Raw genomic sequence first — 105,569 nt, 5'->3', positions numbered from 1 at the left:
TACCTTATTTTAACCCTGGTAATATTAATACACACACACACACACACACACACACCCTTCCTTCCTTTACTTCCAACTCTGTAATTCAATCAAATATGTTGAAGGATTCAATTTCTCTTCTTTATCTCATCACATATTTCTGCAAGGGGCGTTACTTTTTGTAGATCAATAAAGAAACATTTTTCAGGTCATTCTCCTGGTTTATCAATTCTCTTTTAATTTAATTTAATTTAATTCCCTTTTAATGTTTAACACTGCAGACTATCTTCTTAAAATTTGCAGAAATATTCTTCACAACCTAGATCAAGAAAGACTAAGAGAGCCAGTTTGCTGTAGTGGTTAAGGCATCAGGCAAGAAACTGGGAAACTGAATTCTAGACCTGCCTTAGGTATAAACCAGCTTGACCTTGGCCCAGTTCCTCTCTCAGGCCCAAACCACTTCTGAAAAATTTGACAAGAAAACTGCAGGGACTAAGCCAGACCGTCCCCCAAAAGCCCTATATAAAGCTACTTGATTTGCTGATTCGAATGTGACACAACAATTTCTTGCTTCTTGACATTAGTTTTTCCCAAATGGTGATAGGAATTGTAATCCACAACTGTTCAATTAACACTTGTGTCATGCCTACTCAGCTAGATTAAAGTCCCAAGTTGAAAATGATTGGTGTATCTCACTTATTATTATCTTCCTAGTATTATTTCCTAGGTGCAGAGTCCACTTTTTGGATTCAATGAATGCCATCTTGCATGATCAAACATAGCATCTGGATCCAATTTTCATCCAATTTTCATGTCTGTATTGTGCCTTGCCGTCTTTGCTTCGGCTTTCCACATGGGCACTTGCCAACTGTAAAGTGAAAGGTGATGCAGGCAAATGTGTGGGGTGTTGCTCATAGGACATCACCATACAACTATAGGTCTTTCTTTCACATTTTATCTGATATTGGTGCAATGTCCATTTGCTGGTATACTGTGACATTGCTGACATAGTCAAGGAACACCTAATGACCAGTGAAGCATGCACATCTTCATGATGTGTAAAGAGCACTCAATGCATTTGGTGATTGGTGATTGGCTAGCACCATATAAAGCAACTGGGCATACCATTATTTGATTAGCATGTTTCAATCATGGAGCACTCCAGGGATCTCCTTCCATTGTAGCCATGCTTTCTTCACGCTTGCATGCATTTTGTCATTAATGCTGCCATCACTTGGTAGATGAGATCCTAAGTAATTGACGGTGTTGGTCTTCACTAGATCTTCACTGCTGACTTGTATAGTGGAAATGCTCGGGCTGCTCTCTGTTGAGTCTTCTTCATGTTGAGGCATAGGCCAAATAGGCTAAGGCAGTTGTTCCCATTTCTGCACATATTGCAAGGTCCAGGGGATGGCACATTGTGGTTCTTTTGTGATAGTATTCATGATGAGAATGAACAGCAATGGTGATAATGTTGAACCTTGATGAATACCAACTTTCACAGGAAAGCTGTCGGAAAGGCTGGTAAAATATTTAACATGACTTTATTTTTACGATTTTTAATTTAACTGAGAAGATAAAGTGCTGCTCTATTCTTGGTGTTAGAAATAGTTCCATTTCAGGATGGTGCAAAATACCGAATTTTCTACTAGAAGGGTAGGCCAGATATTTAGGAAAAAATGCAAAATAGAATATGATGTGAGCTCAGAAATATGTTTATAATAAAATATATTCCTTGCCTTTTCCAAGTAGCAGGAATTGAGGGTCAAACTAGATACCATACTTTTTAAAAATTTGCATTGTGTACAGATTCAGAAATAGGTGGCAGCACAAATAGATCACATTCAATCCTCCCTCTGAACTGTTCTCTCAGTTCCTGACCCACAGTCAGAAAGCTCCTTTCTTTCAAATGACATCTAAGCCTTCTCCGCTAGGCATTAAGAGTGCAGACTTGGCAGTTCTGGAAGGGGTTTTCAGAAGGAAATTGTGTGTGTGTGCATGGTGTATCTATTGTGTAAAGTGCTGGCAAAAAGAGAATGGACATATTTTTCAATGAAAAAAAATGGTCAGAAATTGTGTGTATGTATGTATCGTATATGTGTTTGTGTCTGTGTCAATATCTACTGTAATATAGAAGTTGTGAAGGAGTCAGATGATCATCTATTGACAAACCATCCATGACAGAACCTGTTACAGGAAAGAGATCAAAAATATTAAACTTGTGTTCAAAATAAAAACAGGCCATTACCACATTTGTTTATTAAAATATAATTTCTATAAAGATACAAACGTTTCTTCTAAAGTTATCCGCTACACAAAGAGTAGAGACCATGCTACACAGGAATGGCTTTCCGTGATGAGAACGTCCAATGCTATCCAGAGCACTTCTAGCTCAGAAGGGTCTCTGATCTGCAGTTCATTAGAGAATGCTAGTTTTTCTTCATAGTAGAATTTCAGACTCCTCCAAAGAATCATCTGCAAAGAGCAGTTCATTAGCCAATGCACTTCCTACAGGGAGTGTGCTGGCTTGAGACCATTGCCTTCCATTCTGCAAGTGAGTGGGCTGAAGCAATGACATATTTTCCTCCTCTGTTCTTACCAGACTGGCCTGGTGCTCATCATTGACTCCACTTAAAATGTATCTATACCCTGTTCCACTGCTTTCGTGGATATCCACAGTGACTACTGTAGGCTCTGGACTCTGGGAACAAGCTTGTATGATTTCATTTGGATCAAGGACTGTGTCTATTTGAGGAAACTCGTCATCTTCCATTAGCTCTTTTGCATTCTCTTCCTGCAAGTTTGTGTTAATATAAATTACACTGCTTGGTTCACTCAGAGCAGGTAAGCTTTCCAATATTTTCTCCAGGTGAAGCTTAAGTTCTGAGAAGGTTGGTCGATCCACAGGATCTGCCCTCCAACAGGAATACATGATTTCAAACCTGAAATGATGAGAAATGTGCCATGAAGAAGGAAGCTGGATAATTATTAATTATTAGAATTTAATCTGTGCTAAGGGAAAAGAAAGGTAGACACTCATTTGTGAATGTCGTATAAACATTGGGTTGATCTGTGTTAGGGTACCCGGTAATGTTAAAAATAGAAAGGCGATAGAGTTTATCCTTTGAGGACAAGTAAACTACCTTTGGGAGTAATGTATTGCAATTGGATGGATAACATAATTTTGTTTTAATCCATTTCAAATTGAACATGTCAATAATGACAAACCTGGCTTATTTTGAATCATAACTTCTTTGCCTAATTTTAAAAATATTAAATCAGTTCAGCATATCACAATGAGTTATATGTAAGAACAGCCTTTAAAAACAATTTGTAAATTGTAAATATGGTTAACCCCAAATACATGGGTCTGAGCACAACAACTGCAGGGGTGGAATTCTACCGGTTCCCACCAGTTCTATAGAACCGAATGTTCAGATTCTGCCCAGTTCAGAGAACTGGCAAATCATGCCCCTGGCTGGCCCTTTCCAGGCCACTCGCCTCTGATGAGGCTGAAGATATGCTGCTGGAGCTGCTGGGCTTTAAGCCTGGAGCAAGAATCCCTTTCTCTCCTCCACCCTCCCCTCTGCACCTATCCCATTTGGAAGATATTGAGTTAGTTTTGCTGATGCTGACTACGTCCTCCATGCTTCCTAAATGAGGTAGATCGAGTGGGAAATGGCTGGTGATGTGTGCGTGTGTAAATTAAGCCTCCTTCCTATAAAATCCATTCAGAAAATAAAGGAGCACTTATGGTTTAATTATTTAATTGACTAATTCATTGGCACTTATTGTAGCACTGAACTGCTTGCTTTTTAAAATCCAGCGCTGCTTTTCCAGCTGCACTCTTGAAATCCAAGAATGCTGGATTTCAAAATAAAAGCCAAGGAGCTCAGTGCTTACAAGAAGAAGTTCCAGGAAGCATTGCTGGAGCTGAACGGGGCTTTAAAGCATTTTAAAGTAGCCTGGAGCAAGAATTCCCCCCCCCCATCTCATTTGGAAGATATTGAGTTAGTTTTGTTGTTGCTGACTACATCCTCCATGCTTCCTAAATGAGGTATTTCGAGTGGGAAGTGGCTGGTGTGTGTGGATGTGAAATTAAGCCTCCTTCCCATAAAATCCATTCAGAAAACAAAGGAGCAGATATGGTTTAATTCTGCTTCAGTCCAGATTGGTGGAGAGAAAGTAGTTTAACATTATTTAATTGACTAATTCTTTGGAAATTGCTGTGTTATGGCTTTTCATGGGATGTAGTGCTTATGATGGGCTATAAACAGGCCTTAAAATTATGTGATGTAGGTGGATATGCAATTAGATTTGCTGGCCTTCCTAGGTATGATTTTCAGTAGTCAGTCTCTGCTGCTTTACACTACTAATATAATTAAACCAAATACCTATCTCTAAATTTAAGACAGCACTAACCATAAAATATTTTAATGGACTAGGAACAGCCATCCTAGAAGAGATATTTAGGGGGGACTTTACTCTTTAAAGCTGTGTCCTTGTGATGAAGGGGGATTTTATATTACATTTTATAGATTAATCCACCAGTAGAAAATAGGTAACATCCATTTGAGGTCAATCCATGCATTTAGTGAGGAGGAGGAGGTGGCAATATTAAATCAGAGCCTTGGTACAAGGGGCAATCCAGTAGAAGCACCTTGATGGTTCTGTCCAAGCAGAGACACGAGCTGATATTCAAAATATTGATTTGGGGCATTTCTTACCATATAGCCTGTTAACCTTACAATCATAATCCAGGTATCATTGCTGGGTGAGATGAAGCAGGCAACTATGGGAGGAAGAGTTTGACGCCCCATGTGTTGAATGCTGTCTCTAGAAAGGCTGGCCTGAGAACAAATCTTTCTAATCTATTTATTTATTAAATTTATTTGCCACCCATCACAGGCAACTCTTTAATACCAAGCAATGAAGGGCTTTGGTTTGACTTTAATCATGTTTTGTGCTTTTAGATCTTCACCTTGATTTGTTTTTGCTGTGAATTTTTAATATTAGTGTCCTGAACTAGGTGGAGGTGAAACATCGGGTTTGTTTAAAGTGAGTTGCAAAAAGAGTCTAGTCGAGAATCTTGCAAGGAGACCAGTTTCTCAAATCCAGCCCTCCTTTTACATAGTGGCTGCAATTAGAGAATTTTAGTTGTTTTATTTTATCTCAGCAATTGTTTATAGTCTAAAGGCTTTAGCAAAAACAGTCTATTAAAGCAAAGAGAAACCATCTCTTGGTTTCCATATTTCCAAGCTGCAAATATAACTACTCTCATAAGCAAGCCATGTATTTAATCACTACAATTATGCTTTGTTATTATCACAATTACAACATACTTACAAATCATCTAAACAGCCTTCTGGCTGCTTTAGTCTATGCCCATGAAGTAGGTAATCATAGATTTCGTGGTTCTGCACTCCTGGGTATGGAGTCATTCCTCGAGTTGCTATCTCCCACATTGTAACACCAAACGCCCACTACAGGAAAAGAAAATAGAGGAATAACTTACTTAAACAGCATTTAAAAAATAATAATTTAATGACAATTAAATTATCTTGTCTATGGACACTTTTTGGGGAATAAGTCCCACCAAACATATTGAGATTGTTTTTTGTCCATTAAAAAGAACTATGCTGCATTTTCTGATGCATTGTTGAAAATCATATTGGTGATATTGTATTCCCAGTAACTTCACCTGATTGCAAATTACATTTTTTATTACATAAAAAGAGTGAATAGTAAATATTGAAACTGACCAAGATATTTAATTTTCAGTTCTAATGTTTTAGGATTGTAATTCTAACTAATAATTCTTTGAAAAAAGTACACTTTAATACTAGAGGTAGAATGTTAATATGCAGAAACATACCAATTTAATTTCTGGCATCTGAGACTGAAAGTTTTTCAGTTAATGAGGCTTGGAAATCGAGAACCACTGCTAGTTGGAACTGGCTATATTTTGTTTAATATAGAATAGAATATCTTTTTATTGTCATTGCATTCCACGAATACAATGAAATTTGAAAGCTACTCCAGCACAGTGCCCCAAACACCACACCACAATCATACTACAGAGTATTTAAAAATTAAAATAATAATAATAGGACTAGATCACAAATGCACTGTTTGATTCAAGACAATTACTGCCTTGGAAAAGAAACTGTTTATCAATCTATTAGTCCTCATTTTAAGACACCTATAACGCCTCCCTGATGGTAACAGTTCGAAATATGAATGTCCAGGATGAGAACGGTCTGTGGAGATTTTTAGTGTAGAGCCGGCCATTTTTTTGTAAACTAGAGCCGGCCATTTTTAAAAAATTACATTGAATTTCTTCTCACAGATATCTAGACTATGTTTACCACATTTTAAAGGAATAATTTTGGATGTGGTAGGTTTGTTCTTTAACCTAACTTTGCTGGTAACTTGCACCTACAAAAGCATCATAGAAAAGGACAATTAATGGCTCCAGAACTTGTCTGAAACGTTAATAAATATTCTCTCTTTCAGTGGAGGGAGTTGCACCCCTAGTTTTATTTGACAAATAAGCTTAGGGATTATTATAAGCTTAGGGATAGGATGCCCAATTTTTCTGTACTGTAACCATGTAATTAACTGCTTGATACATTGATACTGTATTATCAAACAATTATTTTTATCACTATACTTCATCACAGCTTTTTTTTTAAAGGTATGCTAGTATTATTTAAAAGTAAACTAGTTGGACTTTTTTTCTTTAACATTATAATATTAAATAACTAATCCTTGTTAGAAAACTGAAGGAAGATTCAGAGCAACAAATATAATATTTTATAAAATTTGAAGAAAGTGATGTAGATTAGGGCATAGTTGTCTGCAGAAAATTTTTGAATAATTTATGTGCTATTAAAATGAACAGGTCAAATATAAGTATCATAGGAACAAGCCTTTTATTCTCAAACCAGCTTACTGCTGTGTAAAAAACAGGGGCACATTATATAGTATGGTTCTTATATTATAATAAGAATTCTGTCAAACCAAATTGACAATTTTTCCTCCTGGAGCCAGACTTAACTGTTAAATTGGAACACCTTCTCCTCATTTACTTACCACATCACTTTTTGTTGTGTAGACTCGATCTGCAAGACTTTCTATAGCAATCCATTTAACAGGCATCTTTGCAATACGCCCTTGCCGGTAATAATCTCCACTATAAATTTTCTTGGATAAACCAAAGTCTGCTACACACACTGTCATGTCATCTCGCAACCTGTCCATTAATGTATGCCAGTTAATATGAATTCATATTACAAGAAAGAGGCTCCTCAAAGATGTAGCATTATTTCATATGTCTGTATACTTTGGGAAAGAGATGATATGAATCAAAATGACTTCCCTACATAGTCTCTTTCTCTCTGGAGAAGAACTAAGTGGTTGCTAAGAGTCAGTATTGACTTGATGGCACACAATCAATCAAGAGTCCAGCCCCTCCTCCCCAAATCCAAATTAAAGCTGTTTCTGATTCTGACACATATCAGACTAAGGATGATATGGAATGTATTACAACTTTGAAGCATTTCCCCCTGTTCTTCAGGTTATTCAGCTTCTAGAGTAGCTTAAAAACAAACATTCTTCCATTGCCCCCTACCTCCTAGTTTATCACTGAAAGATAATAACAAAAGCAGAAGAGACTGAGGTAAGCAGAATGTAAAATTATCTAGTTGTCCTTATAATTATTGGGGAAATCTCAGAGAGTGGTTTTTGTAATTCCATCCCTTTTATACTTGTTTCTGATTTTGATATGCATGTTATAAAATATGGAGATAATGCCATAAAGTATGGGCATATAATAGGTTAAATTTAATTCCCCCCCCCCCTCGATACAAATAGCTGGTTTCAGAATTGCACTTTACTTTACCATCTATTATTTGCAAGTATGGAAAGTTCCTCAAATTAAAAAAGCAAATGGTAGGGTTTTTACAAAACTGCATGTCGCATGCTGTTCAGTCCTTGCTCACTCTTATATTTAATTGTTACTGTTGTTCTCCATTTTCCATGGAGGGTTATTGTGAGAAAAAGCATAGGCTGGGCAATACACAACAGAGAAAATGGGAAGGCCTAAATCAGAACGGTTTAATCAATCAGCATCTAATGATCTTTGCTTCAGTCTCCAGAGCCCTACATTTATGACAGGAAGGACAGAAGCAGCAGGGGGGAAAGGATGCTTAAATTCTGTACTATTGCTTTATACAATCCCAGAACTAGTAGTAACCTTGTAGTCAACTGATCCATTCCCTTGATTAATGTATGGAACCAAGATTCCAGGATTCTGCTGTACTGGAAAATGTTATCTAACTGCTATTTGAAAATCTCATCCAGAGAGTTCACCATCCTTCTAAATAATTGTCAATATCTTTATCTTAACAGTTATTTGTTATGTCTCTTTCTGTAACTTAAAATGTGTGAAATTAAACCCTGTTCTTAGTAAAAAAATTACTTTTCAATCTCTTCTGTGTCTCTCTCAAGTATCTGATGGTTGCTATCATAACCTCTAGCCTTTTATCTACTATTCATTTCAGGCCAAATTCATAGGCCTTGTTTTTCATATCTTCATATTTGCTGTCTTTCTCTGAATCTATTCCAAATTATTTCCTTCATAAGGTAGAATACACTTGAATGAGTTACAGATTAACTCATACTTTTCAATGTAAAGCAGAACTAATGCCTCTGAGGACATGGAAAATATAGTTCAATTCTTTCTCTGCTACGGTAGCTTATGTCCAGTGTGAAATCATTTTTCTCTCTTTACAATCCTGTAATCCTTTGATCGGGGTGGAGTCAAGGTGACTGAAATCCTTTCCACAAATATTACTGCTGTATGTTTCATGTACAAATGGCATCTTGTGTGTGGCTTTTATTCTTTCCCTTCAGTTTCTTCTCCTGTTATTTTCCAAGAGGTTATATCAGGAGTGTCAAACTCACAGCCCGTGGGCCGGATGTGTCATGTGCTGGCCCTGCCTGGTTTAGTGAAGGGGAAAAAAGTCCTGATATGTCACATGATGTCGCCGTGAGTTTGACACCTCTGGGTTATATTCATTAATATTTATTTCCCAAGTTTCACAGAAAAAAGGTTGGGAAAATGGTGCACTAAGATTAAAGCACCCCTCCCTTCATTACATCAGAATCCCTGCAATACACTTTCTATATTTTTCACAAAAACAAATGCTGTAACTATGCATTTAGATCAGCATACAGGTAACATGCCATAGAGAAAGCTAGACTCTGAAGTATTTTTTTGCCTAATGTAGTTTTATAAGGAATTCCTCTATCATGAAAAAAGTACATTTGGGGATTGGAGTTTGAAGTACTGTATAAGAATCTCAACAGAATTAATTGTGTAATTACTGTACATTAAATTTTCAAACATTCAAAATGCAGTAAATAATTTGAAAAACACTTTTCCTTGATTTCTTATTATAGTTATATTTACTAGATTTTGATCACCATTATTGTTTTCCACTTTAAGATTTACAATTTCTGACTGAAAATCAAACTGAATTCCGAGTAGAAAAGAAAACACTACAGAACTCACATGCAATTTCGGGCAGCCAGGTCCCTGTGGAGGAAATGCTTGCTACTGAGGTATTCCATTCCTAGAGCAATATGGATCATAAACTTCAATAAAATTTGCAGTGGAACATACTGGGAAAAGAATAAGATGCAAATTTTTCTTAATATATGATACTGATTAATCATTGTACTAAATAACAAATGAAAAAATAAGTCTAATACGCTTGTGGTTTAAGACAAATAAAACAGGTTTGGCTAGAATACAAAGATAACTTATTTAATATACTACTGCTAGAGTGAGAGGCAGTGTACCCATGTTGGTTTAACTTGGAATAAAAATACTTCTGAACAAATGATATTAATAAAAGCATAACCTTTTCAGATAGATTGAGAAAGATTAGGCTAAAGAAATATTGAAGTGAGTTCATATGTAAATATGTTGCAATTATAGTAATTCATTGGCGGATTGCACTATGAGCAAGATAGTCAAGATGGCGGGGAAAAGCAAGTCTTCTTTGAGTTGCTCTCATTGCATGGTGACTACAAGGAAATATCTGTATCATTTTTCTTGGTAAGAATTCAAAAGTAGTCATTTTTCAGGAATATTTCTTTTCACTTCCCATAGTAGCTATGATAGTTTCCTAGTGAAAACACTCACTGATCCTGCTAGCATTGGATAAATTCCTGAAGACCTGGATATTCCTTTGATTATTGGGTCTGGAGGTTGGATGAGCTTGTTAATAAGATGCTTTTTAAGATTTGAGTTATTGTTTCATTGTTTTTGTTTGGTTTTAATCCTATATGCAAAGTCCAGATTTGTAGTTGTGAATTGGGTCGCTACATAAATTTATATATTGATATGAGAGAGAGAAAGAGAGAGAAAGAAAAACAAATTCTATCTACCCAAATGCCAAGTTAGGGGATGCTATTTAACTCAAGATGACATATAGCAACAAAAATTAAAAATTCAATGAAATATAATCAAGTCTAACTGATACAACAAAAATAAATAATTTCTTGCATTCACATTCAGCCAAAGGCCTGGCAAACAGTCTTTCAAGGGTGTAATTAGGAACATAGACCTTATCTAGCTTGGAGAACTGCCAAGTAAATATTTTCAAACACAGTGCTGACAAGGAAGGGCTTGGCACAGTGTCTCTGAGATGCACAGAGAGATCTTCACACTGCTGCAATGAATGAATTGTTTCCTGCAAAAGCCCCCTGCCCTTTTGCCCCTCTTTTAATCCCTATGGGAGGGGCCATTCACTGTCCACCTGTGGCCTTACTCCCATATCAACCCTTAGTTCTTTTCTTTTGGCAGCTCTGTGAATACGCTCCAGCTGCTCCCCCACCTCACTGCTGTCTGACTCCGAAGGCAGCTGATGACTGCCAGACTGCCCTGGCCCCATCTCTGCCTCTGATGCAGAGCCCTCATCCAAGCCTTCCTCAGGCTCCAGAATTGGCCCATGTTCCTCCTCACTGTCCGACTCTGCTGCCAGCTCCGCTCGCTGCCAGCGGGCCACAAGAGTCTTAAGAAAATCTTCACTTAGAAACAATGCTCCTAATTAAACAATCTATTTTTCAATCAGTTCATAAATGCTGATGTTTTGAAAGATGTAATGGATGACAAAATTGGAGGAATATGAACACTGGCTTATCTGAATGTTCCTTTTCTCCTGTGGTGTAGAGAGTCCAGAGAGAATGGGTAGGCTCGAGTCCTCGACCTATTGGACTGAGTCTGTGCAATTGATTGAAGCTCCACCCTGCACTGTAGGCCATGCCCCAGCTTTCAATGAAGCACCTGGCAGACTGGACATGACTCTATAGATTCAAAGGCAAAAATGACATACATCATCACTCCCCCCAACCCACACCCAGACCAGACGGATATGGGTAGGGCTGGACTCTCTATGCCGCAAGCTGGACTGTCCCTGTGAGGGCTTGTGTCTGGTCCTACTTACAGTGGCGTGTATATACGCTCTGCAGAACCCTTCTGCCAAATGCCGCATCAGCCGATGCAAAGGCATCCAATCGATAATGTTGGATAAATGGTGATGGTGATGACCTTGTAGCCGCTCAACAGATCTCTTCAATGGGCGCTTGAGTGGCCCATGCTGCCGTCATTGCCACACCTCTGGTAGAGTGGGCAGTCAGTCCTCAAGGCACCAGAAGAGACCTACTCTGATAGGCTTTAGATATGCAAGCACAAATCCATCTACCCACAGTAGACGGAGCCACCCTTGAGCCTAATGTGCCCAGCTGAAAGGACATAAAAAGTGCCTCTGTCTTACATATTGGATGGGTTCTCCAGATGTAAATCTTTAATGCCCTGCAAACATCCATAGCATGCCATGCCTGTTCCAAACTATGTGTGGGATTGGGACAGAAATTTGGTAATATGAGCTCTTGGGCCCTATGAAACCTTGAACTGATTTTGGGGATGAAAGAGGGTCTAATCTCAAAACAACCCTATCTGGGTGGAAAATACACATATCTTCCCTGACTGAAAGCGCAGCCATTTTGGAAATTCTTCTGGCTGAAGTGATGGCTACTAGGAAGTCTACCTTAAGTGATAACAGATGTAAACTAATGGATCTGAGAGGCTCAAATGGTTCACTCATTAACACCTTTAATGCTTTAGAGAGTTGGGAACCTATGGACCACTGGAGGTCTAAGGTTGGACGCTCTCTTTAGGAACCGATGGATAGTTTGATTAAGAAACAAGGACTGTTTCCTATGAATGTACAAGACAGAGGAGAGCACAGCCACCTGTTTGTGAAGGGAGTTGGCCAAGAGCCCTTGGTCAAGTCCCTCCTGTAGAAAATCTAATACGTTGGCTACTGAGGCAGAGGTGGGAGTGAGTGCAGTCTTGCTACATCACTGAAGAAAAACCTTCCAAGTGGCCTCATAAACGTGGTTTGTGGAAGGCCTCCTAGCTGCTAGTATAGTGTGGATGACTTTCTCTGGTACGTTCTGTTGCCTCAAAGCGCTCCGCTCAACCACCATGCAGTCAGTTGGAACCACAGAGGCTCTGGATGAGGTATTTTCCTTGGTGTAATGAAGCTTTGTGAGGGGGGGATCCTCCATGGCTGGGTGATTGAGAGATTCACCAGGTCCACAAACCAGGGGCGTCTGGGCCAGTAAGGGGCCAGAAGTATGACCTCCTCCTCCTCCTCCTCCTCCAGTATCTTTCTGATGACCGCTGATAGAAGTGGAAGAGGAGGGAAGGCATACAGGAGACCCTGAGGCCACCTGCTTCTGAGGGCGTTGGTCCCTTCCACCCACCGTGTCATGAGCCTGGTGAAAAACCTCTTTCATGAAGAAAGAGGCAGCCGATGCGGCTTTGACTACCCAGGCAGCCGCCTGGTACGTACACTGGAGGGACTGTTCAATTCTTTTATCCTTCACCTTCAAGGCTTCGTCTGGTCCCAACTGTGCCGTCTTCCTAGCCTTAAACAGTAATGCATGGAACTTATGGAATTCAAAGAGACTCGAAAAGGCTGGTCTTTCAGGGGCCATGTCTTCATCTGCAGAGAAGTCAGATTCTCTCTTGTCTTCTTGTGGGGAAGAGATGGGAAGCTATGTGGGGAAGAGATGGGAAGCTATGTGGGGAAGAGATGGGAAGCTATGTAGGGATGGGTCAGGAGAAGCCCTATCCCTCAAGGACTGTCTATTCCTGGAATAGATGGAAGGACCTAGGTCTGAATATTCAGACCCCACAGATTCAGGCCTTCTCATAGCCTGAAGACTTTCCACAATTCCCTGTCTAGTGGCTTTTGAGATACCTCCATGTGAGGAGGTAATTCTTGTTCTGCCCCCTAAGGGTCATGCAGGCCTGCAGCTTTGGGGGTAAAAGCTGCTGGTCTAGATCTCTTAGGAGGGGTTCCCACGAATCATCCTGGAAGGCCGTGTGAGGTTCCCTTTCATAATCCCTGCCTCCTTCTAGACGCTGTGGGTTAGCAGATGCAGATGACTCATCAGGGGACCAGGCCTGTATATGAGGCTCAATCTGTAACACTGGAGGCTGAGCAGAAGGAACCGACACATCTGGGGGCAGTGATCTGAGGCTCCTTCCCCCAGCAGCACACTGGCATATTTCAACTTGCTTCTCCAGAGCCTTTTCTCTTCTCAAGGCATCCTGCTCTTCTGTCCTGGAGGGCTTTTTAGGTTCAGGAGCCTTTTTCTTTTGCCTGGCCCTAGATCTGCCCCTAGATGTAGAGAGGCTATGGTCACCTTCTTTCTCTGCATCTGTCATCTTATCTGGTGGGTTAGAGGCTGAGGAACCACCCGAGGGAAAGACTGGTTCCTGATAGGGGAGGGGATGAGCAGTTACTTTCACATTCAATCTCTTACCTTACCCCTTAGGCCCCATCTGGATTAAACCATTCCTCTTACCTCCCAACCAGCGAAGCAGGCCTTAGAAGGCTATTGCTGGGCTGCAGCCATGCCCTGCCAATCACCACAATCACAAGGACCTGCGTACAAGTCTTCTGGTGCCCACGCGTTACCTCAGTGCTTTAACTGGACTCCCAGCACTGGCAACGTGATTGACAACTGCGCCACCAGCTGGGCCTCAGTTCACCTCCTCTTCTGCAGCAACCACTGCCACATGGCTGTGCTGCCCAGCTGGGATCAGGCCAATTTGCTTGATTGAGTGTCCTGCTGCTGCACTGCTGTGGCACATCACCCTTCTTCTTATTGGGCTGATCGCCCGCTCCAGCCGCTTGCTGCTGCACTACCGCGCTTCGCAGCAAATTCCTTTCCTGGCCAATCGCTGCTCTGCTGTTGCTGCTGCGCTACCGTGCTTTGCAGCTGACTCCTTATCGGGCTGATCACCTGTTCTGCTGCTGCACTGCCGCACCAAACAGCTGGGGCCCTTATCGGCCCGATTGCTGCAAGCCATTCCTACCATTCCCACATGGTTGCAGCTTCTGCGCTAGGGCTTCCGCCCTAAGCGCTCCCATCTGGACTGGGATTATTAAAAAAACCCTCTCTCCTGGTTGTTTTCCTTCTGATCTCCTTGCTTGCTGATTAAGAGAGAAATTTCTTGGAAAAAAAGGCCTCCAATTTGAAGTGGAGCCCTAGAATTCACATCCATCCTGGCTTGGACTGAGTTAAAAACTGGGATATGGCCTACGGCGCAGGGTGGAGCTTTAATCAATTGCGCAGACTTAGTCCAATAGGCAGAGGACTCGAGCCTACCCACTCTCTCTGAACTCTCATAGCCACAGAGAGGAAAATTGTCCAGTTTTCATTCCTACATAGCAGCTCATAAAAAAGCTTCTCTTTGAGGAAACCCAAATTATGTATGAAAATGTCATTTGCCATTAATCTGCTATTTAGGCAGGTTCACATGAAGCTCTATAATGTGTGGTCCTATCTTTGTTTAAAGAATGGGTTAAAATGAGGCAATTGCTTTTGTCATAAAGTGTACAAAAAGCATTGTTTTCCCAACAATTAAAACCTTTGTGCACTCTCTCTGGTGCAAGAACAATATCTACTTCATGCATGATAGTAGAAATTACCATAGGCTTTTCAATTACAGGGTATGCCTGTACTGGCATACAGTCCCTAACTGGATGACGATACTGTCAGGCTTTGGTTGGGAGAAATGCCAAGTTCCTTTCTGGCAAGAGGACTGCAGCATGTGGAGCATGATTCCAGTAACAACACAAAGGTCAGGAAAACAACAGTGCCTTTTGCTTGAAACAAGGCTACCCTGTGTTCAAAATGCCAGGCAAAAATATTTAAAACATAACTATATCTACAGGCTAACAATCACTTCCTAGCCAAGATGATGGAGATTTGTAGTTGGGAAGCTCCAGGCAATATATGATACATAAGGCTATGACTATTTTGAACCAGGACCAAACAATTGTAATGGACTAATTATGGTTTGTTCTAGGTAGGTTTCCATTCCTGCTAAATTGGGAGTATATAATCTGGTATCTTTCAGACTCCCATCAACTCTAGAAATACTCTAGAAAAACAATTCTGAAAATATCTGGAAAGAACCAAATTGTCTACTGAGGCATAATGAATCAACTTTACAATCTAAGCATGTATTTTGATCCAACATTATGATTCAAATCAACCCACAGGGACCTTAGTGGCTCAAAGTTACTTGAATTAGCTTCACCTGATAGCTACAATTTTGAGGATGAAAGTTGGTTTCCAAATATTTTGTTACCAGGCTAGGAACATCTTCAGTGGAGTTTAGGAGATGTCAGTGTCAGTGTTCCTCTGTTTATAAGGGATTTGTGTAGTCAGTAGGTGTTGCTATGGTGAGGTCACAGCGGGTCAGGGTCTACAATATCTTGTGATGGGACAGGTTTGAGTATGTTTTGCTTGTGATGGGGAGGTTACGTCAGGTGAGGATTGCTAGAATTGCTTGTGGAGTGCCAGGCTTCGATGAACTCACAAGTGTGGCGGGTGGTAGAATGGCCAATTATTTTTGTGTTGCTCCAATCAAACTGGTGCTGTTTGGTGTCAGTGTGGGTTGAGATTAAGGATTTGGGATCATGGCATTTGACTGCCAGCCAGTATTCATGGATCCTGGTTTTTATTTGATGTGATGTTTTTGTTACGACCCAGGTGGTCAAGGCAACACAGGTCTCTAGAGGGTTTTTTATTTCTCTTAACAAATGTTCCAGCCAACGTCCCTCCAATAATCAGTAAGGCTCCACCCCTGCAGTACCCTGAAGGCAGCCACCCTCAGTCTCCCAAACACAGCCCCAGTAATACAAAGAAAGCCCACAGAATAGGACTATGCTCACAGGGCAAGGTCTAGGGTTCCAAGTCCAATCCACAAGGCAAGGTCTGGGCGCAACACAAGGGCAGTCCTCACAACAAGAAACAGGTCCCAGAACAAGAAGCAGTTCCAACGACACATGAAGCAAAGGCCAAATGTGGGCCACAAGAGAAGGGCTAGGTCCAAAACAAACTGCAAAGTGTAATCTTCCCAGCGAGGCAAGACAAAGAGCAACAGGCATGAGTCAAAGCCAGAGAAGTGTAAGCCAAAGCAAACAATTGTTCCTGGAAAGGACTAACTCCCCACAGCTTCTCCTTAAGTTACTCCCCTCCAGGTGTTCCTTGTGAGGAGAGGTTGGGTGACATCCTCCCAAGTAGCCTCGCAGCCCTTCTCTGGGCTTGCATATACTCCACTCTCCTTGCCCTTGGATCAAGTGGAGTAGATAGCTGTTCCTCATCTGAGGCGATCAGCTGCCTATCAGCACCACTGCTAGTCAGTAGCCGATCTCCCCTGTGTCTGTGCAGGCAGGCAGCTCTCCATCTGACTGACCACATCTCCCTATGCCTGATGGGCCTGGGATAGCATTGTCCTCAGGCCCCGGCATGCCTTCCCAGTTCCAATTCCTCCTCCTTGTCTTCCAAACTGGGCTCTGATGGGGCCATGACAGTTTCTTGCATGTAGAATTGGTTGTAATTGTTACAGTTGATTTTGTAAATTACACTGTTTCTTTCATCCTTCTGTATTTTGTCTTTGGTTCTGGATAATTCCTGGTGGAGTGTGGCTGTGGGTTTGAGGCTATTGCTATTCCTAGAGGTTGGAGAATAGGGTTAGTTTTCATGTGGTGGTTGTGGTTTGGATGCTGTGTATCAGAATATGAATTTTTTTCAGATAGCCGTTATGGAGAAAAACATCAAGTCTGGCACTCTACAAGCAATTCCATCAACAGACACATCTACCTACAACCAGCCTATGAATCCCTCAGAATCCAAATCAACTGCACAGCTAACCAGAGCCAGCACTGACCCTCAACCAACCCACTCAAGCCCCCCCAGTATCACTTCCCAATGACCCTCACCAGATATAACCTCCCCATCACAAGAATCTCACTGGTGAACCACACTGTGATGACCCAGGACAAGGAATGAAGGTCACACAGCCAGCTGAGAGTTCAAACTCCCTTTTTAATTTTTTTTTTCATAAACATTTTTGAATACAGCGTTTTGTCCTAGTGTACTGTTTACAAGAAACAAAAACTATAGCTAATACTATAAAATATATCTTCCCATTTACTAATAATAGTACTAATAATATAATAACACATAAACACTTTTTTTCTTTATGTTTAACTCATTCATATTTTAGTGCTTATAGCGATTATAGTTATATACCATCTCTGTTTTTAATAAAAACATTCATCGTTTTTCTTTCTCTAACTTCTACCCCTTGTCTTTAACCACTCATAGAATCTATTCCATATCAAGCAATATTCTGAGTCTTCTTTTTCTTTTCTTTTTAAAGTTAATCTGTCCACCTCAGCACATTCTAGGATTTTCTTGATTACCTCCTCATCTGATGAGGTATTCTCATTTTTCCTGAATTTTGCATAGCTAATCCTTGCTGCTGTCAGTATATGTAAAACCAAGTCTGCAATTCCTTTATCATAACCCTCTGGAATTATGCCCAGCAGATATGCTTCTGGTTTCCAGTCTATCTTCTCTTTGTTTTTTTCCAGCCAGCTCTCTATTTTCTCCCAATATTGTTTTGCTTTGGTTTGTGCTTGAACCAGACCAAATCTAACAGAGAACTAACAGATAACAGATAATCAAGGTTGGAAGGGACCTTATAGGTCATCTAGTCCAATCCCCTACCCAAGCGGGAGACCTTACACCATTTCTGACAAATGGCAGTCCAATCTCTTCTTGAAAGTCTCAAGTGATGATGCTCCCACAACTTCCGAAGGCAAGCTGTTCTATTGGTTGATTGTTCTCACTGTCAGAAAGTTTCTCCTTATTTCCAGGTTAAATTTCTCCTTGTTCAGTTTCCATCTACTATTCCTTGTCTGGCCTATAGGCGCTTTTGAAAATAGCTTGACCCCTTCCTCTCTGTGGCAGCCCCTCAAATATTGGAAGACTGGATTGGTTGAAAGCCAATAAATTTAGAGTCTTCATCTCCCAATTAAATCTTGGATCACTTAAATGCCAATTTGGTACACTTAAATGCCAAAGTGTTTTGCAACAGATTAGCATCCTTTGCTGCCTGTCAGGCTTTCTATCCCATTTGATTTGACTTTAAATATTTTTTAAATTTTGTATTAAAAAGGTAAAACAAAACTCTCAGCAATATCCTTAATTCCAAAGATGACTCTAAGCTTCATATTGAAGGATGTGAATGTACAACCCATTGTTTTGTTTGAAAGTATATTTTAATGCCCAGCAAAAAATATCAAAAGCAAGCTGACATGGCAGAAAACCTTGTAGGAGGCTAGAGGGCATGTAAAAGAAGCTGGTGAGGTTTGTTTAATAAACAGGCATTTTATGACTGATGATCAAAAGACCATTATGTAAAATTATGTGTTAAGCAGGTTTCACAATCAGTTCTTGTTGCTTACCTGGGAAGCCACTCCAAGCCTTAACCGAAGAAGAAAGCTATGCAAATCTCCATATTTCATAAATGGAAGAATCACCATGGGCTTTGGAATCTGCTGAGTACTGGGTTCTATGCATACACCTGGAAAGAATAAAGAAAATGAATAAAGAATTAAGAAAACGAATTCAGTTTTTTGTCTATTATCTAGTTTTATCTTTACTTGTAAAGCTTTAAAAAGCTTTACTTTTTAAAGTTGCATATCTCTCAACAATTTTTTTTTTAAAACAAGTTTTATTAATTTTTAAAACACACAAATTGTCATTATTCATTACATGTTTAAACCTTTTTTCATTGTCAATTTAACAAGTCAGATAAATTATAATTCTGTTTTAAACCATTTCCATACAACATACCAAAACCTCTTATTCAATTTCTCTTTACTTCTCTTTACTCTTATTCAATATCATTATTATTATTTCATCTGTTTCTTTCTGACTTAGTTACCATTATTCTCAATCTATATTTCTACAATTTTTAACTAATTCTCCCCCCAAAAAGACATATACACACAACACACAAAACATAAAAAAAATCTTTTGGAAAGTAACTTGGACCCAGGTGTCTCTCTCTTCATGGACTTCAATTATATTCATGCTCATCTTACATATCATTACTTATTTTATTTACCATTCTAAGCCTTCTATATTAACTTCCCCACATATTTCACACTTCTTACTTCTATCTTAATTAATCATCTTAATTTGAATCATTATATTTATATCTTTTGTCCATTTTTTATCATCCCTTTGTCTCATTCCTTATAAAAAAAAAGAAAATAAGTTTCTCCTGAAATCATTAATCAGAGTATGATGCCTTTCTATCTCCCCCTAAGTTAATCAAATTAATCTTTAAAATAATATCTAATACCCAATCCGATTTTGCTTGGTACATTCTATCTAACTAATACATCCAACATAATTAAGTACATAATTAGACAATAAATCCAAATATTAAAAAAAGATACTATAATAAAAATTTTATAATAACATCAATACCATAGTCTTATTAAACTCTTTAATTAAAACAATATTCTAAACCTCCCCTATTATTAGGTTTTAAAGCCAATCATTTTTAAACATTTTAACATTTTAATCTCTTATCAACTCTTAAATCATTACAATACTACCATCTCATCTTATGTACCTTGCAAAATCTTTTTTTTTTTTTTAAAAAAATTATACTTTATCCATTATCCAAAAAAATTTCTTTTTTTCATTTAATTTCAAAACATTGTAGCTTTTCTCCACCTTTTCCCTTTCTTTCTTCTCCCAACAAACCTTTCTACCCCCCTTCTTCTAGCCTCTGCCTTGCCAGCTTCCCTTCTCTGTCGTATTCCTTTTCCCTTTTGTTTACTATCATCATATTGGTTTTGCACCTTATTTTTCCCTTTCTTAAATGTTTTTTAGATCTTAAGTCCTTAAGTCCTTTAATTTTCTTCTTTCTCTTCTTTTCTTTTCTTTCTCTCTTCCTTCTTTCTGGATCAAGTTCTGAGATTCATTAAAAATGGCTCCTTTCTTTCTTTCTTGTTCCTCTGCTGTCTTCATCTGTTGTAATGTTTGTTGATAATTAATAAGCGCCATTTCTAAGAAAAGGAAAGCTTCTTCCACACCATCTTTACCATTTTTTTTTGCTTGTTCATATTCTTTTCTTAGTTCCTCAACAGAAAGAGCCATTATAAATCTTTTCTTTTCTTTTCCCCTTCTTTCTTCTTACAACAACCAGAATATTCAAAAGAAAATAAAAAAAATAAAACAGTCCCAAAGTTATCAGTCAGTCCAAACCAAGGCAGAGTTCTCACTTTCTCTTTCTGGGGTAATATCAATCCAAGAGAAAGAAAGTCCAAATCTGTTTAAAATCTTATTGCAATATATTCTAGTCTTCAAATCCTTAAGGCATCTGCTCCAACAAAGTCTTAGCATACAAATGTTTTCTTTTTAATCCTCTCTCTTCCCACTCATCGCTTAAAACCAATTTTCACCTAAAAGAAATAGGTTTCTTAATATCCAGTTATTTATTCCGTAGGAAAAGAGGGAAAGCTATCCTTTCAGCACCTTCAAACAGCCGCTTTTTCCTCTTCTGGCAGGTATTATTCAGAAAGTCATACTTTTCAGGAATTTTATTAGATATGTCTTAGAGTCCTAGGAGCCAAGAAAAACTTTCTCCTTTCAAGCACTTTCTCCACTTCCTCCTGCGCATTCTTACCCGGCTGCCAGCTTCTTTGTGGCGGCCATTACGGACCGCCGCTGCACCGTCCTGGGAAAAGGGAGTTCTGCCGGCCAGGGAGGGAGTCTGCAGCACCCCCAAACCCTTCTCCGGATCCCCCCTACCTTCAGCTGCCCCTGCAGGGCAGCCTAGCTCCGTACCCGGCTGGGTCGGAGCCCCAAAAACGGCTAGCGCGGCAGGGATCGCGCAGCTTCGCAAATCCCTGCCGCTCGCGAAGCCGACAAACCGGAAGTCCCCTCTCAACAATTTTTATTGCAATTTAGGAGCCACTTGATTCCAGATGATTCTGGGTGAATTACACTTTTAAAAAGCAATGAACAATAAAAAGAAATCGAATATAAGCATCCAGAAGACAAACTCTAAATAACAAAAAAGCATCCTATAAGGGCTCAATCTTTGCCCCAAGGCCTGGAAGAACAGCCAAGTTTCCAACAACTTTCTGAACATCATCACCATGAAGCCATATAGATCTCTGACTTACAATTAACATCAAATAGAATAAGACTATTTACAAAATATAAAAAGAAGCAACTATTTAAAATTGTCTTTTATAAGATAATTCAGTTTCAAATTCATTTGTTTCATTCATTAAAGGAGGCTAGAAAGTATAAACAGGGAATTGTTTCAGGAAGATCTCACAATAAAGACAACAAAATGCACAGTAATGTTCCAGTTGAGAGGAGAAAAACAAAATAGCCATACAAAAACAAAGACCCACCTGATTTATTTGGTTACTTCTTGTAGAAGATAGGATTTATGATTTAGATATCCAACAACCCCCCTTTAATATTGCTTACTTAGCAAACTTATTTAACGATATATTGTTTTTGACTGAGGTAGTTCTATTTAATTATCACAGTTACAAACAATTGATCTTCTTTGATTCTATCTAATTTTCTAGGCTATAAGAGCACTGTGATGACAAATTCAGTAAATTAATCTTCTCCAATTTAGTGTGTTCCAAATAAACTGGATTATAATTTTAGTAATTTAGCAATCTTCATAGTACAACATCTTATTGAAATTTCATAATAGATGTGTTACTAATCTACAATTGTCTAAATGTGGATAAAAATATTTTCAGTGATAATTCAAATAATAAATTTAAGAATGAATTGCTAATATAAACAGCCTCTGGAGGTTTCTGAAATGTACAATTATCTTCTGATCCATGCTTCAAGTTATCTTGTGCTTACATTTTTTTCTGTATGTAATTGATATGCAGAAAGAGTGCTTAACATGGATTTTAAGTAGTTATAATGACTTCCTTTTTAAAAAATAAATAAATTTTATTGAATTTTCACATTTAAAAACAAATTCTATATACATTTTTTGCAGTTATTAATGGCATCAGTTATTCCATTCTCCTGTACATACATACACACATATATACACACTATTTACAGTTACACTTTTACTTTTACATTATCTTTGCTTTCTATTGTCTAACCAGACATACCATTTCTCCCAGACTGTATTCTTTTTCTTCCCTCTCCTGCAATTCCATTACAAGTTTGCTCATTTCTGCACAATCCATTACTTTTTTTTTTATGATTATATCATCTGTGGGACTGCTATCTGATTTTCAGTTTTGAGCATATAGTATTCTAACCACTGTTAATGTATTATTAAGCATTCAATATCCTTTGTGTATTCACCTTTAGTTATCCCTAGTAGAAATGTTTCAGGTTTGGGTAATATCTTTGAGCCTGTATCCTTATTCCTGTATCCTTATTCCAGATTTTTTTTTGCTTTTGAGCAAGTCCACCACATGTGAAAGAAGGTACCTGGGTTTTTTTGCATTTCCAACATTCAGGTTTTAAATTTGGGTAGATTTTGGCCAATCTCGCTGGTGCTACATGCCAATGATAAAACATTTTGTACAAATTTTCTTTATATGAGGCTGCCAATGTTAATTCATCCATAATCTTTCCAAATCATCTAGCTGTATACTGCATCCAAAATTTTTCATCTAGGTTATCATTGTTGGTTTCACCGCTTCCACTTCTCTGTCAAATTTTAAAAGATAATTATACATTTCAGTTATAAATTTTTCCTCTGGTCCTAATACTATTTTATCTATTTGTTGTGGTGTTCTATCTATACCAAATTCTTCTAAGTCTTTTTTGTATTTTGTTTGCAGCTGTAGATATGGCCACCAATCTATTATTATCCCTTCCTCTTTCAATTTTTGGTTTGTCTTCAGGGTCCCTCAGTCATCCAATAACTGGCTATATCGAATCATTTTATTTATGTCCAAAGTATTTGAGTAAATCATGGCTTCCATAGTGGAAAGCCAGCCTGGTATTTTGATATAATGTTTTTTTTCCTAATTTTGCTCCAAATTTTTAATAGTGCCTCTCTAATTCAATGATTTAGGAAGTGTGAACTTGTCTTATTTCTCTTCTCCCACATAACAGCATGCCAGCCAATTTGTAGATCATGTCCTTCAAGAGTTAATAGTCTCTTATTGCTTAAGACAATCCATTCTTTGATCCAAATTAGTGCTGCTGCATGTTGGTATAATTCCCAGTCCGGAAGTCCAAAGCCACCTCTGTGTCTATTCTCTTGCATTGGTTTTAACCTTATGCATGTTTTCCCCCCTCCTATATAAATTTAGTCACCACCTTATTCAATCCCCCCAAAATTAATTTTATAGGGACCATCTGGAATAGGTATTGGTAGCAGGTTCACTTTTATTGCTGAGATTTTCCCTACTAAAGATAGCTGTAATTTTCTTTGTTTTGCTTTTTTGATGACGTTTTTGATGTTAGGTGTCCATTTTAGGTCATGTGATATAATAGAACCTAGAAATTTGAAGGTCTCTACTGTTGATACTGTGTTGTCTAGTATTGTTAAAAGGTGGTAGTATGTGAGGATTTCTTCTAAAGTCTACCATCATTTCTATGGTTTTAAGTGTGTTCAGTTCCAGATTGTTCCAGTTGCACCACGAGGCAAGTTGTACAACTTCCTGTCTGCTTGTGGATTCATTGTCTGGAATTAGACCAATCACTGTTGCGTCATCTGCAAACTTCATTATTTTAACAGATGGATCATTTGAGATGCAGTCATTGGTATAGAGAAGAGAAGTGGAGAGAGCATAGAGCCTTGGGGGGACCCTGTGCTAATTGTACAGGTATCAGATATGATTCTGCCTAGTTTCACCTGCTGCTTCCTGTCTGTTAGGAAGCTTATGATTCACTTACAAGTGTGTTCAGGTACCGCTAGTTAGTTTAATTTACTTGGAAGAATGTCTGGAATGATGGTATTGAATGCTGAACTGAAGTCTACAAAGAGGACCCTTGCATAGGTTTTTGGAGATTCAAGGTGTTGTAGGATGCATCTTTTTCTTTTCCTCAATTTGGTTTTGGGGATTCCCCTTGTTATCTTGCAATGTTTGTATTAATTTCTTTTCCCTTTCCTTCTTTAATTTGTAAGCCAGCCATCTTCCTTGCTTGCTTGCTTGTTCAAAAAAGTTCTGCCTAATTGATTTGTTGTTGTTTTTTTGCATATTTCTCCTCATTTGGTAAATTTAATTTATGTTCAATCAAATATCTTTCCTTTTTATTTTTATCATTTTGTAGAGCTTTTTATTTTTATCATCTTGTAGAGCTTTTTCTATTCTTTTTAGTTCTTGTAATTTGTTTTGTTTTTTCCTTTTTTTCTTTATTTCTTCTGGCTGTGTAGGCTACAGTTACTCCTCTTGTATAGGCTTTTGCAGTGTCCCATAGATTTTGTAAGGTTATTTCTTCATTATTGTTTTCTCTAAGGAAGAATTCCATTTCCTTTTTAACAAGTTGTGTGTATTATTTTTCTTTTAGTATCTGAGTATCTAATCTCCATCTTCTAGTTTTTTTTTTAAATTGTAACTTTTCCAAATTAATCGTAGGGGGTTATTGCGCAGGTATTGACCATTATTTCTATAATTTTACCTCATTTTCCAATTCTTTATTCATCCAAATCATATCTATCCTGGACAGTGATTGATGTAGATTTGAATAGAATGTACATCCCCTTTCTTTCCCATTTAACTCCCTCCAACTATCGCTTAAGTTTAACTCATGGGCCATATAAAAAAAAGTTTTCGGTAATATTTTCCTCCTTTTCTTTTTCTTTTTTCTTTGTTACTTTTATAATCCCCATCAAGATTCACCACTGCGTTAAAGTCCCCTACCAAACAAATGTTTTCCTGTCCTGATTCTATTATTTTTTCATGAACTTTATGATAACATTCTTTTTGATTTTCATTTGGGGCATAGATTGTTCCTAGTAAAAAAATTTTTGTTGGATTTTGATTTCTATCATTAATATTCTTCCACTGTCGTCAGCATAGATTTATTTTGCATTTATTTTTTCTTTAATGTATTCTGCGATCCCTTTTTTTTGATCTGCCAATGAAACAAATATTTTCCCTAATTTTGCTTGTTCTAGATAGTTTTTGTTTTTTAATATGATTTCTTGAAGGCATATTCTGTCTGCCTTTTGTTTCTGGAGATTTGTAAAAGTTTGTTTCCTTTTTATTGGGGAATTTAGTCCATTGGTATTTATGGATATTAATTTGATCTCCTCTTCCATCCTATTGACTATACAGTTGTCTTGGATTTCTATTGGGCTGTGAATAAAATATTTTTACCCAAGAAGTACTGTTTTCTAGTTGACTCACCAAGAAGTTTGATGACATTTGGGTGATCAAAATCTTTCATACAAGCTGCTTCTCTGAGGAACTCTTCAATCTCTCGTTGGGAAAAGCTGTCCACTAAAATATAATAGAATAAATAAAAAGTTTTAATAAGAAGTTAGTATTTTAAATACAACACAATTTTTTTTGCATATGCAAAGGAAACTTTAGCTTGTCCTCAGCATTTGTTAACAGAACATTATCCCTTGTGATCAGGTGTATGAGTAGGTTATTGTGGTGAAAATTAAGACTGGCACTGTTCCCCATGATTTTAGTCAAAGGTCAGAACAAAGGAATGCAGCATAACTAAATGAAAGTTGTTGCTTCAATTGCATATCTAGAAGCAGGCTCTTTGAATGTTTCAAGGCAATTTTATAGTTTTTACTGAAATTATGGGCAAACACCACAACTTTCACGATTGAATTGTGATGACCTGTATTCTCAAACATAAACTTCTATTTTAGAAACTAAGAGATTACAGAATTGAATGCAAGATGCATTGCTAGCAGATATGTGATTATTTTTTAAATTATTCTGATATACTGTACTTGATAGAATGAAAAATAGTATATACCTTTTAACAATAGATATCTGAGTAATAGACAACCTTCTGTCTCTTCTTAGATTTTCTGGATTCTTAATTGGAAAGGATTTTCTCTTTTTGGAGGAGTTCTACAACATTGTTCAATTATCTATGTTTTTAAATGCTCCTGAATATTTCTTAAACACAAATAACTTTAGATCTGTAGAGACCAGATAATACTTACATTTCATTGTTTTCACAGCAACTTTTTGAGTGGTTCCATCAGGATCACTGAGACTCCCTTCCACGACTGATCCAAATTCCCCTAAATGGAGAAATAATACCATATTTGTCTCCATACATAAAATCCCATTTCAAAATTTAGCTAGCAAGACTTAGAAGATTCTTCAGTTCAACAAAGAACTAATGGGGATAGGCTCAGCTGCTTCATGAAGAATATATCCCTCATGTTATCGAGCTATCTAATCCCGAGTTTGCTGAAATTACATACATTCACAGGAAAAACAAAGGTAAAACATGCTTTGGAACATTGGTAAAAAGGACATAAATGATCTTAATCTCTACCATGGCCATTAATGATCTTCTACAAACTCACTCTTCCTTCTGCCTCTCCACTCCCTTTGAATTTACTTTTTGCTTCAGAGCCCAATTAGGGATAAAATTAAAATGTGTCAGGGACAGCATTTGTACAAAAAGGTGGTTGAAACAGAACAGAAGACAAAAAAGGAGGTTCACAGAGTAGGCCAGTGCAAAGGGCTACAATTATGATATTTTGAGACTTTAGTGGACTGACAAAGTGCAATTAAACTGCAATTTGGGGCATGCATTGGAAACTGTTAAAGGGTCAATCCAGTGTGACAGATATCTTAACTTATATTATTGACAATATTACTAGATATTGCAGATCAGCAGAACTTATGTAAAAAGGATTTGGAAAGGGGTATGGATAGAAGGATGAGTCTGATAGAAGTTGGGCGTTCTAACTGAAGACAAATTTCTAACTATCAGAGTGACTGGGTTAATGATATTTAAATATTTATTACCTAGAAATGAACATATTAATACTGTACAATACTTTGTACAATATAAGTTACAAAGAGTCTTGTGAGAGTTAACAAAGTTCTATACTTGAAAGAAATCTTGAACTATAATCTTAAAGGAACATGTTTACAACATTTTTAAAGTTATATACCGGTAATCCTCATTTGACATTACTTTCATATAAAGTAAAGAGCAATTGGTTTACTTTTTTATGAAGATGGTGCAGCGATTATCTTAACATTATTTATAGAAGATAGCATTAAGATCAGCTGCCTCCTCTAGCATGGAAAATAACCTCATTTTTTATTATCAAACTGGAAATTATGATAGTTTCAAAGAAACCTTTTCCATGCTAGAGGTACTTAGAAGTCTCAGATTTAATCTTTAAAAGAGACAGTGAAAGGAAGTCTAGTTGGCCTCTTAAAGTTTGTCTGTACAAAAGGAAGTAATTATATAATAAAGTGGGCTAAAAGTGTTTGAAGCCAGTGTAATACCATAGCTACCTTATAGCTATTTTATATGTAGGCATTAGAAACCCTTGAAATGGTTTTTTTTAAACAATATCTTTTGGTTCCACAATGAGTTCCAAACTCATCCTTTGCTCCGAGATTGAAATAGTATCAATTGAAACTGTGCAAAAAGTATGTACTGTATTAGCTATTACCTTAAATTCTCAATTACTTGGGTTGTTTTGATGCCTTAAATATAAAATTAATTTTTCTTGGTGGAAATCACTTAATGCCAGCCTAGAAAATTGTGGGTTTTGACCTAATGCATAGTTTTAATGGATTTTGATTAGACCATGTCAACATACTAGAGATACTGACCTCCAACATAATTTCAACCTGTGCCCATTTTACTTTCTCCCAGTGAGACTAGAAAAAAGCACTGCATTTGCCCATTATTTTTTTAATATTGTCTTCTAAGATACCACGTTACATTGGCCTGCTCTAATTCCCCTCCCATTGCTTATTAGGCAGAGAGGTTTTGCAACATTTCTAAAGAACAGCATCTCTACAGTATGGCAATAAGGAAACTGAAACTGTAGGTCATGCTGTACTGTTTCGTTTATAGAGATATTTGGATGGGACTGAAAATACCCATCAGCTGATCATGTAGTGAAGATCTCAGAAAGTCGAGCCAGATTCTGAATGTTGGCTACAGTGGAACATAAATTCGTTTTGGGGAAAGTATAAATATTGTTTGAAGTTAATAAATTTTTCTGCATTTTGCTATTTTTAGTAGTATTTCAATTTTGAAGTATCTGTTTTATTATTTTTTATTTTATATATAAGTTGCTCTGGATCATGACTATAATAAAGTAACAAACTAAGTGATCCAATAAAAATATATATTTTAATTTACAAATGTCCTGTCTATTTGTTTAATACAAGCTGCTCTTTGGAACATGTTTGATTGGTAATTCTCTAAGGGAATTGGCTTGCAAATGAAATGTTTTTACCATGTGAATTTGAGTTTGCTTGACACAGCTTATGCAGGATGAGGAAAGAAATCTTGCTTGACAGTTATGACAACTGCATAGATAGATGGTACTCACCTTCTCCCAAGATTTTTCCTAGGGCCAAGTTGTTCCGGACAATCATAACATCCTGGAGTTTTTCCTGAAGTTCTTCACTTACTCCTAGGCTACCCACTGGAAAAGTAATGTACAAATGAGATATGAGGCACATATCTTTAATATATGGGTTTCCTGATTGCATACTTGATGCAGGAAGACACTATCAATGCTGGATCCAGGAGGGACAGAATGAATGTTCTGAATTTCTCCATATTTAGGAAATAGATAACAGTCAGTGACTTCTGTATATTATTCGGTCTCACTATGTGGTACCAATTATCCTCTCCTATATCAAGGGAGAGCTTAAAAGCAGCCTTCTCCAATCTGGCCATCCTTCAAGTACGTGACTTTAATTCCCAGAATATCTCTGCCAAGATAGTACTGCTCAAAATTTACAGATGTTAACTTCGAATATCTGGTGAGCAAATAGATTGAAGTTCTGTCTCTGTGTACAGAGTACAATAGTCTTCAGGATGATTCAGGAAAGAAACTTAATTGTTTCTCACATCGTACCATAGGAGTTGAAAACTGCCAATTCTAGAATTACAGGCTAAATTGTTTCCTTAAGTAAAACATTCCTGAATACTGGAATATCTTGCTAGCCGCAAGCTTTCATAGTCAGATAGGAGATAGAATTATGGTCCTATAAATACATCTAATTGTGGTTTATTTAATGACTAACTATAGTTTAGTATGAAATACAAACTCAGACAGGGTTTATATAGTGTACTACAAGTGGCTGAGTTACACAAGTGGTAGAGTTACACATACTAGGTAACATTATCAATGCTAGTGAATGTGGGGTTTGCTCCCTGTTTATATATAGTAGCTTGCCCTGCTAAAGTTGGTAGGGATGTGGTTTTCTCCTTGATAGTTTCTTGATTAGGGTATTGTTTTCTGTTTGATTGTTTGTCTAGTGTTAATCCCTGCTTATCTGGGTGTAGGCTGCTGGAAAGGATATGTCTTTTGGTTTCCTTCTTAGCTCTTTTAATTGCCTCTTTTGAATGGTCAGTAAATGTGGTTTATCTTCATATGTCTATTGATGGGTGAGCAAACAACCAAACTCAAAAAGCTCCAAGGATTTCACAGTTTATCTCTGAGCTTATTTTCTTCTATAGTATGTGTGTGTGTGTTTGTGTGTGTGTGTGAATATGTATTTATCCATAATTCTCCTCTCATCTTACATGCTCTGTTTTATGAATGGTCTCCCTTCCTCCCTTGACATAAAGGATTGTAACACCAATCTAAAACTTACATGTCAATTCCACAGTTCTGCGGCCATAAGATTTCTTGACTCTGTAATTTACAGCCAGTTCTGTCTCTTGTCTGCTAAAAGCATACCTGGTGGGGAAAGAAATACAATATGATAATGCCTCCATAATCCATTTATTCCTGTGAATCTTTAGGAATTTGGGGATATAGGGATTGCAGCTGCATTATGAGCAATTATTGTCTTCCTTTGGGATTACTACAGGCAGGTTTGGCTCAGGTTGAATCAAAACAATGAAAAAGGAAAGGAAATTCCAGTTATGTTTCATTTTTCCCCCTGACTGAGTTATATGATATACTTGTTTCCATTCATTTATCTCTGTAAACATTCAATAATTACACTTATCTTCCATATAAAAGAAAGGCTGAGTCATTCAACTATTTTAGTGAACTGGAAAACTACTTTAAATATTCATTTTCAAAATGGTGTCCATAAATAGCAGTGTACTACCTAAAACTTTCATTTTCATACTTAATTTCCCTCTCATGACTTACAGTTGCAACATTTTAACAAGAAATCAGAGCTTCTAAAAAATAAAGAGGCCAAGACAGTTAATGCAATTGAGATTCTATTTTAAAAACTGTCAGTGGAGAAGTCGTTTCAGAATTACCCCTCACAAAAACAGTACTTTCCTTCTTTCCTTCCTCTTGTGTCCACTGTCCAATTAAACTCATTCCCTCCTCTCCAACTACTCCTAGTCCCAGGAAGGAAATGCCCAAATAAGCTGAGATCACCATTTGTTGAGTCAGCTTATCCAGTGCACACAAAATGAACTTTTTGTGACATTCTAAAAAGAAAGCTTAGTCCAGCAAAAGGAATTTAAAAACACCCTCATTTCACAATTTCAATCTATTAAATGAAAAGGAGATGTACATCTAATTATAGATGGTGTTTTAATAGGTTATATTCCCTTAGTTCCTTCTGTCAACAGAATGGTTCCAGCAACTGGGCAGAGGGAAAAAGAGCCATTTCCTCTGCCTACATTTATTGTCATTGCCCTCAAATCTTCTTCAGGGAACAATTAGGGTGGCAAAATACTGTGGGATGAGATGAATAAAAGTTTGTTCACAACTTTTGATATGAGATTCTAGGCATCATCTTTCTTATGCATCATGCTCTGAAAAAGAGCTACATTTATACTTAAATAAGGTAACACACAGTAGGATTTAAAATATGATAATGTACCATTTTCTAACAAAGGGAATTTGTTCTGGGAATTGTACATCTTAAAGTGCCTGAGATTGAGAAATGTTGCTGTAAAAAAAATGGTTTTGCAGTAGGTTTTCAGCAGAGGTGAATTTCCAGAAGCATGCTACGAAAAAATATTCTTGGTACATTTAGAACAGCTAGTTATTTTTCAAAAGTTTAAAAAGGAAAAGGCAAGAACTGATCACAAGGTTTATGAACTGAGATTACAATAAGTCTTTGTTGGATATATAAAATGATCTTCACAAAATGTAACTGAAAGTGGTTCCCTCCCATTTTGGAAAAGATTAGAGATCAAAAATTTATGTGCTAAAAACAGGATATAACCAGTCATATTTTTAAGCTGATTCATCACATTACAATTTGTCAATACCAGGATGTTTGTCAATGATTTTTTTTAGTGCTATCTGTAATTATTTTACATACTTCTAAGTTACGATACACCTTCTATATTTGATGTAATGCATTCTGATTTCAGTGCTAATATTTCCTTATATCTGTGTGTACATTTGCTCCGAAAATACAAATATACTTGAAACAGAAGAACCAGGTCCAATAAAGATAATGCAAAAATAAATTACTAAGGTAGCATAAAACTCTTTGGTTGCCTGAATTAAATGCAGGCAAATTAGTTCATAATTTAGCAATCTGTGAATTCAGCAACTCATTCAACAAACCATGATTTAAAAAAATATCTTAGCACGATATGCAAATCTGGTTTAGGTGCTTCAATCTGTATCTAAGCCTGATTTACAGAATTTCTTTCACAAATTCAGTTAGAAACAATAAGATAAGATAAGATAAGATAAGATAAATTTATTGTCATTGTACTCAGAACCTGAGAACAACGAAATAAGGTGCTCTTTCACAACATACAACTGAACAACACCAAAAGACATATACAAATAACAATGTAAAACAAATTGAAACAATTAACAGTTAAAAACTATACAACCAGGATATATATATGTTAAGACCACCAGATTCATAACTCTGCATTTAACCTGATCACAGCACTTGGGTAAAAGCTATGTTTAAATCTACTTGTCCTGGCTTTCAGCACTCTATATCGTCTTCCTGATGGTAGGATCTCAAACAACGAGTGGCCTGGATGTGAAGGGTCTCTCAAGATCTTTTGTGTCTTCCTTCTACATCCCATGTTGTACAAATCCTCCAATGAGGGAAGAGAACATCCGCTGATCTTTTGTGCCCTTTTTATCACTCTTTGGAGTGCCCTTTTCTCCGCCTCTGTACAACTCCTAAACCACACACAGAGGCAATAGGATAAAATGCTCTCTATAGAGCTTCGATAAAAGGCAACCAACAGACTCTCTGGCAGTTGTTGTGATCTTAAAAGTCTTAAAAAATACAATTGTTGATGAGCCTTTTTTTCTAGGGCTAAAGTATTTGCCCCCCATGTTAGATCTTGTGATACCTAGAAACTTACATTCTGCCACCTGTTCTACCAAAACACCATCGATGTACAACGGCTGGATATCCGAACTGCTCTTCCTGTAATCCACTATGAATTCCTTCGTCTTATTTATATTAAAAATAAGATTGTTTACTTTGCACCAGAGGGACAACTGATGAACCTCATCCCTGTACGCAGACTCATCATTATCAGAAATGAGCCCCACCAACGTTGTATCATCTGCAAACTTAATGATCTTATTACTCAGATGAATAGAGGTGCAATCAGACGTATAAATAGTGAATAAAAGTGGACTCAATACACAGCCCTGAGGAGTGCCAGTATTGAGAATCTTCGCAGAAGAGATATGTTCATTCATCCTAACCCTTTGTGAACGATGTGATAAAAAATTCAGAATCCACCAACATATAGAGTCCAGTAGCTTCAGATCTTTAAGCTTAGACATCAATCTGTGGGGTAATATTGTGTTGAAAGCAGAACTAAAATCAACAAATAATATTCTGACATACGTTCCTTTTTTCTCCAAATGAGATAGGGCAGTATGAAGAACAGTATTGACAGCATCCTCAGTAGATCTGTTTGTTCTATAAGCAAACTGATAATTGTCAAAGGTAGCAGGAAGGCAAGAAATAATGTATTTCCGAACTAACTGCTCGAAGCACTTCATTATCACAGAAGTCAATGCCACCGGCCTATAGTCATTTAAAGCATTTGCAGGTGACTTCTTAGGTACTGGAACAATAATAGAAGCCTTCAGACAAGTTGGAACAATAGACTGTAGCAAAGAACGATTGAAAATCTCAGTCCACACCCCGGCTAACTGATCTGCACATTCTTTTACTACACAACCAGGAATGTTATCAGGTCCTGCAGCTTTTCTAGAGTTTACCGCTTTCATTATACACCTAACATCATTCTCCTTCACAACAAGAGGAGCACAATGCTCGGTCAGCAATGGTGGTGATGATGGTAACTCCACTTCCAGTTGATTCATCTCAAACCGGGCATAAAAGGTGTTTAGTTCCTCTACCAACTCATGTTTTCCACCCATACTAGCCTTTTGTGCTTTAAAATTAGTTAACTGCTGAATCCCCTGCCAAGCTTGTCTCAGGTTATTATTAGATAACCAGTCTTCTATCTTTCCCTTGTATGCAGCCTTGGCTTGTTTAATACCACGCTTCAAATTTGCTCTAGCCGCACTATACAGTGAGGCATCTCCAGACTTAAATGCCTTATTTCTCTTGTACAAATATTCCCAAACCCAAAAAATCCTAGTAATCTTAACATGCTCAAAATATGTAACTGTCTTATAATTTTAGCAGCTATGTAAGGAAGTTTCCCAGAACTTTTCATATGTCAAGTTGGAAAAGGAAACAATGTCAAGAAGCTCAAGAAGCCTTTTGGTTTTGTTCCATGCAGTAGTGAACAGAAAAGCCCATAAAATCCAAGGCTGTTAGATTGGAAAATCTGGCTACAATAGCATGAAATATGATAATAGAAAGTTCTCTTATTTATTTCTCCTCTATCCTATTGCTTAATCCTTGCTTTCTGAAGTAAGGAATAGAATAGAATGAAATGGCATGGAATGGAAATAGGAATAGAATCTTTACTGTCACTTTAAATTTACAATAATCAGCACACATTAAAATGAAATTTCATTGCAATCATTATCTCAAAAGATAATTATTATGCATATATTTCAGGACCCAGATTGATGGGGGCAATACGCTGACTCTGTAAACTGCTTCATAAAAGAGAGCGCTCGAGCTTTTCCGGTAAAGCCATCTTTACAAAAGCACATATATAACGCTATAAATACGTACCTTAAAGATGGCGCCCAGGCGGCGCCCAGCTGATGTCGGAACCGGCGGCAGGTTGGGGACCTCTGTAAAGCACGTGCGATATATAAGTATAAATACTATTGCTATTGCTATACACACATATACAGTATAACACAGAGGAACATCACAGCCTGATTAGAAGGTATACATGTACATGGTGAAAAAAAAGAATCCTGCGAGTTTACAAGATGGCATAAGGAAAAAGCTGTTACAGAATCTAGTAGTCCTGCTATAGATACTTCGAAGCCTCCTCCCAGATGGGAGCAACAGAAGCAGACCATGAAGAGGGTGTGTGAGGTCTCAAACAATGCTTTGAGCTCTAAGCACATAGTGCTTATAAGCAGTATCCTGAATAACAGGAAGTGAGCTTCCTATAATCTTCTCGGCTGTCCTTACCACTCTCAGTAGGGACCTTCTATCTGAGGCACTGCTGCCACCAAACCAAACAGGGATGCAATTTGTTAAAACATTCTCAATCGTGCCTCTCTAAAAAGTGGCCAGGAGAGAAGGAGAAAGATGTGCTCTTCTCATTCGATGAATGCTTCACTAAAGATAATGTATGAAGAGACCAAGTCAGATTGTTAGTTATCTGCACCCCCAGATACTTAATACTATTGACCACCTCCACAGCTGCAGCCTTGATACAAAATGGGGTATGACTATGCCAGCTCTTTCTAAATTCAACAATGTTTCCTTTGTTTTATTAACATTCAAAACCAGGTTATTTTTATTGCACGACTAGTTCACTGAAGCCTTCACCTCCTGTCTATAAGAATCTTCACTGTTCATCCCGGATAAACCCCACCATTGCTGTGTCATTCGCATATTTCACATATTTCATTCGTCGCAAACTTGGCACAGTAGTCATGGATCATCAAGGTGAACAATAACAGATTCAAGACACAGATCTGTGATGAACCCCTACTCAAGGAGATGGAATTGGAAACTTTTCTTCCAACTCACACAAACTGGGGCCTATCAATAAGGAAATCAAGTATCCAGTTACATAAAGAAGTATTAAAAGCTAATAGGCCCAGTTTGTTCACCAAATGCTGATGAATGATTGTTTTTACATCAAACTAAAATCAACAAACAGCATTCGCACATGAGTATTCTTCTCCTGGAGGAGCACCAAACTAAGATGAAGCACACAAGAAAGTGCATCATCTATAGACCAGTTATTCCAATAAGCAAACTGTAATGAGTCAAACGTAGGAGGAAGGCATAAAACAATAGAATCCTTTACCAATCTTTCAAAACGCTTCATTATAATAGAAGTGAGAGCAACTGAATGGTAATCATTAAGGCATGTAATTATAGATTTTTTTTCGGAGACTGCTACAAAAATTGCAGTCTTAAAATGATGGAATCATAGCCTAGTGCGGTGAAAGATTGAAGATGTCTGTAAGAACAGAGGTCAGCTAGTCAAAACACTCAAGTAATTGCCCAAGGATATTATCAGGACACACGGCCTTTTGTGTATTGACTTTTCGTAGGATCTTCCAAATGGCAGTTGTATTAAACCTGAGCACTAGTTCGTCAGGCAGGGGAACAGCCTTTCTTGTTGGAACATTATTTGAGGCCTCAAACTGTCAAAAAAAAATGTTTATTTAGCTTATTTAGGAAATCCATGTCACTCTTACATGTTAGGGAAGCTTCTGTATAGTCAATAATAACCTAGATATCTTGCCACATGTGCCTAAGGCCCATAGGATCTTGAAAAAAATATGTACTTTCTGACTATAGGCCTGCTTTGCTGTTTTTGCAAATCAGCTCTTGCTATAGTAAGTGCTGCCACATTGCCTGATATAAAAGCGGCATTTTTCACCTTCAATATCACATGTACAGCCAAGGTTTCTCTCATTTGCCCGCATAACAATAGTCTTAAGAACACTAATTAAAGACTCTCGTGGGAAGGAAATAGTAAGAAAAAGAATGGATGGGTGGAGAAACAGAAAAACCAGCAAGTGATTTTGGAATTGCCTTGTCTCCTGATGCATGGAAATACATTTAAAGATACAGTTGGAATTCTTGATAGCAATACAGCAATCCTCTCTGTGTGTGTCTGTGTGTGCTTTCAAGTCATTCTTAATTCTTGATAACTGCCTGGACTACTGCCTGCAGTTACCTTGGCAACAGTTTCAGAAGTTGTTTGTTATTGCCTTCTTCCTATGGCTGAGAGATAATAACTGGCCCAAAGTCACTCAGCTGGCTTCATGTCCAAGGCAGAACTAGAACCGAGTTCCTGCTTTTAGTCTGGTGCATAATCATTACGCCCGGTTGAAAGGCAGATTTTATTATTTTTTCCACAACAATAACCCTATCAGGTGAGGTGGACTGAGAGAGAGTGACAGGCCAAGGTTACCCATCCGGCTTTCATGGCTAAGGTGGGACATGAAGTCATGGTCTCCTGCTTTCTGGCCTGGTGCTTTAACCATTAGTCCAAACATCTCAACCACTAGACCAAACAATGCCTAGCCAAACATATACATCTTGCCAATTTAGTGAAGGGGACATAAATTTGAGAAAATTGAATAAAAAGGTCAAGAGTTTGTATGGAGTATTTTGCAGTGAAAGTAACAAAGAGAGATTAAGTTATTTAGTGTGCACAAAGCTGTTTCTAATGCCATGAATCATGATTCACAAACATTCTGTATAGCAGGACCTCTGTTTTCTAAACTTGCTGATTATATGAATTCCCATCCTGTATTTTCTCTTACTATTTTTTCAAGCATCATTAAAGCAGCATTCATCTTATTCCAATCTTAGTGATTTTAGTAAATGAAAAGTAAGACAGTGCTCACAATCTGAAGTTGTTAGTGTAGTAATCTAGAATGTACATTTGAACATTGCCGTCTTACATTGTGGCTAAATTTGATTTTTTGTTAACCGCACTTAACTTTCAAAGAACTTTTGCTTCAAAAGAACAATCTTTGCAGTTATTCATCTTGATGAGTTGTGTCATGAGTTGTGTCATCAATACACTAGCACGACACCAGAGGTGGAATTCAGCAGGTTCTGACCAGTTCTGGAGAACCGGTAGCAGAAAATTTGAGTAGTTTGGAGAAAGTGGACATGAATATCAGCTGTCTGGGGAAGTGTTTGCCACAAGTGCCCTATCACCCATCAAAGAACTGCAAATTGATGCCTGGATTACATTTTAGAAACCATGTATCAAGGATTGAGTTTACTTATCTTGTTTTTTGTGTAGGCACTTACCCAAATTTGGTCTCCTCTGTAATTTTTTTCCTGATAATCACAGATATGTACAGGATTAGCCCAATGATGACAACTCCACATATAAATCCAAGGACTATTGTAAGTGAATCTGTATTTCTAGATTCTAGTGTTGTAGAAGGTGCAACAGATATCAAACCTATAAGAATAAGACAAGTTACAAAGAAAAGGAGACTGCCATCTTGTTATAGTTAGCGGGGAGCATTATTTGAAAATTCATGGAAGGGAGGGAGGGAGGGAGGGAGGGAAGGAATCTTTATTATAACCAAAATGTTAGAAATAAAAGGTATACTAAAACAATGAAAAGGAGAGGACTGAAGACAAATGTGATAGTTGATGTGAAAAGCATGTTATAACTCTGGGATTCATGTCTGATTTTCATAGCTGCTGCACAATATTTTGCTATGGTCTGAATTATAAATGATTTGTAATCTGAGAAAAGGTTGAATATATGAGTATTGTCAGATTGCCCATGACACTAATATAAAACAATAAATTACAGATATTTCAAAAATTCCTGTAGATCCCAAACTATCATTCCTGTAATTGTTAACTAGACAAAACAGTGCATCTTAGTGCAACATGTTTTGAACCAAAGTATCTTAAATGGACTAATGCACAGCATTCAAAATCTGGGACCTATCACTCCATAGAACTGAAATTTGGTAAATTTTATAAAATATAAAACATGTACCCCAACTTTTCAAATGTACTGCATTGAAGAATCCAATAAGGATGTATCTCTGAAACAATGATCCAGAGATTCACTAATTGTCTCATAGTAGGATAAAGTAACATGGATTGGACAGCTCTAGTTCCACATGGAGAAACATATGTCTCAAATGGAATTTTAGAACATCTTCTCTGTAGTAATGTTAAAGGGAAAATTTTATGCTTTGCCCAGAAAAAAGCTTTCATAAGTTTGGAGAATATCAGTGAGGAGGTTGGGAATTTGATTGTTTCCCCAAAACCTTTGTCACCCAAATCTATGGGTGACAAGGTATTCACTGCTACTTGAAATTCAACATTTTAAATTTTTTGGAGAAGTGTGTATTTGGTATAGTCATAGCCCAAAATTCACAGAAACCCTAATAGTTACTCACAAGTTATTATTAGTTTTGTTCTTTGACACTGTTCCAATTTAAGGAGCTATTATCAGTTGTCATTACAGTAATCCCTAACCTCAATATTTCTAACCTGAGGAGTCCAAATTCCAAAATTTCATCACCAAAATATTCAGAAAACCACAAAAGGAAACAGTGGCACTAAGCTAGCAAATAGGACATTGTGAGTTCTAGTGCAACCTTATCCATGAAGCTAACTGAGTAAACTTGGTCCAGTTATTCCCTCTTCACCTTAGCAAAATGACAATGGCAAGCCACTTCTAAAATCTTGCCAAGAAGACTACAGGGATTTGTTCAGGTGTTGCCAGGAATCAAGACTGACTTGAAAATGTCCATGTGTGTGGCATGCGCACACGTGCGCGCACACACACACACACACACACACACACCACATGCTGAGGACACTTTTTCCCCATAAAATTCAGGGCAATTGCAATGCAGTTGCTCATTTCCTGGACCTAACCTATATGGCTTTTCTAACATGTGTTTTCTTAGAATCTTCCTATAAAGATTCTTCCTACTGACTATAGCAATATAGATGCTGAGAATTTCAATTCATACTGAATTTGGAGCTTTTCATATAAAAAGCTAGTGTTCTATTGTTACACTGTGGCTACATGACTAGAATTTCAACAACTTTATTTTGCATTACTTTTGTTCTCAAACTTAACTCATATCACTGTATTGATCTGACTTACCATTGCTTGGAATGAACATTGCTACAGGGTCGCTGAAAGGCCCAACTCCACCATTAGTGACAGCAGCTACTTGCACTATGCAGGTGACATTTGTGGTCATAAATGGAATATGAATGACATTCGTATCTTTACTGGTAGAAAAAGAGTGATTCTTCTGTGAAGAGAAAAATAATTTTTATTCTATCTAGTGGACAAGTTTCATAGGTACCTGACAGTTTTGCCAATAAATGTTTGCTTTTATTTGCTTACAAATAAGCTTAACAGATACTTGCTAATACCAGCACAATAACTATATATTCATGTACAGTAACTATCTTGATAACTATAGTACTTCAAGCACTAGATAGGAACAACAAAAAAGTTGACAATGAGTTATTTAAATCTATTTCACTGTTGTTTGGAACCCATACTAAATTTTTTCCCATTGTAAACAATAAACAGCTGTGGGCGATCAAATTAACTCATTACAAATCTGTCATCTGACTGGCAGACAAAATAGTAAAAAAGTATAACTTAACATAAAAACAAACAAAGCACATTGTAGGAAGCAGTTTGTACAATTGATCTTTTTTATATTTCCATGCTCAGTCTTCTTCCCTGCCTAATTACAAAATCAGAAAATCTGTTGTTTGCTTCCATCATGCTAATTGTATAATCCCTGATGGTTTAGAACTGATGTGTCATTTAAACTGATCCTTGGTGTATTGTTTTAAAAAGAAGCAAAAAGGAATAGATTTAATTTCTACAAAATAGAAAACAGAAGAAAAAAGAAAAGAAATTGGACAGGCAAATCTGTGGGGAGTCCTAAGACAACTTAATATCAAATAATAATTTGCCAACAATCATTTGATTAACCTTCTAGAATAGTGTGCAATCTCTGCCTGCTTACTTGAGAAAAAGTCCAAGTGGGCAAAATAGAATTTACTCCTATCTACACATGTACAAGGTGAAATTGGCAAGAATACTTACTAATTGTTCTGACCCAGCCTTCGCAAGCAATGAGAAACCACTTACTCATGAGTAAAACAACCCCTTTTAAAACAGGATAGGAACATTATTTCCTAGCAGGGAGACTCCGTTGGCACCTCAAATTCACAGCAATTAAGTCCTGACAAATCTGGTTCTGGCAAAGGAATCCAACTTACTCTAGATTGAATCCAACTTCAATCTACCTCATATTGACTGGACCCTAAATGACTGTACAACTGAAATCATACACACAACCTTCTATAATGCTATTACAAATCTGGGACTGGAACAACTAGTAACCAACAACACTAGACTAAACAACTGCCTTGATCTCATCTTCTGCAATAGTTTGAATTTAATTTACGGAATACAAACTAAAGAACCCTTTTCCAGTAGTGACCACAATATGATTGACTTTTGTCTCAACATACGTCCACACAAAAATCACCACAATGATGTAATCCCCAATTGTAACTTCAAAAAGGCAACTATGATCTTATAGACAACGATCTCTCATCCCTTGATTGGCAATCTCTATTCACTGGATGCAATACTGTTGAAGACCATTACAACATATTTTTACTTGAAGTCAAAAGAGTCATCAAACTATATGTTCCAACAACAACTCCCAAAACAAAACAAAAAGCAGATTACCCATATCAATAAGGAAACTTCAATCCAAAAAGAGATCACTCTGGCGGAAAAACAAATCTGGTCACGTTGCCAATTTCAAAAACCGATACAAAAATTTATGCCACCAGATAAAGACCGAATGCACCAATTATCACATTAAACAAGAGGAAAACCTTCTAAGCACCAATTCCACCCGTGCTTTTACAATTTTGTAAACAACAAACTAAAAGACTCAAGGTCCATCCCTCCTTGATAGGACCTGATGGTAAAGACTGCAACGACGACACCATTAAATCCAACATCTTTAACACATTCTTCGGCTCAGTATTTGTAAACAGCAATGGATCATGCCCAGTATTTCCTAGCCGCACCACAGATAACAACAATGATCTAATACATATCGATTTCACAGAAGACAATGTTGAAAAATCACTACGCAATCTAAAACCATCTCTATCTATTGGACCGGATGGAATATGTGCCTACTTCTTAAGAAAGCTATCCACTGCCATAGCCAAACCTCTAAGCATAATCTTTGAAAAATCTTTCAGAACCAGCTCCTTGCCTAACCTATGGTCACAAGCCACAGTCATCCCCATCTTCAAAAAGGGAGACCCAAGCCTAGTTGAAAATTACAGGCCAATCTCCTTATGCTGCGCCACCTGTAAAGTCATGGAATCAATTATTAACCAATCCATTATCCTCCACTTAGAGACAAACAACCTACTCTCCAATAAACAATTTGGTTTCAGAAAAACTATCCTGTAATCTGCAACTCTTACACTGCAAAAACATATGGACGACACAACTCGACCAGGGCAAAGCAATAGACGCAATCTACATAGACTTCTGTAAAGCCTTTGATTCAGTGGTACACGACAAACTACTCCTAAAAATAAAATCCTATGGTATCTCTGGACAACTGAATAACTGATAGAAGCATTCCTGTCAAACAGACAACAAATGGTCAAAATCGGGAGCGCCCTATCAAACCAGTACCTGTCAATAGTGGTGTCCCCAGGGCAGTGTTCTAGGACCAACTCTCTTCATACTCTACATAAATGACCTCTGCGATCATATTAAGAGCAATTGCGTTCTTTTCGCTGATGATGTAAAGCTGTTCAATACCACAGACAATACTGCTACCCTTCAAAAAGATCTCGACTATGTATCTGAATGGTCAAACAAATGGCAACTTCAAATCTCAACAAATAAATGCTCTGTCTTACATATTGGCAAAAAATCAGAAAATAAAATACAAGCTGAATAGTCAAGAACTTGTTGATGACCCAAGCTCTGTAAAGGACCTTGGAATACTCACCTCTAATGATCTAAGTGCTAGAGCCCACTGCAACTACATAGCCAAAAAGGCATTAAGAGTTGTTAACCTAATCCTACGTAGCTTTTTCTCTGGTAATATCACACTACTAACCAGAGCATACAAAACATTTGCTAGACCAATACTCGAATACAGTTCATCAGTCTGGAACCCTCATTACGTATCTGATATTAGCACAATTGAGAAAGTCCAGAAATATTTCACAAGGAGAGTTCTCCACTCTTCTACTGCGTGTAGAATACCTTATGCCACCAGACTTGAAATTCTAGAACTAGAAAACCTTGAATTACGCCTGCCTTCGGTCTGACTTAAGCATGGTATATAAAATCATACATTGCAATGTCCTACCTGTCAATGAATACTTCAGCTTCAATCATAACAACACAAGAGCACACAATAGATACAAACTCAAAGTAAACCGCACCAAACTTGATTGCAGGAAATACGACTTCAGCAACAGAGTGGTCAACGTCTGAATACTCTACCCGACTCTGTAGTCTCTTCCCAAACCCCAAAAACTTTAACCTTAGACTGTCTACTATTGACCTCACCCCTTCCTAAGAGGTCTGTAGGGGGCAGCATAAGCACCAACGTGCCTACCGTCCCTGTCCTATTGTTTCTCTTATTCTTTTATTTTTCTTATATGTACCCATTTCATGTATTCACAACTATGTATACGCTTATACTTATTATCCTGTAAACAATTGGCAAATCAAATAAAAAATAAATAAATAAATAAATAAATAAACTTGATTGATGTACAAGGAAAAACGAACAACAACAGGCCACTCCCAAACCCCTACTATTTATTTCCCAGCCAGAGACTAGCACCTACAACTTCTTTTCCCTGAGAGCCAGCTTATTGCCTTCCGTTGCTCTCCTCTCCTCTCTAGGCATACACGCATCTGGGATGGCCAGCCCCCATCTGCTCCTCCCCATCACTGAGCTCAGATCTGCAGACAGCTACCTCTCTACCTGGGGATGGACAGAAGGCCCCGGTTCTGCATCTGCCTCTGATTCTGCTTCATCATCAGAGCCTTGAAAGGCTCTCCTCCTCATCTGACTCTTCTGCTAGCTCTGCTGGCAGCCAACAGGCCACAACACTAATGACCTGAAAATCTCAAAAAGGTTACTACTGTAATATAGTCAATGACAATATTATTTCAACAAGTACTACCTACTATATTTGTGATTTCAATGAAATCAAATAAATATTTAAGTTATATCTTTTGTCTGTCTTAAATATCACCCTGATGGAATGCCGTTTGTGAGGAAATGAGTATTTGGAGATTTCATCTACTTTCATCTAGTTTGGTCATAATAGCATCAAACAGAAAAATCTGCAAACTTAGGCATCAACCTGCCAATTAGATATGGGTTCCATCTGATAGCATTAGCACGTCCAACTTGAAATAAATTTCTGTTCCTGTAAATTTTCAGTAGAGTCTATGAATCAGCTGAAGAACTGGGGAAAAACCCAAAACAGTTCTTGTAGGTACCACCTCCTAGTAAATTGTCACCTAGTCTCCACCCTCCACATTTTCTGTGACTCATAATGCAGCTGACAAACTAGTTTAGTATGATAACATGGTTGAAGGATAGAGCTGCTACTGTTGAAGCCAGTATAAAAATTCTCTGTAAATAGGAACTAAGAAAAAATGATTAAGGCTGCAACTCTGAGAAAATAAATTTGTCAGAAAGATTTTTTCTTTTTTTATATAAATAATTTTATTTAAAATTACAGTTATACAGATTAAAAATTAATACAAAGTACAAAACATTTTAAAAGCCAGTTTGGTCTAATGGTACTACACTACTACGCTAAAATCCAGGAGACTGTGACTTCCAGTCCTGTCTTAGGCATGAAAGCTAGCTGGGTGACCTTGAGTGAATCTTGTTCTTTCAGCCCACCTCAGCTCCCAAATAGAGTTGGGAAAATTGTGGGGAAAATAGGAGGGGGAAGGAGTAAAATATGTTGTGACTTTCCCTTTATCACAAGTCTTAATAATTTTAACAGCTTGAACAACCTTCTTGTAAAATGTAGCAAACAATCTCTTTATCCATATCTCATCCCTTATTTTAAACAGATCCTTAACAGCCTGTCCTTCAGTCCTGGTCAGCAAAAGTCATAAGGGTTACCACACATAACATAATCTATCACAGATATATCAAAAAGGAAAAATTAAAAAAAAGACAGGCTGGGATTATCAGGAAAAGTATGATAAAATGGGAATAAGTAGTTTATGTCAACTTAAATAATTGCAATCAGAGGAACTTCATAAGATACAGTGATAAAAATATCCTTTCATGCTGAATATTTATTCAAAAATAAGTTCTATGTTCAATAGGATATATCCCTTTGTAAGAGTGCAAAATAAAGTATTTATCATCCACTAGAGATCATTTTTTACAAATAATTTGTCATAATTTTTTTATCTATTTTATTTATTACATTTTTATGCTGCCCATCTCCCCTGTAAGGTGACTCTGGGCAACTCTTTTTTTTTTTTTTTGGAATTTATTTATTTATTTTTATTTATTTGATTTGTCAATCGCTTACAAGATAATAGGTATAAGTATATACATAGTTATGAATACATGAAATGGGTACATATATAAGAAAAATAAAAGAAACAATAGGACAGGGACGGTAGGCACGTTGGTGCGCTTATACACGCCCCCTGTAGACCTCTTAGGAAAGGAGTGAGGTCAATAGTAGACAGTCAAAGGTTAAAGTTTTTGGGGTTTGGGGAAGAAACCACAGAGTCAGGTAGAGTATTCCAGACATTGACCACTCTGTTGCTGAAGTTGTATTTCCTGCAATCAAGTTTGGTGCGGTTAACCTTGAGTTTGTATCTATTGTGTGTGTTAAGTATGGAGAATAATGGAGACCAGACATCTGACCAGTGACTTCAAGTCTTTAATAATAGTGAAATAGAACAGAACAGAGCAAGGCTATGGGCAGCAGTAACCCTTTTATAGGGTTAGCTGCTACCTTATTAACCAATGAGATGAGCAACAAATTCCAACTAATAACCAATAAGAATTGTCCAAATAGTGGCCAATCAGGGACTAGTTCTGGCCCAATCCAAGTTGTTGTATAAGGACCAATCAAGTGTGCAGGTTTCCAAACCCTGATTTGCATTTAAGTTATTAACTTTTATTGATTCACAACACCCTCCCCTTGGGTTCCGTTTGAGGGGAGCTGTAATAAAATCCTCAAGATAGACAGGCCGTTTGGTCTGCCTGGATGATTTCGAGGCTCCACCGGTGTTGGTCTAAGGTCCGGTTCGGTGGAGCGTTTGGATGATCTTTATTAAATTCTGTTTCGCTGCACGGTGATTCCGTGCTGCTTTCACTCTGGTTGTCTCTGCTACTCCATGTTTCTTCGGGTTTTGCAGTTCGGTTTCCCGTATTAAAGTTCCCTGAAAGTCAACTCCTCCCCGCTTCGTTCCGGTGTCTCGCTGGGCCGTAGGGTTTCCGTTGGCCTGCTATTTGTCATATCAAAGTCAATTTCCTCGATATTTCCTCCCCCTTGAGTTGTTGAACCCGGGAGTCATGGGCGCTGGGTGGTAATCTCGATCGGAGTTGGTCTATGTGGCGTTTCCACACCCTCCCATCGTCTGTTAGCAGGCGGTAAGATCTAGGCCCGGTGAGGAGGGTAACGGTTGCGGGTATCCACAACGGGTCGCCGGAAAAGTTTTTGGCAAAGATTAAATCGCTTACCTTAAATTCCCGGCATTTGCTGCTGGAGCCGAAGGGCTTTTCCGGTGCGAATGCGGGTGGAGCCGGTCAAGGTGCGATCGTAGTTTCCGCCCATAAGAAGTTCAGCGGGTGTTTTGTTGGTCACGCTGTGGGCGTGATATGCTGTAACAAGAGAATTGATTGATTTTCTCGTCGATGTTGCCAATTCCATTTTGTGAAGGGTCTTTTTACAAATTGTACCATGCGTTCTGCACGCCCATTGGCCGCAGGGTACGCGGGCGAGGTTAGCGCATGGCGGATGCCCGATCAGCAAGATATTGTTCAAATGGTAACGCAGTAAACTGTGGGTCGTTGTCCGAGACCAACACGCCTGGGAACCCATGTGTGGCAAATAGTCTGTTTAATTTATTGATAACTGAGTCCGTTGTAGTTGTGTGCATTCGATGGATCTCGAGCCAATTTGAATAGGCGTCGACAGTAATAAGGAAAGTGTGTCCTTTGGTAGGCCCCGCAAAGTCAATATGAATACGGGACCATGGTCCTCTCGGAGTTTCCCATTCGGTCGGGATTGCTTTAGGCGGAGCGTTGCTGACGCCTTGGCAACGCGTTGACAAGTAGCGACCCAGGCCTCGATTCTTTTGTCGATTCCCGGCCACCAAGCGTAGCTGCGTGCAATTGCTTTCATCCGCACGATACCCGGATGTCCTTCATGCAATACCGCCAAAACAGTTTGTTGCAATTTGCTAGGGATTACAACTCAATCGCCCCACAAGATACAGCCTTTCTGGGAAAACAGCTCGGTTTGGCGGCTTTTGAAAGGCGCCCATTCCGGTGCTATTTGGTCTGTCGGCCACCCCGTTCAACCCAGCGTAGGATGTGTTGCAGAACGGGGTCACGTTTGTTTCAAAGGCAATGTCTCTAGCCGTCAATGGTGGCACCTGTAGAGCTTCGATCTGTAGTGTTGAGATGGTGGGGCTGGATCTACAACAGAGTCTGAAGCGGCGTTTGCTCAATGCATCAGCGTGGAGAATTGATTTCCCGGGCGATGTTGCAAGGTGTAGTTATAGGCCACCAAGAATTCAGACCAATGGGTCATTCTGGGGGACAATATATACGGGTTGGTTTATTACCCGCAATGATTCCCAATAGCGGTTTATGATCAGTGATTATGGTAAATGCACGGCCATAAACATATTCATGAAATCTTTAACTGCAGCCACAATAGCTAAAGCTTCTTTGTCCAGCTGACTATAATTTCTGTTCAGCTTTAGCTAAGGTTCGCGAAAAACGCAATGGGGGCTTCCGCTCCATTTGGTAATACGTGGGCCAGAATTGCCCCAACCCCAAAAGGTGATGCGTCACACGTGATAGTGAGCGGCAGAGTCTCATTGTACTGCATAAGTACAGAATCAGAAGTTAGCAATTTCTTTACTTGTTGGAAAGCATGTTGTTCCCGTTGTCCCCACACCCACGTTGCTTTTTTGTCTAATAGTCTATGCAATGGTTCAGCTACCGTTGCTTTGTGGGGTAAAAAGACATTATAGAAATTGATAAGTCCAAGGAACGCCTGTAGGTCTGCCTTGTTCCTTGGAGTGGGGGCCTTTTAATTGCCCGTAATTTGTCTTCGGTGGATGGATTCCTTGGCTGTCCAGGAGATATCCCAGAAATTCTACTTTTTCGGTACATAACTGGCATTTATCTTTTTTACTCTGAGGCCTGCATTTTGGAATCTTCGTAAAACCTCTCTGAGTCGCTTTTTCTAGAATGTCTTTGTTAGGTGCGGCGATGAGTACATCGTCGAAATATGGGACAACGCCTCTTATCCCTTGTAACAACCTTTCCATTAAACTCTGGAAGATTCCAGGGGCGACGCCACCCGAATTGGAGCCGGTTGCATTTAAATGCGCCCCTATGCATTACGATCGTTTGCGCCGGCTGTGGTTGGGTCTACAGGCAATTGTTGATACGCCTGGGCTAGATCTAGTTTGGCGAAAACTTTCCCGCCACCCAGGGAATGGAGCAAGTGTTGCACTACCGGCACTGGATATGCACTTTGCTGCAGTGCGTGGTTTAAGGTGGCCCGGTAGTCTCCGCAAATTCTCAGGGACCCATCAGGCTTGATAGGCGTCACTATCGGGGTTTCCCAACGGGCGTGGTCGGTGGGTTCCAGTACGCCCTGCGCTATTAGCTTATCGAGTTGTTCGTCGATTTTAGGCTTCAGGGCGAACGGCACCCGACGCGGCTTAAGGCGGATGGGTGCTATCTCAGGGTTCAAGTTAAACGAGATCGGGGTCCCCTTGTACTTGCCTAGTCCGTTCGCAAAACGTCTTGGAATTCTTGCACGCAGTGCTTCCTCCCAATCGCTGCTCTCGGCCCTGTGGACTCCGGCTACAGTGATTCCGAGCGGTCTGAACCATTGAAGGCCTAAAGGCTAGGCCTGTCGCGTCCACGACAGTCAGTGGTAGTGCGACGGTGCGGTCCTTGAATGAGACCTGAATCTGCGGGACCCGACAACGGGAATTCTGTTACCCTGATAGTCTTTGAGTATAACCCTTTGAGGGTTAAGGTCTTGGCGGCGAATCGTTGGAATGAGCTGTTGTAGCGTTTTCCACGATACCATCGAGAGGGAAGATCCAGAGTCCACTTCCATCACACAAGGTTTGTTTTCGATGGCGACCTTTACTCGGATTTTCCCGGCATCAAGGGATGTAGCGTGGCCTATGGTGATTGTTTGGTGGGTCTCTTCCCGCCTGGTTTCTTCGCGCCTGGTGGAAGTGGTGGACGGTTTGTTTCTGTAGGAGTGGTTTCCCCATTGGTGGTTCAATTTTTCTCGGTGTGTGCCGAAGAATCCTGAAGACTGGCATTCGGCCTGTCGGGGTTTGGAGTTCTGTTTGCTTCTGCAAACCTTTGCGATGTGACCTCGTCTCCCGCAATTTCAGCAGAGTGCGTCGAGGAATTTGCAGCCGGATCATGGGTGATTGGCTCCACAGCCGGCGCACGGTCAAAATGAGTGTTGTGTGGACTGGTCTCGCTCCGTTCGAAGTCGGTTGACCTCTTCCTCATCGCTGTCGGACGGGGACTCTAGGTCTTCGTGGTGAGTTGATACCGGGTGTCTCTCTGAGCGAGGCGAGGTATCAGTGGCGAGTTTACGTAGCGGTGCGTTGGTGCGGTGCATTCGGCCTGCCGACTTCTTGGTCGCCTCTGCTGCCGAGGCTTCTTTAAGGGCATCGGTGAGGCTGATGTCCCCCTTAGCCATAATTTTACTCTGGATCGTGCCGTCTTCTAGGCCCAGAACCAGGCGGTCCCGGAGGGCTTCTTCTAAGTCTGCGAATCCGCAGAGGCCTCCAAGGTTGCGGAGGTCCGCGATGTAATTGGCAAGGCTTTCGCCTTTCCGTTGATCCCTCTGGTAATATTCGTGTCTTCTGACTAAGGTTGGCACGGTGGGCGCGTAGTGAGCCCGTAGTAAAGGCTCGAGGACGTCCCAGTCCATCTCTTTTACCTCTGCTGGCTTGGCAAGTGACTTTGCCATTTTAAACACGGTAGGCCCGCAGTGAGTTAGAAAGATAGCTCTTTTTTTGCCGGTTGTTGCATCTTTCAAATTGTTGGTCTCCAGAAACATCTGGAACCGATCCATGTATGCTTCCCAGTCTTCGGTTTCTGGGTTGAATGGGGCGGGTGGTACGGCACCGCTGGCCATGTTGCCGTTGATGGTGCGTGTTCGAACACGTGCTCTGTTGGTTGCTCTGTAGGTTAGTCAGCTCTTCGGTCTCCGAATCCCATCCTCGTCGCCAGTGTTAAGTATGGAGAATAATGGAGACCAGACATCTGACCAGTGACTTCAAGTCTTTAATAATAGTGAAATAGAACAGAACAGAGCAAGGCTATGGGCAGCAGTAACCCTTTTATAGGGTTAGCTGCTACCTTATTAACCAATGAGATGAGCAACAAATTCCAACTAATAACCAATAAGAATTGTCCAAATAGTGGCCAATCAGGGACTAGTTCTGGCCCAATCCAAGTTGTTGTATAAGGACCAATCAAGTGTGCAGGTTTCCAAACCCTGATTTGCATTTAAGTTATTAACTTTTATTGATTCACAACAGTGTGCTCTTATGTTGTTATGGTTGAAGCTGAAGTATTCATTGACAGGTAAGTCATTGCAATGTATGATTTTATATACCATACTTAGATCAGACCAAAGACAGCGTAATTCAAGGTTTTCTAGGTCTAGAATTTCAAGTCTGGCGGCATAAGGTATTCTACAACGAGTAGAGGAGTGGAGAACTCTTCTTGTGAAATATTTCTGGACTTTCTCAACTGTGCTAATATCAGATACGTAATGGACATGAAGACTTTTTCTTTTTATCTAAATCCCATTGTGGTTACAGTAAAGACCTTACGTAATTTCGTTGGGATTGGTTTCTTTCTTAGAAACAGTGGTTGCAGCTCAGAACTCTGTTTGGAACTGTATCTATCTACCCAGAAGACAATGGGAAACTGAAAGAATTGTGTATGCTTTAAAAATAATTTGGAGGAAGTGCTTCAGAACTCACATAAGGTTCTTTCACAACAGTTGTCTGAAAGAAAGTGCTACTACTTTAACAGTCCTAACCACTGACTCCTTAAAGCAGCAGCTGTTTTTTTCCCAGTTTCACATTGAAGGCTGAGAAAAGCTGAGCTGCTTTAAACCAGGGGTCGTCAACCTTTTGGACCTCAGGGACCACCAAACTCATAATTTTAGATCCCAGGGACCACTAACCGGTTCTGTGGGCATGGCCTAATTTGTGGGTGTGGCTTGGTGGTCATGTGACTGGTTGGGCATGGCTTGTATGTAAATATTATAAATCTTTATATAAATATTGAATTTTTTATAAAAAAGAGCAACTTTTACCCAAAATCAGGCAAAGCAGGCAGGGAGATTGAGTTGCTCACAGAATCACAGATTCATTCAGAGATCTATCTATCTGCCATTGGCTAGATCAGTGTGTCACATAAAATTTGCTTGCAAGGAAACTTCCAAAATTTACTAGCAAGCAAACTCACAAAATTAACTCACAACACACCATGTATATAAATATTGAATTTTTTTATAAAAAAAGCAATTTTTACCCCAAAGCAGGCAAAGCAGGCAGATTGAGTTGATCACAGAATCCATTCAGTGATCTATCTATCTGCCATCGGCTAGCTCAGTCTCTCAAATTTGCTTGCCGTGAGTCTGCACTGAATTTGCTTGCAAGCAAACCTTCAGTCCTAAGGGAAGCAGAGCCGAAGATCTAAAGACTAGCTAGAAAGCAAGAAATCCAACCATTTCCTGCTTCCTAGCTAATCTAAATCTCCCGGCACAGAACAGATGATGGTCGGAAAAAGGAAAAATAGCAATTTTAGCAGGCAAGTTTGCCGGGTAAGGAGTGAGTGGGTGGGGAGCATTCCTACGGGCCTTGTGGGCGGTACAGCCTTGTGTTTCTGTGCAGCTTGGATTAATTGCTTTGGGGAGGTGCTCTGGGGGTGAGATTTCTCTGCGGCCCACCAAAATTTTCTCAAGGCCCACCAGTGGGCCGTGGCCCACTGGTTGGCGACTGCTGGACTAGAAGACCTACAAAGTCCCTTCCAAACTCTGTTATTCTGTTATGTCCAATCTCTTAACAATTCTGAGGTTAGCAGTACATATACAAATCAGTGGTGGGATTCAATTTTTTTTACTACCAGTTCTGTTGGAGTGGCTTGGTGGGCATAGCAGGGGAAGGATACTGCAAAACCCCCATTCCCTCCCCACTCCTGAGGGAAGGTTACTGCAAAATCCCATTCCCTCCCCACCCCACTAACCTGCTTTCCAGCTCTGTTCTCCTGTGCAGGGCAACAAAAGAAGACCCACCCAATCAGCTGGGGCTCAGGAGGCAGAGAGTAGATGGGGGTGGGGCCAGTCAGAGGTGGCATTTGCCGGTTCCCTGAACTACTCAAAATTCCCACTACCGGTTCTCCAGAACTGGTCAAAACCTGCTGAATACCACCTCTGATACAAATGTATAATGCATACATCTCCATTTTATCTAAAAGATTTTTCTGCTTAATACATTTTTCCTCTTCTTAAACACCAACTAAACCTTTAGAAAGTCAAACTTAAAAATATTTCACCTACACTGACTTCACCCTCTTACGTAAGGATGAAAAACAAACAACAGAGGTAACTTTATTACACTGGAGAGCAGGCTGAGCACAGGAGTGTCCACAAAAGGGGTCAAAGGACAGGCAAAGGACAAAATGAGTGTAACAACAACATCAGGCTTGTTTTCATCTTTTTTGTAAAAAAAAACACCAAAACCCATTGGATTCTCTGTGTTGGATACTTCTGGCTGAGTCCTATTAACTGGAGAATGGGGCAGCCTCTTCAGAGAGGGAACAAGTGACACACAATTGCTCAGAATTCTCTAAACTTGCATTTAAATGTCACAGAGAAGACTAAATTGTCATTAGCACCCAAATCAGTTTCAGTTGCCAGTCCAGTTTGATTCCCGGTTAATGTCTAACCTTTGATCAGGCAAAAAAAAAAAAAAAAAGGATTTGGGGATGAACTGTATTAAAAGATAAATCTATATATGAAAAAGTTTTGACATTGCATATTTTATTGGGAAAACTAGATACACAGATTTATATCTTGTTCTGAGGATCAGGAAGTAACCTTTAACTTACCATCTGTAATATAAGTTGCTGAGTTAGCGTCTCTACTCTGTGCTAGTCAGAAGACTGTAACACTACTGTGCTGATTTCAGTATCTTTATGCTGTGATTTCTAAATCCTTAAAATGAACTACTTAAAAAGGGAACAGAAAGCTAAAGTTTTACAGAAAACAAACATAAATAATCTTTTATGGAAAACGTACCATATTTAAATAGCTCAGTGTGATAAAACTCTGAGCAGATATTCATACCACATTGATGAATGTACAATGTGCTACACTTTTGGGTTAGAAAATTAACTTTAAGATAAATAAAGTCATCTGGGGTAAAGAAATGTAAAAAAACACCAGTTATTCTCTCCCCCGCCCCCATTTATCCAGAAAACCTCATTTCTGTAGCATAGCTGTTGTTTCTCTGTTGTATAACACATTTAGCACAATACTGAGGGTGGCCACACTCAGAGACGAAAAGTCTCTGGAGGAAGATTCCCAACTATGCAACATCTTCAGGTTCAAGTGGCTTAATAACATTATTTGAAAAGCACAATGCCAAAACACATCTGGAAGTAAACAGCGACTTATCATCCTGTGTCTGGATTATTGCATTGCATACACAGGGCTGTATTGCATACACAGCCCATTGCATACACAGGGCTGCCTGCCTTTGAAGATAGTTTGGAAGCCACAGCTGGAACAGAATAGCCCAGCCAAGCTACTAGAGGGAAGGAATTCATTGTTGCAGAATTTTCCTATAAAGCGGTGAGGTGGGCCATAATGAATCTTAAATGCAATATACGATTGTAATCTCAATCTTGTGACTGCAATCTCAATGGCAAAGGGATTCATTTCTGTTTATACAGTTAAAGGAGAGGTCAGCACTAATCTGATGTGATTACTGTAATACTAAACAATTCCCCGTAAATAAAATGAGAGGAGTTAGCTATCATTCACCATGATATCCCTTATGATGGCTAAGATGTACATGTAGTCCTTGATTTACTATTCATTTAGTGACAAGTCAAAGGTATGATAGCACAGAAAAAAGTGATTTATGACCAGTCCTCACACTTACAACTATCACAGCATTCCCTCTGATCGTGATAACGATTTGGGAACTGGGCAACCAGCATATATTTATGATGGTTGCAGTTTCTCAGATCATATATAACAATCTGTAATCTTTTCAGGCAGTTTATGATAAGCATGGTCAATCAGGAAAGCTGGATTCACTTAGTGACTATGGTGACTTGCTTAATGACCATAGCAAAAAAAAATAGAATTGGGCATGGCATTGTGATATCTCACTTAATGACTACATCGCTTAGTGATGGAAGTTCCAGTCCCAATTGTGGTCATAAATCAAGGATTACCTGTACAGGAGAGGAATTTGCTTCAGGAAACAGAGTCCATAAACCAGGAAGGGGAACTTGTATGACCAATTTCATTCAAAGGACTTTTTAAAAAAAGTACTTAGGCCATCATATATATGGAATTAGTTTTTCCAGCATCAATAAAACTGGTTTTTCAATTGTAGGAATCTGCCACAGCAATTAAGAGGCAAAAAGCCTTCAGCATATAATAAATTAAGATCTTGTCAATTTGTGGCAGCAGGCAAGCCTCCTGGATGGTACTAAACAATTATAGCTAGTCCCCAGGTTACTTGTTCAGCAATCATCCCAATTGCTATTTTAACTCAAGGAGTAACTGTAATTAAGGTCAAAGAGCTGAGATTCTTAACTTGCAATTAAGACTTCTTAGGAAAGCATTACACCAAGGAGAAAAACTGCTCAGGAAGAGATACTCAAGAAGATGCACAATATTTGATGTTAAGGCCATGCCTGCTGGACAGAGATAAGAGAACAAAAATGATGACATGTCCTTCTTTTGTGGGAAGTCTGATTACTCTATATAAGAACTATCTGTTCTTTTCAAGGTTCTTGCTCTCTGTGGAAAGAGGATCTCGGAGAGAGAATAAAAAAGGAGGTAATCAGAAAGAGAGAAATGGATAGTTTATGTTCTTGACACAATTTCTCATTGATCATTTCCTTTTATATCATATAGCACGAGGCACAAAAAATAAGAAAGCATGTAAAGCTTTCTTTCAGATGTGGATCATATAAAGTGATCCACATCTGATTGCTTCATAGATTTTTGGCTAAGATCAAGTGTAAGGGAAGGAAAAAGATATTTGGTTCAGATTTTGAAAAGCTGTAGCTAATGACAGGATAGAAGGCATAATTAGATGGATCTAGTCTGATTCTTGATAAAATAGCTTGTATTCATAACATGATATTTCTTATGGCACCTAAAAGGCTGGCAGTTGTTCGTGTTTTTTAAAAATCCTTTCTTTGGGATAGCCAGTGTTGACTATTTAATTGATATTAATTCATACGTACAGATCGTTCTGATGTTTGCCACACATGAGAGATCCTGTAGCTCTGAAGTTTACCATTCATCTGTGAAGCAGGAGGCTTAATCCACTTGACTATTACTGAAGAACTGGATTCGTTTATAGAGATTGTGACATTCAAAGGGGGACCAGATGGAGCTTAAGAACAGAACAGAGAAACAAACAAAATAAAATTAATCTTTTGGGTGGAAACAGAAAAAAAGAAACAACAGGAATAAAAACAATATTTACTGGCTTGGTTCTCTAGATCAAAGGGGGGCGGGAATTTTAGCAGGCTGCCTTTTACAAATGAGTATTTTCCTACATCTCTTTCTATATGTTCAATCCTCCCTAAATTATAGTCTATGAATAATAGCAGAATCATAACATATATTTTCATTAAGAACAATTTGTACTAAAGATCCAGAGGAATGGCGTATGTATCATTCAAAAAGAAAAGCAAGTAAATGACAAAATAATTACTTGTAGGTCATTATCTTACTGAGTCCATAGTTTTGTTAGTGCTTTTCATTTTAGAAAGTTTTTTTTTAAAGAGTTATATATGTTACTTGCATAATATTGTGCAGATAGTCATATATTAACAAAATGGAATAGGCATGGGAATAGGAGAGGCTCATTATTGAGCCACCAATTGTAATCAAATGTAAAATTGTGGCTAGGAAAGAGAATATTGCTCTATAGAACAAAGTGCCTCTGGGCATTCAATCAGCCCAGAGATTTGTTTGTACAGACTGGAATATGCATCTGTCTCATTTCATGCCACATTTATTTTTGTTTGCCCTTGCCTTTATTTCAGTACACAAATTTAAAGGAAAAAGGCAAAGGTGGAATTCAGCAGGTGCTGACCAGTTCTGGGGAACTGGTAGTGGAAATTTTGAGTAATTCAGAGAACCAGCAAATACCACCTCTGACTGGCCCCGCTCCCATCTATTCTCTGCCTCCCAAGTCCAAGCTGATCGGCTGGGTCTTCTTTTGTTGCCCTGCACAGGAGAATGGAGCTGGAAAGCAGGCTAGTGGGATGGGGAGAAAATGGGATTTTATAGTATCCTTCCCCTGGAGTGGGGAGGGAATGGAGATTTTACAGTATCATTCCCCTGCCACGCCCACCAAGCCACGCCATATAACCGGTAGTAAATTTTTTTGAATCCCACCACTGAAGAAAGGGGCTTATTGTTAAACCATAGAGCATCGGAAATTTTAGCTGACCTACTGCAAATATCCTGGAGAACGATCCTTCATTCATCTGTTCGCTACCATCATGCTGCCTTGTTGATAATTCTTACCTCCTTCAGTTGTACTAGCCATAATCCAAGGGCTGAGGCTTGACCATCCTACTTCATTCCTACAAGAAACACTGATGTTGTAATCCTTCATGGCTGATAGACTCTGAATAAGATACTCATGCGGTGGTACAGAAGTGTTAAAAGTCATCGTAGAAGTGTTACTTGGTGCATCGACTTCTTTTACCTAGTTTAAAAAATGTTAAGCAAATACAGTTAAGGAAAGAATGCTCTGAAAGTATCTTTTCAATTATCCATGCTTAATTTTCTGTTTGAAGAAGGTGGCTGAGGAGTCCTTCTTTGCCAGGGCTGACAGAAAGCATTTTGATAACAAAAAGCAGCAAAGGGTACTCCTCCATGATGAGCACTGGATGGATTGTAAGAATGACTTGGGCCTATCTGGAGTCCTGCCAGTAAATGAAAGTAATGCTGTTAACAATCTAAACTTTGCTTGTTTTTTTACAAAAGTTGATTAGAACTAAAGTCAAAGAGACTCGGGTGGAATTAGGTTTATGATTGAAATTGTTTTGAAGGAAGTAGCCCAAAATGTTCATATATTCAGGTTCTCTATGACTCCCACAAAACTCATTGCCTTTTACTTGCTACTGTACCAGAGGTGGTATTCAGCAGGTTCTGACCAGTTCTGGAGAACCGGTAGCAGAAATTTTAAGTAGTTCTCCGGCAAATACCAGCTCTGACTGGAGATTTTACAGTATCTTTCCCCAGCCACGCTCACCAAGCCACGCCCACAGAACCCGTAGTAAAAAATTTTGAATCCCACCACTGTACTGTACTTCATTGTTACAGGTTTTGGCAACTTGCTTTATACAATTATAATGTAAGGGAGGCCATTCTCTCAGGAGACACATCAAGGCCATCAGGAACAGTCAGTGAGGCAAGGTCATATAATTATTTAGCCAATCAGATTTGACTATGGAGGTCATCAGAGAGTAAAAGGATGGCACTGTCTCGTATTCCCACTTGTAGTGAAAAACTGCTTGGCTCCCTTTTATAGGCATTTCAATGTCATAGTGAATAAGGGAAGATACATTTCACAGGATTCCCAATCCATACCTGAGCACACACACACATACACACATGCATTTAAGCATGCACAAAAATAGGTACCGTTTCAATTCAGTCTTTTCAGCCTTTGCAGCATTCAATAAATAATAGCATTAAATACTATTGTACCCTCTGTAAAGAAAAGCATAAAAAGCATTCAACAGTGCTATGAGATGCTTTGACAAGTAAATGGAGAAGTAATTATAACCAGCTGTTCCTATTTTTGGATTGTTTCATTTCTAAGAGATATAAATATATACCTCTGGCTTTTAATTTTCTCCATGTAGTAAAAAAGGAGGTGGAAGAGATTACTTGATTTAAACATAGTAACTAAATCATGATACCTTTTAAAAGATCAACATTTCAGTAATTTTAGTCCAGTTTTTGAATGTTTTACATACAGTGCTTTAAAAATTAACTTTGATTTTTTTTTATACTTTCTGGCTCAGAATTTTATTTCTAGTTTTCATTTGTGCATGTAGTAGTTAATATAAAATATTAACATTTGGAATGAGGCTTATTTTTTAAATTCTTTAATCTATTGCCAGAGCTTCAGTAACAATGCAGTATGAATACCATCAACATGATGACATCCGGAAAAAGAACGGCATTTTCCACCAGCTGTGATAGTCCCTAAAAGCTGTTTATTCAGAATAGTTAAAAGGTAATGAGGGTGGCTTAAATGGACTTTATGCCAGTATCATATAAAAGGAAACTGAAAAGCTAGGCTCACCTGCACATAAATTTGCCAGGAAATCTTTCCTTAAGTTTCATTTAGGTACTAAAAGCGAAAACATTTGTCCAGGCCACTCAATGGAATGAATCATGTTTCAGGAAATGCTGATGAGGCCTGGCTATCAACAAGGAAAGGCACTTCCTTGGCAGCATGAAGCAATTATTTAAAACCATAGCATGATCTCAAAGACTACAAACCTGCTCTGCGGAAGTGACTCTGTGCCCTTATATTTTCTTTTGAGGAATTGGGCTTTCTGTCTATGTGCAGTTTTTACTTTGCCATCTCTGGAGTTTTCCATTTGTCAAGAAACAGTCACAAAAGAAATAAGGAGCAATGGCCTTATGGCTCTAATCCAAACTATTCAAATGTAGTATTCAGATGTTTTAGACTTTTCTCACAGTACAACTAACATCAAGAGATTGGAGATACTTCTCAGCTAATAACCAGTAGACATGGGAAGCCATTCAACAGTATAGGGAACTAGACTGCTAATCCAACTAATCGGCAGCAGGTTCAGGCTTTCAAATAAATCTTTTTCTCAGCCATATTTGAAGACATTGAGGACTTTTTCACTTTTCTATTATTTTTCTTCATTTATCTTTAACTTAAAAACTATATTTTTAGTCTGTGGTAAAAAGACCTTCTGTAATAAAAATTATATATGAGAATAATTTTAAAAAAACACAGCAAATATCCCAAAGTGATGAGTCCCAAAATGAAAACCTAACTCAGATACCAAAAGGATGCATCTAGAGTTAAAGCTCAGTTATATATTACTCATAAATATATGTAATAAAACCCCCAAAGTAATTTGAACATTAGACCCTATATATGTAACAAAATGTTTTCTTTGCACAACATTTTCTTCTCTAAAAGCTAATAATTTCTGAATATACTAGGGAATGTGCTTTGTCAATTATTACCACTATTGCATTGTAAAAGCTAGATGAACCATAACCATTCTAATCTCCATTAATACCTCTAGTGTACTGGGTGACCCTGGAGACGTATTCTCTCCCAAAAAAAGAAATGTTATAAAGGTAAGATATCTTTTTGCACAGCTTTATAAGGGCACAGAGAGATTAGTACAGTAACCAATACAAATACCTGCTGTGTTTTTATATTTTCAGAATATAAAGCTCTTCTTTCTGCTTCCTTTCAGGCAAAATATATACAAGCAATGTCTTCCTCCTTTATCATTTATGAATGATAAACAGACTTTGGTCATCCAAACAGTAGGCGCAGTGAAATTATGGAATTGATTTCTATGAGTCTGCTGTGCTACAATTGGGATTAAATTTGGCCTAAGGCTGTAATCCTGTTCAATCTATAATTACACTAAATTCACCAGAAGCTAATGGAATTCAAAGAGTTAAGTTAAGCAGACCTCTCTTCCAGGAATCTCACAAATAAGAACAGTTACTGTGAACCCAGAAGTCTCAGAGAAGCCAAAAAAGAAGAAGTAAGTCTCCCACTTTTCAGTAGAAATAAAAATGATTGAGGAGTACTTATTTACACAGAAGCCCACACTTCTTGACATGGCTGGACTGTGTACAAAAATGTACATAGCAGCACTTTGAGTTATTTAAATGTTAAGTGGCTACTGCCTAAGGTTATGCAACTTTAGATTATTTCTATGTTTTCCCCCTTTGATAATTACAGGAATCCTGTAGAACAGATACTAAACAAAGGAAAATGGATAGATGTTCAAAAAGTTCATTAATTCATTTGTTGAGGAGCTTATACAGCAAACATTCCAGTAATCAGAATGTGGAATGCAGTTAAAACCAGCCTAATAAACACAATAGCAGTGGGGAAAAGGCAGGGCATTTGGAAGCCAGCATAAACAACATGCCCACACAGATAATGTGGTTAAAAAAAATCTGGCAAGAAGTAAAAACATTTAAAGGGAAAGAAAAAAATAGGACCTTGTGAGTGGGGCACAGTTTCAAAAATAAAATAAAATACAGAGACTTCACAAAAGTTGACACCTATCATCCTATGCAAATGCTTGTTGTGAGTAGAGTGGATGCTAAGAGAGATGGATCAGCATTGCAATAGCTGCCCCAGCTTCATTTTCATGGCTTCAACCATGATTCACTAGAACCATATCTAGAAATCTGCATGCACTCTTTAGAGTAGGCATGATTCAAGGCCAACATTTGAAGGCCCACATTTCATTGCAGGGGGGGTGATCCCTACAGACTTGTCCTCTTTAAAAGCAGCAAAAAGCTACATCTGTTCATATCTTGCCAAGGACTACTCGATTGTTGGTCAGGTATTAATCGTGTTAATCTCTGTTTATCTGGATGTTGATTGTTGGCAAGGAGGAGCTTTGGTCTTTTTGCTATTTTTAAAAAATGCTATTGTTTACAAGCAGTAAACAATACCCCAATTAAGGAATCACTAACTCAGACAAACAATCAAACAATAAACAACAGACTAATAAAGGAACTACCAATAACATTCCCAATAACATTGACAGGGCAAATTACTTGTATATAAACAGAGAACAAACCCCACTCCCTTCTAGCATACCTAGTTGACTAATGAAATGTCTATAAGAATTCATCCCCACTTAACAGAAAGGATAAAGGAAGGAAGGCTGTCAGGGAATTTCATTATTTTTGCTAAGATGTTGTTGTTGTTGCTATTATTAATGTTCATCTCAACCTTCAGGATGTGGAGCTGTTTACATTTACCAAACCAGCTTTCCCTATCTCCTCTCTTCCTAGATCATATTTTTCATCATTCCAATAAAAGATGGCCCCTTGGTTTCACTGACTGGGGTTGTTGCGACTGGAAGGCTGGTTTAGCAAAAAGAAGAGTGCAATCCCAATACACTCAGGAGAATATCAGCAATTATTTATTCTGCAGCCTTGCTGTTGAAAACAGAAAAAAGTAAACATTATATAAAACTTCACATTAAAAAGCACTACAATAATGTTAAATATGATTTTCTATTTACCAGAATACTGCAGGAATTGAAAGGCGAATAACCATCAAACCCTGGGACCCAGGATAGCAGCACTGTGTGGGCTCTTGCACTCAGAACATGAACCTTCGTAGGTGGAGATGGAAGCCCTGTGTTAGAAACAAAAAGATATTCATAAATAATTCTCTCATTTATGATTGTCAACTTGTCCAGAAAATCTGTTTGATATTTGGGATGGATATTTGCCAATGTATTGGAAAGCATATAGGATTCAATGGATCCCCTCAATATTATTTTACTCCATATTGATTTTTGTCTCAGCTTTTTTTCAAGGAATTGAAGGTGATGAATGCAGCTTTCTTATTGTCATTTTTACAACAAACTTGTGAGTTGGGCTGATATCCAAACTTATTCAGTAAACTTTGTGAGGATTTGAACCTAAGCTTATCTGACAAAAATCCAGTATCCTTTCTCAGCCATTTCCAAGCAAGCACTTTCCAGTTGTTTTGGAATATAACCTTCATTCCCCTGTCCAGAGTTATCTGGGAATGATGGGAATTATAATGCACAACACATCCAAGTTTAAGAAAGCTACTTCAGCTTTCTATCAGGTAGCCAAGCCAGGAAAGTATGGGAACTTCACATGACTGTTTGAGCACCAAATCCGAACTCTGCCCTTACCCGGAGCTTTGACTTTTAATTTAGACTTTATCCTGTAGCCAGAAACCCTCAAATTAAAATTTTAAAACAAATATTGAGTAGTGCAGTCCTGTAGAGATCTACTGAAAGGAAAGCTAGCCTGAGTTCCATCAATTTTCCTTCTGATTGGGCCTCCGGTTTGAGCTTCTTCGGCGACAGACCAAAACCGCATCTCTGCACGGTTTCGATCCGTGCTCGCTGCCGGCACCCCGAGCTGGCTGGTTTCGGAGCTAAGCCACCCCGTAGAGGTGGTGAAGAAGGGGGAGACTGCCTGCAGGGTTGAGGAGAGCTGCATCTCTCCTCCCCAGCTGGCCATTACTCCCCTTCCCAAAGGCGGTTGTAGCAGTGGTCAGAAATGGCCACCACAAAGAAGAACTTGACCGGAAAAGAATGTGCGGGAGGAAGATAAGAAGAGAAAGTTTTGGTTGACCAGGTCAAATAGCAAAAACAACAAATAAGGTATCCTGGAATTGAATCTATTAAAAAAAACCAATAACATTGTTCCCTAAGAAGATTTCTAAGCTGCGAAGGAGAGAGAAAAGGGAAAGGATTTGGTTTTTCTCTCCTCTTCCTATACTGACAGCTAAGAGACTTAAGCAAGAAATTGGAAAAAAATCCACTTTGACATTAATAGGCATTTAATGTTGAAAATAAAAAGTCAAAGGGATAATAAAGATTTCTGGACAATTAAAAGCTTTTGAAAACAGGAAAGGAGAGCAAAAGAATAAAAGGGCAGGATCTGGAAGGGAGGAGACTGCCTGGAATTAAAAAGAACTTACAGCAAAATCTCAACAAGACTTCCAAAAGATACAACTTAACTGAAACATCGCAACAAAATAGTAAAACCCCAGGAAGAGAAAGTGAAAAAATAAATAAGAAGAAACAGCCTGGGACTATTTGGATTATTTGGTGATCTCTGGATTCTTGGTTATTGCATTTGAATGACTAAAATCAATCGGGTGGTTGTTTAAAACTGTTTAAAATGGCTCCACTTTTAGAAGAACTGAAAGTGGAACTTAAAAAGTACAAAGAAGATGCACAAGAAGGGAGAGGTTCTTTTGGCTTCGTATTTCAGTTCTTAGAAATGGAGATTTGGAATTATGAGAAACAACAAGAAATGCCTGCAGAACAAGAAGATTGGGACAAAGAGAAGCCATCTTTAATGAACAAGTAATCTTAGATAGGGGGGAAAAAGGAAAGGGGGGAAAGAGAATGGAAAGTTTAAGATTGGGAAAAACAACCCCCAAAAAGAATAAAGTGAAAAATAAAATCAGAAAGCAACAGAAGAGGAAAATGCAGAATAGAGAATTAGAAGTAGAGACAAGGGGGTAAAAGGGGGAGGGAGAAGAAGAGAGGGAAGAAAGAAAGGAAAAGAAGTTATAAAGGACAGAAACAAAATATAGAGAAACAGGGCCTATTTAGAGATAATGGGTGAAAATCTAATGGAAAAAGGGATTCTGCAAAGGTACATAAGATAGTATTGTTATATTAGAAATAGAAATAATTTCAGAAAATATGAAACAATGTATGATTAAAATGTTTGATAAAATAGTTATCGTAACTTAGTAGAATGCTTGTCAATAAATAAATGTAACAAAATGAATATTTAATTATTTACAAAACATATGTGAAGAGAAATAAGGGAAAAATTAATTATGGAGATTATATGTGTTTTTAAGGAAGTATGATATTTAATTGAAAAGAAATGTTAAAGATGTTAAAACTTTAATGATTATTAATGATAGAACTGAATTGGAATGGAATGAGGGTTTATAATTACATATATATATATTTTTTAAAGAATATAGTGTGTATTATAAGAATGTATCAAGCAGAATTCGGTTGGAAGTTATGTATTATGTATTATATTGAAGGTCATAACCTTAAGGTATATATTGAAGTTTAAATAAGAGTTGAATGGATATAATTAAAAGATATAAAGGTGTCATACTCCAATTAGTAACTACAGGAGAAAATTTGTTTAGTGAGAAAAGATAATATGAAATTGAAAAGAACAGACAAAAGTATAAATATAATGATTTGAATTGAGATGAGATAATCAAAATAAAATTGAGAAAATTAAAAGAGGGAAAAAACTATATAGAAAATGTAGAATAGTGTAAGATATGGAATAGAACACAAAAATGAGCATGAAATTGAGTTTGTGTCTGTATAAAGAAGTTCAACCCAGGACCATGCTATTTTCAAAAAAGACGTTTTATTTGTATTTTGTGTGTGTGAAAACCCAAATAAAACTTTATTAAAAAAAAAATTCCCTCTGATTAACAGAATAGGACTGCAAACTTAAGATCACTTCTATATGTTGCTTGACAGTGAGATGTTGATATATACATTTAATTAATCAACTTTATTAAATAAAGTATATTGAGAGTCCACCAGCCTAACCATTACACTGTCACATATTATTAATGAACATATTTCAACCTATGAGATTTATTTATTTTTCCTGAGAAGGCCAGATAAGCCAGTTTTAACAAGTAAAACCATGAGAACTGTTCTTTCCATGCTAAAAGTGGCTCCTTCTAAGCAAGCACCGAAAGATAATGGAATGTATTTAGTATTTATTTGATTTGTCAATCGCTTACAAAATACAGGTATAAGAATAAATATAGTTTTGAATACGTGAGATAGATACTTATAAGAAAAATAAAAAAAACACAATAGGACAGGGACAGTAGGCACGTTTGGTGCGCTTATGCACGCCCCCTACAGGCCTCTTAGGAAGGGGGATAAGGTCAAGAGTAGACAGTCTAAGGTTGAAGTTTTTAGGGTTTGGGGAAGAAACCACAGAGTCAGGTAGAGTATTCCAAACATAGACCACTCTGTTGCTGAAGTCGTATTTTCTGCAGTCAAGTTTAGTGCAGTTAATCTTGAGTTTGTATCTACTGTGTGCTCTTGTATTGTTATGATTAAAGCTGAAGTATTCATTTGCAGGTAGGACATTGCAATGTATGATTTTATATATTATATTTAGATGGGACTGGAGGCATCGTAGTTCTAGATTTTCTAGGTCTAGAGTTTCAAGTCTGGTGGCATAAGGTATTCTGTAATTAGTAGAGGAGCGGAGAACTCTTCTTGTGAAATATTTCTGGACTTTTTCAATTGTGTTAATATCAGATACATAATATGGGTTCCAGACTGATGAGCTGTATTCAAGTATAGGTCCAACAAATGTTTTGTATGCTCTAGTTAGTAGTGTGATATTACCAGAGAAGAAGCTACGTAGGATTAGATTAACAACTCTTAATGCCTTTTTGGCTATGTAGTTACAGTGGGCTCTAGCACTTAGATCATTTGAGATGAGTACTCCAAGGTCCTTGACAAAGTTTGGATCCTCAACAACTATTCAGCTTGTATTTTATTTTCTGATTTTTTCTGCCAATATGTAAGACAGAACATTTATTTGTTGAGATTTGAAGTTGCCATTTGATTGACCATTCTGATACATAATCAAGGTCTTTTTGGAGGGTAGTAGTATTGTCTGTGGTGTTGAATAGTTTACATCATTGGCGAAGAGAACGCAGTTGCTCTTAATATGATCACAGAGGTCATTTATATAGTGTATGAAGAGAGTTGGTCCTAAAACTCTGCCTTGGGGGACACCACTGTTGACAGGTACAGAATTTGATAGGACGCTCCCAATTTTGACCATTTGTTGTCTGTTTGACAGGAATGCTTCTATCCAGTTATGTAGGTGTCCAGAGATACCATAAGGTTTTAGTTTTAGTAGTAGTTTGTCGTGTACCACTGAATCAAAGGCTTTACAGAAGTTGATGTAGATTGCATCTATTGCTTTGCCCTGATTGAGTTGTGTAGTCCATATGTTTTTGCAGTGTAAGAGTTGCAGATTACAGAATAGTTTTTTTCTGAAACCAAATTGTTTATTAGAGAGTAGGTTGTTTGTCTCTAAGTGGAGGATAATGGATTGGTTAATAATTGATTCCATGACTTTACAGGTGATGCAGCATAAGGAGATTGGTCTGTAATTTTCAACTAGGCTGGGGTCTCCCTTTTTGAAGATGGGGATGACCATGGCTTGTGACCATAGTTTTGGCAAGGAGCTGGTCCTGAAAGATTTTTCAAAGATTATGCTTAGAGGTTCAGCTATGGCAGTGGATAGCTTTTTTAAGAAGTAGGCACATATTCTGTCTGGTTCAATAGATAGGGATGTTTTTAGATTGCGCGATGCTTTTTCAACAATGTCTTCTGTAAAATCGATATGTATTAGATCATTGTAGTTGTCTGTGGTTCGACTAGGAAGTACTGGGCTTGATCCATTGCTGTTTGCAAATACTAAGCCAAAGAATGTGTTAAAGAGGTTTGCTTTGATGGTGTCATCGTTGCAGTCTTTGCCATTAGGTCCTTTCAGGGGTGGGATGGACCTTGAGTCTTTTAGTTTGTTGTTTACAAAATTGTAGAAAGCACAGGTGGAATTTGTGCGTAGAAGATTTTCCTCTTGTTTAATGAGATAATTAGTGCATTCAGTTTTTATCTGGTGGCATAGATTTTTGTATCGGCTTTTGAAGTTGACAACGTGACCAGATTTGTTTTTTCGCCAAAGTGATCTCTTTTTGGATTGAAGCTTCCTTATTGTTATGGGTAATCTGTTTTTCCTGGTTTTGGGAGTTGTTATTGGTACATATAGTTTGATGGCTCTTTTGATTTCTAGTAAGAATATGTTGTAATGGTCTTCAACAGTATTGCATCCAGTGAATAGAAATTGCCAATCAAGGGAAGAGAGATAGTTGATTATAAGATCATAGCTGCCTTTTTTGAAATTATAATTGGGGATTTTGTCGTTGTGATGATTTTTGTGTGGACGTATGTTGAGACAAAAGTCAATCATGTTGTGGTCACTGTTGGAAAAGGGTTCTTTAATTTGTATTCCGTAAATTGAATTCAAACTATTGCAGAAGATGAGATCGAGGCAGTTGTTAAGCCTAGTATTGTTCGTTACTAATTGTTCCAGTCCCAGATTTGTTACAGCATTGTAGAAGGTTGCATGTATGGGTTCAGTTGTACATTCATTTAGGGTCCAGTTAATATGAGTAGACTGAAGTCACCAAGAAAGATAAAAGTGTGTGGGTAGGATGCTGCCCATGTTAGTCGTGTATTTAGCTTGTTTACATGTTCGATGTCATAATCAGGGGCTCTGTAACATAGTAAGAACCGAAATGTGATATTTAAGGTCAGTTCACAGATAATGGTCTCAGGAAGAGCAAGCTCTTGGGTAACTTGGATGTTTTTTAGATGTAAGGACTTTTTATAGAAGATAGTAACACCACCTCCTCTACAGATTTCACGATCGGATCGGTAAACATGATAGTCTCTTACTGAAGTAATGAGTCTCTTACTGAGGTAATTATCAGGTAGTTACTGAGTTCAAATAGTTTGTTGCATCCTCTAGATAAAGCATTACTAGTAGTTAGGGTATAGTCCCAGAATTCCCAACTAGTATAGCCAAAGTCCTAATGCATTTATAGGACATGAATTTGGGGAGCTGCATCAGGCAAGAAGGAGGAGGAGGAGGAGGAGGAGGAAGGGGAAGGGGAAGAGGAGGAAGAGGAAGAGGAAGAGGAAGAGGAAGAGGAAGAAGAAGAAGAAGAAGAAGAAGAAGAAGAAGAAGAAGAAGAAGAAGAAGAAGAAGAAGAAGGGACTAACAGGTGTACAAAATTATAATTTCTACTCAAACATAAATTCTGCTAACTCAGTGGAACTTATTCTTTATTATGTTCAATTAAATTAAATGGAACTTGCTTCCGCACAAATCTGCACAGTAATCAGCATTATTGCATTCACACTTTCTGATGATTTTATCTTTTATTATTTTTATTATTTATTTACTGTATATTTCATATTTCCAAAAGTATTTCTAATTTTATCAGATTTATAATAGTAGTGGTACAAAATAAACCAGAAACAAATAACAAATACATTTAAACATTAGGATGAACGATTTTGGGAGTAACAGTGTAAATGAATGGTTTATATAGTATAGCATGCTACATTTGCATCGAAAATAGACTTTATACACTGCTATGGCCAAAAAGAACAATTTATCATAAGGTCATATTCATTCTTAATTTTCTTTAAGATCTAAGAGGAAAAGGGATGTTTAATTTATTGTTGAAAAAAAATCTGAAACAAACAAACCAGAGTGAATTTTAATAATGCATTTTAAAAAAGCAACATTCTCCTATGTAGTATTGCAACTAGGAACTGTGACAGGATGATCTACTTTCATCCAGGTTTGCTGCTGGCCAACTAACTGTATTTGGAAAAATCTCTTTCTTAGCCTTTTCCAATCTATCGCCCTCTAATCATATTTTAGGACTTTAAAATTCTTAACATCTAGGCCTGCTGGCTAGGAATTTTGGGAGTTAGAGATCCAACTCATCCGTTGTAGTATATAGTATTAGAAGAGGCTACACTAAATCAATTCATTTAATTTCCAGAATCTTTCTAAACCAGCCAAGTCTATGTATCCATTCATGTTCCTAATATTATCACTGAATATTGGATGAAATTTTAGTATGGCTCACACAGAAATACTGTATACAGCACTGAAGAAGAATAAAATCTAATTAGGAAAACCAATCTAACAAATGGACCTGTAACAAATTCCTGAAACTTCAAACATACACGTAAGGCTTTCCAGTTAGTTATTTGACAGTTATGCCTTCTTTTTCCAATATATCTGAAAGGCAACAGTTTAGTAAAAGCTAGTCTAGGCTTAATTCACTGAATAAATTAAGCCACAAAATATTTTCCATCTTAACAATTTCATGAATCCACTGCTAGTATTTACTGAATTTTTCCATACTTCCGGAATCTGACTTGTATCTTTCAGGTAGACCAGATTCCTTTGGGAAATGCAAAGCAGTTAAAAATACAGATTTTTTTCAGTAGATTAGTCACTTTTATAGAACCACTCTTGTAGAAAATACGTATGTATGCCTTCCTTGTGGAAAACATTGGAAGATACATTTAAAGATTTGAATTTAATTTAAAAGGTACTTTATAGAGTACGTTATGAAATAGCTATAGTTAAGAGCAGTGGACCTTAGTAAGAAACACAACTTGTTTTTTTCAGAATGCATATTAACAAAATTTTAGAACAATAAAGATATTCTCACACATAAGACTGACCCTTTATATAGATTCGGGCTTCAGATGATGTTGCTAATCCTTTCTTGTTATGAGCTTCACAGTGGAAAACAGCAGCTTCATTAAGACCTGCAAACCCAAATTAAAATAAACATACAAACTAAGAATATGGCTAAATGGGAAAACATGATCATGGCACGCAATAAAATAAATTGCAACTTTATTTGGCTTCTTTCCTGAACAAAAATTATGAACAAACTTTCAAGTGTTATTTTACAGTTTGAGCAAATCTCTCTTGAAATACAACATTTCTCTGACCACAAGTATTTACAAGAAAGCTTTGTCTTTTTTGTGTTTTTCATTCTTTTTTAAGAGATTTTCTTTTACCTAAAATATAACTGAATTCTTTGACAGAGCTATTTTAATGCCTTATGCTACCGCTTTGGGCCACAGCAATGTCAAGGCATGGAAAAGCTCAGCAAACCAATTGTAGCAAATAATTCAAAAAGAAGCGTACAAAGATAGGTAACCTCTTTTGTGCAGCCCTCATGCAATGTGGCGAATCTTTTTTAAACCACAGGAATTTCAGTAGCAATCTAACAAGAGACAGAACTGCAACTTTCATGCTAGTTTTTGGTAAAAAGAGGAATGTGCATTGAAGTTAATAATTAACATACTAAATATACTAAAACCATATAAACATTTTCTAACTGCCAGAACTTGAACTTTGACATTCCAGCCCTGCCTCTCTTGGGTAATTTTACCGCAACTTTCTCCAGTAGTTGTTTGCCATTCAGCTGGTATTAAAGGACTATAATTGCACTCTTAAAAAATAGTTTTACTTTTGATATGACTTAAAGTGCAGTTGTAGGCGCTGTGTGTGTGTGTGTGTGTGTGTGTGTGTGTGTAACAATGAAGGCACAGAGTATAGTTTCATACAATGTGGCCACTGCAGTGTATTTTAACCCAAGGATGTCCCAAGGTTTTCCAAGAATATGTTTGCATCCCAAATATCATCCTCCTTTCTCCTTCCTCTATGCAAACCATATATCTCCAACTATATACAACAACAAAATTTATTTAGTTATTTATTAAATTTACATGCTGTTCATCTCTTCAATAACGCAATCCCTTTCCCAGAATATTGCTCAAGAAGAAAAGCATTGATACAAAAGTTTTGGGTTCAAAACTTAAGAGATCTGGAAAAGGCCACCCTTTGACAACCTGCTGTCAGTTGCTGATTATGGTCTTACTTTGCTTCGGATTCCCACATTTGGGAGAAAAAGCTACTAACTGTACCACAATCAGACTTACCAATTAACTACGCTAGAATCAGCCTCTATCAGCATTATTTATTTATCTATTGAATTTAGAAACTGCCCATCTCCCTCACAGTAGAAACTGCCCATCTCCCTCACAGGAGACTCTGGGTGGTGTACAACTAACATATTACAATATAAAAAGCGTATATAAAATTTAGATAAGAGGCAAAGATAGTTAAAGTTCAATATTAAAAGTTAACTACTAAAGGCAGGGAGACGCCCTTCACAACACTAACCAACCCCATGGCTGTGTGCTTCTCTATAGGCCCCCAAACAAAATGGCAGGGCCTTTGGGTCCCCCCCTCCCCCGAATCTATGTTGATTCCTGGTGATTGCAGTTTTCTTGGTAAGATTTCGGAAGAGGTTTGCCCTGGCCTTCTTCCTAGGGCTGAGAGTGACTGGCTCAAGGTCACACCACAATTCTGTTGACCTTTACTCCAAGCATGTGTTAACCATTAGTTGAGAAAACTCTTGTGCGTAGGTATGATAAGCAATAAATCAGTTTAATTGTCTTTGCCTGTGGACTTAATCTTTCACACTTAACATTAACCCCATTGCTTCTCCTACTATATCCCCAGAATATATGTGTTAGCCTATTCAGGGAACAAGCAATGATAATGGGCTAGCTATCATTTGAAGGATCTTGTCCTCCATTACTGCAGTGATGTCTGTGATTCCTCCCCCCCCCCAGTGTTCTTGATTTTCAGTTCTTGTCAGTTCCAACCATTATGATTTGGGTTAATTAACTGATTATTAATGAGATGATTAATAGTAACGTTTCTATTAACATGTTTAGCCTACTCTTCATCCTCCAAATGGGACTTATATGAGTGACTTATATTCCAGCCTCTGACTGAGACTTACAATTTTAAACACACTATGGAAAAAATGGGAATGCTATGTTCATAAAACGATATTAATGGTTCAAGAAGAATTAAAAATGGTTGGCTTCTTAGCAGAACTGATAGCATGACCATGTTTTCCTTCATTCCTCGACTTCAGAATGAATACAGCTTTTAAATGTTGGCGTAACCCATAACTATCACTTTTGTCTGGCACAGAAGATTAGGACCACATTTCAAATTCCAATTAAACTGATTTATTACTAATCATCAGTATGCATTGGAATCTTCTCAGCTAACACCCAGCACTGCTTGGAGTTAAATAAAGGTTAACAGATTCAAGGTGGGTTAGATTTAGTCCTCTTGTGGCTATGTAGGGATTCTAGGCTGATCACTCTTTTAACGCTGCCCTTAGATGCTGCCATTCCTTCTCCTGTAGAATTTACTATCACTAAAGTACATTATTTGCAGATTGCATTTTCTAGTAGCACACTATACTCAAAGTATATACTCAAAAGTCTTGGTGTGTTCGGGTCTTTTTCCGTGTTAGATTGAGAGCATCTTGGCAACATTTTGATGAGGTCCCACTCACCATCTTCAGGCTGGTGCTTTTGGCTTTGTGCTTGTGCGAGCAAAGCACAAGCATGAAGCTGAAAGCACCAGCCTGTAGATGGCAAGTGGGACCTTGTCGAAATGTTGCCAAGATGCTCTCAATCTTACACGGAAAAGACCCAACACGCAAGATCTGCAATATATATATATATATATATATATATATATATATATATATATATATATATATATATATATACACACACATACTTAAGTTTTCGTGGGTACTTACATGTATGGTATTCAGCTTTGCTTGGGTATTTTCCCACGTCAATACAGAAGCCTGATGATGGCAGATGAGATTCTGCCAAAACGTTGCTACAACTTTAAAAGCACAACTACAATGACGTGGGAAAATACCCGAGCAAAGCTGAATACCACACACACACACACACACACACACACACACACACACATATATATATATGTGGATCTTTGGTTATTCGGGTTTTCTCCCGCGTAAGATTGGAAGTATCTAGGCAACGTTTCAATGAAGTCTCATTCATCATCTTCAGGCTTGTGTCTTCAGCTCTGTGCTTCTCCTCACTCTGAGAAGCACAGAGCCGAAGACACAAGCCTGAAGATGATGAATGAGACTTCATCGAAACGTTGCCTAGATACTTCTAATCTTACGCGGGAGAAAACCCGAATAACCAAAGATCCACATACAAATACCTGCGAGAACCTCAGAATACACACACACACAGACACACACATACATACATACAAACATACATACATGGTATTCAGCTTTGTTCGTGGGAGAGTGCGTGTAGATAGCGGTTTGTATGTGTTTGTATGTGAATGAGACTTCATCGAAACGTTGCCTAGATACTTCCAATCTTACGCGGGAGAAAACCCGAATAACCAAAGATCCATATATATATACATACATACATATACATATACATATACATATACATATACACATACACACACACACACACACACACACACACACACACATATATATGTGGATCTTTGGTTATTCGGGTTTTCTCCCGCGTAAGATTGGAAGTATCCAGGCAACGTTTCGATGAAGTCTCATTCACATAAGAAACTTAAGACACCAAGTTACCAACATCCTATGCACAAGCAAAGCACCCAAAAGCAACTTACAGAAAAATGAAATCAAAGCGCTACAAACCCTGAAAAGAGATAGCAGCATAATCATCCTCCCAGCAGATAAAGGGAATGCCACTGTAGTAATGGACAGAAAAGACTATGAAACAAAATTGACAGACCTACTCCAAGACTCCACATACAAACCCATAAACACAGACCCAACCACATATCTGGAAAAATTAACCAAGAAGAAAATTATAACCAGCCACATAAGCAAAGAGATCCAACACACGATCATACCCAGAGAGAAATCTTCCAGATGCCCCAAACTATACGGCCTCCCAAAAATACACAAAGAAGGCATACCTCTCAGACCCATAGTCAGCTCCAGAGGAGCACCACTACAAAACCTAGCTAAACACTTAGCTAAACAGCTACAGCCCCATGCTGAAACAGCAGCTTCACATGTACAAAACTCATACCACTTCTTGGAATTGATCAAAGACCTACATGTGGAGCAGGAAGATCTGCTTGTAAGCTTCGACGTGGTTTCACTATTCACTCAAGTCCCGATAAAAGAGACCCTGGAAATCATCAAAAATAAATACCAACCAGCTAAACACCTCATGGAACTAACAGAACACTGCTTAACCAACACATATTTCATATACAAAGGACAAAGATACAAACAAATTGAAGGAGCCCCTATGGGATCACCACTGTCACCTGTCATTGCAAACCTGTTCATGGAAGAATTCGAATCCAGAGCCCTGGCCAATGCCATCCACAAACCCAAACTATGGTTAAGATACATCGATGACACATTCGTGATTTGGCCCCATGGAAAAGAAAACCTAAACAACTTCCTAACAAACCTAAACAGCACACACCCCAAAATCAAGTTCACCATGGAAACGAAACAAACAAACAACTACCATTCCTAGATGTACTAATCTACAAAAAAACAGATGGCACACTAGGACACACCATATACCAGAAGAAAACACACACCAACCGCTACCTCAACGCCCAATCCCACCACCACCCAGCACAGATAAACTCCGTGGCTAAAACACTAATTACTAGAACCAAATGCCTGGCAGACAAGACACACATTAAGACTGAACTATGCACCCTGACCAAAGTACTGACAGCCAACGGCTTCCATAAAAGCAAAATCACCGGCTTGATCCACAAAAACACACTGAGACATAATAGAGACCCAGAAGATGAACAGACCTATGGAACAGCTGTCCTGCCCTACATAAGAGGCACTACAGACAAAATTAGTAAGATACTACACAGACACCACATCAAGACTGCCTTCAAAACAGACAGAAAAATAGCAGCCATCCTCAGAAACCCCAAAGATAAAATTGACCTGGAAAACCAAGGCATATACAAAGTCCCCTGTGCATCATGCCCGGCCACATACATTGGACAGACCAATAGAAGAATAAGTACCCGCCTGGATGAACACAAAAATGCAGTCAAAAAGCTGGAACACACTTCCTCACTAGTCCAACACATGGAAGCCACAGGTCATAGAATCAACTTCAATGGCACCAAAACCCTAGCCACTATAGAAAACCCCAGCCACAGAATCATCAGAGAAGCCATAGAGATTGAAAAAAGACCAGAAAGCATAAACAGAAGAGATGATTCCACCAGACTGTCAATCATTTGGAAGCCTGCACTCACAAACAAAAAAATCTCCACACCACAAGCCAGGCAAATACCTGGGCACAAACAGATCCCTCCTGATACCTCCAGCTCAAACACACCCCAACCAGGCACCCAGATGAAACCTAGCTTCCTAACAAATGATAGCCATCCATTTACTTGGAGCCAACCTGCACTAAAAGCCTTCAATACAGGAACACAATGTTGCCAGCCTACCAAGACAAAAAAAAGCCACAAAATAGACAGAAGATATTAGAAACACCAATCAAGCAGAACACAGCAAACTCCAAGACCAATAAACACAGACCAAGACTCTCAACCAATCAGGATGAAGAAAAAACCATTCTGGCACAGCAATAGGCTGCCCCAAATTCAAATCTGAAACCACTGTAAAAGCCTGACTCACAGATGAACACTATACAGAAGCCTGATGATGGCTGAATTCTGAAGAATCCCCAATGTATACAAAAGCAATCCCTACTGTCTGTCAAACGTTTGCATCAGATGATAATTTATTAAGAAACTAAACATTTTTTAAAAAAAACTGAGGTTGGCAATGTTCATTCTATACTACTGAAATAACTTTTTCAAAGGTTCAGTTTAAAAAAACAAAACAAATAAGCCACTTGGAAGGATAATACCGTTTAAAACAATCCATCAAATCAAGGAAATAGTATGATTTTCTGAACTTATTTAAAAATATTTTGAGCCCCACATATAAAAAGTTTCAGCAATAACTCTGAGGAACCTCAATTGTGAAGCTACACAATTTCCAATTATCTCCAGTTACTGAAAACTTGATTTGTTTCTTAGGGTTTTAAAATCATTTCTCATAGTACATGTTTATTGTTTATTTCCTAGATTTATATTCTGCCTTTTTTCAGGCACTCTCACCATTTTACATAGGGATCTCCCTTCATTTAACCCCATAACAATCCTACCAGATTGATGAACCCAAAATTATAATCTGATGTTCCAAAGTGAGGGTACATTTGAACAGATCGCCAAATTTAATACCTGAGCTATCATTCTATACTGTTTCACTTAAATGCATCTTTAATTGATATAATGAACAGATTTTGCCAAATACTGAAGTAGTATCACAAATGATGGGGTTAAATATCAATCTACCAATACCCACTCTGATAGTAGTAGCATCACTAGTTAAAGTGCTAGCTAAATCCATTATCTACTAATGGATTCAACTATAACAGCCTAAAGGATAGATTGATTTCTAACATTTGTATAGTCATCCATCTTAAAACATCTTTTTAATCTCACAGCATAGTAAATATCCTTTTAGTTTTTTAACTACAACACATCACTAATTAAAACTAGGATCTTCTTCATATAAAATATCTCTTTCCATCCGCACACAATACATACTACCGTGTTTCTCATATAATAAGGCCGGGTCTTATTTTTTTTTGAGCCCTGAAAAAATGGCTAGGCCGTCTTTTCGGGGGTGACTTAATTCCCCCCCCCTTGCATCTTTGGGTGGGCGAGCGGCAACGGCTTGGATGTTGACCTCAGTGTTGGTGGGGCACTTCGTATAGGGGTCAACGCAGGCAGCACCATATCCAGGTGTGCAACAAAAGTACTTCCTAATGGCAAGCCCCCACCATTCCCCCATTTCGCATGTTTTAATATAGGCCTTAATTTGGGGGGGGAGGGGCTTAATTTCATTTCATGCCTATAAAACATGCTGGGACTTCCTCTTGGGGGAGGCCGTATTGTTGGAGAAACAGGGTATATATTATATACCATTATGCACACACGCCCATACACACATGCTGACTCTAAAAAAACTCTTAAGTTTTCTGTTGTTGAATTGTTCCCTATAGCAATAGGCAAGTTTTTTAAAAAAATAATTGTTTTAGTCCATTTAGGCTACTCCTTTTAAAATAAATGTATCATTAATCTGCTCATTTTAAAAACAAGACAGAATGTCCAGGACTCAGCTATATGACCAATTACATGCTTCAGTTATATTTAATGTTCCCCTGTTCCAATGCAGATTAGCAAACCGATCATGCTAAATTTGTGTCAGGACAAATGGATTTAACTCACCTGGCATGCTCAGCACAGATGGAGAAATGTCAGTTTTCTTTGGGATTTGGTTGCTGTTCCAATGCCAGCGAATCTCAACAGGCTCAGGAGGCCCCACAGCATGACATGTGAGATTGAATGGTTCATTTCGGGTAACATTCAACCCCTGGGGCTGCTTAATGAAATGTGGCAGTCCTGCAGGCAGCAGAAGTAAAAGCACTACTAAGACGTTGAAAACAAGAGACACGTAGAACTACAACCCATTAGAATTTCTCCATTGCAGGACTATGAGTGACAGGAGTTGTAAGCCATGACATCTGGATTTCCTCAGATTGGAAAGACTGGACTTATACGATTAAGCTTTAAGCATTAAGTACAACAATTTTTCATTGCAGTATCATTCAGGGGTCTTGGACTTGAGATAATAAGTCCCTTATTTAAATGGTACAAATGGTATGAATGATTAGAAAATAAATATAGAAAGTAGGAAAAATGGACTAATGTAATTAAAATATGAGGCCTTAAGAGAATATTATTGTAGACATATAGACAATAAGGTATATAAGATAGAAATAATTATAGATACTTATAATAAATCACACAAGGTATCTGTTAATGTATAAATAAAATGTATATAATAAGAACTATAAGATGTACATATTTGTCGATACCAAAATGCTGTCACAGACATGATTGAGATTTGTATTTGTGAAAATGTAATAAAAAATTATTTTAAAAAATAAGTCCCATATTTAATAGCTGTCCAGCCTTAGAGTCAAGCAACCTTAATACAATCAAGGGACAAACACAAGAGTTCAGTGTTTCTCAAACGTGGCAACTTTAAAATGTGTGGACTTCAACTCCCAGAATTCTCCCGCCACCATGCAATTTTAAAACAAGCAACAGTCAAGGAGGTTGTGGCTTCTTTTGATGCTTCATAGGGTAATTTTCCATTATGGTATTTTTAAATACTATTTTTAAAAATCACATAAGAAAATATACACATGAGTTTCCGGTTTGTCGGCCGCGGCGGTAGGGATTCGCGGCTGCGCGATCCCTGCCGCGCTAGCCGTTTTGGGGCTCCGACCCGGACGGGTGCGGAGCAAGGCTGCCCTGCAGGGGTAGCTGAAGGTAAGGGGATCCGGAGGAAGGGTCTGGGGGTGTTGCAGACCCCTCCCTGGCCAGCAGAACCCCCTTTTACCAGGACGGTGCAGCGGCGGTCCGTAATGGCCGCCACAAAGAAGTCGGCAGCCGGGCAAGTATGCGCAGGAGGAAGAAGAGAAAGTTATTGAAAGTGAAAGTTCTTCTTGGTCGACCCAGGGCTTTGAGATTTATCTAATTTAATTCCTGGAAAAGATGGTTTTTTGATGATTTTTTCCACAAGAGAAAAAAAGCGGCTATTTTGAGGTGCTGAAAGGAAAGTTTACTCTCCCTCCCGACGGAATTAAGCCGGAAGGGAGAGGATAAAGAAAATATATAAATTTGGATCTTGTTGGAGGAGATGCCTTGAAGACTTGAGGACAGAAATATAATTTTAATAAGGCTTTAAAATATAGATTTGGACTCTTTTTGTATTTGTTTGATACCACCCCTGGAAGAGGAAGGGGAATTTTGGCTTGCTTGGATTTATTGAGGATTGTGGATTTTGGGATTGTTTTACCTTTCTCTCGGAATATTTGGTTGGTGTAAGAAGAAAGAGGAATAAAGAAAAGAAAAGATTTATTTATAATGGCTTTCCCTTTTGAAGACCTGAGGGATGAATATGAGCAAACAAAAGCAGCCTGCAAAGATGGTATGGAAAAAGCTTTTCTATTTCTAGAAATGGCGCTGGTCAATTACCAACAGACAATGGAACAGATGGAAACAGAAGTTGTTCCAGAAGAACAACAACAAGGAAAAGACGAAGACGCCATCTTTATTGAATCCCAAAACTTATTTAAGGAAGAAGGAAGGAAGAGAGCAAGGAAAATGAAGGACTTAAGATCTAAAAAAACATTTGAGAAAGAGAAAAATATGATGCAAAGTAAATATAATGATAGCAAACAAGAGAAAAAGGGAACACAACAGAGAAGGCATCCCAGCAAGGCAGAGGTTAGAAGAAGAAGGGGGTAGGAAGATTTGGTGGGGAAGAAAGAAAGGGGAAAGACGGAGAAAAGCCTCAAAGTTTTAAAATTGGATGGGAGAAGAGGAATTTTTTTTAGGGACAAAGGATGAAATATAAACTTCTGTAAGAAAGATTCTGCTAGGTACAGAAGATGGTATTGTAACATTTATATTTGAAATAGTAAATTAGAATGGTTTAAGATTTAATAAGAAATTAAAATGTTGAAGTTTTTAATAATGATTGGTTTTTAAAATGTAATAAAATATTGAAGGAAAGGAGGATACAATGTATTTAAACAATTTTGGTGGATAGAATGTACCAAGCAGAACCGAATTGGGTATTTGTTATGTTGAATGTTAATTTTACTAACTTAGGGGAGGATAGAAAGGCATCATACTCTGATTAGTGATTTCAGGAGAAATTCTTTTTATTATAAGAAGAGATAGAGGGATAATGAATGGGCAAAAGATATAAATTTAATGATTTAATTAAGATGGATTAAATAAGATAAAATTGTGAAGAGTGATATGCGCTGCCCATGCAAAGAGAGGTAACTGGGGCCAAGGTACTTTACTAAAAGATTTTTGTGTTTGTTTGTGTTTGTTTGTGTTTTATGAGAATATTGGGGAAATTTTTGTAGAAAGACAGGAAAAGATTTAAATATGTAATGATTTGTTTGTTGTTGAAATTTTTAATAAAACTTGTTTTTTTTTTTTAAAAAAAGAAAATATACACATATATGAATGATTATTGAACCAATTGGTATTGTGTCCAAGTTTCAGCAATCCATTGGTGAACATATTTTTAAAATGGTGAGTTATTTAAAAAACAGGGTGAGGAAAGATTCTTGAGACTCAGCACAATGACTAATGGTGTGCTGGAATTGTTTATTTTTATTTATTGATTTATTAACAACAAAGTTAAGTGCGCCAGCCAAAACGGATAGGAGCAGTTGAAACTTAAGCCCAAAAATAGTACTTTCAAAATAACTTCCACTGATCTTCATTGCATGGAAGAATTAAGCAACTGAGAAGGATGGAGTAGTAATCTTGCTACTCCCATTCGTTATCCATATCAATTGAGATATGTACAAAATCTGAAACCTGTGCATCTTTAGAGCATTTCCTCTTTGCCTCCATATTTTAATTAATAGATAATATAAGTGATTATAAAGATCAATCTGATAGTCCATCAAAGATCTTCTGTAACCTGCTTTTTCTATCAGTCTTATGCTAATCTGGCTGCCATCCATGCCGTTTTCATACTATAGAATTTTTTTAAAAAATCTGTCTACTTAGATGGAAATTGTGCATTAAGGTGGAGAGTCACAGTGATTCCCCAAGGCCTTTTTTACTCAATCTAGATGTGCCCAGTCAAGTATCCTGTGGTTCAAGTCAACATCCTCCATGGATCAAGCATCAAATACTAGCTCTTGGTTTCTTATTAAGCAAATCTGAAGTGGGAAGTTCATGGATTGGTGATAAATCTTCCTGCCCGTTATTGGAGCAAATAATCAAATGTAATATACTATGTTGTCACAGCCTAAGGCTCCCCAACAGCTTCAAACTGGTGCATTAGGAGGTACAATTTCCAGTATTCCCAGTCAATGAACACACTTGTAGGGCTCCAGCCTGAGAAAAGTTACTTTAAGTCAGTTTTCTCAACTTCAACCATTTTAAGATGTGTAGACTCCCCAAATATCCTAGCCAGCATGCTATCTACGGAATTCTGGGAGTTGGAATCCATAAATGTTAAAGTCCCAAAGTTTGCTTTAGAAATCCATTTAACCTAACAAGGCAGTGATTTCTAAGTGTGTAACAGAAATGAGCTCGAAGTGTACTCTGAATACGTGTTAGATTACATTAATTACTTGCTCACTAAAGTGGGAAGACACTGGTCTCCGTTCTCTTGACCAGTATGTAACCAATGATGTTGTCTAAGAGAATAAAAATATCTCGGGGGCAACCAAAGTAATCTCTATCATTCAGGTAATACCACTATATTTCTATCTCTTCCCTGGCAAAGGAAAATATAAGAATGTAGACAATGATACGTTTTTGCATTTAAAAACAATACCACCTGCCAGTGGAGTTTCTCCCTTCCAGCTAGAACAGATGTGAGAAATATGGTGTTTTCCTAAGTGATGCTATATTACAATTATCTAGACAACAAAGACCAAAATGAGGGGTGTTAGAAGTTGTAGTAAGTAGCATCTATGTAGAGGGGCAAGGGGGAGTCAATTTCTACTTTTTTTCTAGGAGCTGAGAGGGAGAGAGGGAGAGAGGGAGGGAGAGGGAGGGAGAGAGAGGGAGTCTCAATATCTTCAATGAGTTAGTGTGATGAGAAGCACCTCAGCCACCCACCTCCTTACTTATTCTATAAACAATTTCCCTGTCTTAGTTTAATCCATTTCTCCTCTACCTCTGGTTCTCCAGGAATTATCACTGTCAGATTGTTTTGCAAAATCACCCCACTTTAGCCAACAAGTACTTATTCCCGATCTAAACTTACCTTCCAACAAAACCAAAATAGGATCTGATTCAATTTCCACATTCTCAATTGTCAATTTGCAGCTATAAGACCCTTTATCAGAATGCTGAGCATTGGGTATACTATAGAAGAAAAGGAAGAGAGAAAAAAGACTTATAAGGCCATCAGTGTTCGTTCTTGACTTAGTCAAGACTCTGGTATTCCTTGTTCATACTGAAATAAATGCTGCAGTATTTTAAGGTTCATTAAAAATAAATATTGTAGGAAGGCAATCCACAAGGGAAATAATTATTTTTTTAAAAAAGAGAATTCTCAGCACTTAAAAATGTTTCCAAGTAGTGGAAATACTGGGGTGTATCCTCATTCTTCATAGTCCCAAAATGGACTGTGCAACTCTCATTAGCTGTACTAAAGGAGCAAGAGCAAGATAGTTTTAAACATGTGGCCTTCAGGCAGCCTCATGGGCTAGACAGAGTAACAAGAGAGTAACAAGTTCATGGGTTGGGATGAACTTGTTACTCTATGAATCTCATGGGTTGAGATTTCATTTTGCTTAATATATAGAGAGAGGGGAAAGATGTATGGGTAATAGAGGATTGTTAGCCTTTTGAAATAGTCCAGATAAGAAGCACACCTAAGACTACTAGCTCTATCCTTATTGTAAGGTTACATTAACAGAATATTGCAAGTCTGAAAGTACCTCTTGCATCCCTCACTTTTGTGCTCTGAAAAACTAGGGAAGGAGGTTCCTTCTGAGACATTTTTATCACCTCTCCTCCTTCAGACCCGTAGTTTGTTTATCAGACCATTGTTTAGGCTAGGGCTCTTCTTCCTATCTCCTAAGGTCATTTCCACATGCCATTAAAAGGGGAGCATCTGCTCACACAATCCAAACTCAAAGTAATGGAAGCTCTCTAAATACATTTCTAGATAATCTTTCCTTTGCAAATGAGTGCAAATGCATTCATCCCATAAGGTACAAAAATATTTTAGCAAGAGAACACTTGCTGCTGCATTGTAGCTTCTGAATCTCTTCAAGGGTGTTCAGGAAATAAATGTTCCACTATTTAGGATAAGGAGAGAATGAAATCAATTCACTCATTGTCCCCATTTTGTTTCATATTTGACTCTGTTACAATAGTGCTAAAATTAGATTTCTTAAATCTGGTGTGCCTTCCAAATGTAAATGTGAAAATCATCTGTAATCTTAGGGTTCTAACATTCAATAATTATTAACTCCAGAAAAAAATTAAAAATTAAAATTAAATGGAATAAACATTGATTTACCTGAAAGCAGCTTTCATAGTGGTTAATTCATTATCATCAAACTGGTAATAGTGGCTGCTAACGTCAAGAACTTCCTTCCCATTCTTCCATAAGGTAATAGGTGGGAAGTCTTGGTTGACCAGTGACTTGGGAACATCGATCGAGCAATTAAATGTGATATCCATATGTTCAGCGCTTAGTATGGTTCCTATTGTAGGATTAAACTTAATTGATTGGAGAAGATGACCTGCATGATCTCCTGGTGAGGTGACTGTATTGATCTTAATAAGCCTGGAATCCATAGGAGGTGACAATGTACTGACCGGAGAAGTATAATTTAACCAGGCCAGAAAAGACTGGGCTACTGGTTGTACACCTACTGAGTCCACCTCTTGTGAATATGACTTGGTAGATGTCAAGCCAAATTTCTTTGCTTCTTTTTTTCCACTAGCAAGACCTGTAAATTAAGAGTTATAGTTTTATCATTATATTTTGTTTCATGTTCACATTCAGAAACATTGCCATGTTATCTTCAAAGCTTCTTATGGCCTTCACCATATTTCAGCTAAATAGTTTTGGTTTTGTATTTGTGTGCTAGTTTCTACTTCTGTTCCTTTTACAACAATTCTTTATAAACTTTCTTTCACAATAGTTTTGTAAGTATTATTTTTTTCTGAATTGCTTTCCTTGATTTAATTTCTGATGTGAAAAATTATTACTAAACACCTAGGGTGCTTTTGTGGGGGTGTTTGTGTGAAGGTCTTTATTAATCCATGGTTATCTCTGATAGTTAACGTCCTACAGGAATATGGAAGAAAAGATCCTCTCCCAACTGCTTTACTTTGCTAGAGGTTTATTTATTTATTTAATTTAATTTTAGAAAATTTATTATCCACATATATAGATAGACAGACACCCAAGAGCCTCTGAAACATTTATTAACATTTTTTCTCACAAAGAAATATCTGTAGATTGCAATGCATTTATACATGTGAACAGGGGTGGGATTCAAATTTTTTAACAACTGGTTCTGTGGGCATGGCTTAGTTGGTAGGCGTGGTTTGGTGGTCATGTTATTGGCTGGGCGTGGCCAACTCAATATCACTCACATCAAGACACGCATCTCCTCGCCTGGCCTCTCATGATTGTGGGGATGCTGCAACAGCCGTAAGTGTGAACACTGGTCATAGTCACTTTTTTTAAGTGCCACTGTAACTTTGAATGGTCACTCCACACAAGCAAAGTACCAGCAAAGGAGGGGAAAATAACTCCAGAGAAGTTCCTGAGACAGGAAGTCTAGTCCTGCCAAGAATATAATAAGGGTTAATGGAGAGGCAGTTTCTGTAAGCAACACCAGAATGTTTCCTTCCTGCCTTCCTTACAGGATTAGGCCAATAATTTCTTCTAACAATTGGTTCTCCGAACTGCTTAGAATGTTAACAACCGGTTCTAGAGAATAGGTGCGAACTGGTAGAATCCCACCCTTGCATGTGAATGTTGTGAACACAACATAAACAGCATATATAACCTTCAGCAAAACTAAAGTTCCACATGGCCAATATATAACGTGGGGCTACCCTTGAAGAGCACCTGGAAGTTTCAACTTTTCAAAGTGTAGCAGCACAGTATGTGAGCACACATTACACCTCTGCTCTGTGAGCTACATTGGTTGCCAGTTTGCTTGCAAGTTCAGTTCAAGATGCTGGTAATCTATATAGTACTAAAACTCTCCTGCCTGCTCATCTGTTTGTAACCTTTAATTATTCCAAACTGTGCATGATAGCACAATAATTTTTGAATCAAGGACCTGAAATCCACTAACTGAAAGAATGCTGATAAAATTCACTCCCGTGTAATTGAAATTTTAAGGATCCTCACACCAGTTGCATTGGCAAAATTGTGGCCACTGCAGCACTGCCACGCTAATATGATCATGTGATTGTGATTTCCAATGCTCCCTGCCAGCTTCCCACAAAGTCAAAGGAGAAGCAGGCATGAAATTGGAAATCATTCCTGCTCCCAAAATAGGACTTCTATAGAAGACTGCATGTGTGAAACCATTAACTCACTGTTTTAAACACAAACGCTGTGATTAATTAATGCCTGCACATTTGCAAACTTCATCTACAGAGAAAGTTAACTGCATTTTCCCTCATCTACCTTTCAACGTCACAGACTTCTCCCTTAAATGTTACCAGAATGCAGAGGAACCAGTCAGGTGCCAGAAAGAGGCACCCACATTTCCCTTTCTTTTCACATTAATTGCATTTCTTTACTTATTCTTCAGAATCCATGATCTTCTGAACATTTGCTTTCCCATAATTTGTCCCGGATATATCTTATTTTTTAAGGAACTCTTAGTACGGATTTTAAATGTTTATGTCAAAACTTGACTGCATTTTCAGTTGAATTCTAATGTATAATTAATATCTCATCTTATTTGGAGATATGACATGTGACTCATTCAATAATATGTGCCTTCATGGTAAAAATATGCCACTTCATGGTAAAAAAACAACTCACCTCACCTATTCCCCATTGTTATTTTGCTCTAGAGCAGGGGTGTCCAACCTTGGCAACTTTAAGACTTGTGGACTTCAACTCCCAGAATTCCTCAGGAATTCTGGGAGTTGAAGTCCACAAGTCTTAAAGTTGCCAAGGTTGGACACCCCTGCTCTAGAGCAAGGCTACCTTCTGGATTTGGGCCAGCCCATTTTTGGAAATGGAGGGATTACTTTAGAGTTTCCAAAAAAAAAAAAAAAGGTTAAATTTATAGGACAGATGAGAGGAAACTTTCACATCACCTTTATCACATCACCTTATTCAAAATTTAAAAATATGATCATGTTAAGCCTGCTTCTTTCCAACTCTACTGCATTTTGACTGTTTCTGATTTAAAGAAAAATGAAACTTGCATAACTTCCCCTTAATATTATTGCTGACAGCCCCACTACAATTGCAGACAAAAAGAAGAAGGGAAAACTAACAAAACTAAAACATAGATTATAGAATCATAGGGCTGAAAGGAACGTTAGAGGTATTTTAGTCCAACACCTTGCTCAAGGCAGGAAACTTTATATCATCCCAGTCAATCAGTTGTCCAGTCTTTTTTTTTTTTGAAAACCTTCAGTGATAAAGCATCCACAAGTCTGGGAGACTATTTATTCCACTGATTAATTGTGCTTAATGTCAGAAAAATTCTCCTTACTTCTAAGTTGGATCTCTCTTTAACAATCTTCCACCCATTATTTCTTGTTTCTCTCTCTGATGCTTTGGGCAATGCCAGTCCCTCTTCTCTGGGCAGCCCCTCAAAAACTGGAAAACAGTTATGTCATTCCTAATTCTTCTCTTTCATAGATAAACATACCTTCCTCCCTCAACTGTTCATCATATGATTTAGCCTCCAGAGATTTTATCATTTTTATTGCTCGTCTCTGCAAATATTTAGGGTAGAGGCCCCCAACTTTTGGGGCACCAAGGACCGGTTCCATGGAGAGAGGTTTTTTTCCATCGACTGGACAGGGGGTGCTTTCGCATATTGCCTGCATCTTGTGGATGAGCTTTGCTTGTTTGCGCAGCCCAGTTACTGGCATGCCACAGACTGGTGCCAGTCCATGGACTGGGGGGTTGGGTACCCCTGTTCTAGGGTCTTGGCATTTTATTTTGTATCATGGTGACCAGAACTGTACACAGTATTCCAAGTGTGGCCTTATTATTGCAGTATTACATGGCATTATCATTTCTCTTGATTTGTCCATGACTGTATAGTAATAGTTTACATTCCTTATGGAACAGGAATTAATAAGACAGAAAATCTTGAAAGGTTATTCTTAGGAAGAATAGATGGGATATTCTAATTAAAAGGCAGGGGAGCTGTTCTCCATAGTAGCAATAGTACCAATAAGCACATTTTACCAGGGTAAATCATGAATCTCCACATAGTCCTGGACCTCATTCTAATCAGATTAGCTAGCATGGCTAATAGGGGTGATTGAAGATGTAGCTTGTATCACTCTACTTTAACAGGAGATGGACATTGCTTGAAGATTATCTTCAGAGGCGAACTAGCAGGCACTTTGCTTTTAGAGAGCATGAATGGACAGAGCATCTCTGACATATCTACCATTTGTGCAGACAACTCACTGCATGGGAAGTATGGATTTTGCCTTTAGGGAGGAATCCATGGGGGACTTGCTTAACAAATCATTTTTACTATGATTTGGAAAAAAACTAAAGGCTGAAGAAGCACATGTTCTAGCCTTACTTCCAAATTCCAGATTTCATGACTGTTATTCCAGAGGACTTTTTCAAGGCACGAACCAAAGAAATCAATTCGCTTTGGTTTTTAGGAATAGCTCCCTCCTACCCCCAGAATAGATTACTGTAGATTAGTCTTTTAATGCCACTATATTTTTCTTTGACATATTTTTCTTCAGATATGAATGAGTCATATTACCAGCTGACATGCATTTCCTATACCCATGCCAAAAACAGTACCGGATCTCATCCTTCTTGCATACATGCATTATTAAATGCAGGTTTGGTATATGTTTTACCATTCTAGCTCACCACATTTGTATCCAAGAAATGCAGAATAAAGTTTTGTAAGAATAATTTTATCAGCTGATAAAACTGAGTGGAAGATAATTTTATGAGATTTAGAACTGGGATTTCTAAATTGTATACCATTTAACACATCACTGTGGGACACATCCATTATTCCTAGTTCTTTATTTTTATAAGAAAAGCTAGCAGTGAAATCAATGCAAGCACAGTTTATAGAGTGTATTTATTTGTGTAAGATCTAAGATTAATTTAAAAAAAATACCTTAATCTAAATCATCTGTTTAATTAGGACACTCTGCCCTTCATGACAAATAATTTCATATAATACAAATAATTATCTTTGTACATATCTCATTCTCACCCTGACCAAATGGTTCTCTAAACACAGTATTCGTCTTACATAAATTTGTCTCACTCAAAATAGGCACAAACAAAGCGTTCTTCAACAGCCCCATCTACCATTGTCCTTTACTGATTAAGCTGCCTTTTTTGAACATTCACTCGAATAAAGAAGTGGAAGAAGTATTAAGTAACCAGTTTCAGCCTCATCATCCATCGAGAAGGGCTTCAGAGGGGCTTACTCTGCAGATGCCAGCTTCCTCTACAATTTCACCGAGAGGATTCAAGTTCCCTGCTGCCCACTGGCTAAGTAGTTCAGCCGGAGTACTAGAGCCTCATCCAGAAGAAGGAAGGAAAACAGGCGCCAGACAGACAGCTGTCTTCGCTCACTGCATTCCCAGAAGCCTAGCGCGCCCCTCCAATTGAGGTTTGCATTTGGACTTGGCTCCCCGTTAGTATTGGGAAGCATTTGAGAATTTGGTGAGTTCAGACAAAACCCACGTCCAACTTTCTGGTTCTGCATAGCCCTGTCTTTGCGATAGAAACTAGTCAGAGATACTTGGTATGTGGGAAATGGAAATCAGCATTCATACTGTGTCCTAAAGGTGCTTTTTCAAAAGGCATCTGGACTTCTCATGACAAAGAAGGTCCAGTTGTTGTTGTTTTGAAAAAAGCAACTTTGGGACAACCAGGGCCTGAATGAGTGAGAATCTCCATAGACATTCATTATGGGTGTTTTTAAAACCCCTGCGTACTCTGTCCACCAGTCTCTGCGGTGAGGACCGGCTTGTAGCCTTTTCTCTTTATACAATGGCAGGTGTCAGATCGCGACCCATCAGCCTTCCACCCCGACGTTGGGAAGTCTCTTGGGGCGCCCTCTAATATTCAGGATCGCCCCCCGGTGAGGCGCAGTGCCTTTTGGCCACCTGTGCGGAGAGGAGGACCCAGGGACCCTCCGTCGCCACCTCCATAAGGGGGGAACCAAAGAATTGCTCGCGCCCCGCCCGTGGGAGCCAAGCAGACGGGAGGAACGCCTTACCTTCCACGGGGGAGAGCAGCAGCAGCAGCAGCAGTAACAGTGGCAGCCCCCGAGACCCTTCCATGGCGGCCAGGCAGGCTTCTTTAGAATCTGATCCGGGCACCCTGGGGATCCCCCTTTCTCACCACCCCGACCCGCGGTCGCCTCGGGCTCGGAGCTGCCGCCACAAAACTTCCCTCCGGCCAGATTGCTGGCTCAAAACAAAGTTCTCGGGCAACTCGCGAAGAGGCGGATCCAAGGAGAAAGACCCGCCTCCAACTCGGTACTGTTGGCGAGAGGTGGGTTACGCGAGGTGGGACGGGCCTCTGCCCTGAGGCTGAGAGCGGATAGAGGAGGACGCGGGGGGGCGGGGGACGAGGGGGGCCGAGGAATTCTGGATTGGGAGAGCGGGATTGGCTCCAATGTAGAGAAATGGCATCCAGAAGGAGAGAGACAGAGGGAAGGAAAGAGCGAGCGAGCGCGCCCTTGGAGAACTGCAGTCACCTGATGGAGCCTGATGGAGAAGGATGATAAGCGTCCTGGTATTCTGGGGGCTCTGATTGCAGAAGACTGCAAACGGGGTTACCTTCGTGAAATGCAAACCACCGATACTGCTTTGTCAAGCTTTAATATTGAGATTGTTGTAGAAATGAACTCTGGAATGTTACTTGCATTTCCCAAGGTTTTTTTTTTTTTTAAATTAAATTTTCTCCCTCAATACAGGTTTACGTGCAGGCATTGTATGGTTAGATAGCATCAGAGGAAAGTCTATGGTGTTATAAAGAATTCTTGAATCTCAACTATTCTTTTTGTAGTTTTAGAGATAAAATGATGGGATTTACGTCACTGGTGGGATTTAATAGGCTTTATTTAGATTCTCTCTACTATTCCTCTGATAATTGGAGAATGATTTCTCCATAACCTGATATCTGCTAAAATATTATCTTTCTAAAAAACTATGACTTTCTAAATTCTCTAGAACTTATGACATCTCCACCAAGCTATAAACTTTGCCCTATAAATGATGTATGATTTAGCTGCCATATTTAAAAAAAAGTTTACCAGATAACTATAAAGTAATTCAAGTGAGGCTCATTATGCAAATCATTGTTGTCCTAAAAAGTCCCCTGAAAAAGATTGAGTTTTTCAAATCTAAATGATTAATCAGGAAAGAAAACCTAGCAGGGAATAAATAGTTAAAAGCTTTCTCTCAGCTTTCACATTCAAGATCCAATCCACAATGTTTATTTTTCCATAAAATGGGGAATGGTATGGCAGGGGTGAGGGGAGAGAATGAGAGACATGATTACATGTTTATTAATGGTACATATAGTTTAAATCTGACCTGAACTTTCATAGGATCTGAAATGTTTACTTTTTGACAGGAAAGATTTTCTATAATTTTGCTAGATTAGCATTACATTAGATATCTTTGATTTAGTAATAAATATATTCATATTTTAGGGGTTCCAAGACTCTTTCATTATAGTTGCTGCTATAGATTAACATATATTTCTGTCGTAAAATAGAAGAACATCAAAGACATGGATGGTAAAATGGATGGCAAAAGCAAATAAATAAAAATGAGGACAGGAAACCAATACATTCTTTTTTTTTAATTTTTGAAAAATGTGCAGTATATATTCCAATTCAGTATCTATTCCAAGCTGTGCTTCCAGCAATGTACTGAGTTTCTGCTTGTCTCCTTTGGCCCCAGCAACAGTTTAACATCTTGAAGTAATCAGCAGCTAAGAAAAGGCACACGCTGCTGCTACCACCGCCACTAGCAAAGAAGGGCCAAGCTAGACGTGATGGCAGCAGCCATATGTTACTGCCAGGTTCCTCTGAAACAGAGGGAGGGGAAAATAAATATAAAGCACAGAATGCAGGGATGGAGAGGGGCTGTTGATCCTCTTCAGAATTTCTTCTTCCCTTTGCTGGCTGTTTTTCTTTGAGTGAGCTAATCTGTACCATAAGGAGGGAAATGCACATTTTGAGAAAAGCAGTTTCAACTAGAAAAAGGCAGTTGGGGAAGGGGTAACTGAGCACCCATTCTTATGCTTTAATTCCCCTCCTCCTGTTGTTGTTTTTTAGAAAATTAGGCAGGGACAGTAAACTGACATGCTGGCTCTCACAGATGAGAAATCTAGTTAACAAAATAATTGGAAAACCTACGGTGACCCTTTTCTTTCCAAATTAGGTTACCTGTTTTCCTGTATCCTATTAATTATCAAGTACTTTACAGATTAACAGAGTTGGAAGGGACCTTTTAGGTCATCTAGTCCAACTCCCCACTCCCCCGCCCAAGCAGGAGACTCTACACCATTTCTGACAGATGGGAGTCCAATCTCTTCTTGAAGGCCTCCAGTGATGAAAGTCCCACAACTTCTGAAGGCAAGAAAATTTCTCCTTATTTCTAGGTTGAATCTCTCTTTGATCAGTTTCCATCCATTATTCCTTGTCTGGCCTTTAGGTGCCTTGGAAAATAGCCTGATCCCTTCCCCTCTGTTGAAACCCCAGATACTGGAACAGTGCTATCATGTCTCCTCTGGTCCTTCTCTTCACTAGACTAGCCATGCCCAGTTCCTGTAACTGTTCTTCAAATGTTTTAGTCTCCAGTCCCCTAATCATCCTGGTAGTTGTACTGGAATCTGAAAATTCTTTAAAAAAACAATTGATTTATTGTTACTGTTGCCTGATGATGATTATGATTATGATGATGATAATGACAACATTACCAAAAGAGAGAACTGCCTTCTACTGAGTCAGATTCTTCACCCCATCTATCTTGAAGTAATATACACTGACTTTCAGCAAGCAACATTTTATCAAATCATGTGGGGATAATATTATCCTTTTAATCAAAAGTAACCGGCTTTTGCGCAAAGACCATATGCATTCAGAAAGTCCCATTAGCAGGCACTCGTTTCATACCTGTTTGTGCAGGTGTATGGACTAATTCTGGAATATGAGAGCTTTTCCCCAAATTGTAAAGTGCATAATACTTATCTTTGAACATTTTGGGGAGTTAGTTCAAATTTCTGATCATACTCACAAACTGTGGTAAATGATTATCACAGAATTAGCATTCATGCTTCATAGATAAATAGCCTTTAGAAACTCACCAACACATACAAGGCAAAAAAGCAAAATGAATGTCCATCCCTTAAAACTCAGATTTAAAAAAAACCACGTCAATTACTTAATGTTTTTAAGGAAAAAAAATTTCTGTGGGTATCTGAGACCATAGTATGGTAAAAAGAAAAATGAAGCTGTCAAAGCAGGTGATGCAAAGAATTTCCCTGGAAAAAACACAGTCTATATGCACAATTTTGAACAAAAATCTATAAAGGGCTTAGTGGTTTAAGGGTATTTGGGAAAGGGCAGGAACAAAGAAAGCAATAGATACAACCTGGAAAGTGAAAAAACATGGAGAGACGCTATAGGTTTCCTTACAGTATTTTAAACTTTATAACATAGCAAAGCTTGCTAAAGATAAACAATAAAAGGATTGAGACTTTCAGTTTCATGATCTGCTGGGTGGGGGATGTTAGTTAGTGTTAATGTTTCAGGGTTGGGCTATTTCCTTCTCAGGATTGACAAATTCAAAGGTTTCTTTTATGGGTATATGACTGAGTGAATGCTTGAAATTAGCTATACATTTAAAGTGGATGCATTCACTCAGAATTATTAGATGGGATTTTAATTTTCTATTATTTTACGAAATGCTGGCAAATCGTTTTGATTTTGTGAGCTCATGAAAGGACCATACCTTAAGGAACACTGGTTCAGATGGACTCTTCCAGTTCAGTGTTGCTTTGTTACTAACCTTGATTTCTTTTCTCATGATTGTTTCCATTTTTTTACTGCTACAGAAAATTTGTCAGGAAGGAACATATGGGTTGCTACACATATATTTTGAGAAGCAGATCAGAAATTGTTCATCAAGGATAAAAATCCTTTAGTAAGAAATCCTAGAGCAGTTATGGTGAACCTATGACATGCATATCAAAGCAGTTATGGTGAACCTATGACATGCATATCAAAGGCAATACGCCATGTTTTGAGTGACATATCAACATGCCCCAACATCCAGCCACAACTATTCAAAAGCACTCTGTTCTCATGCAATTTTCTGAGGCCACACAAGAGTGAAGTGTGCTCTCACACAGCCTCCGGAGTTTGTTTCATTCAGTCGTATTTCATTTTTGTAAGTATTTGATGTTTCTTTACATAACACACAGCAACATACATGATTGGGCTATATTTTTTCAAATAAATGAATATGTAAAGAATTGTTTCTCTTTTGTTCAGTGGTTGAGGATGACATGCCAGCAAAAGCTAGGCATTTTCTGAATTTTTGACACACCCAGCCCAAAAGGGTCACCATCAGTACTCTAGGGCACGATGAAGATTGCCTGACACCTAGTGGAGATGAATTTAATCATTAATTATTTCATTGCTTATTTCAAATCTTTTTCAAAGTCACTAATAGGAATCTGCTTACTTGTCATGAGTTGCAGAGAATTTAATTTAAGTTGATTAATATCTAAAAAGATACCTGAAAACTGATAAAGAGTCTTGTAATAATATTAATACCAATACTTTATTTAGTGGAATTTCCAAGCCAGATTTTCTAGAATTAGCATCATATGTAGATTACAGGGTTTTTCATTGTTATCTTGTCAAACTAGCAGTCATTTTCCTGAATTTCAATGTTTTTCATCTGAGGATTGACAATATGATATTGACATCCATTATGAAAATTTGCTTGAAGCAAGTGACAAATTACTTAGGGTTTTTTTTGTACTTTCGAGTGAAACACATTTTATTTTTTTTATTTTATTTTATTTGGTTTGTCAATTGCTTACAAGATAATAGGTATAAGTAAAACATAGTTATGAATACATGGATACATATAAGAAAAATAAAAGAAACAACAGGACAGGGACGGTAAGCACATTGGTGCGCTTATGCACACCCCCTATAGACCTCTTAGGAAAGGGGTGAGGTCAATAGTAGAAAGTCTAAGGTTGAAGTTTTTAGGGTTTGGGGAAGAAACCACAGAGTCAGGTAGAGTATTCCAGACATTGACCACTCTGTTGCTGAAGTCGTATTTCCTGCAATCAAGTTTGGTGCGATTAACCTTGAGTTTGTATCTATTGTTTGCTCTTGTATTGTTATGGTTGAAGCTGAAGCATTTATTGACAGGTAGGACATTGCAATGTATGATTTTATATACTATACTTAGATCGGACCGAAGGTGGCGTAGTTCTAGGTTTTCTAGGTCTAGAATTTCAAGTCTGGTGGCATAAGGTATTCTACAATGAGTAGAGGAGTGGAGAACTCTTCTTGTGAAATATTTCTGGACTTTCTCAACTGTGTTAATATCAGATACATAATATGGGTTCCAGACTGATGAGCTGTATTTGAGTATTGGTCTAGCAAATGTTTTGTATGCTCTAGTTAGTAGTGTGATATTACCAGAGAAAAAGCTACATAAGATTAGGTTAACAACTCTTAATGCCTTTTTGGCTATGTAGTTACAGTGGGCTCTAGCACTTAGATCATTAGAGATGAGTATTCCAAGGTCCTTGACAGAGTTTGGATCATCAACAAGGTCTTGACTATTCAGCCTGTATTTTATTTTCTGATTTTTTTTGCCAATATGTAAGACAGAGCATTTGTTTGTTGAGATTTGAAGTTGCCATTTGTTTGACCATTCTGATACATCGTCGAGGTCTTTTTGAAGTGTAGTAGTATTGTCTGTGGTGTTGAATAGCTTTACATCGTCAGCAAAGAGGACACAGTTGCTCTTAATATGATCACAGAGGTCATTTATGTAGAGTATGAAGAGAGTTGGTCCTAGAACACTGCCTTGGGGGACACCACTGTTGACAGGTACAGAATTTGATAGGACGCTCCCAATTTTGGCTATTCGTTGTCTGTTTGACAGGAATGCTTCTATCTAGTTATGCAGGTGTCCAGAGATACCATAAGATTTTAGTTTTAGTAGTACTTTCTTGTGTACCACTGAATTAAAGGCTTTACAGAAGTGTATGTAGATTGCGTCTATTGCTTTGCCCTGATCACGTTGTGTAGTCCATATGTTTTTGCAGTGTAAGAGTTGCAGATTGCAGGATACTTTTTTTCTGAAACCAAATTGTTTATTAGAGAGTAGGTTGTTTGTCTCTAAGTGAAGGGATAATGGATTGGTTAATAATTGATTCCATGACTTTACAGGTGACGCAGCATAAAGAGATTGGTCTGTAATTTTCAACTAGGCTGGGATCTTCCTTTTTGAAGATGGGGATGATTTTTCAAAGATTATGCTTAGAGGTTCGGCTATGGCAGTGGATAGCTTTTTTAAGAAGTAGGCACATAGAGATGGTTTCAGATTGCGTAGTGCTTTTTCAACATTGTCTTCTGTAAAATCGATATGTATTAGATCATTGTAGTTGTCTGTGGTTCGACTAGGAAATACTGGGCATGATCCATTGCTGTTTACAAATACTGAGCCAAAGAATGTGTTAAAGAGGTTGGCTTTAATGGTGTCATCATTGCAGTCTTTACCATTAGGTCCTTTCAGGGGTGGGATGGACCTTGAGTCTTTTAGTTTGTTGTTTAAAAAATTGTAGAAAGCACAGGTGGAATTTGTGCATAGAAGGTTTTCCTCTTGTTTAATGTGATAATTTGTGCATTCAGTCTTTATCTGGTGGCATAAATTTTTGTATCGGCTTTTGAAGTTGGCAACGTGACCAGATTTTTTTTCCGCCAAAGTGATCTCTTTTTGGATTGAAGTTTCCTTATTGTTATGGGTAATCTGTTTTTTTCTGGTTTTTGGCGTTGTTATTGGTACATATAATTTGATGACGCTTTTGACTTCAAGTAAAAATATGTTGTAATGGTCTTCTACAGTATTGCATCCAGTGAATAGAAATTGCCAATCAAGGGAAGAGAGATCGTTGATTATAAGATCATAGCTGCCTTTTTTGAAATTATAATTGGGGATTTTGTCGTTGTGATGATTTTTGTGTGGACGTATGTTGAGACAAAAGTCAATCATGCTGTGGTCACTGTTGGAAAAGGGTTCTTTAATTTGTATTCCGTAAATTGAATTCAAACTATTGCAGAAGATGAGATCGAGGCAGTTGTTAAGCCTAGTATTGTTGGTTACTAGTTGTTCCAGTCCCAGATTTGCTACAGCATTGTAGAAGGTTGCATGTATGGGTTCAGTTGTACATTCATTTAGGGTCCAGTTAATATGAGGTAGATTGAAGTCACCAAGAAAGATAAAAGCGTGTGGGCAGGATGCTGCCCATGTTAGTAGTGTATTTATTGTTTTTATATGTTCGATGTCATAATATTGATATAATCATATTGCAAACAAAGGTGAAAATCATGCTAATCTTGATATAACCCCAAGCTCATATCTGGAACTGTTATGTCTGGAGTTTGTGATCAAGACACCCCTTCCTCACTTTGGAGAACTTTTTAAATCCTTTGTAAGACTTTCATTGAATTTCTACTTGATTTCCACATTTATAGAACTCCCTAAAAACATTTTAAAGGAATCTGATCACATCTATAGAGATTCAAATGTCATGGGGTGAATCTGTATGTGTATTTATGTATAATTGAATGTAGTGGTTAGAGTACAAACTTTATTGTAGGGGATATTTGGATAAAGACTCCCTAATGCTTAACCTGTTTACCTCAAATATTAGAGTGACACAAATAAAGAGCATCATACTGGCTCAGATGTCACATGGATTAACATGGCCTGCATCAGATGTTGGGGAATCATGACAATCTGCTCATAAATGGGATACTGGAACAAAAACTTTTCCATTTTATAAAATTCTCTCAAAAATTTCTATTTTCTAAAATCTTGAACAGGAAATTCTAGTTTAAATTCTCACAGGTTTCTGTATCTAAGAAAATAATTGTGATTTGTTTTTCATTGTGTTGCTCCAAATATTTTAAAATATCCAACATACTTTTGACTTTGTTTTTTAATGGTTTTTTAAAGGTAAAAAGCCACATTTATTCTCACAAATAAATTCTTCCAAAATTATTTTCAGTATAACAGCTAGAATAGTTGTGAATAACTTGTAACAATTGTTCAATAATTATATCAATCTAGGATTTATTTTTAAAATAAAATATTGTCTCTTTTCACATATTACTGCTATATTGGCTTTTCCCCAACTTTCTGGTGTTTTTCCTCCCAGTAGGATAGACCGCATTATGTATTGATAGACTGTACAAGCTCATCCTCAAAAGCATTTATTAAATTGCTTGTTGAGGCCCTGCTTTTCTGTATTTCCATTCTACATATATTTAATTTTCACTGCTGAATATGGTCATAGGATGTGCCTACAAAAAATGCCAACAGAATACCAACCACATAAATAAAATAGCAGCATCCAAGTGAGAAATAATAGTACCTCTTTAGGAAGGGTCATCTTGAGAATTGTGCTCTGTTTCTGGACTCCTTAGTTTAAGAAGGAAGCAGAAAATATAATTAGATTCAGAGGAAGACAACAAAATGAACCATACCACGAGAAGAGAAGTTGAAGGATGAAGGGAAGTCATTACACTTGGATGGCTGTCACACAAGGAAAAAAAAGATTTAATGACCACTGCTCTTGAGAACAGAATCCTGACAAAGGAGAATTTGTGGTAGGAAATGAACTTCTGGCTGAACGTTATGAGAAACTTAACTGTAAAAGCAGTTCAACAATGGAACTAATTATAAAATGGTTATACGATACGTTTTCCTACTTCCAGAGGATTCTTACCAAGGGGAGATGATTGCAGCAACTCAATTTCTATTCTTCCATCGCTTATTTTGCATGTAACTATTTTCTCTTTTCTCTTTTCCTACTTAAAAAATTAATTGGAGGCAGGCTGCAGTTTGGAAAGGAGGTCTCCATTTATTTGGTAGCCAGAAACAACAGTGACAGCAGCATGTTTCTGGGGTGGCTGACAAATTGGGATTGAGAGTAGATGGGCTTTTATACAATTTTGGGGTGCTTTGTGATTGAGATGTCTGTTCCTATGGAAGAATATGTCTTTTAATATTTTAATGATTGTTGCCAGATTCCTATGGGATCATGTAGGTGTCATGGCTTTATAGGCAAAAGGGGAAATGCAAATCCTAAGTCTGTGATGGTGAACCTATGGCACATGTGCCGGAAGTGGCACACAGAGCCATCTCTCTGGGTATGCCAGCTGTCACCTGTTGCTCTTCTGAGTTTTGGCGTGTGCATGCATTTGGCGTGCCAGCTGGTCTTCGTGTGCACATGCGTGCCAGAAACTGGAAGGCCAGGTGATCGGCGCACATGCACGCACTGGAAACCAGAAGCTCAGCTTCCCAGCATGCGCATATGTCCCAGAGATCTGCTCTTCTGGTTTCTGGCAGTCCCACATGCACGCTGGGGAGCTGCTCTTCCGGTTTCTGGTGCTCCTGCATGTGCGTGCCAGGGAGCTGCTCTTCCGTTTTCCTGCATTTCCCTGCACACATGCGCATGCTCCCGTTTTGGCACTTGGTGCTGAAAAGGTTCGCCAACACAGTCCTAGATGTTTTGTTTTGTAGGACGTTAGCACCCACCCCACTCCTAGAAAAATGAAATATCCTAGGAAATATTAAAAAGGCAGAATATTTCCCCTAAAAAGAGTAGAAACTCATAAGCAGAAACTCAGCCTCCTCCATCTTTGCTAATGGGCCATTACTCTGGCCTTGGCCAGTCTATTTTACATAACAAAGATCTCCAGATAGAGCTATAATAGGAATTGCCCAAAGCCCTTTCATTACATCATCATCCAGCAAGGCTCAACCAAGCCTGGGACTCAGGACAGCCTACAGAGTTGCCCCTGCATGGCCCAATGAGAGTCTGACAACCAATCAGAATACAAGCTCAAATTCAAATCCCAACAGAGGGTATAAAACCCAGGCACACTCAGCATATCAGCCCTTCCTTCCTTCTTTTCCTTCATCTTGAAGCATGTGATTGCTCTTTTCATTTTGGAGCTCCAAGGCATGTGATCTTGTCCATCATTAAATCATCTTTCCAAACAGCCTCCATGTTTCCAGTGTCTTTTTCCCCACTTGGAACTGAACCCAGAAGAATATTACATCCTACAGTTTGTCTGAGCTAATCTTGTCAGTTTTGGCTCCTTGCCTATTGTGCTGCTTTTTCAGAGTTGCCGGCTACCCTTACTTTATGGATAAATGGCCAAAATGTCCATTTATAAAGCCTAGCTGCTTCAGGCTTCTGCTTGAGGCTCTTTTCCTATAGCAGAAGGCTGGGGCTGCTTTCTGCCTTTGTTAAGGAGATTTTTTTCTCCTTTTCTCCCTTAGGGGAAATATTATATTCTCCTTCTTTTAATATTCTGTAGAATATTTTACTCTGGGGAGGGGGGCCTTCTCACAAAACAAAGCTAGATTCTATTTATTTCTTGTGAGATTAATTTATCTCTCTATATACAAGAGAGGGGCATATACTTCAGTACTATAAGGTTTGAGAATTTAGACCAACAAAGTTCTGTCCCACAAGTTCAGCAATGCCACTATCCATTGATTAAAGACTCTCTAGTTCTGAATTTCTTGGATTCAATTATATGACTTTCCAATTCCAATTTTATAATTCCCTGGTCTTTCAAATAAAAAGTCATCAAATTAGCTGTTTAGCAACATGAGACTAAACTGTGACTCAGATTTTCATATCCTTTTTGTAACATTGTGCTACAATTATTTATTCTGAAGAATACTTCCTTCCATTTGTTATAGGAATGAATGGTTATTTGTTTATTCTAAATTTAAAAAATAGTCCTGAGGACTCTTCAGCAACCAAGGAAAATGGTAGGACATATAATAAAAAAGCAACATACTCATTACTGATTGCAAAAGTTTCCAGTGGCTTAATGAATCCAACAAAGAAAAAACCAGGAAAGGGAATGCTAAAATTATTCTTGCTCCAATCCCCCCTCCCCAAAAGCATATAGAAACGCAATTGCTTCGAGCAGTGCAATTTCCAGGGCTAAATAATTTCCATATTGAAGAATTATTCTCCACATACTAATTTGGTACAACAATGATGTATTTCAGAAAGCATCTTCTTGTACAAATTTAAAGATCACGGTGGAAAATTGATTGTAAATTGTTTCAAATATGAGCTCTTTAGGGTTTGATTTATTGGTCATCTGCAACATCGGAAACCAGGCCTAAAAGAGTATAGAGACTGAAGTACCAGTGAAATGTTCTTGTAATCCATCTTTTTAAAGAAAAGTCATAGAATTTCCCATATTTTGAAATTCCCAAAAGATCACCAAGTGCTTTCCAACAACATAAACAGTGCAGTGTTTTCTCTTTGAAGTTATTATGGGGCTACATCTCTGAGAAAAACGTGTGCTTATGATTAATGTGACTATTTTATATTGAGTGGTTTTAAAATACCAATCATAGTTGTTAGTTATTTAAATTTATCATGGAAGAACTGAGATTAGCCCTCTGTTGGGGACATTTGTTCTATTAAATGCTGTTATATTCTGTAGCTTAATAAGCTGATTGATCATAGAATCAGGTTGATATGAAAACATTAATTTATTTGAAACATAGCGGTACAACCAGCAAATAATATTGTAATGTTTAAAAAGCCAGCACATTTATTATAGTACATTTGCACATAGAGCTTTGTTGAAAGGCTGGCAAAATGCCTTTCTTCTGAGGGTTCGATTTTCCTGCTGGGAGAACTCCGGTGCAAGGATACAGACAACTGCTTGAAAGCTGGGTCTTTTTATTTTTTCAGGAAGGCAAGAGATAGCAAGAAGTCTGCGTTCCTGGGCTAGCTAGCTTTGTATAATAAACCCCTGATTTTTATACTTTTTTTCTCCTTTTGTGTGTGTGTGCTTGTGTTTGTATTTCTTAATGTTTTAAATCCTGTCAGGGGTTGTCTTCATTTCCGCCGGAGGGTAAACCCGCGGTGGTTTGATTGGATTATCAGTTTCCTCCTAATGTTTTCTTATATTTGTTTTGTGGCAATCTCCTGTCTACTATGGAATTTATTTCGTGTCTTTTGTCTATTTGTTTTGCTGATTTGGCATGACCTGTTGTTTGTAAGGGATTTCTTTTTCTTGTTTCCCTAGCTTTCTTAATTACTTGGCTTTTGTCTAGGGGGCTTCTTTCAATACCTTTTATTAAATCTCTTTTCCTATGCAAGTTTGTTTTATGGCTGGCCTGATGTTCCCTTTGGGCTTTTCCTGCTTGGGTGTCACCACTGTCCTCATGAAGTTCCCTTTCCACAGCTTGTCAAAAATATGTGAAAAATTATCTTCAGCGGCAAATGTATGCATTAAAGGGAAAAAATAAAACAAATTAGATGGATGTGACATGCAAAATTAATAATGCAGTAGAGAAAGTAAAAAATCTCTTTTGAGTAGCCATGCTATACCTGAAGAAAAAGTAAAGTTCCTTCCACTCCCACATGATACTAGTAACTAGATTAACAGTTAATCATTCCTATAAAGCAGGATCCCAACCTTTGGCGCCTGGTTCTGGCCGCCGGCGTCAGCGGGCGCCCTATCACTCGCGTCACGAGTGATTTTCGTCAGCGCGCACAGGTAGCTTTTGGGAAATGGCTACCGACCCCCACAAAGCTTAGGGCGGCGCCCAGCACAGCATGACACGGAACGGCGGACGGGGGGGGCCCTGCATAAAAGTGAACTATATTCTGTTCTTCATTAATGAACAAAGAACATCAGAGTGTGAACTTTTCAAAGGGTTATTTGTATTTGTGCAAAGTGAATTTATTGGTACATTTAGTTCTGCTCCTCAACAATATAAAAAAAAGGGTTTTAATCAGTTCATATTTTGATACATTGTCTGCCACAGTTTTACAATAGTGGTGCTTTGGGACTGAATGAGACAGCGGCTGCACTAGAATAATTGATTTATCCCACAAGTTCTGAATGAGTTGTCTCAGTCCAAGGCACAATTTGCAGGAAGCATCGCGTGGCATATTAATGTGCTGGATGATGTCCAGGGACTTGTCACTAAGAAGAGGGTTCTTCAACAGATGAGCCTTTATTGAACACTTGCATAACTCTGGCATTTGTATTCATTTGGCTGAAAACAACTTGCTCTAATAATATAGTATCTGAGAAAATAATAAGAACTTGCTTTGGTGGATTTGTTGAAATTTGTGAGGTTTGCTTGTTAGCCATTTCCTGGCAGTAAGTCACTGAATATCAATTTAATGAATGTGCTATTAAAAATAGAATGATACACTTTTAAAAATTGTTATTTTTACAATCTAATAATTAAACAATTAAGACATAATTGAAGAAGGTATTTGGTTTGTTTACTTAAATGTAGGAGGACTGGCAAAGCCAGGAAGAGGAGTAAAAAGAGGAATCAGTTTAGAGTTGTTATGTGGTCCCCAATTGGTAAGTCTGACCCCCCCTCCCCACTTTTGCCATCAACACTTATTTAATTCTAACCAAATCCTGATCATTAACTGAGAAGATTCCTATGTATAGGATTTAGCAAAAAAACAACAACACCCCAGCATGGACATGGTTTTCACACTGAAATTAAATTTGTTTGATTTCTAAATTGTATAATTTAGAATTGTGCTGAATATTCTGTAGGGTAGATGTTGACAAGAATAATTTCAGTAGGGTAGAATTCCCCCATTCCAGAAAGTTGATTACAATATTTATTTATTTTTAGTTTTAATTTTTACAATATTGTTTTATGTCCTTGTTTTCCTAGTTTTGCTGTAACTGGTTTCCACAGAAACAAAGATGACCATCGCTAGATGCAAGCAGAGTTTGCAACGTTTTGGATTTTTTAAAAAAAGCTTCTGAAAGTAGGGATGGTATATAGACCTAGCACCTGCTGCAATCTCTTAAAACCAAAAACACATTTTCCTGTAATTGTGGAAAAACATTTTTATAATATAGTACTCTCCTTGCAGAGGACAAAGTACAATATAATCAACTTAAACCAAAGAATGAGTTTTTTCTCTATGTAATTTAGATCCTCGAGATTTATAATATATAGCTGGGATTATGATTGAAGCCTGTATAATAATAATTAAAAAGATAGGTAGTATACCTTTCAAAGTAAAGGTAGTTTGCTCCATGTATGATGTCCCTCTTCTGTACTACTACAACCTGTGAGTTATATACATCACTAGTTTGTCCCTTACATTTATTCAAGATTTTAAAAGTTTTAACATTCCAATCATTCAATGAGATTTCTCTGTCTTTAGTTTTTAGGCCTGATAGTATTTTGGTTTTCCTTGGCCAAACTGTCTTATGTAGTTTCTTAAGAATTTTTGAATTATATTTATATGAATATGTAAGTTTATATATATGAGAATTACAAGCATAATAAAACTGAATAAACTAAGTACAAATGTTCAGATAATGACTTCTACATATCTGAATTCTTGTATCATTTTAAATTACAGATCATTGCTAAAATCACATTTATATGCAGTATCATATTTATCAATAAAAAGTCTGTGTATAGGTAATCTGCTCATAAGTAGCAAGAGTAATCAGGTCTATATATATATATATGAGCTGCGATGGCGCAGTGGTTAGAGTGCAGTACTGCAGGCTACTTCGGCTGACTGCTATTTGGCAGATCGAATCTCGCCAGGTTGAAGGTTGACTCAGCCTTCCATCCTTCTGAGGTGGGTAAAATGAGGACCCAGATTGTTGGGGGCAATAGGCTGACTCTGTAAACTGCTTAGCGAGGGCTGTAAAACACTGTGAAGTAGTATATAAGTCTAAGTGCTATTGCTATAAGGGCATGGAGAATCCATTTATGTTGTTCAATGGTCAAATTCCAGATACTAGGTATATAATTCAAGAAATATTATTCTCTGAAAGTTTTAGCTTTTATTGCACAATCACACTTATATATAGTCCACTACTTTCTCCCAAAATGGACTTACTATGAGACATTGTAATAACATGTTTTAAAGAAACATTGTTCTTATTACATCTCCAACATAACTCTGAGTTACAGGCTAATACATGGTACCTGTTTCAGACACATTGGTAGAAATAGTAATTAAAGAAAAAAAAATAGCTACATACAGAAGATCATGAAGAACTCCTGCCTTGAACAGGGGGTTGGACTAGAAAGACCTCCAAGATCCCTTCCAGCGCTATTATTCTATGATTCTATGTCTTGTTTAAAAAAACCAGGAAGGATACCATCAAAGTAAACCTTGCTATTATCAAACAGCTAACTTTTTTGAGTGTCAATGAGCATATGAATGGAGGTGATACTTGATAACAATATTTTAATGTTTGGATTTTTAAAATCTGTTGATGAGGTTGGATTCTTCTTCAAATAGATAGGAAAAATATATTGGAGTAATAGCAAATAACTTAACGAAGATGTTAATTTGATGCATGGCAGTTTTGACAAAGGCAAATTTGATCAATCAGTGGGAAAGGAACTAAAATTATCAATATAATAATGTCTATTAAACAAATTACATGTATCTGCAGTATTGCATATAGCTCGGCTCTCCACATTTGAAACAAAATATAATATAGCAGGAAAAATATATAAAAAAGGCAATTAAAATAATTAAGGAGCTCAAATAGTTCAATTTAAATGAGAAAAAAGGCAAGTTATGTAAAATCATGCATAGGTTTTGCTTCATCTTATGAACTAATGCATTTATTATTGCCTAATCTTTAATGGCCTATACTCTATTTTATCAGACACATTCAATTTTGTCCATAGTACAATTATCTTCTCCAATGGTCAACATTCTCTTGATTAAGTTAGATTAGATTACAATGAGACCAAAGGGAAGTAAGCTAAATGGGAAGTAAGGTCTCCCAACACTTGTCCCTTAGAATGATGTTTACCAGAGATTTATGAGACCTCTACCTGACCTTATTTAAGCCCCTAAAATCTGGTCCCTCTTGCCTGATTGATATAGCCCTAGTGGGAGTTGTTAGCATGGTTTCTTGGACATGTTTTGTATTCTTCTATTTTTGTTTCACGTTGTATTCCATGCAGAGTTGGGATGGAGGTTGGTAGGCCTATACATTTATTAAATCAGGTGGAAGAAGCACAGACAGCAGTAATTAGCTTTATTAACAGTTGCCATGTTGATTGGATATTAAAATTGGATTTTTTTCTGAACAGATTGATTAAAATGGATCTCTGCTCATTTACCCAGCCAAAAATTCTATTAGTATGGATTAGTTATCATGTAATTCACTGAACAAACTGGTACTTTCCAGATATGTTAAATTACAGCTTTCATTCACAACATGGGAGCTATAATCCAAACAAATCTGGTGGCGATGCATACATATTAAGGCCTGAGTACCATTTCTTTTAGAAACAGAATATGGCAACAAACTACAGTGCCCTCACTGCTTAGGTTGCACAAAAAAAATCCAAGTAACTTTGACATGCTTCGTTTTAGAAATCAGGCCTAATCTACACAATCCATTACATTCTGATGTGCACTCCTACCATATACCAGATTACAGAAGGCCTGATTTATTTTAAAAAGCATTCACAAAAAGAAAATATTTTTTTGCAAATAACAAAAAAAGAAGCATGAAGCACATCAGTGTAGATGTAGAACAATATAGATGTTGACTAACTCCCCAAATTCCCAAGCCTCCCTTTCTGGAAGTTGAAATTCACACAACTTCAAGCTGCCAGGGATGAGAAAAAACAGCCTTAAGATCATTCAGTTTATTCTGAGGAGTCCTTGATCACTGATGCTACCTAGGTTTGGGTAATGAAACATTTGCAACAAAAACAAGCAAGGTCAGA

General features: G+C 38.0%; 1 protein-coding gene across 3 annotated transcripts; it reads right to left on the bottom strand.

The window, feature by feature from the left end:
- Positions 1-2,223: 2,223 nt before the first annotated feature.
- Positions 2,224-88,995, bottom strand: MERTK (MER proto-oncogene, tyrosine kinase). 3 transcript variants are annotated; one of them, XM_087962075.1, is made up of 19 exons: positions 88,757-88,995; positions 82,834-83,269; positions 81,568-81,668; positions 76,974-77,147; positions 69,422-69,508; positions 61,586-61,701; positions 56,820-57,003; positions 55,523-55,674; positions 39,808-39,961; positions 37,968-38,124; positions 30,252-30,337; positions 28,976-29,071; positions 26,600-26,680; positions 25,818-25,910; positions 18,894-19,012; positions 9,557-9,666; positions 7,075-7,234; positions 5,326-5,462; positions 2,224-2,921 (listed from the first exon to the last, which is right to left on the bottom strand). In XM_087962075.1, the coding sequence occupies exons 1-19, from the start codon at positions 88,818-88,820 to the stop codon at positions 2,420-2,422; spliced, it is 3,009 nt and encodes a 1,002-aa protein (XP_087818201.1). In that variant the 5' UTR covers positions 88,821-88,995; the 3' UTR covers positions 2,224-2,419. The 3 variants fall into 3 exon arrangements, with proteins under 3 accessions (XP_087818201.1, XP_087818205.1, XP_087818210.1); XM_087962079.1 differs by having other exon boundaries at positions 37,968-38,091; XM_087962084.1 differs by lacking the exon at positions 88,757-88,995 and adding an exon at positions 86,021-86,127.
- Positions 88,996-105,569: the final 16,574 nt, after the last annotated feature.

The sequence above is a fragment of the Notechis scutatus genome, chromosome 1, assembly GCF_049901735.1.
Source record: "Notechis scutatus isolate UNSWTSFEM ecotype Mainland chromosome 1, rNotScu1.2, whole genome shotgun sequence".
Lineage (NCBI taxonomy): Eukaryota > Metazoa > Chordata > Lepidosauria > Squamata > Elapidae > Notechis > Notechis scutatus.
The sequence above is the reverse complement of the archived record's forward strand: the minus strand, read 5'-3'. Positions and strand labels throughout refer to the sequence as shown.

What these genes read in the sequence shown, in the direction of transcription:
- MERTK (XM_087962075.1), bottom strand. Translation starts at nt 88,820, where the DNA reads ATGGAAGGGTCTCGGGGGCTGCCACTGTTACTGCTGCTGCTGCTGCTG. An exon ending in TATTTTGGTTTTGTTGGAAG is followed by an intron (nt 77,148 to 81,567) that starts GTAAGTTTAGAT and finishes TGCTGCCTGCAG; the next exon opens with GACTGCCACATTTCATTAAG. An exon ending in ACAGAGGAGACCAAATTTGG is followed by an intron (nt 30,338 to 37,967) that starts GTAAGTGCCTAC and finishes TTTCCCCACCAG; the next exon opens with GTATGCTTTTAGCAGACAAG.